This window comes from Ambystoma mexicanum, chromosome 6p, assembly GCF_040938575.1.
Source record: "Ambystoma mexicanum isolate Mex_15411 chromosome 6p, UKY_AmexF1_1, whole genome shotgun sequence".
Classification (NCBI taxonomy): Eukaryota; Metazoa; Chordata; class Amphibia; order Caudata; family Ambystomatidae; genus Ambystoma; species Ambystoma mexicanum.
In genome coordinates this window covers 526,928,925-527,073,103 of record NC_090935.1, presented here as the reverse complement: position 1 = coordinate 527,073,103, position 144,179 = coordinate 526,928,925, and the positions used below count along the sequence as shown (strand labels likewise).

Sequence of the window (144,179 nt, the reverse complement as noted above, 5' to 3'; positions counted from 1 at the left end):
CTAACTAGATGTGGTTTCTACAAAACTCTGAATTAAAGGTAGAAGCGCAAGGTCTAGATCTAAAACTAACAATATTGATCTCTCAGGCGAAAATACTAATGTACAAATATGGTACATTTTCTTGTATGCATGTAATGATGTTCTTTCAGCAAAAAGTTTTTCCAATTCTCCTGTAAGATATCTAGGCAAGACTCCCAAGAGCACAAGAATGTTGGCATCTGCTTGAGGCGCGATTCTGGAGACAAGTATTGAAACTACCAAAGTTCTTGCCTTTACCGATTACACGATTTGAATTGGGATATCTATCCTTATATGTCCATGTTTTATGGAAGATGTCTTCAATGCTGTACAAGTGTTTTTTTTAGGTCTCAAGACAAACAATATCCTGAGTGTGGTTGTATATTATATATTGTATATATTTTGAAATCTGAACACCACTTTTCTTGCAAATGGCAGGCCTGTGTTTTGGACGCACTATCAGATGCCTCCATAACACTGGATCTCCTATTAGAAAATCCCACCCACGCTAAGATCAAATTATTTGAATTTGACTGGACAAGCAACCGATCCAAATGTGATTCCTACAAAGATTTTAATATGTTTCTATTCGGATGTAAGAGATTTCGCAAGATGGCACACTATTTAGTAAAGTGTCCATCACCCCACATTCGTAATCAATATTTACGCTTTAGGCTAAACCTAATGATGTCTTAGCGAGAAGGGGTCAGATTTTAAAAGATCAGAATTTCTGTCGGTTTTGCGTTGATATTCTGCAACAGGAAACACTGCAGCACCTTATTTTAGATTGTCCTGCTTTGGTAGCAAAACGTCAGCTGTATTTTAAAATTGTGTTTTGTATATATCGTCCTTTAGACTCTAACGTCATATGGCAGCTCATTTTCTCTAGTTCTAAGCTTACTGTAAAAATAGCAGTAGTTCATTTTCTTGATTCAATTCTGCCTTTTAGGCCCAAGACATCATATCTGCCTCTTAAGATATTATAGCTGCCTCACAAGAAATATCTTGTAATCAAACAGGCTCAAATCTAAACGAGCATGCTCCCGTTAGACAATAAGCTAGTAATACGTTTCTATGCCGCTTCAATTTATGTCAAGTATCAGCTTGCAATGTGCACAGTGTTTTAAGTTTTTTTTAATTCTTTTTGTATTTTTTATATTTCCTATTTTTGCTAATTCCTTAAATGAACTGTACTGGCATTTTATTTTATTCTATTTGTAAATGTATATTCTTCCATCTTCTGTCATAGAATAATTTTAATATTTAACAATTTGATGATTTGAAAGGTTGATGGTATCAGCTAACCAAATTAATAATAATTTAAATAAAAAGAAATGTAGGCATTCCAGACCTTAATAACAAAGGGTGTGCTTTGTTGGGTAGTTTATCTTAGTGTCTTGAAATCCTTTTGTGTTTGGGTGGGCAGGTTTATCCATTTTATCCTCAGTCTGGGGATGGTTCTTCTGTACTATGCAAAGATCGGTGTCTGGTTAGTGAGTGGGTGTGTTGCTGCTTGACACTTCTGGTCATATTTTTGTTTTTCTCGCCCAGCTCTCCCCTTGCCTCTGTTGCACTGTGAATTGGGTGTGTTGATAAGTGAGAGGTAGCACAAGATGTATAGTCGTGGGTCTTATGTCAGCTACTGTCTCTAATCACTCTGACTTAGGTGATCTTTTTTTAGAGTTTTCTAGATCTTATGGTCCTTAACCTGTTCTGTTAGATGTGTTAAACGGATGTCTTTGGTAGTTCATAATTCCATTCTCATCCGCTGTCTTTGCTTGGGCGAGGCATTTAGGTACTGGCTCTCTGCAACTCAACAGACCATGTAATGGGGTTCATCATGAGTTAGGCAATACATTTGGTGGTAATTCAACCATGCAGAATTACTTTTGCAACCAATGTTTTTGCCAGAATTATCCACCAGAACAAATACATGGGTATGCCCCATAACTTGTAGACAACTGGGGCTATGAACATACAATAAATAAGAAGACGGTGCCTCACAGGAATCCGTCAAACTAATTAAAAAACAAAAACAATCATTTTCAAAACAATAATTCAAAAATGAATTCACTAAAAAGAATATGGGCAAATACAGCAATTTAAAAAATATCAATCCATGTATTCTTCTTAGCAATTAATGTTTAAAAGACATTTATAAAAACATGCCTGAAAAAACATGATTTAGAAAACAATAAACATGATATGGCATCACAAATGTTTCCATAGTTGTGCATAGAATATGATCACAGCAATCCTCCGTCAAGAACATATGAAGATAAGAACCAAAACTCATACAAATTAACATCAGACAATTAAACAGATTAAAGTGCATGCAATCTGCTCTCGACATATAAAAGATACAAACGTGCTGCTTCAAACAAACAATGTCTCATGTCAATCATGGCTAACAATGAATGTGCAAATGATCAGTAGACCATTCACAACTAGTCACCGTCTAATAACAGACCATTCATAGGGAAATACCGTCAACATCCAATAGACCTTCCCACTTGGTGGGATTATCGACATATTATGATCCAATGCACTTGGAAAAATGAAACTGTCAGTAAAGGTAATTATCATCAAAATCCGCTACCGAGTGGTAATTCTTCCAATTTTCAGCAGAATTATTGTTACCACCATCAGTATTTGGAGAAATTATCCAACAGTAATTCTGCCAAAAATGGGCTGAATTATCGCCAGGCAGAAATAGCCTCATCCTGAAGCTGAAGAACAGCTATTTTAAAAAAAGCAATCCATTGGGTATCAGCTTCTCTAGCAGCACATAGCAAGTCACTTATCTCAAAACAGGTAGCCATGACAGCCAGGAAGCACAAGAAGCCACCAGTGCAGCAGGCACCTCTGGCACCACAACATCAAACCTAACACCACCCTCCTGCCACACGTCGATGCAGGGCAGAGTGGTAGCAGTGGGAAAACAAGCAACTATAAGTCTGCATCAGCCAGCTTTGTGCCAGAGGCCCCCATCTCTCCATCAGCTGAGTCAGCACAAAAATCACCATTGCAATCTTTACCTCTGGCAGCTGTGACACTGTGGCCTCCACCACAATCTCTAGCACCTCTGCCATATGTGTCACTACAATAGCCACAGTTGCAGCCATCACCACAGCTTCATGTGTCGCTGAGGCTCCAACCACCACCATGCAAACTACAACCTCTGGGACAATAGTGTCTGTGAAATCCCAGGAAATTATCCCACAAACTCCTGTTTTCACAAAGGGTGTGCATCATAAGCTCCTCCACTTCCATCCCTCTCCCCTCCCACCACCATGTGATTGGCTTTATTCACTGGGCAGGGTCTATAGTGGCATCATTATCAGGACAATGATTCCATTCCTGATGATGATGACACGGCAGATGGCGGCCTTGTGCATCTAGGCGGAAACACACCATGACCCACATTCACCAGTCCAACAAAACACATGTCACGTAATCTTGCAGAAACTCAGCCAGATGGAGCAGAGGCAGGAGCGCTTGGAGACCATATCACAAGAGCAACTAGGGCACTAACAGGCCATGCGTGGTGCCATTCAGGAGACATTGAGGAGGGTGGCATCTGCTGTGGAGAGGCAGAGCAGGAAAATGGCAGATGCCACTGCAGTGTTCACAGTAGTGGCCAAAAGTGTGCAGCTTTTGACAGAACCAACATCCTGCAGCAATGAGAGTGTACTGAGGGCCATCACACTCTTTCTGCAGCACATCCGGGGGTGACAAAGCCATATCCACGTCACCACACCCACAGAGGGATCTTTTCCCAGCACCCCGTTGAGGTGCTCCTCCTTATAACCTGCAACTCATGGACTTGGGAAGACCCAAGGGAAGTAGGTGGGGACCATGCCACAGGCACTGTTTGGTGGATTTAGAAGATCGGTGGGCATGATTGGTGGGAATATGTGAGAGGGTCGGCATGATTGTTGGGGATGTCGTAGGTGAGTGGGCATGGGACTGTGTACATTTAATACAAAATGAAAAACAGGACTCTAGAAAGTATTCATTGAATTTAAATTATAGAAGTACTTTTTGCGAAGTTATAGTAAAAGTTCAGAATTAACTCATGAAGGATGATATGTCCTTCCCTTGCATGCTCACGTCCACCTCGAGGTGGCCACTGATTGCCTGCATCATCTGAGTCAGAGTGAGCATTGTCATCCTCTGGAGGCATAGGGATATTCCTCCTAATGCATTGTGCATATCATGACCATCTTCCTCACCTTCTGAGGGTTGTACATGAATGCCCCACTGGTCAAGTGGAGACAGCAGAATCTTTGCTTGAGCCATCCAAATGTGTGCATGATGCACACCACGGTCTGTACATATGTCTCATTGTACACCACCTCCTGCGGTGTTGAAGGATTTCTGATGGGAGTCACCAGGCATGGCAGCAGCGGATAGTCTGAGTCAACTGCAATAGGTATGATAAGTTTATAATGATGGAAGTTTTTGTTGGGTATACAAGCCCCATTCTACAGTGCAGCATCATCATCAGGAATACATGGAGGTTCTCTCTATATGACATTAGGGGAGATGGGCCTTGCAATGGTGATGGCGAAGGAGAGTGTTAATCAAACTGCCTGTTGAATGCCTTTGCCACATTTGATGATTAAAAATGATTCATCCCTTCAAACCAGGGGGGAGCCACTCCCTGTGAGGCTATGGAGGCAAGCCTTCTTAGAAAGACCCTCGATAGAGGTCTGGGCAAGTGGGACCTCAATGGGAGTGACTCCCATTTAGGGGACAAGGGCTCTCTTTCCCTCATGGAACTCTCTATGCAAGCAACAATGTCTGCTTATAAGGGATTTCCTGTTATACCAAGTAATATACCATCCTCTCCATTGTCTTCAGGTAATGCTGGATCAAATATGGCACCGCAAGGAAAATGGAATGCCCCTTTGAACGGGGACTTATATGTAACAAGGATGAGCTGATTGAGAAGAGAGAGAGAGAGAGAAAAAGAGAGAGAGAGAGAGAGAGAGAGAGAGAGAGAAAGAGAGAGAGACAGAGAGAGAGAGAGAGGGACAGATGCTATGGAAGCCCTCTGGCATAGTCACTTCTTGGAGGGTCAGAGCAGCATGGAGCCGCAGAGCCCGTGGCGACCCGTGAGGGGTTGAATGCCAGAGAAGGATGCTGGCGGTCCTGTGTAACGAACAGTGGGGAAAATGCTGGCAGGATGGAGTCCTGGAGACCGTCCTATGTGGTGGTGTATCCACAGTAAAGCCATCATGGGCCCGGGGCACAATCAACAATGCTGAAACCAGAAGGAATTGGAGGAACAAAACCTCCCATCGGCAGACCTACGACGAGCATGCAGACATAACGAGATGCTGAGGGTGACTCTGTGCTGGAGCTGAGAAAGCGGACACAAAAACTAGAGAAAGCAAATCCTTCGCCACAGCAAGCCTCATGAATCCACCCACGGCAAGTGAAGGTACAAGGATGGATAAGGAGAAAGGAAGCAAGAGCTACTTTATGCATTACAGAAACGGAACTGCAATATTTACTATTGCTGTGTGAAAATAATTGAAGTTGCTCGAAGTTCTGTTGTATGAACCTTTGAAACTTTGTTGCCTGAAACGCCGACTGTGTGTTTGTTCCAAGGATCCTCGGCACACACGTGCGGGCGCTACTAAAAGACTACACTACCCAGCAGCCCTGTAGTTCCTCTTATTCCGTCCCCGGGCACGAACGCGCCAGCGCGAACGGAACTAGCGGGTCTGTGCGGGTCCGTGCTGGGACGCGCAGACGTGCCACAACTCTTACCTCTTTGTTGCCCTGCACTCATGGCACCTCCAAGTAAGGACGTGTGTATTATACCGGACTATAACTCTGTAAGCCATACCCCAGGCCCTCTCCCAATTCAGGGGCCTGAGTTCTTACTTAAGGTTGCCCTACTTAATACCGGGTCTGTAATTAAACACTCTTTGGACATATATGATTATAAATTGGAACATAAAGTGGATATTATGTGTCTCACTGAGACATGGCTTACTGACTCCCATGGACCTACCATAGAGCAGGTGACCCCCGCTGACTATGCTTTTTTCGGGAAACATAGAGTAGGGGCAGTGGGAGGAGGAGTGGCCATCATATGTAATAAATACCTAGGATTTTATGAAGTTCAAATTGAATGTTGTGGGACTGACATGATACACATTAAGATGACATTCAACCCCAATTTTACCTTAAATTTGGTTCTTCTTTATAGACCTCCTGAGGTTTCTGTTAGATTTAATGAAGATTTAGTTAATCTCATCTCACCTATGCTAACTTCCAATACTGGCCTGGTCATCTTGGGTGATTTCAACCGCTGGAAAGGTGACAGGAGAGACAAGGAAGCTTTGTCATTAGAAAAAATACTGGCTAACCACCATATCACAATCCATAATGTTGACCCAACACACAATAAGGGCCACATTTTGGACTGGGTTGGCAGCAGTAACTTATCCGTCGAAGATATTTTGACCACACCATGTATTTGGTCTGATCATTCCTTCGTCACCTGTGCTTTGCGGCTTCCAGCCCTTGCGCGCAGAGTGCATGTCCCCATGCATCCAGTTAGAGTCCGAAATTTAAAAAATATAACCACACCCGTCTTAGCTGATTACCTACATTCTTTGATGACCGTAACCAAGGATACCGATGACCCTGACTCATTAACAGACAAATATAATAAACTGACCACTGATATGCTTGATCAATTCGCTCCGATGAAAGATAAGCTGGTCAGGGATTTACCAAATCGCCAGAAATGGTTCTCTCCTTCCCTGGTTGACCTCAGAGCAAGTAAAAGGCAGGCTGAACAAATCTGGCGTAAAGATGGTTCTATGGCCAACTTGTCGGACTGGAAGCTAAAAGAGAAGCAGTACTAATTAGCAATTCTCAAGGCCAAGAAAACATATTATAATGATCATATCAATTCTGCAGGTGATCAGACCAAAGAACTTTTTCGCCTTTTTAGATCTTGGGAAAAACCCACCGCTTGTGGTTCCACTATTAAACCCACCATTGAGGACTGCAATCGTGTGCAGAAAGCTTTTGCGGATAAACTACGCAAAGCCCAAGATAAAATTAAGCAGGAAACTCTGACTCTCCCATCGGCCACAGTTAAGACTATACTGCTGTCCAGTCAGGTATCACAACCTGATGCTACTGAACACAATTCTATGCCCAATACTGTCACCAAAACTGAACCTGCAGTTGGTTTCACCTTTAAGGAAACCACTGTAGTAGAAATGATCAATATTATGAAATCTATGCGGCCTACCAACTGCCCAGGTGAACTTCTCTCATCCAAAATCATCTTGGAGCACAAAGAGCAATTCGCGCCTTTCCTATGTAGATTCACAAATGCCTCTTTTCGGTCAGGCAAAATCCCTCAGCCACTGAAAAATGTTGCAGTTTCACCTCTACTAAAAAAAGCTGGACTGGATCTGCAGACTCATATGCTTTCTAAGCTAGAAGAAAGCAGGTCGGGGCTGCTGATGCTGTTGGACCTATCGGCAGCTTTAGACCTGCTTGAGCATAACATACTTCTTGAGAGAATGCAGTCAGTCGGGGGCCTCTCTGCAAATGCCATAGAATGGCTAAGATCATTTCTTGAGGGTCGTTGATCGCAGGTATACTGTGGGGACTGTGCCTCGGAACCGCAACTGTTGACCTGTGGAGTTCCACAGGGGGCCTGTCTCTCCCTTTTATTATTTAATATTTACATCCTCCCCCTTTGCAATGAATTGGAATTCTTTCAGATTTTCTTTTGCAATTATGCGGATGACTTCCAATTGGTCCTTGACATCACGGGTAATCATGACACAGACCAAAATTTGGTAGATATGGTATATCAACTGATAAAAAAGTGGATGTCTACAAACTGGCTCTGCCTCAATGCCTTAAAGACTGAGCTCATGCTATTCGGACCCCGTCAGGTACTAACTATACCGGACCAGGCGTACTCAGGTTTCAGGATTGATAGTAGTGATATAAAAGTTGTACAGAAAGTTAAAACGTTAGGCACCTTAATGGAGAGTAGCTTAGATTGTGAACCTCACGTTGCTGCCATATCAAAGAGCACTAACTACCATCTTAAAGTGCTGAGACAGGTTGCCCCACTTGTTTCCATTGAAAACCGTACTAAACTGGTGAGAGCTGTTATTCCACCACGCATGGATTATTGTAATGCTCTCCTATGTGGGGCAAGCAAAGCCAACATCCTTTAACTCCAAAAGGTACAAAATAAAGCTATCTGCATCATCTACCAAATGAAATATTCAGAACCAATTACTGCTGCTAGAGAAAAGCTACACTGGCTTCCTGTTGAGGCCCGATTTCAGTTTAAGCTACTCACCATCTGTCATAAATGCGTCTTTGGGACTGCACCAATTTATTTGAAGGATGTTATAAGTGTTTACCAACCCTCAAGAAGGCTCAGATCAGCGGAAGATCTCTTACTAGTCCAACATCGTGTGAAACTATCCCGTGGGCTGGGCAGAGCATTTCATATCCAAGGCGCTAAAGCCTGGAATGCGTTACCAGCTACATTGCGTAAGACCGAGGATTTTTTCTCCTTCAGGAAACAGTTGAAGACCTATCTCTTCCATTAGTACCCCCTCTCCTCATAGGTAGCTTGCATGTTTCTGTCTCTCGGCGCCTGGATGCCTACGGGCTTTGGCACGGTATAAGATAAAATAACATAACATAACAAATAACAGAAAGCACAAACCTATTTATTGAGAAGCAACAAGAAAGTTTCCAAGTATAACTGTGGATGAATACTGTAACATATTACTAAGAGACTATGAGAAACCCTCTGAATTAAGAACAAGTACCAATACCAGAGAAAGTAAGGGGAAACCAGGGGAGAGGCCTCAGTAGTGGTGGTGCTACACCTTTAACAAGGGTATTCTGAACCTCAATAGAGACAGAGCTGAATGGAAAGTGTCAGAAGGAATTGAGGATATTGATAGGTCTCTCAAACTCTGGGATATCCGAACTATGAATATGTACCATGAGCTGCAAAAGCTTATGAAAGAGAATCTATAAACCCAGATAAATGTAGACTCTTGAGTTGTTTGAACTTCCAGAACTGGTTGCAATTGGAATAACACTGAAACAAAGTCCAGGAAAACAGGCTAAAGGGAAGGTGATAGAAGATATATATTCCGGCCACCTTTAGTTATTAGTTCTAGTGTTAGGAACATACAGAAGTAGACTTTGGACTGTGGACATTTGATTTGGACTTTTGACGACAGACAAGCACCCTTAGTTAGTTTGGTTTGGTAGGGATAAGTTCCTTAGCGATAAGGCATGTTTGGTGTTTTTCTATTATTTCCATAAAAGACAAAACATATCCAACATATGTCCGGCTCCTCCTTCTGGTCCATCACATACCTTTTTCTCCAGCTTATCACGAGTGCAACATCACCCTTACTCAATTCAATATTCCTGGCCTGCTTCTACTTTTGAATGGTACTTGTTGGGCACTGTTAGGCAGTCTTGTCATTTGTATTCCTTTCTATTTGTTAATGTGAGGTGGCAATTTTCAGAGATCATACAAAGTACTTCAATTCATCCTCTTATTTGTTCTCTTAGGGTGACTCCGTCCCTGAGTGAAGGGGTGATGTTGGCAATTGGCTGTTCACTCTGGAGTGTAGAGTACCCCATTTAGGTTTGTATTCCTTCACACACACATGCATCATATGCTCAAAAGTGTTTAGCCATGTATTACATGTGTATGACAGTACTCCTGTGCCGCAAACTCCCATACCCCAGATTTACTCCTTCACATTCTTGAATCCACATGCGCATGCACTATGTTCCTACTTACCCAATATCCATTTATCATGTATGATGGTCCCTGTGGGAGTCCATGTATGCTTGCAAGGTGTGTCTTCAGGAACATGGCATCATGGGTGGAACCAGGGAAATGGTCATAGCAGTGGCTCACTGTCAAATCAGCATTGCACTTCATTTGGATGTTCATGAAATAGTACTGCGCCTGTTGCAGTAGATCTGCTCCTATGCCTGGTGTGGGACCAAAGCCACATGCGTGCTGTGCAGTGAACCAATCAAGTTGGAAAAATGGGCTGTTGCATAGACAAATGCCTTGGTGGCATGCTCTTTCTTTTGGTGTAGTGGGCATTGTGATGTGATTAGGTGCATGGCACAATAGTGCCAGCACTTTCGAACACATTGACTGTGACTTTCCATGTACCATCCGAATGATGTGCTGAAATGTGCCCATTGCTAGGAAGTGCAGTACAGCCACCAGCTTCTGCAGTGGTGGGATGGCAGTCCTGATGCTGATCCCACTCTGGAGGTCTAGCTTTATGAGGGTTAGCAGCTCAGCTATGGTGTCCCTGTTTAGCAGTAGAGTGTGGCTATCCACTCATCCGTCATTGCCAGGGTGAGGGTCTAACCTGGGGTATTGGTTTCTCACTGATCGCACTTCTACTCTGCCTTTGCCGAGGTAGTCTCCTTGGCAGCTGCTGCACTGCATTGAGCAGCTCAATGTACAACAGCACATTGTAGAGACCATAATTCATGTCCACTAGGGGATGCATGTTGTTTCCAAGTGGGTTTTGGATACAATTGGATGCACCTTTGGCTTACTTTCAGCTATTTTGGAGGAATTACCACTTATTTATTTTTGACAGTAGTTGGTAGTGGTATTTCACCTTGTAATACAGGGGAATTACTGTTGTCTTTGTTGGTGATAATTCTGCAGACAGAATAGGCAGTGAAGCAATTTCCATTGGTTTTGTGGCAGTAATTACCTGAGATCTAAATTCCACCAATGACAATAGCACCTGTCAAATAATTTGATGATGTAATTTGGCCGTAAGGTAAAAGTGGCTGTAACAGAATTATTGCTACTTATTCACTGCACCAATTGGTTATGCTGAGGGTCTGTGCAGAACTCACTGTTGGTATGTTCACAATGTGAATCTTGTGTCCCAAAATTGGAAAGACCTGGTAGTAAGATTTCAGTATATTAACTTGAGAAAGTACAGCATGTGCAATTGCAGTGTAGTGCATAGTGAAGCAGACAGTTGATGTGGAACACCCAGAACACTTTCACTTAAAACACTGGGGGACAGTAGTATAGTATAGTGAGACAATTGTGAATCAATGCCGCTAGAGATCCATTATATAAATTAGCAATAATTAGGTAGGGAAATAATTGATAGAGGGGGCAGGTACAATTCTAGGATATCAGGTAGCTAATGTACAGTCGGGCAACACATGATTCTAAGGTATCAATTACCTAAAGTAGGTTAAACATTAATTTAGAATAACAGAAATAATGATGATAAACATTAATAAAGGATACCAATTAATACAACAGGGCAACAATATATCTACAATACCATGGGCAGATGATACAGTATAATAACAACCATATCACATGTATTATCAAAGATCTATTATCAAAGATCTGATAGACACAAATACATCTACACTTGTTGGGCATGCTTTACCTCTCCAAAATGGTGACCATGAAAATACAGATTAAGCTAAAATGCCATGACCCAGTAAAAGAGAATCTGAATGTTGTGGATTTGGTGCCTGCTTATTCCATATATAACCCTACTGTAATGAAGTACAAAACGCCAATATATAAAGCAGCATGTAAGGAATAGTAGCATCCAAAAGCAGGATTTTACATTTTTGTCCTCGGCTTACACCACTAGCTTTTACAAAATGGCTGACACAATAGTAATGTTTTCATGATGAGGCACGTTTTCTGCATCACAGAGAGACAGCCACTATAGAAAGCTGTCCTGGGAAGAGCAATCAACGGGATCACCCGTTCACAAAAGGGTTTGCCTCACACCAGGGTGCAGCACAATAAAAGGGCCTTTGATCCTATTTCTATTGAGAAGGGAAGGGAAGGGGTTGGGAATAGAGTAGACATAGGAGCACTTTACATCTCGAAGAAGGTTCCACCATCCTGTTTCTTTCTGACTCTATCTTTCCTGTCTCCACCACTTCCATAGTGCAAAGCACTGTGAGTGTGATACCAGAAGACAAAGTCCACTTGCTCTAAGAGCAGGGATTGCGCCCCTAAAGCAGAATGGCTTTATTTAAATCACCTGTGAGGTTTAGCCTTTAAAGTAAGGAGTCTACTCTACTTATTTCATTCACTATTGAACATAAATCTGAGGATGATTTTATTGGAGCTCTGTTGGGAAAGTTGATCTCCCCAAATACCTCTGCTGGTGAGGTGAAGACTCAGTGACCAAAGCAGAGGTAATTTCTGTTTCCTATCCATCCCCAGTGATCAGTGAAGGAGAGCTGCTGTTGATACAAGATGTGCCTATCTGCCAGCCACAACAGTATCCAGGCCCTCACATACAGTTGTGGTCCAGCCTCGCCTGCACAAGGGAGCCCAAGAATAAGGACTGAAAACATATCCTTGAGTCCCTGTATTGAGACTCACAGCAAGCAAGAGTCGAGATATCCAGGATCCCTGTGTTTTTGCCATTGAACCAATTTGAACTGTGACTGAAGCCTGTTCAAATGCATCTAACCCTAAGGAACCTCCTGACCAGGCCCCTTCCACTCTTCGATTTGCTGAACTGTATGTTCAAACCTCTTTGCTGCTGCATGAGCAAGCTAGGCAAACCATTGCCTCTGCTTAAACCATTGCTCTTTGTTGCCTCAAACTGAACTGTACATCCTGTCTTCAGAGTCTTCTCCATCGATCTGACCCTCAAAACAACCTGAGGACCTTTATGAACTGCACTCATTTAAGCATTGCTGTTAACCGCATGAGCTCCTCTTCAATTCCTGCTCGACACTGCTCCCCATCTATAACAAAATGACTGCTGTACTCAAAACACTGAACTGCACGTTCAAACTTGTATGCCGTTGCCCCATGCTAGCTGAGTATGTCAGTGCTTTGGCGCAAACTACAAGCTCCTTGTTGCATCTGCTACCTTTGAACCATGGCTTGTCTCAACAGCATTTTTGCTGCTGATCGTCCGCATCAATCAAACCGACCTTGGTGGATCATTGAGCCACGACCTTCAAAAGCTACATGAAACCAATTAAACCGAATTGCACATCAACTCTACAGCATCTTCGCCATTGACACAATCATCAAACTGGCCATTGTGGTGCCCATGATCACAGCCCATCCATTGCTTAATTGAACCAATCCCACAATCCCATAGAACCTCGCATCCAGCCACCAGAACTTTGCAATCAAACAGACCGTCAAATTGAACCTGGTGGCCCTTACGATCCACTCTTATTCAAGCATTGCCTTTAAAGCACAATGAGCCTGTTCAACCCCTGTTCAACACCCTTCCCCGTCTAAAACAACATGACAACTGCAAGTGAAACGTGTTGAACCGCACAAACAGCACTTAGAAATCTGGTTCAATGCCATCAAACCACCAATAACCACAGGAGGTATTATTGAATGCTAGCTAACTCCTTGGTCCACCTTTCAGCTATAGAAACTGGCTAAGTCACCTTTAATCCCTTTTTGCACCAGCACACACCTTTTTTACAAACATTGTGGTTTTTACTTGCCTTTCAGCCCCGATTCATTACTCAGAGTGCTGCCTCGTACTCTCTTTGCTTATTGTGTTCTTTCATCAGGGGTTGGTTTTGTGTAGGGCATTTCTAATTTAATTTAATTTTCTAATTTAGTTATTTTTGCAGATAGTGGGCCTCATCACGAGTTGGGCTGTAGCCCTTAAATGGGGTGCTAACGGTATATAAAGCCGCATTTAAGGGCTGGCCCTATCACGAGTTGGGCTGTATAACCTCCAGCTTTTTTCTGGAGGTGAAAATCCCTGTTTTCGGCAGAATTACAGCCGGCTGTATTAGCCCGCAGTATTAGCACCAAAAATTCCCCATTGGATCCAATGGACCCAATCAGGAATGGGGATTTACTGTTAAGGCCCAACCCGTGATCCGGTGGCAATACCACCAGGCCGGTCGGTGCTAGGGCTATTACAGTCGGCGGTATTACAGCTGGGAATACAGCCCAACCCGTGATGGGGCCCACTGTGTTTCAATAATGTATATCTCACTTTTGAAAAATGGAACCTTGATTGGACATTCCATTTATTTTGGACTGTTGCACTATTGCTGTCTGGGTTGCTACTGAATCAAATTCACATCCCACTGGAGAGTATAGCTATCCCTCGGCCCACGTTACTGCAAAAGGAGAAGGAGGTATATCTCTTAAATGTGTCTGCTTTACATTTATGATTGGGATCAGTATTAGTTTGTAGAAGTGTGAGGGCTGAGTAGGTGGTTTATTCACTACTTACCCCCATACTCCTTGCCATCTCTTGACCTACTTCCTAACTCAACCAGTCATGGCAACCTAATACACGCCTACAATGATGCCATAACAAAAGCCCTTGATACAATTGCCCCTCTTAAGATACGGAAAAGCAAACCAGAATCCCATTTGAACTCATGGTTCATGCCCCACTTAAAAACCTTGAGAAAGGAAAAAAGCTTGAATCCTTATAAAAAGCCAGCCCCAAAGAGGAATATAAAACAACCTTGTTCAACTTAGCATCCCTCTAAAAAAAAGAAATCATGCGTGCCAAACAAGAATCTTATAATGAGAGGATCAATAAAGCCAACTGAAGTTCTAGGGAACTGTTTACTATTCTCAGAGAATTGGAAGCTCCCATCCCACAAACAGATGTCTGCCTCAAGGATAAACCCAAGTATATAGAATGCCCTACAGAATAAAATCTTCATACTCCTAAGCAAAATTGCGAACAAAAAAGCCTCTCTACTCAGTATAGATAAACACAGCAATACAACCGCAACCTCCAACAAACCCTCCAACCAGTCAAATTTTCCCAAGTCTCAATTTATGAGGTCGAAAAAATCATCTTATCACTAAAACCGTCTAACTGCCAAGGAGACAGTTGTCCGGCACAAATCATCAAAGATGCTGCCAGAGACCTCGCACTCATATCTAAATTGATCAATTCCTCTTTTACCTCTGGAACCGTCCCAAGCAATTTAAAAGAGTCTTGGGTCCTACCCCTCCTGAAAAAACAGACTATGGATCCATCAATCCCGAACAATTAAAGGCCTATCACCACTGTACCTTTTACTCAAGATTCTTGATAAAGTGGCCTATATTCAAATTTAGGAATACTTAGAGACAAATCAACTCATCAGTGCCAGCCAATCGCGTTTCAGACCCCGTCATGGAACCGAGACAGACCTATTAGACTTAAAAACACATCGATGAACGGAAGGATAAGTGAAAAACTGCCTTACTGCTACTTCTCGACCTCTCAGCCGCTTTCAACCTGGTGGACCACTAAGTTCTGTGCATTCATTTGGCCTCAGCAACACATTTCTCACTAGAAGCCATTACCTGGATTAAATCATTTCTCAATAATAGGACCATGCGTGTCTTCTCGCCACTTGCAGCAGCTGACCCCATCCCCATAACCTGTGGGGTTCCACAAGGCGCATGTGTTCCCCCACATTGTATAACATATTCACAAAGCCATTGTTCAACGACCTAGACCATCTGGGTGTCATCTATACTAACTATGCAGATGACACCCATATCCTCATACCTCTATCAGGTGAGTATGACAAGGACCTGGCTTTGGGGAATAAAATACACCTCATCATTCAGGCATGAATGGCCTCCCACAGTCTCTGCCTGAATGATGACAAGACTGAGCTGCTTATACTTGGTTGCATACCCAACATCAACAAACTAGGCCAGAACTATGCCTCCTTTAACATTGATGGTAACTCTATCAAAGTGGTAAAAGAAGATAAAAATTAGGTTTTGTCCTTGACTCTGCCTTCACATTTAATAAACAAGTCATCACCTTGGCATCTGGCACTGCATACACATGTAAACTGATTAGATCATGCAAACCATTCTCGTCGAAGAAAAGTTGCACTACCCTAGCAAGAGCACTTATATTATCCAAATTTGATTATTGTAATGCTCTCTATCTGGGGGCCAACAAATATCTTGTCAAGAAAATACAAACTTTGCAAAATAACACCCTAAGAGCAGCCATTGGTATACCTAGGAGAGAACACATTTCTCATCTGAGGAGACAGACCAAATGTCTTAATACCAAAGACAAAATCATGCTCAAAACCCTATCCCTGACCGACAAATGCCTCAAACAAGTAGCCCCTACTTAGCTCTCCGAGAGAATCACTAAACAATCCTCTACCCTACCTACCAGTACCATCAACTCAGCATGCCTAGCCGTGCCCAGATTCAAGCTAAAAAAGGCAGGAGGAACCAGCTTCTCTGATATGGTAGCAGAGGCCTGTAATACCTTACTCCCATTACTGAGAGCAGACCAACCCTTCTATTTGCTTAGACACAACATTATAAACTGGCTCATCACCAATGACACCCATGGTCTGCCCTAGAATCCACCATAGCTGACTTGAACTTACCTCCTAGGCCGAAGAAATGTTGCCTCACACTGTATATATGTATACATGTTCATGTACGCATGTTCTTTATTGCACTTTCATATGTTTCCACTGATTGTATTGTCGGCATACCATTCAATGTAACTGCTGTAACTATGCTGTAATTAACCTGAAAGTATTTGTGTAATTCCACCATGCAAAGGCGCCCAGATACCCTTTGCTCGGGTGCGCCATACAAATAAATAAACAAACAAGCAAACTAACAAACTCCTGCAGAACAGAAGTCATTTTGTCACAGTATGCTACTAACACTTTCTGTTAGAATTCTTTTCCAGAATTCAAGAACAACTAGACCTGTGGAAAGGAAAGCACCATTTAAGTTACACCAGTACTGCAGGGCTTGCATCCATGACAGTTAAGTGAGTACTGCATTAAACTATTGATTCATCTGTTTTTGTGCTAAGGTGCAACCAAGTATACCGCAGATACCGCTAGACACTTCCAAACACTTCACAAATGCTTCTTGAGGGGCAGTAGCTTAAATCCCGCTAACTAAGCATATGAAGCTTTGGATAAAAATGCAACATGGGTCACTCAAAATCCGCTCAGGTGTACCAAGTATACCGCAGACACTATTAAACACATCTATGTACTTAAATTTAAATGTATATGATACAAACACTTTCAGTTCAAATTCTGTTATGGAAATGCTGTGCTGTTCCAGAAACCCAGAACAAGTAGACCTGGGGAAAACAAGGTGCTACATGGTTTGCACTCATGACAATTAGGTAGGTGCTGGATTAAACTATTGATGAATCTATTGTTGTGCTGAAGAAAAAATGTGTGGGGAGAAAATGTCTGTCTTTCAACAATGCTGGGGTTTTGTGATAAGGACATGCCCCTGTTTAAACTGTCTACCAAATATTACAAATGCATGAGAGAAATCCAGGCCACAGTATCATGGCAGTTATGTTTGAACAATACATTCAATATCTTGTTTTAAGTTTACTTGTTTCAGTTAAAGGACACCTTTTTGGAGTCAATCATTGCTCTGTCATTCCAAATCCCGCTCACCACCCCTTTCTCCTGGAGTGATCACTTTCTCCTTTCCTCCCATCTCTTCCTCTCTATGCCTCAGGCTAAGCCAACTCCATCACTGCGACCTACCTTCTCGGTCATCTGACCCATGAATCGTGTGTCAGTTGAGGCTTTTGCTGCCACTTTCTCTCCCTCTTCTCCTCTGGCTGACTCACATCCTGACACAGCGCTTTCCATGCTCCACTCTTCTATCTCTGATATTCTTGATGTACGTGCCACTCTCATGAAGATGCGAATGAAGCCGAAGGCCAAGTGCAACTCCTGGTATGACACAGACCTTGTCACCCTTAAACTCAAGTGCAGGAGGAAATGGCTAGCTTTTTGCGCATCCTCTGACAAACTGGCCTGCCGCCTGCTCCAAAGGCAATGCAAGCTCTCTGTTCGCACTAAGAAGAGAGCCCACTTCCAAGCCTGTATCTCTGCTGCATCTAAAAACTCGGTCGAACTCTTTAAAAGTCTTTAAAATCTGCAAGGAGCTGGACTATCCTCTTCCTTTCTCTACCTCTCCTGTCCCCTCCGAGGCCCTCTGCACAGCCCTGGCTTCTCATTTCATCTCTAAAACCCAGGACATCCAGTCCACATTCTCTTCCTCTCCTCCTACTCCCGCTACTCTATCCTCTACCTCTGGCCCCCTTGTGGTCACCTGTCCTCGCTCTTTCTCTTCCTTTCCTCTGTTCTCCCGTGACAAGGTTTCTAGACAAGTCCGATCTATGAAATTCTTGTGAAAAAAGGTTCTTCCCTGTTCTTCCAAAATCATCAAGGGCCACATTGACACCCTCACTCCTGCCATGGCTGACTTCTGCAACCATTCCTTCACCACTGGAACATTCCCTTCCTCCCTGAAGCACTCTCTTGTGCACCCTCTTCTCAAGAAACCCTCAGCCGACCCCTCCTGCCTGACTCACTCTCACCTGATCGCTATCACTCCTTTCCTAGGCAAACTCCTGGAAAATCTGGCCATCTCCCAGCTTAATCTTCACACTGAATCTGTTGGTTGTCTCCATGACCATCAGTCTGGCTTCAGAGCAGCCAGAAGCACAGACACTGCTCTCCTGAACATCCGTGAAGACCTGCTCTCTAACCTTTATTCTAATCTCCCCTCTGTCCTCATCTTACTCGATCTAACTTCTGCCTTTGACACGGTCAACCATGCCACTCTGCTCAATCGTCTCTGTGATAACCTGGGTATCACTTATCAGGCCCTGGCCTTGCTGACCTCATTCCTCTCTGGTCGACCCTCCCAGGTCCAACTTGGGTCCTTCCTTTCCTCCATCTCACTCTCTCCCTGTGGTGTTCCCCAGGGGTCTAACCTCTCTCCCTGGCTGTTCAACCAATACCTGGCACCTCTCGCCCACTGCATTGCCGCTCTCTGCTCTAACTTTCAGTGCTATGTGGATACCACTCAGCTTGATTTCAGGCTCCCTTCTGCCACCTCTTCTCCTTCTCTCATATCTGTCTGTCTGCTATCCAGGAGTGGTGTGCCGCCAACGATTAATGTGTTCATGCTAGTAAGACAGAGATTCTCCTCATTGGCACACCTGTAACCTCATTTCCTGTCACTCTCTGGCCGGCCTCCCTTTCGCTCTCTTCCTGCTCCCACCTGTGAGGTTCAGAACCTCGGGGTAGTCTTTTAATCCACACTCTCCTTTTCTCCTCACATCTCTGACGTCTCTAAAAAGTCAAACTACCAACTGCACCTCCTCAGAGGTATTCTTCCTTTCCTCTCCTTCCCCCAGAAGCTCACTGTCTCTAGAACTCTGGTTCTCTTTAGGCTGGACTACTGCAACAGCATCTTTCTAAATCTGCCATCTTCTACTCTCCACCCTCTGCAACTCATCTAGAACAGGACTGTGGGACTTGTCCTTGGCCTCAAGCCCAGGGATGGTATCTCTCCAGCACTGAAATCTCTACATTGGCTCCTAGTGGAAGCAAGGATTAAGTTCAAGACCCTCAGCATTGTCCACAAGGCCTTCTGGGGCCTCAGTCCTCAATGCATCCAACTCTCTATTCGAATGTACCTTCCTACTGTTGCTCTTCGCTCCTCCACCGCCCTCAGGGTCAGTCGCATCTCAAAGCAACAAGTTGGTGGTAGATCTCTTTCTTTGGCTGGGGCATCCCTCTGTAACAGACACCCTGGCCCTGTGTTGTAATGTGTCTTGCTAGCTGAGTGGATGACATCACTGCTAAATGGAATGTAGTGATGTCAGTGTGAGTGGAGTGTTGGTGTGTTATCTGAAGGGGGATTCTATGCTCGGCAGTTGGAGGTATGCTGACTTGGGAAGGATATGCCAATGTTTTGTTCCTGGCAATTGAACTACAATAAATCTACTTAATAACGTACCTGCTGGTTCGGGTGTTCATCAGCTTCCAAGTTATTACACCCTGCCTATCTGAAAATTGAGGAGAACCATCTCAGGTTCCGGAAGCACCTCAAGACCTTCCTCTTTGCTTCTGCCTTCTCTCTTCCTCTCCCCTGCTCATTTCCTGTCTAATTCCCCCCACACTTTCCCCCTTACCTCTTCCCTGTACTTGCGCGATCTCAATGTCACCTGGCCTAGTAAGATCGTTGTCTATGTCTTCCCTCTGTTCCCCCCCTTGCCTCATCACCTGGCTACCCTCTGATTTTGGACCACCCAGTTGCACACCCGCACCGCCTCCCGGCAAACCTTGCACTTGGGTCTGTATCTGTAACTCTACAGTCCCCCTACCTGCACTTTTGGACATCTGCTGTCTGCACTTACCCTTGCACCTGCCACACGCTGGCCGCACTTCTTGTTATTATTTTGATCCCATGTACAGCACTGCCCCCTCCCCTTTTCCCTGGCACTTTTCCCCTGCATTTGCACGATCTCAATGTCACTTGGCCTAGTAAGCTTGTTGCCTCTGTCCTCCCTCTGATCCCCCTTCCTTGCCTCGTCACGCCTTGAAACATTTGTGTTTGGCCGCGTTACAAATGCCATATCATATCATATCATATAAGAAGTTAACATGTTTAACAATGGCACTAGCTTTTTAATATCTGTCGTGAATTGGCATCTAATAATATAAAGAAAAGCAGTCTTCCTTCAGGGGAGACCATGTGTTGCAGTGCTGCTAAGCAAGATTCTGAATGAAATACTGGTATATATTAGACATCATGTTTGTTTCTTTGAAGCCATGGCTCATGTGTATAGATGCCTCTGATGTTAGTCCACACAGGGTCTATCTCTTTATGCAACTATGTTTGTCTTTCTACAAAAAATAATATTAGTGTATGCAACCGGTTTCTGAGCATATTTTTCAGTTGTATGTATAGTTGTTTACATTATGCTACCTGTAAATGGGTATTTCTTCCCCTGTTGTTTCATTATGCTTGTTATTTTGCATATTCAATGATGTATTCGTTTAGCTAGAATGATAGATGACCATTTTGCAATATGATCTCTGCACTATCCCTGATGTTTTTCTCACCTGATACTTGCCTTTATTTGATTAGCCCTAGGGTCAAGCCTCCTTTGAGTGCTACTTACTTACTAGTACAGTTAAAACAAATAGATATTCCATCTTGTACTTGGGATCCGACACTCAGCATGATGCAGGTTTTTACTTCAAACTGTATTGTCGCATCCAGATGTGTGCCTCTTTTCCTTTGATTGATTTCAGAATATAGACCTTTAGGGTATTAGTCCATGGTATGTAACGCCAATCATTTCATGTGCAAATAGTGTATTGGCATTGGATTAATTAGCCCGCGGAACTTGCAGCTAATCAACAACGACCTGCGCCATAGTCCGTGACTTGATAGGCGGAGGCACAGTGTGTGCTGAGTGCAGCCTCCAGTGGAGCCACAGTGATGGTAATGAAGGTGCTGGCAAGAACCAGAGGCTCGGGGAATGAACTGAACTCAGTAGAGTCTGTATTTACAGAGGTCCTGGGTGATCGATGGCCTGGAGGGTGCAGCTGTGAGTTATGTAGGCCAATCTTATTTTGATCTGACACCCAAAACGTGCTGGTGAGTTTGAGGCAGGGGAGGCTTGAACGGGTGGATTAGCTGAAGTCCGAGTGGACCAGTGTTATCAGCAGCAGAGTGTTACGAAGAGGGAATGCTCTCTGTCTCGAATTCAACATCGGAAACGGGTGGAGGCTTCTTTAGTGGAACTTTCAGATCTTTACATGTTTTTTGGCTACTGCCTTTCCCTGTCATCCATATGTGCCAGGGGGAGGGTACTGACTCTTCAGCAGCTTGCTCTGCTTTCTTGTTATTTGTCCTCTGACTTTCATCATCGGACACTAAAGAGGGGGAAAGAGGGGCACACCAATGTAATGTGGTAATTCAATCTGTGATAGCCTTTCAAGAAAACAAGCAAAGTTAATAGGCTTACAAACGTAAAGTGAAATTTCAGGTGCAATAGGGTGAAGTCTCAAGGGCACCTGAGACTTGGAGAAAAGTTTGCAAAACACGACCAGCTGGTAACCCAATTATGCACTCCTAGAAGGACATAAAGTCCCATGAATGTTAAAAGGTCTTAAACATTGATCCCCACGGCCTGGGAATCATCCGATGGACCTATGCTATTTCAGATTTCAAGAAAAGAATTTCGGCTGTTGATTCTGATAAAAATTTCACAATGATTTTTCAATTACACAATTCTTTTAAGGAGAATTTTAAAGTAATATTCATCAATCAACAATGAAGGAAAACATCAGTCATTATTGTGTTTCAAAATCAAATAGAGTCAATGAACATACATATCAATGTGTTCATATCGAAAGACAACATTTACATAATTTACAAATCCAATGATAAATCCACACGTATCACATTTATAGAAGATGGTTAATCAACAGTGGTTTTGAAACGTATAACAACTGAATAGTTGTAATTGTCCATTAAGCTCCTTTTAAAAACACAATTGCCAACGCGTTTCAGAATAGGAATAATCCATCTTCAGGGCTTGGGAGATCTTAAGTTCCATAAGATTCCTAATGTGACTTTTCTATATGCATAATCACCTAAGGGCAATAAGTAAGTAATAAGTAAACTCACATAGCTCGACTGATCACGGATCATTCAAGGTAATCATGAACCCAATCATTTTAGGTACTAACCTTGTATATAAGGGACAGAGGTGGTTGTAGAACCCTGTATGTAAAGGAAATGTGTATCAGAACAAATCTAAGTGCTACACAAGTAGTTTGCGTCTTGCCATGGGAATGAAAAGCTACTCACTCGGCTATTCTATAAGTTGTTCTGGCCGGATCCGAAGTGTATAGCCAGCCGTTATGCTGGAGGCTGTATTCAATAGCGAGACAGAAAAGGACAGGCAAGTACGCATCTTCTAAGAATCGCACTAAAATTCACAACAAAACGAGCCCGCGGCTCGTCAGTGACAAGCACTGTACTACTCAAGGTGCTTATGTAAAACTGTGAGTCAGAAAAATAGAGTTGTACCATATGTTCATTAGTTCAAAACATTTAAACCACAATTGCATTGTGCACTATACCGATTTTTAATATCCACCTTTGTTAATCAGTGGTTCAACTAAATAGATCTATGCACAATAGTTACAAACCCTTAGGTCACCATTACAGCGTGCACTGTGATGATAGTCATGTAGTGTATCTATCAATCTAGAATCGGTCTGTGCCGAGGGCACAGATTCCAGACATACATGTCAGCCTTATGCCATGCTGTATACAACAATTCCAAATAGATTCCCTACCTTGTGGGAGTTTATGGGGGATCGGAGCTTTGCATACTTTTCATCCTGCTGTAGCCTTTTGAATACCCTCTAACCATTTGTGGATCTGTTTTTATCCAGATCTACTTATGCTGGCTTTAAAAGTGATCATGGGTAGTTAGTTGTATGCCTTTCCTGCTCAGGCCGCCTGCCCTCAATTCAGAACTTCTGCTCTTGTTTATGGACCACAGAGCGAAGGACATCGAGCTCTTTGTATGTTGTGAATTATTCCATCAAGCTTTGTCCTTGTCTTTTCTAAAGCCTTTTTTTTTCTTCAGAGAGACCTTTGGATAGACATGTGACTTGCTTTTGACATGATGTTACCACATGGGTGCGCAAACTGTTGATGGAGTGGGAGCCCAACAGCCCACAATGAATGTCTGACATTGGGCATCATTTTCCAAGATTGGAGGTAGCCATGGTGCTAATAGCGCCAAGGCTGCCTCCGATAACGGTACCGAGTCTGCCCTCATCCAATGGGGATTTACCGGTCTAGTCGGACCTTTGTGGGACCGGTAGGTCCCCATTGAAAATACCATTCCCCATTTGAGCCCCCATAGGGCTCAATGGGAATGGGGAAGGTGCAAATAACGGTACCAAAATTTGTGGTACCGTTATTTGCTCCCTGGACCCTTTGCGGCTCCCGCTAAGGCTGCCTAGTAAAACCAGGCAACCTTAGCAGGACCCGCAAAGGGACCTCGGAATAGGGCACAAAGGGATTACTGGCACCGATGTCCTTAACGGTGCCCGGTATCCCTTTGCGGCCACCTCGTAATGAGGCCCATTATTTTTAGACACCATTGTTTCTATATGATGTACTCATTGCTCTATCATAGTTCCCTTGGTGCTTTACTTCACTGTAGCTTGCTTTCAGTAAATTGTGAATTGTACCTTGTGCATCTTTTGTTCCTGCCTTCTAGCCCCACAAAGTTGCTTGTATTTAAATCAATACATACAAGACAATGCAATACGATAAAATAAAATACAACCTCTCAGATTCCCCACTTAAGTCCCATTTCAGGTTTTGATGTGTCCTTCTCCACAGGGATGTTCTCCTGATCGATTCATTTTCTGATAGGTGGAGGCCTGCCTATTGTGCAAGTATATGCAAGTATCATAGATTGACTATAAGGGTTGTCATTTTGGACATTCTTTTTTGTTTATGCTTACAGAGGCATTACTCTTGTTGTGTGTGGTCATCTCTCCAAATACATTTTCCCTGGTTGACTGTGGTATTCTGATACATTTCACAACTTCAAATATGCCAGTATCTATAGGTTTTGGAAGGCCTGAACTTTCAGAGTTGTGTTCTACTCTTCTTTTCCTAAACAAGTGGGATTTTGAGGAGGTGCCTCATGGCGCATTTGTAAAATAACCAGGGTCTGTTCTTGTCTGCCATTAAATGTTTGGCCTTGGTCCACTGTCACCTGACATTTGTTTTCTCCTAAAATCTTTCTACCTGAAATATGTCCTAAATACACCTCTCCCCCTTCTGTTGTGGGACAAGGAGGACATTTCATTTATTTTCCAGTATCTTCATTACGGTTCATCTACTGATTACTCTAACTTCCCTTTTTTTGGTTATGTGACTAGGCATCATTTTGATACCACTGATTAGCATCCTATATGTTCCGGCGTCAGCTTTCTGATTTAGACTTTGCTGTGTTTTTCCAAAATTCAAATGGATGGGATATCAACCGCTATTTCTTGCTTTTTAGACAATCAGTCAGAGTTTATTTCCCTGGTGTCTGGTGTTTGTCTTTGGTTATCAGTGGCTGCATTTTACTTCTAGAAAGTCCCTTTTGGTGTTATCTTGCAGATGTTCTTATGTGGATTTAGATTTAGATGTGTAGCTGGCTAACCTCTGGATACATTAACATATATGTTTAATACATTCTATGCTGTGCCCTCTGTTGTCAACTTGTTTCCCCTATTGTCCTGTGTTCAGACTGGAACGTGTTCTCTCATATGTCTCCAAGTGACATAGGAGGGTTTCAGATGCTGATGGCTTCCTGGAAGATTCAGGCAATGGCCTTTATTTCCTCTGTAGCTTTTGGTTACTTTTGTCAATATCTGAGCCACAGGGCTATTAGCCGCTGTCTCTAAATTGCTGTTGTAGTTTGTGATAAGTAACATGTCTCGCAAAACACAAATAATATTTAAACGAGAGTCATGCCAGCGGAATGTAGTAATGTTCAATCAAAGGGACATAATCCGACAAGTAAAAAGAGTAGGAGAACCTCTAAATCCACACCACAGATCAAACCTACATGAAACAAAAAATCATTTAAAAAAACATATTTATTTAAATTTGTCATGTTAAAATACATATTAAACCATCTAGAGCTCATATATTAAATGTACACCTACACACAAAGGATAAAGTGCATAATATAAAGTGCTTATGTGAAAATATTAACAAAAGCAAAAGAAAGGAAAGACCATCTAATTAGTCCTACTCGCTGGTTCATAAGTGCAATGTCGAATACCCCGGATGAGTGAAGGGGATCACTCAAGGGGGAAGACGTCAGTCACCTGAACAGTATTAGATTTCAATATCTGAAAGTGTGTTCCACGTAGAGAAGCTCTAGTAGACATAAGGGTTTTTCAATAGATGAGGGTCCTTTCAACACTGTACTTTGTCTAAGCAGAGCACCATATTTGGGACAGGCGTATGCAGGGCTGTGTGAGACTGTGCCATAGAAGTAGCCTTGAATAATGGTCACATTTGAAATAATCAGGCATGTGGCCGTAATCTGTAGCAATTCGTGAGTTGTCGAAAACACACATAGTTTCATACATAACTTGGCAGGAGAACCCATTCCAAGATGGCACATGTCATTTGCCAGTGAGATGGGTTCCGATCACATGACATTGAAACGCACGCGGACGCGAGCGTCTCACGTGACCGATGATCCTCAGCCATTTAACAACAACTCCCAGTCGTATGGATTTATCCGGCGGCATCTAGATGCCAGATGAGTGCGCGCTGTATTACGGCCAGGTCGCGAGCACACACAGCTCCGTGAGGTAAGAACTGTAAACGGGACGATAGACTGGTCTTTTTTGGTCTAGTGACCATAATTTTGACCCTTCAATTCTTTTCCCTATTAGGGGAGCGTCCACACGTTGGGACGCGTATGACTGACTTAAAGAAGTGCGATTGAAAGTGAAGGGCTTCACACACGGTGCAGCACACCCGGGGGTCACCTAAAAATGGTAAGCTTGACAGAAGAAAGGAGACATGAGTGTTAAATTAATGCGTGGTTTTGCCACAATTATAGAAACATATGGATATTTGTCGTTTTTCAGAATGGAGTGAGTAAAGGCGATACATAGACAACATTGCCGCTCTCCGAGTCACAATCAAGAGGGACGTCCTATAGCCCTTGTAGCAAGTACCATTTGGGTGGACTCAAATGGAACAAGGCAACAATAGGTAAGCACTTTCTAAGTGCTTGAATACGTAAAAGAACTTGTTCTGATAGGGGATATCCCCCCCCTGTGTTTGTAATAGACTACATCTACCCATAGATGTTAAAGAAATATGGTTGGTAAAATGAGACTTGGCTAGGATTCTACAGTTTTGAATACAGAACAGATTGTGGGGTGAATGGTTGTAATTATGAAACTTGAAATAAGATTGTCCACAAAGAGATTGGGACGTGCCACGTGTTAAAATATTACATGTTGAGAAACTAGATGTTAGTGGTGAATAATGATGTCACGATGAAATATATTTCCTCTGCTAAATATTGCAAATAGAGATGAAGTTGATACGGATGCAATGCATGACTTGTTATGTTTAGAGTGATAAAACCATGTTGTTTGTTGTTTTAGAAATACTGGAACTATGACTGTTGATACGTGACAACCAGAGAAAACACAACTAAGGCTAAGTGCCCTGAAGACAGCACCAGCAGGATATATAATGTTGATTGATTCATGTATATATCTCCGCAATTGGGATCAATGCTGGTTCTTGAAACACATGTATATAGTGTTGGCACAGTCTCTTGCCCGTACAAATCAGGAGGGGCAACAATAACATCAGCAGTGGTCAATATAAACACTCTATAGTGAGGTATAGAAAAGGTTTTGAAGTGTTTACCTTGACTTCAGGTAGACAATACACATACACATGGAAATGAGTTTCAGATTGTGTGTGGTCCATTATGTGGAGTCTTTTTAAAGGAAGATATTGTTAAGTGTAAATGTATTTTTGATGGTAATTTAAATATGTACATTTTTGATAATCACATGGTTATTCGCCCCTTTTTTGGTTAGGGGGTGATCATGACAAAATGTATGGGCATCTGTAATTTCTCGCTCTGAGCAGAAGGGAAAGGAAGCTGTTTTGTGGGACTCCATAGTTTTTTTTGTATTCCCCTGTCCTCACCCACACAGCCCCTAAAAAGAGGACTTTTGGAGCTCAAGATAGCTTACAGTATTAGATGGTAAAACAAGTTATCAAATAATGAAAGAATCACGCAATAGTCAAAAACACACTAAAGCTAACCATGGGATGCCATGTGTCAACTACTAAGGGTTCAAGGCAATGGATTACATACAATAAAGTAGGCCTGGCACTGATGGCATTTAGTATTTTCGATGGTAAAAGTGCATCTAACTTCAATGCAGATGAGGCCCATCTTCTTCAGGACGTAGCATTCCCGTAAACATCATGGTTTCTAATATTTCATCTGTGTCTTTGTTGCACATATAATGTTAAAACTAACAATACAGATTTATATATTAAGGAAAATAGTCACACCTAGAACAGGTACAAGGGAAAAAAGAAAAAAAGAAAAAGAAAGACATAAGGCAATCAATAACAAGTTAAAAATAGGTGATCTGTGAGTGAAAACTGGCAGACTTCTCCTACACTCTAAAGTTCAGATGAGTCATGAGACATTATGAGAGAGAAAAGGTTATTTACCGTATTCTCAACCCTACAGACTGGTCCAGAGGTCCTGCGTATAAATCCCAGAATATATAATTGGGCCGTGCCGAAAAAGATCTCAATGAATTAGATCTTGAAAGCAAGGATAAACATATATGTTATGTAGCCGTGAATTAACATGGCTAAAAACTTTCCAGTTTAAATTTAGTGAAGCGGGGAGACCCATGTAGCCGCCTGACCCCCTAACCCAATTAAGAAAAAGCATGGGGGCAGGCAGACTGATACGGCCCACCAAAGAGACTAACATGATAGTAGGTTTCTAAAAACTATAGTGGAACATCCCTAACAGCTCACCTGTCGGCAGTTGCTGGCAGATCCCAACTATTTAAACAAATGAAGCATTTCCATTGTTTCAGTCGGATGAAAATAAGCAATGTTGGAGTTGTCACGCCACCCTCAAGACGCCAGATGAAGATCAGGCTTTCCCAGCGGCGCTGGACCGCTGTGTTACAAACGCTCCAAGTTACGCCATAGGAGCAACTATATAGGGCAGAAACCACAAGAATGTGTTAATGCAACAAGAAGAAGAGAAGGCAAAAATGGTTCGCTAGTGTCCACTTTGTATAGCCTATACAGTATTGTTAGGAGCTTTTGATGTAGCAATTCTAGCGGGCTTAAGCTAATCCGAACAAGACTATAGCGATATACCATGCCAGTAACGAGGGAAGAAAAGGCCCCGTTAATGTTCCATATCGAATCTGAATACGAAATGAACATCCATGCTGGCCATCCCCACGTAAAGGCAAGGTGCCCAGCTTGAACAGAAGCACAGAACCAAAAGGCAGTCATAAAGGTGCCGTTCCTATGATATATTAGAATATTGTAATGGGAATAATGGGAAAATTACGCCCCAAGGTATTGGGCGTCCCATAGGCTACAAAGGGCTCAAGGTTCAGTAGCAGGATCATGTATTAGCCTGAAGTACCCAGCTCTAACCTTCATCGAAATTCACTTTGTCGCAACCGAGGGGATAAACAGGAAGTGATGAATTTACGGCATCCTGGAGCTCACTGGTATAAATATCCATACCGTGCATGATACGTATCACGTCACGCGTACAGTTTTAAAGCTAGAATGCTCACTGTGTCTTTGAACGGTGCATCCATCTCGATATAACCCCCAGTACTACACCCAAAGACGTCCGGCTCAAACGTGCCAGAAGGCATTCCCTTTACTGCGCAGGTCATGCCAATACGTAGCCCACTCGAATTGACAGAGGCAAAGAGCTGCCTTAATGTAAAGGGACCATGCTAAGTATTGTCAAGTATTGTTCAAGGAAAAAGGGCAACGCAAATGGCCCTTAGCAAGTCCTATTTTTCCAAAGCATGGCCCCAAGTGGGGGTAACTTTGTAAATAGATGTTTGCATGTTTGAACTGTGTAAAGGAGATATCCCATTGAGAAGAGCCTCGAACGCGATCGAGAAAATGCAGCGTTGGGCACCGGCAGCACCACCCGCAACAAAGATGGCCAATACTAGCAAAAAATGCGTACTGTACCTAGAGGGGTCTATTAAGCACGGCTTACCAATCCTCTCGGGTATTCAAGCCAACAATGTGCCTTTTGATATTGTAGATCCTCCAAGGTTGACATATGGCAATTCAAATGCCCACAAAGTATTAGACCGAAACAGACCAAAAACACTGGACCTAAAGGGGTCTATTGAACTCTGTTTGCCATTCACCTTGGGCATTCCAGCCAACAGAGTGGCTTTGGGTATTGTTGATCCACCAGTCTTCACGTGTGGCAAGTCTATTAGCCACAGCATATTGATCCGAACCCCCTATACCTTCGAGGGCCCACCACCGAAGGTCATCACAGCCATGATTGTACTCTAAGAAGTGGGCGACTAGAGGCGGGGAAAGGTTGCGAGACCTAATCCTGTACTTGTGTTCTTTGATCCTTAATTTGATAGGTCTAGATGTTTTGCCTATATAAGTAATTTCCCATGGACACGTCAGAGCATATACAACATTTTTAGAGTTGCATGTGGTGTGATCCCTAAGCTTCCAGGGCTTGTTGTTAATAATGACGATGTTAGTAGCAGTTGTCGACCTGTATTGGCAACAGAAACCGCATGGGAAATGGCCAGTAACCTTCTCCATCCCCCACATTTCGGTGATAGTTTTAGATGCCTTTTTGGCTTGAGACCTGTCTGCCTGGGATAACCAGTTCTTTAAGTTCTTTCCCTTTTCGAATGCATACATGGGGCGTTCCAAGTCTATGATATTCATTTGTAAGAGGTGCCAGTGTTTGCTGATAGCCTTCTTAACCTCCGCGTGGTGTGTGCTTTAAGTCGTAGAACAAAACATGCGTGACTGATTCGAGTTCTCGTGAGCATTTTTAGCCAAAAGCACCTTGCAGTGTTGGTGATGTGCCCTTTCGTGGGACTGTCGCAATATATGGTGTGGATACCGTCTATGAGACAGTCTGTCCTCTATGGTATTAGCCTGTGCCAAAAAATCTTTTTTGTCTGTGCAATTTCGCCTAGCCCTTAAAAATTGGCCATAAGTGATACTTTCCCTTAATGAATGGGGATGAAAACTATCACAATGCAAGATCGTATTTTGGTCAGTAGTTTTCTGATACAGGTCTACTGCAATGTTTTCATCCTTAACTTTTAAAAAAAGATCCAAAAAAGATATAGACGTATTATTAACTGACATAGTAAACCGAAGATGTTCATTCAGGGAGTTGATCCATGTCAGGAATTGCTCATGGTCTCCTTCGGTTCTGTCCCAGATGATGATAAGGTTGTCTATGTATCTCTTGTAAAAAAGGATGGATTGCAAAAAAGGACTAGATTCAGCAAAGATGGAGACTTTCTCAAATGCCCACATGAACAAGGTGGCATAGTTCGGGGCAAAAGAGGCGCCCATAGCCGTTCCTTTAATTTGTAGATAAAAATCTTCTTTGAACCTAAAATAATTCTTGATTAGAGTGATCACCAGCAGGTCAATAATAAACTCTCTGGGAACAACTGCGAATCGCTTCTTAAATCCAAGAAGAATTTAATAATGGGCAGGGACTCTGATTGTGGAATGTTAGAATATAAAGATTCCACATCTAGAGTGATGAACAAATTGTTCATGGGGTCAAAGGGTAGACCTTCCAAATGTATAATCGCATCAGTGGTGTCTGCCAGGTAGGTCAGAGTATCGGCAGCCAAAGGTTTAAGAAAATAGTCAAGATACTTGCTCAAAGGTTCCAAAATGGAGCCACAAAGAGACACTATAGGTCTACCTGAGGGGTTGAGCATATTCTTATGAACTTTGGGGAGAATGTAAAATAGTGGCACCCTCGTCCCTTTGATGGTAAGGAATTGAAATTCTTTAGAGCTCAAGATCTCAGTATCTCTTGCCCGTGTAGCCAGGGCGAGGATTTCATTTTGGATTCCATCCGTAGGGTCCCCTCTCAGTTTGAGGTAGAAGGTGGTATTTTCTAACTGTCTCAACACTTCAGCGTCATTATAAATGGCATCGCAAACAACCACCCCTCCGCCTATATTGGCCTGCTTAATGATGATTGATGTGTCTCCCTTGAGGTTTTGCAGACATGCCCACTCTTTTCTAGAGAAATTATAACAGTGATTCTGTTTGGAATCTGCCGGAGCAGAGAAAATGGAGTGGAAGTCTCTAAGTACATCCCGCATGAATATGACGGTTTCATTAAAGAACATTTGGGACGTCGGTGTAAATGTGGACTTTGGTTTGAACGGTGTATTATGGTTATTATCTAAATGAGTACTATTGGCTCCAAAATAGTCTCTTAGCTGTACTTTACGGAAAAAATTCCCAAGCTCCATTTCTCGATCCATTTGACTTGGATTTCGCATGGGAATGAAAGAAAACCCTTTCTCAAGTATAGTAGTCTAATCTTGGGTAAGTATTTGTTTAGCGATATTATAGACTGCTGACAAGGTAGTTATCGCCGGTTCGCTCACCTCCTGGTCTGGAATACATTTTGTATTGGTGGAGGTCCTGCGTCGGGTGGAGGAAAAGGGAGATTGGGTGGTGGAAACGTTGAATACGGGCCCTGAGGTACATTGATGGACATCTGCACGCACTGTTGGAAGTGCCAATTTTGGTGACCTCTTCACCCCCTGGCGTTGTCCTCTATTCCATTGCGGCCTCTTTGACCGCGTGTGTTTTGATTTGGAAAGGATCCACTTCCATCAGAAGAACTATCTGAAAAGGTAACCCTTTTCTTGTAATTCTGTGGACCAAGGTTGGGATAAGAGGGATCATTCCATTGGCCAGGGCTAGCATGATCAGGGCTCAAACACGGGTAAGCATTTTCTTTGGAGAATGCAGAAATATCTTTTAAGTTTTCTCATCTTTTTAGTCGTAGTTAGCTTGATAAACTCTTTGGTCTATGAGATCAAGCTTTTCTTTTATATTTTAAGATGGTAGTATCGAGCGCAAAGACAGCCTCTACTTCATCTATCTCATTACCGACGAGCACGCTTTTCTTTAGGGCTGCGTTGATGGTCAATAACATCCAATCCCTACTACATTTGGTGCCTACACCAGAAAAAGCTGTTTTATATTCTAAATTGTCAATAAACAAGCAAGGTTCATTCCTAACTAGGAGGCCCTGCGGAATAATGTTTTTCTTGAGATACTCAGTGAGCAGGTGCCCATGCATCTCTGTTCTAAATTTCTTTTATCTCAACTGGAGAATGCTTTCACTAGTAATGCCCGTGTTAGACTCATCCCCAGCTGCCTGGCGAGTGAGTCAAAGAAAGAAGACACACGGATAGCTTCAGCCAGTTGTTCCTCAGTAAAGGAATAAGTCTCAGAAGCAGCCATTTTGGAAAAAAACTTTTGCAACTAGAGGCGTTGCAAAAAAAGGAGGAGGAAAAAGAAAAAAGAAAAATACTGAATCCAATGGGAGGCGGCCGCAGGAGCTCTCTCCGCGTCACAAGAAACAATGAAATCTGGAGAGATTTGTGAAAGCCTTGCACAAAATTAAATATAACCCACGCAGTGGAACATTGCACTAGTAACAAACACAACACAAAACACAAATGCCATAATAAAGCCTATATGGTTAGATCCATGAAAAAAATCAGGAACCACCTAAGTGCAAGCTTGCTGAGTAAGGACTGTATCAGGGAAGACGTACCAGGAATACTGATTAGTTATGCTTACCCTCATCTCATTGATGTGAGTCTAAGTATTTCCCATTACTGTTATTTAGATCACTCCATCTCAAGACTCAGTCTGCTTTTAAAATGCTTGGTGATCCATCAGAGCATATAGGTGAATCAGAGTTACTTTTCTACCTAGCTGAGGGTAGTACATTTGGTCCATACATTTCTTGTGGAGAGAAAAACATTGGGGGTCATTACGACCCAGGCGCAAAGGGATACCGGGTACTGGTAATGACACCGGTGCCGGTAATCCCTTTGCACCCTATTCTGAGGTCCCTTTGCGGGTCCTTCCTCAACGAATGGTTTTAGCAGGCGTTAAGGACGTGACCTGCAAAGGGATACCAGGGTCAATAATGGTACCACAATTTGCGGTACATTTATTGCCGCCTTCCGCCTTCCCATTGAGCCCTATGGGGGCTCAAATAGGAATGGGGAATGGTATTTGAATGGGGGCTCAAAGGGCGGAATGGGCCGGTAAGTCCCCATACCACGACGTCAGTGGCGGTACCGGTATTGGTGCTAGTCATGGCGCTATTAGCGCCATGACTAGCACCACCCTCGGAATAAGGGCCACTGTCTGCCTGAATGGGCCCATTTTCCCTATGAAGGTTTTTGAAGGCTGGTAGGTACATTTTCCAGTGGGCCTTTCAGTTATGTTTGTTTGGGCCTTTGATTAAACCCCACAGGAGAATCACGCTCACCTGATTGTAGTTGGAAGAGTAACACAGATTCAGAGCCATGTGATACATCAGTAAGTTTCTGTCTCCTGAAGTTAGTGGAAATGACCCATAGCATTGGGTGAGAAGAAACAGGAGGGGCACTGAATCCGAGAACAATGCTTGTGGGAGTCATGCTAGCATGTTTTTGGGGAATAGATTCAGAGAGATAGGTGTATACATCAGTCAGAGGCTGTTTCGGGAAATGAAACGACAGGACATTTGCCATCGGGTGACACTTGGAGGAGAAACAGGAGTAGAAGGGACATCATGAGGGTTGTTGCGTGAGAGTCTTACTTGCATGATGTTAGGGGGAGGAAGCAGTAGAGATTTAAGGAGGTGGGTGATGCATCAGTCAGTGTCAGTCCCTTGAAGTGAGTGTATGAGACATATGCCATTGGTCGACATCTGGGAGGTGTTGCAGGAGCAGCAGGTTATTCCTGATTGTTGCTTCTGGGAGAGTCCTGCTTGTCAGTTTCAGTTGTTTTGTTCCCCTCAGGTGCACTGCACCACTCTCCCTCTCTGTGTTCCTCTATCTACTGCAAGCTCCACTCTTTCCTTGCCTGCCGCCTTTTTCTACCTACTCACTAACCAATCTTTCCCTTGCTCCTCATTTGATATACGAGCTGCTCCCTTGGGCAGCTATGATGCGCACTGTCACATTGTAAGCAAACAAACATTAAAAATGATAACAAAGGTAGATCAAGAAAAATGCAAAAACACACTTAAGTTTGGCGGGTCATGAGGAGAGTTACTTCTGCCCTCTAGATTACTGGCATTAAATGCATTGATTTAACAACAAAATGCAAAGAGGTTTTAAAATCAGATTTAAAAAGTAAGTTCTTCGAAGGTTTTAGTGAGTTAAAAGGGCACCTGTGCTACTAACAGAATACCGAGGGATTGCCTGCATGACTATACATTCATTTATGGATCTATTTGGAAGTTGTATATACCATGTTATTGGGGCATGTTGAACCATTACATGGAGTAGGTTGGCATTAGCTGCTCGCAGGGTCATGCGTTACCATTTACGGAGTATGCTAAGAACATGATTACGTTTTAGGGGCTTTTGAAGAGACACTCGACATATTGCAGCTACAATCTATGGACTTTGTTACTCCTTGTGTATTAAGTTTTAAAGCTACGCTACTCAATGTGTACCCAATGTCTTCATGTACAGCACAGTTGGTGAAAATAACTGGTATCCTGCGCACACTCGAATGCATCTTAAAAGCATTGACCGTGAGATATTAAATCCAATCAGTCTAGCAATCAGCTCATTTAAAAAGGTGTGTGCAGACATTAGGTAACACTAAACACTTTCTGATCAGGCACAAACCACTCCTTTCCATCTAGCCTGGCGGGGCAGTATCTATAAGCTGCAATATAAGTGTTTGCCAGCTGTACTATTCCAAAGTCTAAAGGACACACTTGATGATGAATACATTAAAGCTGAACTCTATAAGGAGTGCCTTTTCCCCTGACGGCTTTGTTGTGACACATCCTGAAAACAGCCACACAGATGTGTCCTTTATTTTTGAGAACCTAGGAAATCAATGACAACCCGAGCTGCAGCATTCTGAAAGCACCCTGAGGTATTGACAGGCGGTTAGTGATAGCTATGCTCCAACCTCCTGTTTCCGTGAGACGATCGTATCAGGGTAGAGCAACATAGCTCGCTTGCTCTTTGAAGATCCTTGTAAAGAAACATCGTGCATAGTTACTGTTTTTGGCAGCGCTACACCTAAAGGTGCACTATTCGTCAGCAGCAATTAGATCATAACCGAAAAAAGGTCAAAAAAGCACCTGGGCATTCTTGTTAATGAACATGTTTGCCTTTACGATACTATGGACATGTACTTTATTTGGTGCCTTAAGCAGATGATTGCTAGCTATTATTGTAACATAAATGCAATACATATAATGATGTTTTCATGAAACTCAACATTGTGCAACAAACTTAACAAACGCATTATAAAAGTATTTATCTTAAAAAGAGAAAAGCCTTACAAAGAAATTAGAGGCCGATATGGTAAAGTCGTGTAATTTCTTTAGCCTGAGTTATAGTGCAACCGTATCTCACCTGGTAAGCGAGAGGTGAAAACACCTAAGTAGGAACACCTAATTCGTACTGGGGTCCAGTATACCCTGTTCAAAAACTTTACTTGCCTCACTCTCTCCCCAATATTTATAGACATGAGAGGGATGTTTCTTCAGCGCGCTTCCCATCTGCCAGCAGACAGTTCAGAAGGGATATTCTTACACCATCTGTTCAGTAGCTCGGTATTCCAATTTGAAGAGCCGCTCAAGAGCATGTAGACCGCCATAGCCACATGACTGCGCAGACATTTTGATGAGGGCCCCAAGAAGGTAATTCTCGGGAAGATTTTCTAATGGAATAGCAGTTCTAAGGGACCTATTTTCCCCATATGTGTTTCACAAATACATACATACATTTCAACTTCCAATCACTCCCCAATTCCAAAACAGTTGCAGAGGTGCAGAAAGTAAAGAGGGAGCATTGGCATGTTTATCACAGGGTGACACACCTGCACATGGCCAGACACACTTGCGCAAACTGTCCTCAGTCCCCCAAACCCTCTTGAGGATACAAGAACACCTCTTCCCTCCTTGTAGACTGCACCAGTTCACCATCCACCAGCAGGGACCAGTTGCCACTAATGCCACAGCTTGTTGTTGATGGTGGTTCAAGTCATGTGGCTTATGAATCATGCTTGCATGCACTCCCTGTATTATCAAATCATGCTTGCATGCACTCCCTGTATTATCAAATCATGCTTGCATGCACTCCCTGTATTATCAAATCATGCTTGCATGCACACCCTGTATTATCAAATCATGCTTGCATGCACTCCCTGTATTTTAAAATGATCATCAGTTGGGGAGCTGAACACGACAGCAGTGGAGGATGTCATGGAGAGGTTTATGCTCCAGAAATGAATTATTCGCTTATAGTGAAATAACTAACCATTAGTCAACACAGTAGGAAAGGGCCGCTGGAGAATCGCCTTTGCAATAGGGATGCGCAAGGTAAGATGCTGTGGTTCGTAGTCCTACATTAATAACTTAACAGTTTGGATTTTCTTGTTGGGCCAAAAAGACATGCCCTGCTATGGTCATTGAGATGGAAGGTGGTAGTGGTGTGTCTGCCACATACCGAAGTTTGCACTTTTATATCAGCCACGCTGTCTTTCAAAGACGTTGCACAAAGTTTAAAGTGTAGTGTCTTTTACTCCATTGTCTGCCTGCTTCTTTCCAGTAGCAGTGGATTCTAAAATCATTAGTTATGACTTGGACTAGGATGGGTCACATTTAGATTGCTTGTCTTCATTGTCATTATCCTCTGACTCATCAGTGGATTTGGCTAGTGTGAGGGTTAGAAACAAGCAATACCCTGATGCACCTCTTCTCTATGTGTGACTTCTCCCGGCTCATCAGTAGCTACACGCTGCAAGCAGAACTTCCACCATACAAGTCCCAGTATGACAGGAAATAAAACCAGGAATGAACCTGACTTCAATGGTATCACCTGGCAAAAATGTTTTACATGAGGGGGTAAGAGAATGGCTTCCATAAAGTAATTGTCTTTGTTTGGGGAAGTAGTTGGGTCCTGCTACAGTTTGTTGATTTTTTATATTTGGGTATTTGGGTTGCAACCCGTTGATTGCGAATTTCTGGGATGTTTGCCCTACCCGTGACCTTACAATCATGATGGGAATCGGGGGTGGGGGGGGCGACAGCAGCGGGGGGCTGATTCACTTGCGCCCTGAAGTGTTTCTACATGACTTGTTTCGGTGGCCCTGTTATACTGCACCCTGAATGCATTTCATGGCGTGCTGTGCACGCTGCATTTTGTGTTAGGTATCTGAGAACAGTGCATTGACCCAGAAGAATCATGTAAAAAATGTAAAACAAAAATAACGAATGAATGAATAAAGAAAGAACTCATTCGCTGGAGTCCTGTGTTTATGTCCTATTAAGTTGCAGGAGTTGGGCAGACTCTTCCCAGTAGGCATGTGGGCATCTGGGTTTCACGGAAAATACATCTACACACCCTTCAAACAACTGAGCGAGGTCCTGTTGACAAGATGTGGACATCCTAACTGACAAGATTACCCCATGAACTTTGATTGGTGGATGGGTGGCGGCGGTTTCTCTAATGTTGGTATTCTCTATCACTCTTCATTTATTTCCTCACCATCTTCCCAAACTTCCTGCTGTTTCATCATTCAAGTGCGAATACTCCTCCTTCTCTAAACCCTATTCATTGGCTTTTCTTTTGATGTATTGTCCAGCTGGTTCAGTCACGCATTTTTGTGATGATCTCAATGCCTTGCTACATGTTCTCCTTCCTTCAGACACTCTTTTAATTCTCCTTAGATACTTCAAACTCCATGTTTTTCATCTCATTCCACTGTTCCACTAGTTTCTATTGTTGATTTTTTTTCATCTCTCTCCAATTACTACCCCCTGCACATTTCTGACTCTTTTCTTGATCATATTTTCTCCTCTCTGCTCTTAATGTGTGTTCCTTTGATCACTGTCGTCCACACTTATTTGTTATTCCCTGTCCCTCTTCTTCCTTCTTTTCCTCCTCCTCTCCTCCTGCTCATAATTTATTCTTTCACAACCTCCCCGCACTGTTGATGTTTCTTCCTGTATTTCCACCTGCATTTCTTCTCTCCCTTTAGTATCAACCTTTTTCTCCTACTCATAAACGACCCAACGCGTTGATGATGCTGCAGCTCCATTTACTGTGACTCAACTCTCTGCCTTGCTGAATACTGATGACGTAAGTCACCCACCCATTCAGATTCTACCATTCTGTTTTCTCCCCATTCCTCATTTGATGCTGCTCTTTTTCTGTGCTAAACAAAATTATGACTTTGACCTCCTTGACTTTTATTCTTCTCATCGTTATTGACTTCTCTAAGGTTTGTCTCTTATTCACTCCCCCTCATCTCCTGATCCTGCCCTTACTTTGACTCTGCCTGCCGCTGACCTGGCTTCCTTATTTTGTTCAAAGGATGCTCTTTTGCACACCTCTAATACACCTTCCCCATCCAATCAACTTGGTTCTCCTGTATCCTCTTCTCCTGCCTGTCTGTCCTCCTTTCTTCCAGTGCCACAATCTTATCTAAGGCTCATCTAATGATCATCCAAACTCGGTTCACACCAATCCTCTCCCCTACTCTATCATCCTTAATGTCTACCCTTCGAATTTGGGTGTGTTTTGGGAAAGTCAAATTTGGGTGTGTTTGGGAAAGTCAAATTTGGGTGTGTTTTGTTCACCTACATTGCTACCTGCTAGCCCAGTGACCGCTCCATACCTCTGATCTTGTATATTTCTCTTACTGTCTCCTCTCTCTACCTGCCCATGGCATTATCTGTTTCTCCTATCTATTCCAACTGTTTCTCTATCAACTTTCCTTCCCTTCTCACTAAGTCTGGTAAGAAGAAATTCAATAAGGATATCTTGGTTTTTAACCCTGGTCTCCCCATCGCTGATACCTATTCCAGCGCCTCTGCCAGACAAACCCTCACTGACATCCTCTTTTTCATTCCTTCACGAGATCTCTGGACCCCTCATATGATCTCTGTGCTCTGTCCTGTCTCCTCCTCTCCCATTAATGGTGGCACCCGCTGGGAAGTACATATGGATCTCTTTGACTCCTCCAGAGTCTTTATTAACATCTATCTAAATGGTACTGTCATGGTGCAAGGCCCTCAGGCCAACCTCCTCCTCTTTGATAGGCAGTTCCCTCGCCTCATCATCTTCCTCTCATCTCCAGCTGTCCCCTACTCTCTTCCTCTGGCTACCCTGCCCTCCTCCGCCTCCTCCTTTGCCCCATCTCAAGCTCCTTCCACTCCTCCGCAGGGCGTACCTACGATCTGTACCCCTCCCTGGAAGGTCTTTAAGTCTGGCAACCTTCTCCATATCGCCACTCTAAATTCTCGCTCGGCCGTTAAACACTCGTCTAACATCTGTCACCTCCTAGAAGAACTCGACCTTGATGTACTCGGTCTCACCGAGACATGGTTCACAGCCAGCTCTATCACAAGTTTTGACACTCTCCTCCCCGATGGCTACAAGATCCTCTCAGCTCCCAGATCCAATCGGCCTGGAGGGGTGTAGCCCTTATCTTCCCTGAGTGGATCCCTGCCTCTCTTATTCTCACTCAAGCTTACTCCTCGTTTGAATGCCTAGTCTGCAGGCTCTCTCTCTCTCCTAGCCACTCTCTTACTGTTGCTACTCTCTACTGGCCCCCTGGTCAAATCACCTCTTTTCTCTCTGAGTGGGCTGACCTCTCATCTTCCCTCTTGGCCTTCACCACTCAACTTCTCCTCCTTGGTGACCTCAACATTCATCTTGATTCTACCTCTACCTCATTTTAACTCTTTCATGACCTATACGATACACTCTCCCTCTCCATCCTTCCTTCCGGCCTGACTCACTTGGCTGGCCACACACTTGATGTCTTAATCTCATCCGGCCTCCCCCTCTCTACCCCCCCTTACCACTCCTCTCTCCTGGAGTGATCTCTGCCTCCTCTCATCTCTCCATCCCCTCCCCCCAAGCCAAATCCACTCCTAGATTGCCACCCACCTTCTCAGATATCCGGCCCATGAAGCGTGTGTCAGTCGAGGCCTTTGCTGCAACCTTCCCCCCCCTCTTCCACCCCAGGCTGACTCACACCCTGACACAGCCCTCTCTCTTCTCTACTCCTCTATTTCTGCTACTCTTGATACTCTTGCCCCTGTCATGAGGATCCGTTTGAAGTCCAAAGCCAAGTGCAATTCTTGGTATCACTCTGATCTAGCTACACTTAAATGGAAGTATAGGGCGGCGAAAAGGAAATGGAGGGCTTCTTGCTCATCCTCTGACAAACTGGCCTGCTGCCTGCTCCAAAGGCAATACCGACTTGCTGTCCACACTAAGAAGAGGGTCCACAAACAAGCCCACGTCTCTGCGGCATCTAACAACTCGGCCAAACTTTTCAAAATCTGCAAGCAGCTGGCCAACCCTGTTGCAGTCTCCACCCCTCCTCTCTCCTCACAGGATCTTTGCAATGCCCTTGGCTCCCACTTTATCTCTAAAACCCAGGACATCCTGTCCACCCTCTCCTCCGCTCCCCCTCCTCCTCCCTCTCCTTCTCAGCCGGCTGACCCTCCCTCAGCTGCCCACCATCCCCCTTTCTCCTCATTTCCTCTTTTCTCCCCTGATGAGATATCTAGACAAGTCCGATCTATGAAAACCTCATCAAAACAGGTCCATCCCTGTTCCTCTAAAACCATTAAGGATGACATTGACACCCTTGCGCCGGCCCTTGCTGATTTCTGCAACCTCTCCTTTGCCTCTGGCTCTTTCCCTACCCCTCTTAAACACTCCCTTGTGCATCCTCTCCTCAAGAAATCCACTGCTGATCTGTCATGTCCGGCAAACTACAGCCCAATTTCCATTACTCCCTTTTTGGGCAAGCTCCTGGAAAAGTTGGCCATCTCTCAGCTTAATCTCCATTCTGACTCTGTTGGCTCCCTCCATGACCACCAATCTGGCTTCAGAGCTGCCAGAAGTACGGAAACTGCTCTCCTGAACATTAGTTAAAACCTGCTCTCCAAACTCGATTCTAACACTCCCTTTGTCCTCATCCTACTTGACCACTCCTCTGCGTTTGACACGGTCAACCATACCACCCTACTAAATTGTCTTTGTGACAACCTCGGCATCACTGATCAGGCTCTGGCCTGGTTGACCTCTTTTCTCTCTGATAGACCCTCCTAGGTACAACTTGGGTCCTTCCTATCTTCTATCTCCCTCTCCACATGTGGTGTTCCCCAGGGGTTTATCCACTAGCCCTGGCTTTTCAACCAATACCTGGCAACTCTCGCTTATTGCATCTCAATGTTCTGCTCAACTTTCCAGTGCTATGCTGACGACACCCAACTCATTTTCAGGCTTCCTTAAGCCTTCTCCACTCCTTCCCTCATCTCCGATTGTCTAATCGCCATTCAAAATTGGTGTGCCGCCAATGATCTATGTCTAAATGCCAACACGACTGAGATCCTCCTTATTGGTACACCATCTCCATCCTTTCCTCTCACTCTCTGGCCGGCCTCCCTTGGCCCTCCTCCCACCCCCACTTGCGCGGCTAAGAATCTTGGGGTTATCTTTGACTCTACACTTTCCTTCTCCGCACACATCTCTGATGTCTCCAAAAAATCTAACTTTTTACTCCACCTCCTTAGAGGTACTCTACCTTTCCTCTCCTTCCCTCAAAAGCTCACTGTCTCCCAAGCTCTGGTTCTTTCCAGACTGGATTAATGTAACAGCCTCTTCCTAAATCTACCTGCCTCCACTCTGCGCCCTCTACAACTAATCCAGAACAGGACTGCGAGACTTGTCCTTGGCCTCAAGCCCTGGGATCGTATCTCTCCAGCCTTGAAATCCCTTCATTGGCTCCCAGTGGATGTAAGGATTACATTTAAAACCCTCTGCATTGTCCACAAGGCTTTCTGGGGCCTGGGTCCAAAATACCTTCAACTATCCCTCCGTAAATACCTCCCCTCTCGAGCCCTTCGCTCCTCTACTTCAAACTCCCTCAGGGTTAGTCCTTTTGAAAAAAAACGAGCTGGGGGTAGATCTCTGTCTTCGGCTGGTGGCTCCCTTTGGAACAGCCTCCCGGCCACCTTGAAACTTGAGGAAAAATATCTTCGGTTCCCAAAACTTCTCAAACCTTCCTCTTTGCCTCTGCCTTTGCCCCCCTTCTCCCCTGTTGATCTGTTTCTTCTCATGGCATTGTGCACCTGGCCACCCTCTGTTCTTTCGGGCCCAGGTATCTGCTCACCCTGCCACCCTCCTGCACTGCCTCCAGGCCACCATCTGCACTAGAGTTCTGTATCTGTACCCATACAGTCCCCCTCCCACGTTTCTTCTGCACTTATCAGATATACCTTTCTGACTAACTTTGACCTGCCACTTGCTGGCTGCTCTACCATGGTTTAAAGCCCTTATTTATTATTTATTCTATTTAATATTTATTTATGTTTCCTCTCCTCTGCTTCGCACTTTCCACTCTCCTGCCACCCCCTGCACTTCTCCCCCATTTTCCTTTCCCTTGCACTTGCGCTTTCTTAAATGTCATTGGGCCTAGTAAGATCGCTGTTTTCTGTTTTTTCTTTGTTCCCCTCCCTTTCTGCCTGGTCGCGCTCTGAAACACTTGTGTACGAGCGGGTTATAAATAAAATATTTCATTTCATTTCATTTCATTTTACCCTTTGCTTCTTCCCTATCTTACTTCATTCTTTAATATCTCTCTCCAGTCATCATCCTATCCATCAACATTTAAACATGCTGCAATTCTCCCTATTCTTAAACACGCTAATTGGATCTCCCTCGTTCTTCTATGTCTCTAAGCTCTTGGATTGTAAAATGAATGCTCAAGTCTCACTTCATATCACATCTAATTCTCGTATTCCTTGTTTTCAATCTGGCGTCCAATCTTGTCATTCCACAGAGACCATGTTACTCTCTGTTTGCAACTTGCTCCTTTTAGCTCGTTATGCTAAACACTTCTCATTTAATCCTCCTGGGTCTGTTAGCACCTCTGGATGCTGTAGACCACTCACTTCTTCTTTCTTCCCTTTCCTCACTTGGATTAAATGGTTCTGTTCTTTGATGGGTTCAATGATATCTGTCCAACAGTTCCAATTCAATTTCTTGTGCTGGTAACCTCTCTTCCACCTTTCTTCTTCAACATGAAGTTCCTGAAGGTTCTTCTTTTCTCTCTCTATACCTGTCGTATTGCTACTATTATAACCTCTTTTGGATTGCCCCACCATTTCTAAGCTGATGACGCTCAGCTCTTCCTATCTTTTTACTCCTTTTCTTCCATTATCCACTCTATGCTTACAATTTTAGATGGCTGACCGCTATCTCTATTTAAACTCTTCCAAAACTGTGGTTGCTTTCTTTCCTGCATATACTATTTCTCCTCCTCTTCCTCTGGCTTTTATTTCTTTCCCTCATTCTACTCTTCCCATGTCACTATCCGCTTATACAGTCAGAGTTTATCTCGATTCCTCTCTTTCCTTTACCAACTATGTTTCCTCTCCTTCCTGTACCTGCTGATTTCATCTATTCAACATTCACAAAGCTAGGTCTTTTCTTTCACTCCATGCTATGAAGCTTTTGGTATCCTCATTGATTTTCTTGTGTGTCTTGTACCATTCTTATCTTCTTCTTGGTCTCTCTGCTTCACATGTAAACCCCCATATATCAATCTATAACTCATCTATTTGTCTTAATTGTTCACTATCTCCTCTTGACTCTATTCTGACTGCCCTTTGATCTCTTAGCTGGCTTCCCTTCCATTCAAGTCTAATGTTCAACTTCCTCTGCCTTGTCTTCATGTCTCTCACAAACTGGCTCCTTCTTATCTTTCTTCTCTTATTTCTCTCTATTCCCGTAATGCTCTCTATGCACCCAGTCACTATTTATTTTAACTGTTCCTTGCCCAACCTGTGCCCAATCCACCTGCGCTCATTCACTCTCTTGGCAACATTGTACTGCAGTTCGCTTCCGCTTCATCTTTTTTCCATTTCCTCTTCCTCTCTCTTTTGTACTTGTCTTAAAGAATATTTTATTTCTTCATACATTTGTCTCAGTTGTCTTTTTCATTTGATTCATACCGCTTTTATCATGTTCAGCACTCTGGCGTAAAGCTCTTTATAAATGTGAATAACATACAAAAATGCAAACACAAATTGGCATATAGAAGCATTAGCTGTGGGTTGCTGTTTTCTTTCTAGCTTTTTGATTTATATATGTGGTACAGCTGGGAGGATGTCTGCCTAACAGCTTTTGGACTTTGTAGGTTAGGGGGGAAATCACTTCCATGATGATATATGGGCTGACCACCTTCACCAGTAGTTTTTTATGGTTGGTAGGGAGTTAAACCATCACCTTGTCCACCACATGAAAAGTTTGTAATGTGGTTTCCTTGTTGTATACCCTTTCCTGCTCTGAGTTTATTGTAGATGTGGTATGACCAGTTGGTGCGCCTTATCTATGTACTCTTCGTAGTCACTCACCATGGGATAATCACTCGTGTGCCAGCTGTCAGATCCCTCCCATTGTTCCCTCATCAAGTCCAGTACATCACAGCAGTTTCTGGCACAGACCAACTTGAAGGGTGAGAAACTTGTGGATGATTGTGGGGTTTTTGGACTGAAAACAGAGCCCATGGGATTATGTCATTCCAATTTCATTCATATTCAGTGACCAACTTCCGAAACATGGTTTCAGAGTTTGGTTGAACCATTCCACTAGGCCATTGGTGGGGTATGGTAACTTGAGGCCGAGAGGGTTTTGATGTTCATCAGCATCTTCATGTTGCTCATTAATTTCAACATGAAACTACTTTCCCAGTTTGTGAGAATTTCAGCTGGAAAACCCACTCGCGTAAAAAAGGGACAAGACCTTCAAGATGGCTTTGCTGATGTTACTTCACAAAGGAAATGCTTTCGGCTATCAGGAAGCATAGTTGACTATTAATACAGTATATTGTTTTCTTTTTTTTAAGGTTCCAATGGACCAACTTTGTCAATGCCGATCCTCAAGAAAGGGATCTCTATAATAGGCGAAGAAGGTATAGGTACTCGAGGTACATCATCTCAAGCATGTCTCTGGCAGATCTGAAAGCAGGCACAGTACTGTTTGATTATGGCATATACTCCAGGCCAGCAAACACTGACCCAGCTGGGTCATCTGTGTTTTTCTCAGGCCAAAATGTCCCTCTTTCAGGCTAGAATGTGCCAGGTCTAATGCAGCCTTTTGTAATTGCTTCTGCAGCAGCAGTTGGTGGTAGTTGGTGCCTTCCCCCTTCAGACTGACATTGACTGCAGGAGTCCCTTCTTGTTTATAAAGTGTGATATCTTCAAAGTCTTCTCTAAACATCTGATAACACGTTCTCTGGCCTTACTCTGAAATAAGATACATCCTCTGGGCTTCATCACATTTGATGGATGCAGCTCACAGGAGTAATTGGATTGTTAGGCAGAGTTTGTATGCAGTACCCTCTGGGTTCACTACACACAAGTATGACTACAGGTGTAAGCAAACCAACCTTTGGTATAAGTCTGTACTACATAGTTTTGGTAGCGGAGCTGAGCAGCCAGGCTTATCTCAAGAGGGGAATGTGTGCAGTAATGATGTTGCAGAGAGGTCTACAATCACAGGTGTTCAAATAAACTCTTACACTCAAGGTCTCTTTGATAAATGTGTATTAATCTATTTATCTGTCAGTTATAAAATATCCATAAGAAGGAGGCAATTATATAACACACAAATATACTTCAATACTATTTCAGAATACTTTTCAAGAGGATTAAAAGCAAAGATTATTAGAACATGAAAGGTTACAATTATTCTTAGACAGTGCAAATACTTGGAGTTCACCAGAAGAGTCAATTCAATTAAAAAACCTGGGTATCACTGGTCAGGCACTGGCGTGGCTGACCTCTTTCCTCTCAAATCGACCCTCCCAGGTCCAACTGGGGTTTTTCCTCTCTGACATCTTTTTCTCTACCTGTGGTGTCCCCCAGGGATCTAACCAATCTCCCTGGCTGTTCAACCAGTATCTGGCACTTCTCGCCCATCGCATCACCCCTCTCTGCCCCTACTCTCAGTGCTATGTGGACGATACCCAGCTCATTTTCAGGCTACCCTCAGCCTCCTCTTCTCCTTCCCTCATCTCTGACTGTCTTTCTGCTATCCAGGAATGGTGTGCCACCAACGACCTCTGCCTTAATGCAAGTAAGACTGAGATTCTACTCATCGGCACTCCCACTCCCTCCTTCCCTGCTGCTCTCTGGCCGGCCTCTCTGGGCCCTCTTCCTGCTCCTATCTGCAAGGCAAAAAACCTCAGGGTCATCTTCGACTCCACATTCTCCTTCTCTCCTCACATATCCAACGTCTCTAAGAAGTCACACTACCAGCTACACCTCCTCAGAGGAGTAGCCTCAAGCCCAGGGACTGTATCTCTCCAGGACTGAAATCACTACACTGGCTCCCAGTGACTGCGAGGATCAAGTTCAAAACTATCTGCATTGTCCACAAGGCCGTCTGGGGCCTTGGGCCAAAATACCTTCAACTCTCTCTTCCTAAATATCTTCCTTCTCGAGCTCTTCGCTCATCCGCCTCCAACTCCCTCAGGGTCAGCCGCTTCTCCAAACAACAAGTTGGGGGCAGATCTCTCTCCGCTGCAGGGGCCTCCCTCTGGAACAGCCTTCCTGCTTCCCTGAAACTTGAAGAGAACCATCTCCGGTTCCAGAAGCACCTCAAAACCTTCCTCTTTGCCTCCGCTTTCTCTCCCCCTCTCCCCTGCTAATACTACTGAAACTGCACTGAATCTGCAACTGGGCCACTCACAGTTCTTGGTCCTTGGTCCAGCCACTCTCCCCTGCACTGCCTCCCCGGCAACCCGTGCACTGCGGGACTGTGTCTGTATCCCTACAGCCCCCCTTCCCAGCACTTGTCTGCAATTACCTCGCACTTGCCACCAGCTGGCCCTTGTTATTTATCCTGTATGCTGTATGCTAATAACCCTGTACTGCACTTTCCCCTCTCCCTTTCCCCCATGCACTTTTCCCTTCCCCTCTACCCTTGCACTTGCGCGATCTGAATGACACCTGACCTAGTAGGATCGTTGTCTGTCTCCCCTTGTTTCCCCCCCTGCCTCGTCGCGCCTTGAAACATTTGTGTATAGGCGCGTTACAAATGCAACATCATATTATATCATATCAATTGGCTGGGCCAAAGTCAATGGGCTAAAGTCTTCGATAGGATAAATCGGTTCTGGTAAGTAGAGGGTAAAGTCTCTGCACAAGTTCTCAGAAGTAGTTTGTAACAAGAAGAATCATATGTTGGGTCACATGCTGATTAGGCCTGTGAGTTGCAAAAGTTTCAAGCACTTTCGCCACGAGAGGAAAGTACTCTCAGTCTCGTTTCACAGTACCTTTCAATGAAAAAGATGCAGCTGGTGACTGTTCCTGGCAGTTCCTGCAGATCTTGCTGTTCCTGGGCCTCAGTCATGGGGACAAGAGGGAGGACATCGGGGGACTCATGCACTGCACTGGGACTGGTAAAAAAGCTCACAACTGGCAAACATCTATTCCGGTGGCTGTAAGTAACGCACACAAGCTGGTGTCCCTCTCCCCGGTTATACGGTTTCCTGCAGCACTCTGAGGAAAATGCAACCAGCTCCGAGATAGGTGTCCAGGTGGCTTACTGTTGAGTTGATTGGTCCCACCAACTCAAAGGGAGAAGTCGTCCTTGCAGGGCTTCTCTGTCGAGGTGAACTTGGCGATTCAGACCTGCAGCAGGGCTTAAACAGACAAACCAATGGTACAGGAGTTGAAGCAGCCGTCCTCTTCAAGCTCAACTTCGGTTCTTTCATTCCAGTGGTCGAGTCTGTGTTCCAAGCCAAGAGACTCGCCCTTTATTCAGTTCTCTCCATTTCATCCCAGCATAGCTGTCACTCACCCAGCAGGGTGGCTGTCCTTGCCAGACAGTCAGCTAGCCAATCACCACAGAGTGCATTTGGGTCTCCTAGTAGACTAAGCACAGAGAGTTTCAGCACCTCCCTTACTTCCTGCCCATCCCAGACACTCGGGGTCAGAGGCGGTCTTCACTCCTGAAGCCTGCCAAAGGCAAATGAACAAAGAGACCAAACCTGGTTTGGCATGCAGAGACAAACTCTAGAAGGACCTTTCCACATGGAAATGGTGAAAAAAGAAGACCGGGACCTGTTTTTACAGAAGGGGCTCGGACGCCATCTTCAAAAACATGGCTCCTGCGATTTAACGTTACTAGAGCTCGAATAGTTTGCGGTCGGGAAAAATCATGGTAGTTTGTTGTTAAACCACTGCCACCAGCCATTCTGAGATGAAAGGGTAGCATTTGACTTCTACATGAGTTAGACACAGGGGATACTGAGTAAACCCTCCAGCACTCTATTGTAAGATAGTGTGTGCTGGGCCTAGGATTTTAAAAGACTAGTAAAGTCAATTTCACTTTACTTACTCTGGGAAACAGTAGTTCATCCCAGAGAAGATAGTTAAACCTTGGGAAAGCCTGAAAGACTTCCCTGTGCCACTGCACTGAGGGTGCTGTGTGACACAAATGTTACGATGATGCCTATGGAGTTGTTTAGACTCCATAACCAAAGAGAAAACAGAGGTAAAACACATGTCAAAATACATGAGAGAGTGGTAAAAAGGGCCAGACTCTCTCCAGGTAAAAAAAATCAAGTCCTCAAAATCCAGCAAAGTTGCGGGTGGTCTATAAAGTGAAGGGAATTAGCAATTTTTTGAGAATTCTTCGTAACACTCATCCACCTCAGACTAAGGGATAGGAGGATTTAATCCACCCCTGGATGAATCCCCTTACTCCAGTCAGTCATACATTCTGGAGAGACCATCAGCATTTTGGTGATTACAGCCTGACCTGTGTTCAATGGTAAAATCAAACCCCTGAGGGCTGATTGACTATCTTAACAATTTAGGATGTTCCCCCTTCATCTGCATTAAACATCTCAAGGGTTGGTGGTCTGTCTGAATCACAAAAATAGATCCATACAAGTATGGTTTAAACTTTTTCAGAGACCACGCAATGGCAAAACACCTTGTCTCAGGTTCCTTCAGCTTCCTGCTGATGAAGCAGATTGGGTGTTCCCTGCCTTTCTCATCCAGCTGAATCAGAACTGCACCTATACCTGTATTGGAAGCATCTGTCTGCACACTGAGTGTTTGGCTGCAGTCAGGAGCTCTTAAGACTGGAGCGTGACAAAAGGCTTTCTTAAGTCCTTCAAATTCCTTAGTGCACTCCTCATTCTACCTGACCTTTTTGGGGAATTTGGATGAGGAGACCACATTCAAGGGCGAAGCTGTGGTCCAATAGTTCTCTCTGAAGTTCATATAATAACCAATGAGACCTAGAAAGGATCTCACTTGGTTTTGAGTAGTAGGGGTGGCACATTCCTGTACAGCTTGTACTTTTCTAGGCAATGGCCTTATTTCACCTCCTTTGCTCTGACCAATTTGACATTTACTTGCCTTTATGGTCAGATTGGTCTGCTCGAGACCCTGCAATAAATATCTTAAGTGGTCAACATGTTCTTTCCAAGTAGGGATGAACACTGCAATGTCATCCAAGAATGCCATGCAGAAGTCCTCCATCCCATTCAGAACCCGATTCACCATCCTTTGGAATGTAGCAGGTGCATTTTGTAATCCAAAAGGCATTACCTTAAACTGGTAGAGGCCTGCTGGGGTCGAAAATGCAGTTTTCTCCTTGGCTTTGTCTGTCAGAGCTATTTGCCAACAGCCTGGGGTTAGGTCAAAAGTACGGAGGTACTTAGCTGAACCAAGCTTGTCCACCAGTTCATCTGTCCTAGGTAAAGGATGGGCATCAGTCTTCGTGACTGCATTAAGGGCTCTATAGTCCACACAGAATCTCAACTCCTTGGATCCTGCCTTTGGCACTAGAACAACTGGACTAGACCATGGACTTGTAGATGGTTCTATTACCCCGAGATCAAGCATCTTGTTGACCTCTTCCTTTATGTGGGTTCTTACATGGTCTGACATCCTCTAACCTCTGCTTTTAACAGGTAAAGAGTCACCAGTGAGAATATCATGCTGTCCCAAGGGGTCAAGCCTGGTGATGTTGACAACAGAGGGGCAATCTGATTTAACAGAGATTTGCACTCCTCATGTTGTTCCAGTGTCAGATTAGAAGAGAGATTAACTCCTTCTATTTTCCCATCTAAAGGTTGTCCCCTGAGGTTGTCAGGTAGTGGTTCACTCTCCTCCTCCTCCTCCTAAGCAGAGGCTAGAAGCAAAGCTCCCAGTTCTGGTCTAGAGACATAGGCTTTTAGACGGTTGGTGTGAAAGACCCTGGGGGGCTCCTTAGGATTGCCTAGGTCCACCAAATAATTGACCTCTCCAAGTGTTTCCACAACCTTGAAGGGCCCAATCCATTTGTCCTGCAAAGCCGTCTGCCTTGTAGGTACCATAACTAGAACTAGCTGGTCTTGATTAAACTGAACCATGTTGGCCTTCTGATCATGCCAATGCTGCACCAGAGCCCCACCTGCTTTAAAGTTATCAGAAGCATCTGTCATCATGTGTGTCATTCTCCTTCGGAGACCTAACACTTAGTCAGTGACTCTCACTGGCTTGGGGGAAGGAGCACTCTCCAACCCATCCATAATTAGGGTCAACAGACCTCTAACTGGATGACCATAAAGGAGCTCAAAGGGATTAAATCCAACTCCCTCCTGAGGGACTTCTCTATAAGCAAAGAGAAGGCATGGCAGTAGAAGGTCACACTTTCTTCTAAGGGGTTCTTCTAAAGCACCTATCATGCTCTTCATAGTGCAGTTAAACCTCTCTACCAATCCATCTGTCTGGGGATGGTAGGCAGTTGAGAATGTGTAAGTCAATCCACAGTTTTTCCACATTGCCTGCATGTAGTGGGACATAAAGTTTGATCCCCTGTCAGAGATGACTTCCTTAGGAAAACCTACCCTGGTAAAAAATACCAAGTAGGGCCTCAGCAACTGCCTGAGCAGTAACAGTCCTCATAGGTATAGCTTCAGGATATCTACTAGCATGGTCTACTACAACCAATATAAATCAGTTGCCTGAAGATGTTGGAGGGTCTAAGGGACCAACAATGTTGATTCCTACCCTCTCAAAAGGAACTCGAACCACTGGGAGAGGCCCCAAAGGTGCCACATTCTTGGCCCCTCTCTTGTCAGATGTCTGACAAGTGTGACATCTCCTAAAGAATTTATCTACTTCAGACCCCAATGTAGGCCTTCAGAAATACAGAGAAATCCTTTCCTTGGTCTTCTTAAAGCTTAAGTGACCAGCTAAAGGAATCTCATGGGCTAACTGTAGAAACTGGTGTGTTATTTCCTGAGGCATTACAAGTCTTCTGTAGTCCCCTGAGATAGACTCAGTAGGTTCACTGTAGAAGAGGCCATCCTCCCAGTACAACCTGTGATTCCCTGGCTCTTGCCCATCCAGTTGGGAAGCTGCCTGTTGTCGAAGTCCTTCAAGAGTAGGACACTCTCTTTGACCTCTGCTGAAGTCTGCCTTACAGGGGCCACCTTCTGCCAGAAAATACTGCAGCTCAGGATGGTCTTTAGGATCCAGATCTCCAGCAGGGGGAAGGTCTTCTTCCATCTCTGAATCTTCAGCAGCTGATTCAACCTCTACTGGTTGTTTCTCACACTCAGCCTCAGCTGGCGGAGTAGTCACAGGTATGACTTTGTATAGTCCTCGCGGGGATGTCCTTGTTTGATGCACAAGAGTGCTATCTTTCTCGTTTCCTGAGATCTTGGGTTTCCCCTTTGTCTCCTTTTTTCTGGAAGTAGAAGCCGGCATTTCCTGTGGACTGGGTGTTATAGGTTCTTCTGTAACAACCTCGTGAGAGTCATCCTGGGTGAGCTCTCTAGCCTTCTTTGTCTGTTCCTGTTTCCTTTTAATGGGAGGCCTGGGGGTGCTTGATCCAACTCCAAGAGTTTTTAAGTCATTCCCCAGCAGGACTCCCCCAGGCACTTCACTTTGTACTCTGACAGGTATCCGTACAGTCATATTGTTGCACTGGATGAGAGCTGGTAGTCTTGGAAGCCGTTGGACAGGGCCTCCAGCAAGCTTAGTGAGGCCTTTGGGTGCCTTAGCAACATCCTCAGGTTAGAAAAAGGTTTCATCCACCACTGTAATGCCGGCCCCAGTGTCTCTAATGGCAGGGGATTCCTGACCATTTACAGGTGCACTGTCCTTGTAGTATTCTTTTGTGTTATCTGGTATATAATTATCGACATCTTAATTCTGCTGTTCCCACAGATCCAGGGGCACTACAAAAACACTTGCAGAGACTCGAATGGGGTCGTCAGCCAATATTTGAAAGCTTCCACTTGCCATATGTACTTCTCCCTCAGGGATGAAGGCTAAGGAGGCAGTGTGGACCGCTGAATGTTTACCCTTGCATCTGAGATCCCCTTCCACATGGTTTGTTGACCCACAAGCATAACATTTTCCAAATGTTTTGACAGATGGAGGCTTCTGCTGACCTGCCTCTGGTTTGGCACCAAAGGTATCACTAGACTGATTTGGGTTCCTAGTGGCTTACCCTTTTTTCTGTTTGGGGCCCTCTTTTGGATTGGAGGTTTTAGAATTATCTTTGTCATCTTTCTTTTGCTGCCTCCCTTCATCTTTTTTCTGAGTTGCCCCAGAATCCTTCTCAGTAGCCCGGTTGGCAATCCGCAAGACAGCAGCTTTTGCTAGCTTCTTGGGAACAACCTCTTTATAGTCAGCCAAGTGCTGTCTCAGCTCAGGAGAGCAGGCATCAAAAATAGATTCCAACATAAACAGATGTCTCATTCCTTCAAAAGTGTTAACTCTGTAACCCTTAACCCAACCATCTAAGTTTTTCAAACAGGCACACACCCAGGTGTCAGTCTTTTTGAGGGTCCTAAACCTCTTAAGGTACTGGGAAGGAGTTTTCCCAAATCTAGCTATCAAAGCTAGCTTCACATTTTCATACTCCAATCTTTCAAGTTCCTCCACCACAGCATCAGTTGAAACCTGGGGGAGCCTAGACAAAATCCAAGGAATCAACTGATTCCCTGTGAAACCCTGAATCCCATATATGAAAAAGCACCCAACCAATCAAAAATATCAAGTTTCACCTCATACATACTCACAGCTTCCTTAGGCATGCAAGGTCTCTTAGGACTGGAAGACCTAGAAGACTTTGGGATAAAAACATTTTCAAGAGACAATTTCTTCATTTCAAGAGCATGTTGAGTTTCCATTTCCCTTAGTTTGATTTCTTGATGTTTGTTTTCAGTTTACATTTGGAGCCTTTTGAACTCTAATTCAAGGGTCATTTTTTCAAGAGAGACACATTCTGGACTCAGTACTGGACCTGGTAGGGTCCCTGTGGCTAAATGTTGAGGCCTATGAGTTTGTTGAGGTAAAGAGGGTCTCACATCCTGAGACTCCTCTAACCCTTCTGACTCCCCAATAACATTAGAGTTAGACTCTGAATCATTATCATCCTCATCAACATTTTCCACATTTTCTGAAATAGCAGGTGTGACAGGCCTACTATTCGGGTTTTGATAATTCAACAATCTTTCAATCAATTCATGTTTCTTTCCTTTAACAGGGAGATTTCTGACCTTGCACATTTCTTTCAGTTACTCTACTATTAGAATGATCAGGACTTCCTGTCTGAAGTTATCCATATCTGGCATGTTACAATTGTTTTTCTACTGGTGCTTAGCCTTGTGAAGGTTACTATTTGAACAAAAGTAAAGCAGAACTCTCAATGTAACAACTCTACAATGTATCCTCACTGCCTGCCACCAGTGTTAGGCAGAGTTTGTATGCAGTACCCTCTGGGACCACTACACACAAGTATGACTACAGGTGTAAGCAAACCAACCTTTGGTATAAGTCTGTACTACACAGTTTTGGTAGCGGAGCTGAGCAGCCAGGCTTATCTCAAGCAAGGAATGTGAGCAGTAATGATGTTACACAGAGGTCGACAATCACAGGTGTTCAAATAAACTCTTACACTCAAGGTTTCTTTGGAAAGACCTATTAATTTATTTATTTGTTTATCAGTGAGTTATTAAACATTCTTAAGGAGGCAATTATATAACACACAGATATACTTCAATACTATTTCAGAAGACTTTTCAAGAGGAGTAAAAGGCAAATATTATTAGAACATGAAATGTTACAATTATTCTTAGACAGTGCAAATACTTGGAGTTAACCAAAAGAGTCAATTCAATTCAATAGGCTAAGCCAAAGTCAATGGGCTAAAGTCTTGGATAGGATAAAGCGGTTCTGGTAAGTAGAGGGTAAAGTCTCTGCAAAAGTTCTCAGAAGTAGTTTGTAAAAAGAAGAATCATATGTTGGGTCACAAGCCAATGGTCCAGGAGTGGCGGCAGCCATCCTCTTGAAGCTCGTCTTCAGTTCTTTGGTTCCAATGGTTGACTCTGCCTTCCAAGCCAAGAGACTCGCCTTTTATTCAGTTCTCTCCCATTCATTCCAGCCTAGCTGTCACTCACCCAGCAGGGTGGCTGTCCTTGCCGGACAGTTAACCAACCAATCACCACAGAGTGCATTTGGGTCTCCTAGGAGACTAAACACAGGGAGTTTTGGGAACCTCCCTTACTCCCTGCCCACCCCAGACACTCAGGCACCAGAGGTGGTCTTCACCCCTGAAGCCCGCCAAAGATGAATGAACAAAGAGACCAAACCTGGTTTGGCGCGCAGAAGCAAACTCTAGATTCTAGACCAGCTGTTACCACTGAGATATACTACCTGTTAATTGGTTGTTATTATGCTGGGAGGGGGATGGAGGGAGACAGGTATACCTTGTCCAAGGGCAGTCATGTAGGAAATTTCAAGATAAACCAAAGCAAGGCCAGAAAGAAAAACAAATCACACCCCACTACCCGAGTGGTTATTCTCATGGGGACTTTAGTTGTATTCTTTAGTCTCACAACCCTTAACATTCTGGCTGGCAGTGGATGACCATTGTAGTGGGGCCTATTAGATCCTATGATTAAAGTACATGTCATAGGGTTTAAGTGCCTTTTTTTATTAGGGCTTTGGGGCCATCCCTCTCTTTCTTGTATAAAAGATCCATTCCCTACCTAACTCTTTTGACCATACTCCCCAGGGTAGTATATACTGCTAGTTTCCCTCTGCTGTCTAGGTTCTGACTTCACTGGGAAAGGGCAAACAAAAACCCAGTGCCTTTCCTATCAGAACTCCCTAAGGGACTTCCTGTTCTGACCCTACAGTACCAATATTGCTAGTTTACTAAAAGGTTTTCCTAGGGGGCCCACATATTCCTCTGCCCTCTTCTTTCTGTCTGCTGTTCTACGCTCACTACTCTCCTGCTCCTAACTCCATCTACTTTCACTCATTTTAGTGGCTACAGCTTCTTCCTTTGTTCTTGTTGTGTCTTTCAGTCCTTCTACTAACTTCCTTCACCATTTAATATCACCCCTCCTTCCCACTCTCTACCACTCCTACCTCCACACTAATATTCCCTCTTCCACATTCCTACTCTCTCAACCACAGTACTACTCCCTCCTCCATCTACTACTACTACTATTACTGCAACTCAAACCCACCTTCTTCTCAGAAACCCCTCTTTCATTCTGATATTCACATTCACTCTCCACCCTCTGTCTCCTAATGCCACTTGCTAGTCTTTCACAAAGACTCACAATGCAGTCACTTGCACTGACTAACCAATAGCTTTATCTGCTCTACAATTAACATCCACATTCATCCCCAGAATCCTTCCTCCTGCTGGTCTCTTGGTCTGCCTCCTCCTCCTCTAACCGTACATGAAAAACCCACAATTTACTCCTACTCAGATCAGTCTCATTCCCTCCAACCTTCTGATTCGTTCCTGTCCTTGGCCAATCTGGCTTTGTCTTCCGAGCCAGAGAGTGGTCATAATTACAGAAGGTTTAAAAAAGTGGATTAATCCCCACCCATTTTCTCAATTTAGGACTACCGTGCTGCTACAATGCTTCCCACAATGCAAAGTACCTGAGTTCTTGTTAGAGGGCCGTGCCGCTCAGTTCACCTTATGGGAAGTTCAGTTATTGGGAGTTATTGTGGTACTGCTATAAGTCACTGCTGCACTGGGGTGTTCACAGACGTTTTGCTACCATGCATGCCAAGACTGGGGTTGGATGTGTAACAGGCTCATTTCTTTGTATGGGTATCACCTAGAGCTCAAAACAGGCACATAACACCTCTGGCTCTTTTTCTCTAGCTCTCTCTTTGCTGGTGGTGTGTGCCATTGTATTATGCGCGGTGCTAATGGGTTGCTGTCCTCTGGGTGGTCATGTCTTGGGATTTTGGTTTCTCTGGCAATACTCCTGAAAGAGAGAACTTGGCCAGCAATTGTGTTAAACAGTATGGTTTGATAAAGGTTGGTACCACACATATGAAGACTGGCACTTGGAAAGGGACAGGAAATGGGTCCATCACCACTGCCACCATCCCCTTTTGGGTTAGGAATGGCTTTGGCTTCCTCCCTAGTAGGCATGCCACCCCAGGATGAATGGGGTTCCTATGCCCTCTAGATAAGGTCAGACTGCAGACCTTCTCGCATTACTCAGCTTATTGTTGCAATTAAGTGCTTCAATGATTTAATCTCAGAGAGAACATTTATCTTGCTTCATGTTGTTATCATGTGATATGACCCATTCTGGCCAGATGGGTGTATAATAGTACATGAGATGCATTGTGATGTCAGCGTTACCCTCACTCCCCTAAACCTAAAAACAAGTGAGAGATTCTAATGAAAGAGTGTGGTGCCTTGAGCTCTTTAGCTACACATTGTCTAAAGCTATGTACAAATAAGTGCCTTGCATAAACAGGAAATACTGGAAAGCACTGTGCTCTGTATTACAACCACTGAGTGAGGTATGTGCCTTTAAGAATATATTCTCCATTTTAAATGTAGTTCCGCCTAGAATTCTAAAATGTGTGGCATGAACACAGCCAGCAACCAGCAGGAGGTAACAGATATTTCATTTTTTATTCCTTCCAAAAGGGATTTTACAGTAGCTCTTCGGGAAAAGCTATGTAGTATGCGATTGCCCTTTATACAGGGAAGGAACAAGTGTCTGTTAATAGCAGAATGATGACACTTAATCTCCAACAGCATCTTTCTAGGCACAAGATAGGTGCATGTGTCACCAAGTTAGAGACAAGACAAGGCATGTGCATCAGACAGATATGCCTCTGAAAATTGTTTACCAATCATGAAAGTTGGAGAACAATTTGTAAGGGTGGGCTAAACAATTAAATGTTATAATTATACATTATAACATAAGGGGTAGGGTTTCAAAGTCCCTGCTTCATGATCGTGCATTAGGAATACCAGTAGCAGATGGATGTCTATCATAAGATATGTAAGTAGATTCCAGGGTTTATTTTACATCGAAAAAAGATACACAAATAGTATGCCAGCCTCCATTAGAGAGATTGACAAGCTGAAGGATTGGGAGCTGCCCTGATGACTCTCCAGATGGGGTGTAGCTTAAGAAGCTGTCTGAAGTTCCTGTCCTGCTGTTACAACCCTCCTTCCCCATCAGTTGACAGGGAACCTTCTTGCTTAACTTAAAAACAGGCAGTCGATAAGTTGCTCGGTAGTAGCCGTACCTGAATTGAACATGCTCTAACCTTTTATCAAGCTTTCATTATAGCTATTTCATCCCATTGCAATCTAGCATTACTTGTTTGGATTTGAATACTCTGGCAGTTCATTCATATATGTAATGCTTGCATTATTGCATTTTTGATTAGTACATTGCTGAAACAGGGTATAGTATATACCATTGGTTACCATTGTTCCTACCTCAAAAAAGAATGGTTCTTTAGCTATTGTTGATATTGCATTACAAGATAGCTGATACATTGTTGTGGTTTAGTCCACCTTTGGACAGATAGCCTAGTAATGTGCATCTTGCAGATATCCTGGTGTTTGAATTGATATTGATTTGATCTTGGCATTTCAAAGAGAAATTGTGCTTTGCCTACTGGAGGCAACATGAACGGAGCAGGTATTGGTTCTTGATTATATGAAAAGTGTACTTTTGCTACCAGCTCATAATAGAAATGTGAATTGTGAATTGTATGCTGTGAAGGGAATGATCAAGATGTGTTACACTGTGGCATTAAAGAATTGAGCTTTAGATATAGTATACATGTTTTAATAAAATGTAGTCATTTACATATTAATGGTCAGTGCGTTCATTTGTCTCCAAATTCGTGTTGGGAAATGCTATGTCTATATGGCATGCCATACATTCTGTTTGATTTCTGTTTTGTGCTGCCCATCACATGCACGGTTATTGCGGTAACACTTTTTGGATTCTGTCACACATTGACAATTTCCATTTAGGGTTGGGTGTGCTTAAAGGGTGGGAGAGAGAGGACTGTTGATTATGAGTTACATGAGATACTCACTAACAATCCACGAACCCGCATTTCTTTGATATTATTATATTCATAAATAACTTTATTGCAGTCAGAGAAAGGGATGCGTCCTTAAGACAGGAAGGAGATGTCTATCCCACTTTTTGAGTCACACCCTGTGCTACTTGTCACATTAGAAGAATGCTATGGTCTTCCTGGAAAAGCAGGAGGGGAATCCCTCTCTGTAAGTCCCAGCAGTGCTGCGCTAGTCTGGTATTTTTAAGGAAAAACATGACAGTTCTCTTACCGCTCCATTTTCAGCTTCCTTGATCTGTTTATGTTTATTTTATCCATTTGGTGTTCCATTTTCCAATGATGTCCAAAAGGATATTTGATGTCTTGCATTGTCATTATTCTTATATATTGATATATTGTGGTTTTCAGTTGTCTTTTTGTGCTGTGCACACACATTTTGTTACATTTGCAAATTAAAACATGCACCACAAAGCACTGATCTTAATTTCATCCTCTCATTTGTTCACACATATCTCAGTTTTAGTCAGTTCAAATTTGCTCCTATTACAGTTTTCTGACTGTTTTCTGAATGTTCGGCCATGTTGTACCGCTTCGTTTTTCCTGAGATGATTGGGGGGCCAGAAGTAGTTTGAGGTATTTCTGGTGAGCCTGTTGGGGTATTTTGTGGTATAGTGGTGAGCATAAATATAAGACTACCTGATATTTTTATATCGGGATCATTAGCTGTAAACCCAAACCGGACCTGGTGTGCCCTAAATCACAATTCTATTATAACGTGGTATTTTATCTACAATACCACTTTTTCTTTAAACCAGCATGCGCTTACCAGTATACCTGAATGCAATTGTTCATCTTATCAGCCCCTGATATAGATCCAATTCACAGTGACCAATGTTGATATGCGTTTAACCACCAGCAGTAAAATAAAATTACCACCTGCAGTAATATGCAATTACCATCTGGTTCACAGCTGTCTGTGTTTTACCACAAGGGATTAGGACACAAAATAAGTAGTCTCGAATGATTCACCTTGCTTTTTCTTTGCTTTATAAAAGTTTAGAATTCATAGAATATACAACAAAACATGTAATGCACTAGGTTCTTCTCATTTCCTCCCCTGGCAATTCAAATTGAAAATAAACAAAAACACACATGTCATTAGCAAAGTTCCCTGTGGTAAACATCTTTATCTCATAATAGGCTTCAACTCTTCTTTTAGTGTTGTAGTTCAAAACATGGTTATAAAGAGACCTTGAACATGGTATCTGTTTTTCACAGCTTAAAGAAAGCTCCAGGAATGCATACGGTTATAGATGTGACCATCAACTTTCCTGACTGCAACTGTCTGCGAAATGCACTCACAAGGCAAATCAACACACACCTCAATTGCTACTATATATAATATTACCAAAAATAATGTTTGATTCTGTGTGCCTCCGTTGCAGCTTTGGTCAGGTCCCCCTCCGTCTGTCTGGATGAAGCCTGCACTGAAGAATGTCTTTATCTAGTTTTCTCCCACTCATCAAGGGAAGATGCCATCCTAGGTTTATAGTCATAATGTCGACAACAAAAATGTCGACAGTCAAAAAGTCGAAAAAAAAATGTCGAAAAAAAAAATGTCGACTTTTTTTTTCAATGCATTTTTTTTTCAAAATGGGGGGGTTCCTCCTCCAGCCCCCCTTTTTTTTGATTTTTTTTTATTTTTCCCTTTTTTTTTACTCCCGAACCCCTAAAATAAATATATAATTTAAAAAAACGAAAGTCGACATTTTTTTTTTTGACATTATTTTGTCGACATTTTTGTCTGTCGACATTTTTTTTTCGACATTATGACTCCCCACCGCCATCCTACGCACTGTCAGCTAACACAGCACATCGAACCACAACCAGAGAGAGAGAGTGCCGGAGAGCGACCCAACCTTCTGGCTGACAGCTCTTTTAAACCCTCTGTCTGAGACCTCCCATGAATGTATGTTTACCTACATAAAATGTAAGAAAATACTGCCCTTGAAGTGATGTCATGTGCTAATTAGAACCACCTGCCATTGTCAAACTAGCTCACTAGAATGTTCGAGAAACACATGATCAGCCTGGCTTTTAGAAAGAGACAGCAAGGGATGACATTCCTCCGCTTTGTTTTCCTGTTCAGAAAATGATCAACAGGCTACTTTGAATAACATGCCTCTCCACATTCCACATCTCCAACGTGTCACATCTTCCTTGCAAGAAAACAGCTTTCATTCTGCACATTTATACTCTTTTAAAATGAGCCAGCAGTCCATAGCTCTTTTGTACAGTTCTGTACAAAAGAGCTATGGACTGTGTCACCTTTAACATTAGTGTGGGGATATATTAGTAGTTTAGGACGTTAGTGAGTAAGTACATTGTTAGTTTTCCAATTCAGTCCATATCCAACCTCATGGTGTCCAAATGAAATTACCAGTTTATATGTAATGGCAAACTCAAACACCCTTTCACCTTTTATGTTTTCCATGCACTCAAAATACTGACTGAGACCAGATTCAGCTTAAAGTCTCACACATGAGTTTCACACTCTTGTTGGCAAGTGGGGCCAGTTTTCATCTTTGTTAAAATTCGGAACATTAGTTAAAATTCAAAGCCTTGGCTAAAATTCAGAGATCTCTCTTCTTTGAAGGGGAAAGCATATTATAGTGTGATTGCTTTCCTATATGCAATTGTTGGCTTTGTAAGTTAAAGATACTTTGTGTATCTATGTTATACCTCAAAATGCCTCAATGTTTTTTTTAGCATATTTTAAATAACAGTATTCTTTGCTGTATGTGTGGGCATGAAAACTATTTTCCATTTCTTTGTTTGACTTCTTGTTTTTAGGGATAAGGCAGACTATTCTGGGTAAATGTTCAGAAATTAATTTACCTTATTTTTTATTTCCTCTATTTTGTAACCTCTATTGATTTTTTTTCCAAAGTGTTCAGCTTAAACTCTGAATTATTGAAACTTATTACAAGTTCTTAGTATTCCCAGTGCAAGAAAGGCACACGGCAGCGGCAAGTACGTGGGGTAGGGTTGCGGGGTCTAAGCATGTGGAAAAGGGGAGTAGCGGGATAAGGACATGGGGGCGCACAGGAGCACTTGCATGAGACACGGCGGGGGAAGATGGTGGCCACCCGTTCTGAGTCTCCTCATTGGCTCGAATGCCAAAATCAGGCCCTGCCGGGTACTAATTCAACATAACGCATATTATGTATTGTGACCTCCAATGGCAACTCGTTGCTTCCAATATGGTATTGTCTTCCATGCGTTTCTGTAATATTTGAGACTCCTTATTGTGTATATAAATCATAAAATCTAGAAATTGTAAGTAAAACCCACAAAGGATCAAGATGTGAGCTGGACCTTTTATAGGGGGACACACTTGTGTTTGGTGTTGTGTGGCCTCTGATTGACTGCATACACTTGGAACCGTCCAGAACAGCCCTGAATGGCTAGACAAACCAGATTAATAAGCTGCCACTCCTCATTGGACAAGGAATCATTGCACGCCAAAAGGTGTCCTGTTCCCATGGTAGTGACAAATGTTTCAGAGGCTTATTCAGGCTTTCTAGAAATCAGGATGTATTTATAATGCTTGTCACCGATGTTTGGGAGTATAGCAGGATACATCTGTTTCTTAAATACATGGCCCAGCACCTGTTATCTCCTTTGCAAGAATGTGATGGCCAAAGCCATATGAATATTTGTTAAACAGGAGGAATTCATGCATGGCAGCACAAGCAACCAATAGATTTTAAATCAGATTTGGATAGCAGGAAACTGGTAAGATGCATCATGAGATGGCGTGTAATTGAATGAAAATATGTGAAATTACTATGTTATACAAATTCAGCGCGGTAAACAGGTGTGAATTTACCAGCTGCGGGATTAGCTGACTAAAAGGGAAGGGTGCTTCATTGATAGCCACACTGTTATATGCACTAGGCTGGAGAATGCCCAAATTACTTGTGTTTTAAGCTAACAAAAGATAGGCAATAGTGTTACAATACAGGTAAGTATACAAAGTTTAACGTTAAAATGAGGTGCAGTGACCAGGCCTCAAAGCCTGCTTCTTTAGAAACATGTTCACATTTCATTAACTTGCTTAGTAGCCCCAGAGGCTTACAGCACATTGAAAATTACACGTTCCCAGGATCGCACAGTAGGAAGCAAACAGCCTTTGTTACTTTCGAGGTCAGGTAGCAGAGCTTATGGTCTGGTGGAAAAAACAATGAACGGACATCCATTTTATAATTCAGCATATTCGTTTTGAAGCTGTTCTACTGACGGTTTCAAAATGCCCCTTTGCACATTCTAGACTGGGAATAAGTTCAAAGAGTTCCTAAAATGCAACGATAAAGCAGTACTTTGTTGGTGGTTCAAAGCTCTGGCAGTGTCATGATCTAATACCTTCCTGTGAGAAGACGATGGGGATGATCGGCGGCAGTTGAATAAAGATCCGCTGGTCCTCCCACATGTTTCAATAAATTGGCACTACCAATGTGGGAATTGGGGCTGGATTGTGATGTCACAAGGGTGTTGTGGTAAGATTTGCTAGACCCAATCATTTCGAGATAATGGGCCTCATTATATGTTTTCCGGTCCGGGAACTACGGTACCAGTAAGCTTGCCGATACGGTAGTTACCGGACCGGCAAACTACGAGTTGTGCTCGAGGGTGCCTTTCTGCCTGCCAGGTCGGACCTGGCAGGAACTGCGGCACCCGCGAGCACAGCATGTCGGATACACCGGCACTGTTATAAACGGTGCTGGTGCATCCAACCTCCCCATTCCCATTCGGCCACATGGGGCTGAATGGGAACGGGGAGCATCTTTTTTCCAGTGCCCGCAAATGGGTAATTACTGGGTCCGGAAGGGCCGCAATGACCCAGTAATTATTACAGGCACGTCTACCGCCAATTTCATAATGAGGCCCATCTTTATCCCTCTATAGGTGAATGATACGATCCTGCCGATTAATCGCCCGTGGAGGAATGTCCTAATGTTGCAATGTGTTTGGATGCTAATTAGTTTCTGAGAGTATAAAAGCTTTTATTTTTGAGGTACATCTTTGACAGCGCATTTCATGCAGTTCTGTTATGCATTCTGTTTCAATTTCTCTTTCTCGGCTGTCACTGGACCCAGAATACATGGTGTTACTTCTTGCCCAGTGTACACTCCTTTTTAAACTACTTTTGGAATGTTTACTGGTGAGTTCCGAAGTGACCCACTGTACATATTTGGTGGCCCATACGGGGATTGATCAGCTCCAGAGGAGTGCAAGACAGCGTCTGCTGACAAGCCCAAAGAGCTAAAACATTACGGAGGCCCGCAGAGGCTGAGTTCTTGAAGGTCTGCCTGGTCAGAGTGCTGCCATCTCTCGGAAGTGGTATTGGTATAGAGACTCTGAGGTCAAGAGAAGAGGAGAATCTCCTAAAAAGGATATGTGACGGTACCAGTACATGAATGCGCAGGGAGAGGGAGGGGGGATTATTTTTATAGTGTATAGGACACACCCTCAAGAGGTGGAAGACGCTTGGCCGTAGTAGGTTTAGATTTTAGGTCCACTCACCCATTAAGGAGTGAGTGGACGGTGTCACGTCTGTATTAGAGCAGAGGTTTGGTAGTAAGTGGAGGACCACCTCAGATGGGAATCGCACGTGGTGCAGGCAATTGGTATAGTTGCATCATTTTTATTTAGGGGCGTGAAGTAGAAAAGGAAAGTCACATGTACTGATGTTGTATTGAAGCAGCAGATTAGGTGCAGGTAGTGTGCTGATCAGTTTAGTGTGGCTGTGGATGTCACGGAAGGGCCAGAGGCAAACTAACATTTAAATATTGAAGAAGCTGTCTAGAACGTACGAAAGGCATTGTTGAATGGCGGGAGGAGCAACCGAACACTATGCACATTAACATAGGGCATAACTGTTAAGGTGGTGGGCCTGTGGAGAGGGCCATTTGTGTATTAACTGAAACTAACTGTGTGGGCCTGTGGAGAAGGCCATTGTGAGTGAGCGGTGTGAATGGCCGGGCCTGAGGAGAAGGCAAGTGTGAACGAGTTAGGGTGATCAAGTTAAAAAGTGTAAGTACAAATGCCAGTCAGCTGATACTCATTGAAGACAAAAGGTCAGGAAATAAACTGAAACTTGTGATGGATGCTCTTGAAATCTTTAAAGCAAATGATCTATCCAGTACTGCATTTCTGTATTCAGTACACCTGAGGGAGACATGTAAAAGGACAATGTTGACATTTCCCATTTGAAGAATGAATAGGACCCACTTGCGACATCGCCTTCCTTCATAGAAAATACTTACCTAAAATGACCGCTGTGGTGCTGGAAGACGGGACTCTTTGCAGATCCACTCTTCCATTTCAATACTGGCACTGGAGGTTGGAGCAGCGGTTGCGCCACCGGCATCACCAAAAGAATAAGGTGAGTGGGGTAGGAGGGTGGGGAGGGAATGAAACCATGACCGGAGGGAGTCGGAGGGTGGTGGGAAGATAGCGGGGAAGGGAAGCAACCTTCAGGCTGGTCAGAACGTGGGCTTGGATAGTGGTATTCAGCCTGAGATCCGACCAACCTGATTAGTTGGCTCCCTCACCCCCCCGAATGCTAATGATTAGTCAGTCCACTTCAATTGTGACATCACAATGGTTGCTGCTTGAGACAGAACAGAGCAGAATTCCAGCTGCCACTGCAGCACATACGTAAAGCTGTGACAAACATTTCAATTATTTTCTTGTAAAATTGCTTTCTGTGAGACTTTACAATCAATAACTGATTAGGACGTAGTATGGTAGCATATATATTGTCCGCGGGAGACAGGGCGCGGGTGTTTGCGTCCTGCAGTTTGGCCCAGGAGGGCCTCCATACTGAAGCCACGCCCCCCCCACTACTTCAGCTGGTCACCGGTACCTGCAGGGTGAAGCCCGCGGGAGAACGGGCGCGGGTGTTTGCGTCCTGCAGTTTGGCCCATGAGGGCCTCCATACTGAAGCCACGCCCCCTCTACTACTTCAGCTGGTCACCAGGACCCGCAGGGTGAAGCCCGCTGGAGAAAGGGCGTGGGTGCTTGCGTCCCACAGTTTGGCCCAGGAGGGCCTCCTTACTGAAGCCACGCCCCCTCCACTACTTTAGCTGGTCACCGGGACCCACAGGGTGAAGCCCGCGGGAGAAAGGGCGCGGGTGTTTGCGTCCTGCAGATTGGCACAGGAGGGCCTCCATACTGAAGCCACGCCCCCTCCACTACTTCAGCTGGTCACCGGGACCCGCAGGGTGAAGCCAGCGGGAAAAAGGGCACGGGTGTTTGCGTCCCGCAGGGTGTTCGCGGACCCGTGGCGGTGTACCTGGACTGTGAGTGAGACTGAGGCATTTACTGTGGGGAGGGCCAACAAAGCCAACAAAGCCTACTGCGTACTGTGTACTGTGTACTGTGGAGGGCCAAACCTCTATTACCCCCCCTACAGGCGCTCAAGGTCATATCATGGTGGGTCTTCCCCGGGATGTCGCCATTGGATCCACGGAAGGTGGAGACATTACCTATCCTTTTTCCCCTCTTAACCTCTCTAAATCCTCTCTCCAATCGAGTCTACAAGGCCCCTCGGCCCCACTGGCGAATCGGAAGCCAATTAAGGGCAGAAGGATGAGGGGAGGTATGTCCAGCAAAGCACTGGGGGCCACGCAGGAAAAGAGAACTTGCATTGAGAGTCTCTGTGGGAAAGGAGCTCCTGTCCAACTGACCTCGGTCACTGCTTGCATCAAAGAGGGAGCCTCCGTGGAGTCCTTGCTTAAGCTACCCTGCCCCCCCCAGCCTGCAGGTGGGTCCCCTTCTAAGGACCTCTGGGACCTCCTGTGATCTTGTTTCAATCCCTCTTCTCACAACCTGATATACAAGCCCATTTCTGGATGACCTTGGGACCCCTGTCAACCTGCTAACGCCTGGAGTGGGTCTTGACTGTGTGGCTACAGCCGGACTTCTGGAAACCTTGGCCAATGGCTGTGAGAGGATCTCAATAGGGTTTTCGAAACTAATCGAAGGGAATGTGTCGCTGGCTCCATCTATGGTCCCACTTCTGTTCCCTTCTCTGGCGCTGGCCCCTCTCCATCCATCTTCCAGCCCAAACCACGAGGTTATAGTTCCACTGTTGCCACCGTCTCGTCCTGAAGCTGAAGTCCACTCCGCCCCCTCCCTTGTGCCCATGTTTGTGGTTCCTGAGGCCTTGGGTCTAGTCGGCTTGAGCGGGGGAGAGAAGTCCAGCCCTCTGTCCAGATCCGGTAGTAAGCCCACGTCTGATGCTCCCCGAGAGGTTAGCTCCTTCCCCCATCTTAGCCCTCCCTTAGCCTCTAAATCCCCCCCAAAAGGAGAACATTGTCTACCAGCCCAACCTTCCTCAGATTCTGCACCCCTGCCTAGCTGTCCCTGGAACCTCCTGTTATCAGAGATGGTCGAGATCAAAAATCATTTACTAGTGTTGATCAAGGGTATGCGGGGGACCAGGGGAGAGGAGGGTACGGGTAGGGAAGGAGAGGGATCAGTAGAGTCTGGCCCAAGGGGTCCTAATCTTGACTTTGACAAAGGGATACATCCCTCGACGCCCTGTCCATCCCTGGCTTCCTCCGTGGTTAGGTCTCCCCAGTCCATGAGGAGTCCACCAGAGCTAGGTCTTCCCCCACTGTCACCCCATTGTTGCAGAACCCTGTGGGGAGAGCCCAGGGCAACTTGCGCTCAGTGGGGAGGAGGGTCAGTGCCTCAATCCCCGGTCCGGGTAGGCCGAGGTTGGGGCACTACACTCATGAAGGCTGTAGTAATTCCATGGTCCTTCTTCATGGTGTTCTAAAACCCACTACTGGCATAAGAGAACCAAGGGACGCCCTACGGAACAAATGTCTACATTGGCTGCGGGCTGTGGGGGAGTGTGGGTTTGTGTCCATGGGCTCTTTGTTGGAGTGCACCAGACTGTCCAATCCTTCAGCCAAAACGGACATCGTCAAACTGGTTTTTGGGAATGCCCATCTGGCAAGGGCCGTAATGGAAAAATGTAATGGCCATTGGCAGATAGGGAAAAGTGGTATCACTGTCAGCGCACCTCCTATACCTGCCCTTGTGTGCCCTGCAAGAGCCACCTCTGGTTTTAGTCCCCTTTCAGGGGCAAATCTAACCGCCTTGGGCCCGAGGCGCTAGGGGAGATACCAGAGGGAAGGGGTTGATGGTTCTTGATTATTGGCCTTAAGATCTGTGTGGGGACACTCATGGAGGGTTTGGTTCTCTACATGGGTGTGTTGTTGGTTTTCTTTTTGTTGTGTTTCTCTTTGCATTCATGTATTAGAATTGTTTTTTAGGATGCACTTTGATGGCCTTTTAGGGCAAATAAAGTTGTTTGACTGACTGACTGATATATATTGTTTGCACTTCTGGAGTTCAACATATCAACTGGAGTTTAACACATGAGGGGAATAATCTGCATGCTATTACTTATTTTAGAGCACAACTTTTTATTTAACTATTTTTCTGCTACCTTTTAGATTAAATGTATCAGCAACAGGAACATCACATACATTAAGCAATAGGCGCGGTATTAAAGGGGGTGACAATGTATGGGCATGTGTTATAAGGAATAAAATATCCCCTAGTGCATGGAAAAAGGATATCGCAGGTCATCTCAGAGTTCTGTGACCTTATAAAGGAACTCGGCCTCAGCCTCGTTACACTGGGCCTCATTACAAGTCAGCTGGTCCGGAAAGAACGGTGGTGGTAAATCCGCCACCACCGTTCTTTCCAGACCGGCTGATCTCGAGTTCTGCAGGCGGGAGGTGTCACTCCCACCAGATCTGACCTGGCGAGTTTAACACCACCCGCTTGCAGGCGGACGTGGAAACACTGGCACCATTACAGCATGGTGCCGGCGTTTCCACTTCTCCATTCCCATGGACTCCTCTGGGACTCCATGGGAATGGGGATTTACCAAATTCCGCCTCCGGAATTACCGGGTCACCGGGGTTGTAATGCCCCGGTGATTCCAGGAATCACGGAGGCGGAATGGTAATACGAGTCTGGCGGTAACCTGACGGTTTTTCGGCTCAGTTACCGCCGGACTCGTAATGAGGCACACTATTTGGTTAGAGAAGCCGTCTGTGATTTGGATTGTCCCTAAAACTTGCGTTATGGGTTGCTTTACCCCATAAACACGCTGACAAAAGAATTTTGAACACCAAATCTGATAATTCAATTGTGTTAAAAGCAGTCAAAGTACAGAATGTTCAAATAGGATGACCTGCGCCGGACTTTCAGGCAGGGTTTGTTTGAGAAGACGGATTTGGTCTGAATTTCGATTTCTCATGGGGTTCTGCGGGGGCAGCTGGACTGGATTGGTCACACTATATCGAGCAGTCTGGTAGCAACTGTAGTACTCCAAAATAGTATCGCCAGCATTTTCCATTGTTCTCAGTTTCTGGCGATACTGCACAAGTTTGATTATGAGAAACATAATGACAACACAAGCCACAACGAAAAGTGCTACCAAAATGTCGAATGCCTGATTTAACTTTTCAAACTGCTCCTGACAAATGAGCATTGATTTCAGCGACACTGGAGCTGAGTCGTCGGTGAAAACGTGCTTTGCTTCATTGGTGAAGTTAGCAGGAGCCAAGCGTGGAGGCGTTTGCACTGTTGAGTCAGTAGCAGTCTTTGGTGGGTTGCTGCCAATGTATTCATCAGAAAGTGATGCTGTTGGAGTTTGTGATGTCAAAGGAATAGTCTTCCTAAAATGATCTTGATTTTGCGAAATGTGAAATGCGCGTGTCTTTAATTCAACCCATGCCATCACCGTCGTCATAGTAGCTGCAGTGGGTTCAAGCTCACGGTTTGAGTTAGTTGTAGCTGCGACACAACCTTCAAACTCGGGGCGCTTAATATTGCGCAGTGGTCTTCCAGACAGCTTTGCAGGATTCCGGCAATGAATGCTAACAGACAGGGAGGAAGACCGCAGCCAGCTATACAGCCCAAGCAAAGTGCAGTCACAGACCCACGGATTATAGCTCGCCTCCAGGTGGGTGAGGGAACTTAAAGGCTGGAGGACCTTAGGCTGCAGTGCTGTCAGGTTATTGTGTGCTACATTTAGAACTTTTAAACATCTTCCTACGTGTTCAAATGCATGCTCATCTATTCTATTTAACTTGTTTCTATCTAGCTGGAGGTACTTCAAATGAGTCAGAAACCTAAACATGTCGGCAGTAATGGCACCCAAATCATTATCACTCAGAATCAAATGTTTAAGATTATTTAACCCACTAAAGGCATCCCTGCCGATTTCTTTGATTTTTGCTTTCTCCAAAAAAAGATATTGCAGCCCATCTAATCCCTGAAATGCAAATGGATGTATGTCTGCAATAGGGTTACCAGACAAAGAAAGCCGCTTCAGGTTTGTGAGGTTCTCAAAGGCGTGTGACGGTACTTGTGTGAGGTTGTTGCTGTCAAGGTACAGATGTTGAAGGTTGGAAAGATAGTGAAACGCCCCGTCAGATATCCTTGAAATCTGGTTATTGGCCAGATTCAGTGTGTGCAGTCTGAACATCCCATAGAAGGCTCTCCTGCCAAGAACTGTGAGATGATTTCCTTGTAGTGTTAAATACCGGACTGCGGCCAGATCTGCAAAGAGTCCCCCTGGGAGAAACGCAATCCGATTATACTGCATGTATAGGTAGTTCAGAGCTATAAGATCCTGAAAGATGCCGGGATTCAAATGTTGGATGCAGTTGTTATTCAGATATAAATAATATAGCTTTGTCAGACCAGCAAAGGCTTTTGAGTGTATGTCCGCAATGCCATTGTTGTCCAAATATAATACAACGAGCTGCTGCAGGTTGCTAAACTCATACTGCTGTAGGCTGGATATGTTATTGCCACTCAGGTATAAGAGTTTTGGTCTTGGAGAGAAATGCTTTGGGATGGCATTCAAGCCCAGATTGCGGCAGTTCGCTTGACTCCCGGTGCAGAGTGGACATATTGCAGGGCAGCCGCACGTCTCCAATGGAAGCAGAAGGAGCAGTATGCAAGCTAGAACCCGTCGTAGAGTGGACACTGACTTCCGGGGTCCATTCATGGCCACGTATCTGGTTTCTTTACTAATTTCTGACCTGGCTTTCAGAAAGAAAAAAAAGAAATACACATGGTTACATGCATAAAACACCAACATTCACAACAAAGCACTAAATGGAACCGGAATTAGAAATTATTAGTTGTGTGTCTGATATCATATTTGTGCCAAAAGAAATACGTTTCGAGATTATACTCAACTATTCAGTGTGTTATCAATATTTGCATATCACACACTCAAGAACATGGGATTTCTCATTGGACCAATGAATGTGTTTTGAGCTATCAGATTATGGCGAGAATCCATTAAATACAAGGACACCCCTTGTGAATTAGGGAACCAATAGGATAATCTGATAAGAATTTGTAAGTGTATATTTTCTAAATTCCTTGTTTTCTTTGAGATCACCCAATTCGAGCTCTCGCCACCTGCCCCTTCACATGTGATGCATTCAAATCAGTTCTTGTCACTCCATATGTACACGATTCTTGAGTTTCATAAACATGTTCTGCACCATTTAAAAGTGTAGTAAAGATAAAATAGCTTATGAAGGCATAACTGTGTATCTATATATAACAAACATGCAAAAAGGCAGTATATTTATTTACTGGACATTTGTTTGGCGCCTATACAAAGTGTTTCTACCTAAATAGTGTGGGTTGAGAAATGTAGACATTGTTTAATGCATTACAGGATTGACATTTATTGAACACCAAATACCAGCAGAGTAGACGTGTAATAATGAAGCAATAGAACCCGAGGAGGAGGGCATTACCAGACTGGTAATCACTGGCCTAACAGTGGCACCACATTTCCTGGGAGGGGGGCCCTTTTTATTTAGTCCCTCTGCCTTCATAATGAAATTATTTCTGTTAAGGACCAAACCATAACCGAAATAATTTCTTTATGAAGGCAAAGTGACTACAAAAATAAACTATTTCTTTTTGAAGTCTGTAGGCTCCCCCACCCATGACATGGAAGCCTCTAGGCTGGAGGCCTCCATGTCATGGGGTGGGGGAGCTCTATGACTACAAAACAAAATAGTATCTTTTTGAAGTCACTCTGCCTTCATAAAGCAATTATTTTGGTTATGGTTCGGTCCTTAACTGAAATAATGTATTAATGAAGTTGGAGTGACTTTAAAAAGAAACAATTGCTTTTTGAAGTAATAGGGCTCCCCTAAACCCCATGACGTATGCATGTGTGCCTGAATAATGAAAGGGTGCACACTTAAATGTATAGGCGGCTGCCTGTGTGAGTGTATGGTAAAAGGTTGCACACTTAAATGTATGGGTGACTGCCTGGGTGTGTGTGCCTGTACATTGAAAGGATGCACACTTAAATACATGGGTGGTTTCCTGTTTGTGCCTGAATGGTGAAAGGGTGCACACATGCATGTATGGGTGGCTGCCTCGTTGTGCCTGTATGGTGAAAGTTTGCACACTTAAATGTATGGTTGGATGGGTGTGCGTGTGTGTGTGTGTATGTTGAATGGTGTGTTGCTTGTGATCAGGGGCACAACAAATCCGACATTTCAGGGTAGGGGGCTGCTAACCCTTCAAATGCTGGGAGTGGTGCTAACTTCACGGGTTTTGGGGGAGGGGCAAACTTATTTGTGTGAGGCATCTAACTTCTTTATGCATTCTATTGAGACTATTCTAGTGCAGCTTCAACGATACAAGCAGTTAACTCTCTCCTTTAAGTCTGAAAGCATCCACTTATGGACTGCTGTGAGAATAAGCGGACTCCTGTCCCCTCTCTACCCTTCCAATCACTTCCCTGGCATGCAAGTACTACACCCACATCAAGATTTCAATTGCCTAAAAATGTATGTTTATTAATGCAGGTACTAACAGTGAAATGCTATATGTTAGTGATTGCTGGGCCTTTGTTAACAGCGAAACCTGGGTGCCATTTAACATCTGTGTCCTTTTCTGTCCAGCAACGGCTCTGAAGGTCAGTGTGAGAAACCTGAGGCGTTTCTCTCAGGCTTTTCCCTGGGATCCTTTGTTCAGGTGGCATGGGGAGAGCCATCGCTCTTGGATCCCAACCCTCGGGCGGATGAGCGAGGGAGGATCACCTGGGCAGGGGGTCCTTGGGGATTATGGGTGACATGCATTTGGGCGAGACATGATGTTCCACGCATTCCAATACATCCCTAACCCCCCATGCCCTCAGTTGTCATGGGATATTTTCAGCAGAGTCCCATCATACCCCAGTACCTTTCTGTAAGAAAAAGAAGAAAATGACCAGGGAAATTAAAATCCAATAGAAATTCCATGTACCCATCACAATACGTGTACCCCCTTCATTCTGACAAAAACCTACATGGCTTTTCCATGATCTCCGGGAAAACCTACAACTCCCACATATCTACTTCCATTCTAGAAGTCCATCTACTGGGGTGGAGAAGAGGTAGATGGGAGTCATGAGGATTATACATAGGAATCCATGGGCAATGGATTCCTATTGGGCAGTCTCCATGTTGTCTGGATAATGAGGTCAGGCAGAGTAAGGCAGGGAGGGACAACTACTCACACCTGACTCCAATCAACTCTTTCAAAGAGTATAAAAGGTCAGCTACCTGCCGGAACACTCTGAGCGAACAGGGGATGCTGAAGGAAACTTGAAGACCAGAAGTAGAAGTCAGCAGAATGGAGAATCTTGGGAAGGACTGCCAAGACACTGAGGCCTGTGAGTACAAAGGTGGCTACATTGTGGCAGGGGGCTGTGCCCAGGGAATCAAAACTCCAGCTACACCTTTCTGGAAGTGTTTAAACAAGTGCTGGATCCCTGGGTGAGTTCCAGAAACCCGGGTAGTTGAGGGGCAGGTGCTGTGACCATGATCTCAAGTGAATCCCCATTGAGGACCCGTTAACATCTCATCACTGAGGATAAAAGATGGAGACCCTGTGACTCGAGGAAAGCTAAGGTGGGATAACCAGCTGTTTCAAGAACTTTGTGTAAATCCCAAGAGTGCCTGTAACTGGCGAAATGGGAACAAACCCTTGAATGCGCATTCTGGGACTTGCAGTCCAAAAGAGCAAAGCTGTGAGGCAGAATGGTCCGGCAATGTGTATGCCCAATCTAAGGTCTCTGTAAGGTATCCAGCTGAGAAGTATCAAAAGTGAAAGTTAAAGAGTTGTGAAGAATTGTAAATTGAATTGGTCCTGCGACGGGTCAAGCAAAATCCTATGCACAGTACAACCTCTTAATTTCTGATGTCAAAGGGGATCTGAGCCCAGAAGAGAGGGGTCCACGGTCCAAGCCCGGCACAGGGAGACCAAATTATGAACAATGTGTGAAAAGGGATCTGAAGCCAAATGAGGAGGATCCACAGTCCAAGCCCGGATGAGGGAGATCAAGTTGTGAATTGTGAACATTACAGAAAAGGGGTCTGAGCCGGACGAGGGGGACCTATGGTCCAAGCCCAAAGGAGGGAGACCAATTGTGAACTTATGAATGTGAGAAGCTTGTCAAAGGAAAGGAACTTTTGTGTTTTGTTTGCTACATCAGACCCTATGCAATAAGAGACTTTGAATGGCAAAGATAGTTTGGCACAGAAGGTCCTGATACTGAGATATTGAACTGTACGAGTAACAAAAGGAACGACAAGTACCAGCACTCACTGAGAAAGAAGGCAATAATGAGTGAACTTCTGTTTCAAGGCGGCAGAAGCCTGTATTCTGAAAAGGGAGTTCTGTGTTTGACTAGCAAACTGAACTTTGTTTCAAGGCGGAGGAAGCCTGTGTTTTGACAAGAGACATTTCTTTTGAGAATAATTTTTGTTTCTTAAAGACTTTGCCAGAATGGTGTGAGACCAGCTGAACCACTGAACTGTGTCCTCGTGCCGAGGAAGCCAGAGTGTGCACGAGGCCCGAGCGTGCTGCCTTGGTACGTGCTGAAAGCGTGGGGAAGGGCGGCCAACTGCTGAATTGTCCTCACATATTGTTTCTTGAACACATTTCCTTTTTTGCATACACTACTGTCCCACGCCATTTTGTATTTAGAAGTACGTATTGGCAATTGGTTTATTAGAATAGGCTCTTTTATGTTGACAGTCTTGACTAGGACTGCGTTATTATTATTTGATGGTTGTAGCTTGCTCCCATCCTTAGATTTAGGTTTAGATAGGCATTCAACCAACCCTTTAAAATTCAATAAAAGTCAATAAACACCCTTGAACTGTGTCTCATTTTTGTCTGTCTTCAATTATGATACCAAGCCTTTCCTTACAGTCGACCTGACGTAGCCCAAAATGTCAAAGGGGGAGAGCTGAAGCCCAGCCAGCTCAATGGTGTTGCACAACTACTTGTGTTTAATCCCTTGGTTACTTATTGGTAATCTTCATTACTCCTAGCCCTATTCTTCCTCATCCCTGTACTTGTGTACGAGGCACGTTGACTCATTCACAAGTACTGGGATGAGGTAGAGGGACATGGAGGTAATGAATGGCTTAGTTAACTGTAATCTTCATTACGCCAAGTGCCACTCGGCCTCTCCCAGTACTCACCTATAAAACAAGCAGCCTCATATACAAGCACTGGGACAAGGAAAAGGGATGTGGAGGTAATTCTGGGCAGAGAAGCTGATTTTGGGGGTTAGGGCAGGTAGTAGGTGGAAGAGGGGATGTTTGGAGGGTTTGGTGGGGTTGGATGCGATGAGTATTGTGTGATAAATCGTATTGGTCATAAATGTCCAGGCTAAGCAGGCTTGCTATTGTAGTATTAGTGGCTAGAGAGGCATTTTGGTGCATCCAGTCTAGTAATTTCTTAGTATGGCTTGACTTTTTTTAACTGGACACCTCTGATAAAGCAGTCCTGCTAAATGTAATTACCTGGCTAGACTGGTATTTGTGTGCTGCCAGTCTACCCGTTTCTTACTGCAGCATTGTACATTTTTCTGGACATCTGTGATAAAATAACCATAATAAGTGTTATTGCTTCGATTGGCATGTTGGTACAACCAGTCTAGGTATGTCTGAATGTGGCCTAGCATGCTTTACTGTAATATGTTATTTCGTGCCTAGACTGGTCTACATTGTGCAGCCAGTTGGACATGTTTTCATTGTGGCATGGTATTTTTAATAGCAAAGCATTATATTAATGGAATCATTCATGTTCCTGTGCACTGTTGGTGGTGTGCATGTATTGGATTTTTAGATTGGTGTTACCCTACAAAACAATTGCTAACAGTCTGGCCTTTTGGCCAATTTTTCTCAGAATGTTTGCTGTATAATGCATTAAAACACATATTTATATCTTTCTCCTAGTGCAGTATGCAGCGTACCCCTGCAGTAGCACGTTCATGGGTATTGCACAAGCATGGTGATGTAGGCCGCACCAGAGTGTGGCACGACATGTGATTTGTTGCCGAGTTGGGGGGGGGGGCTCAGCATGGCTCACAGATGGCCCCCACATTTTGTGCCCACCTGCAAGGGTTCTATTGCTATTAGTACTGTGGCACATCGTACCACGGTACTAATATCATTTTTCTCTCAAGCTGAGAAAGAGCAGTGAAACTGTTTCTGGACTTGAGAAACAAAAGGGAGTACATGTGGCCAATGAAAACATGTAAACTAACAAAATGGCCACCATGGAAAGGTGAAAGGGATTATACATAGTCCCTTCTCGCTTTCCATGGTAGCTAATTGCAGGAAGGAGATGTGGCAGGAACAGAGCAGCGAGGGACACCATAGCACAAGGTAAGTGGGGGTATGAAGAGGGGGCCTTAAATATGTGGAAAAGTGGGGTAGGGCAGTGGAAAGGGGCACAGGGAGCACACTTAACTGATTCTCAGCGAGGGAAGATGGCAGCCTCATGCTCCGAGAAGGCTTGGAGCGGGGTCTTTCCCTGTGTGGTATGGACCCTGTTCCAAGCCTTCTCATTGGCTGGGAGGCCACCACACCCCCCTCGCCCAGTATTACATGTACCCATGTCTTCTAACATTCATATACATTACTTGGGGGTCTCATTTCAGTGTATTTATTGAATACATACTGATGACAACACTTTTTCATACGTTGCATATAGCTATGTTATACATCATTAGGTCATCTTGTGCCAGTGTTCTATGTCGTTAAGGGGCAGTTCAATATTCGTTTTAAATTACTTTCCTCTGCAATAGTTGATTTATATATATAATATAAATTTCTACAATATTTGATCATTAGGAAACAATTACATATATCAAACATAAATGTCATAAATGTCATTACTGAGAGATATGCCTGGCCCCTTTCATTTGTAACGTCTCCATTAACGTCCCCAACTATCACTTTGATCCTTATATTCCACTATTAAATGTAGACTGGCGAAAGCAAGTGCATGCTTTAACTGAACAAATAGCACTGCCAAGCAGATCCCCTGCTTGACTGATTGAACCCATTCAAAATAGTGTCTCTGCTCTTTAGTGAGGTCCATCACCTCCGGAGCGAACATCGAATGCCTCCATCCATGAGCACAGCCTCACTATTGCTAAATCTGTAAGAGATCTAGGATTCATTGTTAATGGCAATTCTTTAGTGAATCAAGTTAAAGATCATATTAGCTTCTGTTTCTCTGTTTTTACCATCTCAACCAGCTTCACTCCTCAATATTTCATGTGGACACCTAAATCTCTTCATGCTACTAGTACTCTTAACTGGGTGATACATGCTCAAAATGCAGCAGAACAGTTCTCAATGCTAGCTGCCCAAACAGAGCCCATTAATCGAGCCCTGATTGCTCATCACACATACACTTCTGCTAAATAATGCAATTTACAGCAGCCTGGATTATCCACAAACCCTGCAAGCACAGGCTTTGAATTCCCGCTACCCATAGCCACATCCGGCACAACCATTATGCTACTAAGCTCATCTGGAGCCTTTCTTTTCTCTCTCCCCTACCCTCAAAGAATAAGGAAGGAGTAAGAGCGTTCTTGCTTCTATGTTAGAAATCTCACTACTGGCTGCACTCCATCTTGACCACACCCACCTTCAATTCAGCAAGAAAAAGAAGACCTTTGGAGCCTGCCATCCCATGTTCTGTTTCCCAGGGAACGCTTGTTTCCAGGAATGTCACTCTATATTCACCTGTAGTGCGTGTTGTCTATTAAGAGAGATACATACAATTATTGTTGCCTATTGAAAAACAGTCTGTTTTTCTTCTGCTAAGATTAGTGTGCTGATAATTGAAGAATAATCTGACTGGCGCACAGGATAGCATCCCATATGTTTTTAACATCATGGAGCACACCGCATGGAGCACACCGGGAAGATGAAAGCTCTAATGACAGAAAGCCGGGTGGTGGCCCAGAAGAACCACATGATGTTCTATGACTGACAGGGGCAAGCCAGCATCTGCAAAGGGGTAGACGTTTTGCTGTTTCACCCAGGGCAGAACTTCTATATGCCAGCTGCTGGGATGGGTGCCCACAGGATTATAAGGAAGCTCAGCTATGGCAGTTACATAGAGGAGCATGAGTGTAAACCTTGAAGTCACATAACACACTATATGATGTCCACTCCATACCATATGCATCCTGAGGTAACACTGTTTAGGGATGATTTACAAAAGCATTTTCTACAATGGGGAACATCCCATTGATGGACGCTTTGTAAATCACGCCGTTTATTCTGTGTCCAGGAAGATCCAGAGCAGGAGGGCAAGTTCCTGGATCTCTGGACCTCTTGAGGAAATAAAAGAGTGGCTCCACATTTGCCCCAGTCAAAATCTCAGAGAAGTTGCCGGACATCCAGTGTTAAGAGTGACTTTATTTGTATGATGTAGATGGAGGTTGGGTTTATAGTGATTTTTTCGAATGACTTTTTTCGAATGCCATTATCTCGAAAACATTTTGTCAACAAAAGAATTTTGAATGTTTATTTATTTATTTTTTTAATGGGGGTTCCCCCCCGCAAACCCCGGTTTTTTTAACACTTTTTTTGAATTTACAAAACCCCCCAAAAATAATACATTCCAACAAAAAAAAGAATTCAGCAAAATGTTTTCGAGATAATTGCATTTTGAAAAAATGCATTCGAAAAAATGACCGGATCCCAGAGGTTGTGATGTGCAGGCTTTCACCTTCTGTCCGCATTCAGGACTCTGTGTTCCCTTCATTCTTCAGTGACCTATACCCAATTATCATGCACTGATAAAGGCAGGACTATTTCTATTTAATAGTAAGTCAATAGTTCTGGACATAAATTACAAGATTTGGGCATAAATAAGCACAGCAGTTCAATTACAATTGCATTCAACTTCATTTAAGATTACTGACATTATATGATGCATGTGAGATAATACATTTTGGGGGCATTCCTATACAAACCTATGCAAACAAGCATTGACCATGGCAACAGTTTAGGCGTCAGGACTTCAATGAAGGACACGCATATAACCCCTAAATGAAGTGGCTGAAGGAAGGCAGACCTGGCTTAGACATTTATTACACCAGTAGCGGTTTACAGCTCCAAATAGGTAATTAACTCTGAGAAGACTGCATTTGAAAACAGTAGCAGGCACTTGAGTGCAACGTTTGATGGTGGAGCTTGAATACAGCCAGCTGAAAGAGGCATTTTGGTGGGAAGGGACAAGAACTGGGTGGGAATGGCCATATGGATTAGTGTGGGCAGTGAATGGGTGGGCAAATAACCAAAACAACACCTACAAGCTGTGTGTCTCTCCTCATATGCCATGTCTCCATATCTGTCCTCTAATGCAATAAATGTGGTTTATAGGTAGATCAAGCGCCACCTTATAGCCCAAACTACAGAAAAACTGAAAGTCACACACAGTGGGGTCTACCATGACCATACATTTAGGTCCAAGACTCAACAAAACAATCAAAGCATGGTTTGAGTACACATGTAACCATTACCTGACTCAATGGAGATTATACTGGGTCAGTCGTTTTTCAAAGAAACGAGCTGGGGGTGGATCTCTGTCTTCGGCTGGGGCCTCCCTCTGGAACGTCCTCGGTGCCACTCAAAAATTTGACGAGAACCATCTCCAGTTCCAGAAGCACCTCAAGACCTCCCTCGCCCCCGCTGATCTGTTCTCTCTTGGCACCGTGCACCTGGCCACCCTCTGTCCTTTGGGCTCAGGTACCTGCTCACCCTGCCACCCTCCCGCACTGCCTCCGGGCCACCCCTTGCACTGGGGTCTCTATCTGTACCCATACAGTCCCCCCCTTTTTTCTTCCTGCAATTATCAGACCTACCCTGTCTGCTGCCTTAAACCCAGCACTTGCCAATTGCTGGCTGCACTACCACTGTTTGTTGCCTTTATTATTTATGAATTTATTATTTTTTATCTGTATCTCCTTTGCTCTGCACTCTCCACTCCCCCCCCCTTCCATGCACTTTTCCCCTCCCCCTCTCCCATGCGGTTGCACATTCTCAATGTCACTGGGCCTAGTAAGATCGTTGTTTTGTTCTCCCCTGTTCCCCTTCCTTGCCTTGTCGCGCTCTGAAACACTTGTGCACAACAAATCCAACAAATCCATTAATCAACTGAGTAACGCATAGGTGTGCCTCTGGAGATGTAAGGAATAAGAAACGCCAGCCAAGGACCTAACACAAACCAATTATATTAGCTCTCGCAATTGGTACGCTAACAAGAGGGTGAAATGAGTATGAATGCATGGCAACATCTGGGGTCACTCAAGAGAGAGCTTTCTGCGAGAATGGGAATATTGTATATGGCCATTAAATTGCCTTGGAAGGAGGGACAGATTATTAAGAAGATTTCAGAGGAAGAAAAACGTTTGAAAGGAGCATCGAAATCGGGGACCTCTCCTAAATGGGGAGAATTGGCATCTTTGCTGTATGGACCACACAAAGCGACTCGAGTCCCCACCCGCTGAGACGTGTGGTGCAGTTTTCCCATTTCTACCCGGAAGGTGCATGCCCAAGTCGCACTTGCTTGATGCTGTTCGTGGACAGGTAGATGTACACAGCTGGCAACCCACTGCACCTTTGGAAGTGCATGCATGAAAAAAAACTGTAAATGCCCAAAACACGGCTCAACATAAGAGGTAATAAGCTGCGGGCTGGTGCCCCACCCGAACATATACTCAATTCTGGGGAGTGTCTGTCATGCCTGGTGGCCAACAGCTGGACCCTTTTGACATCCTACCTTGCTGATCACTCCAGGTCATCCTCATCAAAGTGTGGTGCTTCATGGCACAGTGGCAGAGTATTGGGCAATGGGGACGGGTGGGGTTGCAGCATGGGCATAGGCACTCTTTCTACCTGCTCCACTTGCTGGGTCCCGGGGCCACATTACATGGCACTGGGAAGCAGCTCCCGGGGACAGAGAGAGTGTTTTGCAGCTCCGTCTGTGCATCGTGCGAGCTTAGAGATGTGATTGTGCAAGGCCAGACGTGGCCGGGCTCCGTAGCAGCACACACAGCAGCTGACCCATTGGAAGCAGGGCTCTGTCAGCACAGTCTGATACAGACCCCCATACCAGTCAGCGTACTGGCCTGAGTCATGCAAGCATGACTCTGCTCTGCACAAGTATGAACAATTATTGTGACTGAGAGGCGAACGATTGCTTACCCTGCTAAATATAACTCTGCCGGTATAGATATATATTTTCAGCTCGAAGATCTTGTGTCAGCTTTCCATACTCAGCATAAAACTGGAAACTGAAATTATATCAAGCACAATTTAAAGTACCTTTCGGTTGACTTGTAAAGACTGGACATCATGGTCGTTTCCAGAGAGCTACCTTAGAGACAGTAATCTAAGATGGCTGCGACCATATAAGAACTCAAATGCTAAAAGAGTTCCCCAGATAGGCAGCAATGGGTGAGATTAGCCGAAGGGATAAGCATGGCTAGGGGCAGGGAATTTGCGGGATCATTAACCAAACAACACCAAAATACAATGTGTGTCCCTCCTCAAATGTCATTCATGTGTGCTCCCTGTCACAAGCCCTTTTGCCTATGTACACATGAATCAGTATTTGAATGCAATTGCTTGGGCTATTATAGGTGTCACAAGTGACACCTAAAAGCCCAAAATAAAAATGACATTACTTTTTACTTAGTTACTATTGTAGGATGGAAGGTTTTTCAGTGAAATAATAAGGCAGACCTCAAAAAATAATTATGGATTTGGGATAGTTTTGTATAAGAGTGGACAGTTAACATCAAGATAATGGGCCTCATTACAAGTGTGGCAGTCCATAATAGCCACACTACAACTCTGAGGGCTGGTGCCGTTGCGCCCGACAGGTCTGACCTGCCAGTCGCAACAGCACCCGACCCTCAGAGTTTTCACAGAAGCACCGGCACCGTTAGTAAAGGTGCCGGTGCTTCTGTGTCCCCATTCCCGGTGGCACAGGGAAGTCAGGCACCAGAAAAATGTTAAGAGTCTGGCAGCAAACCGCCGGTCGCATCAGCCGGGTACCGCCGGACTCGTAATGAGGCCCAATGGTAGGTTTACAATATGCTTGTAGACTTGCATTGTAACTCTTTTTTAACTGTGCTTCAATAACTGCCCAAAAGGGATACAACTCTATTCAAATGTCATGGTGTTTCTGGTTTTGATCAAGTAAGAATCTGTTATGCTGTCAATGCACCTTTTTTCAAAGAAGATAAGCCTCAAATTGGTGTGTGTGTGTGTTTGTGGGACTAAAATGTATGCATTAGTTCTATCAAAAATCTTCAAGTGCCCAACAATAACAAATACGCACATCACACATTTGCTGCAGTATTCATCAAGAATTAAATGAAGATGTCAGAAATGTAAGTACATCTTTAGATAGATTTCTAAAATATCATCCTCTTAAGGTCGTCCTAAAAATATAAATGATGGTGTGCAACCTCGAAACTTTCAGGATTTACTGGTTCAAAAGTTCAGTAGTGTGTGAATATTCGAGGATCACTTTTATAGGTGCGCTCTAGCACCCCGGAATGATCTCAATGGTTGCCATGGCCTCCCAAGCCCAGTGCACATATTTTACTTTGCTTTTTCTCCAGAAAATACAAAAAGGTTGCCCAAATGGCATCTGGCAACCTGCTAGGCCAAAGTAGGTATAGAGAACTGTAGGGGATAACAGCAGTCTGACCTCCCTCTCAGTGTCATAATATTTTACCCATGAGTGAATTCAAACTTTTCCAAACAAATAAATTAACAGATAGGCATCACATTTGCGCCCGGCAACCCCGATGGGCATCTCTGTCAACTGAGAAGTTTTGAATAATCCCTTTTGCATTTCATGTGACTCATTTTCCATCTAGCGTACATTAAAAAATGTGTCAATAGTATATGTAAAACGGTTTATTATGGTTCATTGATTTATATGGCAGAGTGCAGGCACAGGGTTGAATTCATGTTAGCAGGATTTTGCTTTGGCACTCTCCAGGGTCCAGGTGAATCCACCTCACTTGCTACACATGATGTCTTTCAAATATACCAGGCTCTCTAAAGGGTATGGTGGCAGAGCAACCCAGTCCTGACTCTCAGGGGGTCAGCAGAGGGGCCAAAGGTTACAGCAAACACTTAAATAAATAAATACACAATAAAATATAGTCCAAATAACATATCATTAGAAATCTACAATCTGTATATAGAGAGGGCAAAGGGGAAATCACTACACTAATCACTACGTAAAAATAGAAAGTCTTGGAAGTTCTGGAAAGTATTTTTCATATGAAGGAGAGAACTGTTAAGAGGTTGGTAAAACTGTTCCAATCTTTTAGAAAAGGAGGGAAAAGACAGTTTAAAGAAAGGCGTTGGGAAAATCGCCTGCAGAAAAGCCATTTTCCTTGTGGATATGTGAGATGGGAGGCCATTGGATCTATTTGTGCAGGTGAGGTGATCTAGCTCCTACTGCCTGATCAGAGGGAAGGCACACTGCAATTGGTTCCTTCAGGATCACTGGAGAGACAAACCTTTCCTTTGAGATTCCTCGGAGCGCCTAAGATGCTGGTGCAATGGTTCAGTTCCCTCCCGTGAACAGCAGGCCATCCAGGCATGCAGGTTTGCATTCTAGAAGCAAGGCAAGGTGAGTGGGTAATAGGCCTCCTTTAAATCACCACACACTGGTTGTGCCCACAATCCTCCATCACATACCAAACTCCATTCAAACCTTTGTTAGGGAGCCAATGGCTAGCCGCCAACTCAGGCATTCTGAGGTATTGAGGGAAGGGTTTCAAACGCAAAGAACCAAATCCACATCCTCCCCAAGGTGTTACAGCCTCCAGTTTAGCGAGATAGGCCTCCTGTGGACATATAAAACCACTTCACACATAAGCAAAGCAACAACGTATAGTACTGTGATCACTTGGGACAGCAAGGTGAAGAAAGACAACAACCATTTTGGACACGTGGAAAAGGTCTGATAAAATGGTTTCACACAATGGAGGCCATTAGCCACATTGGACAACTGCCACCAGCATGACTCACAGGCAGCAAACATCAACCCATAGATGCAACTCTGGTGTACCCCTTCCTTGGGAGGTTTAAGTGCTCTTAAGGGAGAATACTAAACGACAGATTCACTCTTATAGAGAGGATTTAGGTTAAGCCTGTCTGGTAGGTAAAAGGGAGTCAAAAATCAAACAATCTGGGTCTGTCTACCTAACGTATACAAATCTGTATTAATTAATATTAGCATCTTCTATTGAATGCTACAGAAATTAATGTGGTGTTAACACCCCGTTCCAAGGGCTAGAATGGCGGATAACGGCCCTGCAGCCCAAGTTAAGGGCCTGAGCGAGCAAGGGCAATTTAAAGAGGGGTCTGGGCCATTAGCCCCCGTTCCAGTCCTTGAAACAGGGTGTTAACGCCATTAGCACCCCAGGTTACCAAAGTGGAAAACCAGGGTGCTAAAAAAGGCGTTCCATTCTTTGAATGTGATGCTGCGGTCATCTCAGCGCTGAGGACGGTGGGACAGTAGCGGAACTGACCGCACTGCCAGAAAAATGTAAGTGGGGGAGGGGGATGGGATTCGTTAAAAAAAAGGGACAAGGTGGGAAAAGATGGTGGCGGGGTGCAGCCTGCAGGTCTGTGGAACGCGGGCTGAGTCACATATGATATGATATGGCTTTTATAATGCTCCTATGCACAAGTGTTTCAAGGCACGACGAGGCGGGGTGGGCGAACAAGGGGAGACAGACAACGATCCTACTAGGCCAGGTGTCATTCAGATCGCGCAAGTAGAAGGGTAGAGGGGATGGGGAAAGTGCAAGGGGGAAGGGAGAGGGGAAGAGCAGTACAGGGTTAGTAGAATAACAAGATAAATAATAAGTGCCTGCTGGTGGCAAGTGCAAGGTAAGTGCAGACAAGTGCTGGAAAGTGGGGCTGTAGGGATACAGAGACAGTCCCACAGTGCAGGGGTTGCCAGGGAGGCAGTGCAGGGGAGAGTGGCAGAGCCAAGGACCGAGATCGGTGAATGGCCCAGTTGCAGATTCAGTGCAGTTTCAGTAATATTAGCAGGGGAGAGGGGGAGAGAAAGTGGAGGCAAAGAGGAAGGTTTTGAGATGCTTCCGGGACCGGAGATGGTTCTCCTCAAGTTTCAGGGAGGCAGGAAGGCTGTTCCAGAGGGAGGCCCCTGCTGCAGAGAGAGATCTACCCCCACTCGTTGCTTGGTGAAGCGGCTGACCCTGAGGGAGCTGGAGGCGGATGAGCGAAGAGCTCGAGAAGGAAGATATTTAGGAAGAGAGAGTCAAGGATGGAAATCAGATGGAAATCGGCGTGCAGACCAGTACTGTGATAAGAATGTGCCTATACCCCCTTTTATTCCCAGGAGCAAGGATATTTTGCAAGACCCAGTTCAAAAACAATCTGAATGGCAAAAGGCATGAGCGATGAGAGATGTTGGGCTAACTGGGTGTGGAAACACGTTCATGTCCACCCACTGGCACCTGGGGCACCAGCTTACGTGCTGCTAATGAGCTGAATATTCCAGAAGGGAACAAGCGTGACAACCAATTGTAGAGGACCATATAATGAAAGGCAGTATATTGTTAGAGCCAATAGTATGCTATGTAACTAATAACTGATGAGGATGACTTGCACTAGGGGTGGACATAAGTTGTCCACCTGACTGTAGAGACCCAATCACAACCCATCCCTATCTAGAAAGTATACTTAGATGTTCTCTTTGAGCGTATCACAACTCCCAGTAGGTTTTTCTTGTTTGCCACATAGTATGATGTTACGTATGATGAGTTTTTGTTATAAAAGTATGATTTTTTATGAAATGTTTAGGAGAGAACTTAAGTGAACGTCCGTTGATGTCAATTTTAACTCCCTGTTTTAGACAATTGATAATAAAACAGTTGGAGGATACTTTTTGCCAACTTCCTGAGTTGGTCTTATTGGGTGTAAAAATTATTCTGCATCCCATCCATGTATGATGTGTTACTGATTTAAGGACCCCCGGGTTCACGTGGTAGCATTGTTGGATGGTTTTATAGAAGACCCATCAACCTGTTGACTCCAGTGTTTCAAAGAATCGGACATCCTCTGCCATCTAGCCAGAAGATCGCAGGGTTTCCTGTGGAGAGCAGTTGAATAGAAAACTTGCAAGTAAAGTCGAGACGGTGGGCAGGGTCCCTCTTTGACAAAATCCCTAACTGGTTTGCACAGGTGCTTTGTGGACGAAAGGCGAAAGTGGTCGATTGGAGGAGATGATACCGAAGGCCTCGAGCCAGAGTGATAGAATGGTGAGTAGACTGAGGGGAATGGCAAACTAAAGGAATGGGGTTGTGATCATTTTGAAAGTAACGGGAAATATTGTGTAAAGAGAGAGAGCAATATAAATGCCCAAGAGTCCTAACCCAAGGTGGTTCTAGAAGAGGTTGTCTCACACTCCAATCAGAGTAAAATAGGCAAACTGCAGCTCAGGTCCGCATAAAGAGACAATCTAAACTATGTGATCAGAGAATTAATTAGGGGCAAGAGAAGAAGTAAGGGAGAACACTGTTTTTTAAATGGGAAAAGTTGACTAGTTTGTCTGTTCAAGTGTTTGTGTTGAATTAAAGTGTCGAAGAATGACAAGGACGTGTAGAAAGAATTGAGAAAAGTTAAGAAGTTAGACTATCTATCTAGGGAAGTGCTTGGTACCAATCCAGAGGTAGAAAGAGAAATTTAGATAAATAAAGGCTTTGAGCGGCGATTGTTGGAGCACGCTCATATTTATTGTTTTAAGAATCAAAATGCAGCAAAGGTATTTTATACATTCTGGTAAGTATTGACAGTCAGTTCAGACTTGTCACAATGGGAGATATTACTCCTCTGATGCATTTATGTAAGACATTGCCAAAACACATGCCCAAGCTCAAACAGTGTAGTGTGGAATGGCACGGCAGATAAGATGTTCATGGCTTGGCCACAAGAGGGACCACTGTCAAAACGAGTATTGCAACACAAGATTTCATACTTGCACGCTGCGTACATGGGAAAAAAATTAGAGAAGAGGTTAGCTATTCCAGAGCTCTGGAAAATGTACCAGAAAGAGAGAGAGGATCTGCCACCTGAGGAGTAGATGTTTAATCAGTGCAAGGAGGGAGGTGTCGAGCTCTCAGCTCCCTTTACCTCGCTGGAAGTAAAAGGCGATAATACGGAAGACATAGGATTATATCCTTTAAAGGAACTGAAAGAGGCAACAGGGTATAGTAATCCGATATATGAACTGCCAGCTTTAAGCAGTGATGACAGTCCAGAGGAGAGTAAGAGAAACGAGAAGATCTTTAAGATCTTGAAGGATAAAGGGGAGAAAAGTGAGCGATTGAACAGATCAACAGAGATCGAACCGGAGATTAAGAGATGGAAAGGAGAAAAGGATAAAGCTGATGAGGTAACGCTCGTACAGTATGAATGGATGGGAGGGCAGATACTGCTAAAGCTAGATGGGAAAAGCATTGAGGAAGTAAGGCAAAAGTAAGATCAGAACAAACAGAACAGGAATGACAGGGAACAAGAGAAGAGATTAAAAGAAGATTAGCATAAAAGAAAGAGCAGACGGAGGCGAGAACAGATGTATCAGGAGGAGAAACAAAAGAAAGAAGAAAGGGCAGATGAGCAAAGGAAGTATGACAACAGGCAAAGAGCAATGGAAGAAGGAGATATGCAAGAAGGGAAGAGAGAAGTGGAGGAAGCACAGAAATCAAGGGACAAAAGAATACAGAGACGGAGAAAAGAGGAAGAAAGGAAAGCAGATACAAGGAGAGAAGAGATAAGACAAGAAGAGGAGATAGTTAGATGGGAAGCGAGAGAGCAAAGAGAATTGGACAAAGAATTACAACGTAAGAGAAGACAGTGGGGGCTTGATATTAATCATATTCAAAAGGAGCTGATGGAACCAAATCCAGCAATACAATGGGGCAGCATAGAAGAGTTCCTCCCAGTAAAGGGAGCGACGCCAGGACCATCTAGAGAGGCCTTAGAAGAGAACATTGATATAGCAAATATCAGAGACAGGATCGATAAGGTTTATCAGGAATTATGGGAAGGTAGCAAATCGGGAAGCCAAGGGAAGGGAGATCAAACCCTAGTCTTCCAACTATGAAGCAAAGAAGAAAATCCATTCAGTCGAGCATAGGGCCTCATTCTTAAGCAGACTGACCTTAGACAAGTGTGAAGTTGGCAAGAATCACACTAGCTGGTGCTGGATATGTCTGAGGAGAGTGAATCCTTCTGTGGAGAAGAGGGAGGAGGTGCATATGCTCCAGAGGGAAGCCTGCAGGCAGACAAGAAAGTAAGATGATCTGATTTAGAGCAACCTAAGTATAGGACACCAGATTGCATAGCATATCAGGAGCATCTCTAAGGATGACCGTCTAGTGAAAAGGGAGGGTCACTACCATATGTGAGCAGATTAAGATTATTGCCAGAGAGGAGAAGGTCAGGGACTATTGTCCCCACCATGGATAGGCAGGCAATGGGAGCAAACTGCAGTGTAGTGTTTATGCAGTTTCCCTTATTGTAAAAAGGGAAAGCAAGACCACAGTATATTCCATGGCCACAGATAGGCAAGGATAATTTAAGAAGCAAGCCCTCGAGTTTGAAATCGGATGCAGGAAAATGGATTTATGAACTACTAAAAATGGCAGGAGCTTGGCCATAGGGGGCATGAAGGGTCTCTTGGCAGCCATCATTGGGGAAAGAGCAGATGACATATGGAGGAGAGTAGGCTATTCAAGTGTGACAGCACAAAACACAGCACACGATGGAGCGCCATTTAATAATTGCAGAGCAGATGTTTGGAGGGATCTTATGGTACAATATCCCGACACCTCAGACATGGGTGCAATTATGACATGTAAGATGAAAGAAGATGAAGATCCTATTGCTTACATTCAGGATATTCAAGAGTGTTGGACTCTTGAAACAAAAGAGCCATGGGAGAAAAAACAGTGCCACTATTTTACCACATTTTATGTCAAGGGTTGCCAGAGCAAGTACAAAGACAGATGAAGAAACAAGTGGGAATGGAAGCCAAGCCTCGGGCTAAAATTCAGCTGATGATAGTGCATCGCTGTTGGCTCTTGCAAGAGAAAAAGAAGAAGGATGAGACTAGGTGTTCTTTATGCTCACTACATATTGGATAAAAATAGATAAAAAGAAAATCCCACAGCGAATGGTGATAGTACGGCATCATTCAGCATTTTTTAAGAAGACTTGTAGAAGGTGCCAAACGTCCTATGGACTAGAGGCCCTTATGAAGTAGGGTGGTTAAAAGGGGTAGGAGAAGTCAGAATAAAGTTGAAACCAGGAGTGATTTTACCTCGAGCAATACAGTAACCCATGTCTCGAGAGGCTGATGAGGGTATTTTTAAGACTATCTCAACACTTCTGGAAGAAGGTATTCTAGTACCGTCAGAATCATTGTGAATCCTGTGAAAAAATCAAAGAGATGGTCATTCTGAGATTCATAGAGGGCATGAGACCGATTAACCAGATTGTAGATGCAGAGTTTCCTTTAGTTACTAACCCGACAACAATGCTATGCAGTATCCCAGTAGAAGCACAATATTTCATGGTGATTGATTTGAAAAATGCATTTTTCTCAATCCTATTGCACAAGGACTCACACAATTTGACTTCCTTTACGTTCTGCCAGACTCTTCTGAAACACACTAGGCTGCCCCAAGGGTACTGTGAGTCTCCATCGATCTTTAACAAAGCCCTTCAGATGGACTTAGGTAATATTGCTTTGAAAAGTGCTGTGATACAGTCTGTAGCATGACAGAAGATGAATGCAGACAAGACTCAATCCAGTTGATGACTATCCTAGCAGACAAGGGATACAAGGTAGACAAAGACAAATTGCATTACTGCCAAGAAGAGGTGTTTTACATAGGACAACTGATCTCACATGAGGGAAAGAATGTCATACCTGAAAGGGTTGAAGTGATTATAAAATCTGCAAAACTGCACGCGGTAAAACAGATGCAACAAATGCTGGGACTATGTAATTATGTAAGAGCTCTGTGTTTGACTATAGTTTGTATACAAGGCCCCTTTTGCAGCTTGGAAAAAGGCACAGGTAGACGAAGTCACAATAGAATGGACTGAGGAAATGGAGGAGGGATTTGAAGAGTTGAAGAAAGCAATTTGAACAGCTCCTGTTTTAGGAATTCCCAATTATGTTGAGAAGTTTTTCTTATGTTTGCACATGAATGGGACAGTTATGACAGCAGTGCTTACACAGAAGACCACATTGGGGTACAAACCCTTACCGTATCACAGTGAGATTCTAGACCCAGTTATGAAGGGACGCTTGCTTGCGGACAGTCATTGGCAGCCGCTGCGTTCACAATTGACAAGTCTACAAGTACTGTGATGGGCTGCTCTATGACGCTTTTTGTGGAACATGCTGTGTTTGCCATTTTAGAGAGGCCCAAGGGTACATTGAGATCCCAGAGAGCTTCTGCTTACAAAGCGATAATTTAGAACCCAGCAATTAAAATTGTCAGCTGTAAAATAGTGAATCATGCCACATTTATAGCTGAGCCAGTGACAGAAAGTGACTAGGTGCATGATTGTGCAAATGATATATAATCCTATGATGACATACCACACGTGAAAGAAAACATGTTGTCAGGAGGGGAAATCCTCTTCATTAATGGTTCTTCGAAAATTAATCAAATAAGTGGAGAAAGGCATTCTGGCACAGCTGTAGTGAGGTATAGAGCAAATGCCGAGTTGGAAGATGTAGCAAGTGCTAGACTACCGTCTCACTTTTCAGTGCAAGAGGCAGAATTGGTAGCGCTTATTGTCATGCTTGAGAAACACAAAGGGCAGGAAGTGACAGTGTACAGTGACTCCACCCATGTGATGTGAACTGTACATGCAGGGCTAGCATGTTGGAAAAGGAAGGGCTACCTCTGAAAGGATGGCACTCCAGTACAGCACGCATCCTTATTGGACAGGCTTATTAAGGCACTACAGCTCCCATGAGCCATAACAGTTGTTAAATGTGCCACCCATACCAAGCGTTCAGACTTTATTTCTTGTGGGAACAAAGTCAAAGATGCAGAAGCCAAAAGGGTTGCATATTCACTAGATATTTCAAGCTTTAATAGTCAAGATGTCAAAGTGAAACTAGTCATGAATATGGTAGTGAAAGTAGGATTCAATCATTTGCCAAGAACCCATTAAATGGAGATTTAAGGCAGTGCACCACAGGAAGAGCAGGAATTATGGAAGCAAAGGGGGCGTTCTTTATCCCCCTCTGAAGCATAATGTTGACTGGATAGCACTGGACAGCCGTGATGCATTAGCATTGTTAAAGGTGGAGCTTGAACAGCTGTACTACCCTGTGCATGTCACTAGGAAAGGTCTTGCTGCAACTATTGCAGAAGATTGCTTTTCTCCACACCTGTTAGAACAAGTCTCATTTTATGTAGTAAATTGCATCGTATGTCAAAAGCTTACCACTGGGCATACACTGCAAGCGATTAGAGGAGTTATTCCTTGACCAAATGGTCTGTTTCAGCATTTACATATTGATGATCTTTATATGCTGCAAGTTTGTAGTTGATACAGGTATCTGATAGTGGTGGTGTGTCCCTTCTCAAGGTGGATCAAAGCAAGTCCATGCACACACCCTGATGCCACTTGTGCAGTACAATGTTTAGCACATGAAGTCTTTCCTAGATATGGAGTGTGTGAGATGCTGAGATCCGATAATGGGCCAGATTTTGTTAATGAAGTAATTGAACAAATAGCATTATTATTAAATGTTATACACAGGTTTTCTTCTGCTTATAACCCGAAAAGCAAACAGGATATACAAGAGACTCAAGAGCCTCCTTGACGAAAGGATTGCCAATCGCAAGCTTACGTTGAAAAAGGGATGGCTATGTTGCCTGCCTTTAGCTTTATCTGCCCTAAGGAATCACCCTGGCTCGGACCACCACATCACACCCTATGAACTAGTGACAGGACAGTGAAAGAGAACACCTTTAACTCCCTCGAGGAGTAGAAGTGATGCCCAGAGTACAGTAGAAATGTTAGGAAATGAGTTACGTGTGTATTTGATGTATGATCGCTAGTACCTTTCTCATTTCAGATTAACTCAAGTGCCAGTGGGATTGATCTTAGAAAAAGATGAAAACCATCTAGCAACCGGATCAAGTAAACTTTTATCAGTACCGAGACTATATGTTGGTGATGCTTTGTTAATCAGAAACTTCACTAGAAATTGGCACGAGATGAGATTTAACGTGCCCTTTGATGCCGAAAATGTTACTCCTTCAGCAGAAAAGGTTCAAGGCAGTCAAGTGTGGATACATCTAAACGATGTAAAGCTACACACCAGCGAGACCGTAACATCCCTAGTCATCAGTCCAGAAGCAAAACAAGAAGAATAATTTCAGCTCGTGCAGACTCGATCGATGACAAAGAAGAAGGACAACAAAAGTTACTGACTAATAAATAAATATTTGCATTTGGACTCTGACTCCCAGTGGACACTCCTTATAGATATTATAGCAGGCTTGTGGATCTTTGCCAGGAGTCACAGGAATTCTGAACAATTAACTTCAGAAAAACATTGATGTATCACGAATATGCCTGATTTGGATTTCGAGTTTGATAACTGGAAACATGAGCAGTACCCCGCCTCATTTCTCACTGAGCATTTGTTTGGATGACTCTATGGTCTTATCAGACAGAGAGGTGCATTGACTCGTACTTGTTGTTGTTGTGTTTATCCTTCAAGCTTATCCTGCTCTTGCCAGAAGAGACATGGACATCCACACTTTTATACAGGATCCTAAGAATGGCCCTATAATTAGAAGACTGTTTATAATGTGGGGTACATTTACCAGCCCCAACAGAAATTCCCTTCATCACAAAACTGCATTTCAACATTCACCCAAAAACGACTGTAACCGCATTTCAACATTCACCTAAAAATGATGATAAAATGATGTGACTTCCCTTGAACCCAACAACTCAGTGGGAGGAGGGAACACTGGTAGCCTGGCCTATCCCAGGTTAGGAGTAACTTCAGAGTACTTACCCCGCAGATTGTAACATTCTATGATGTCACTCAGACTATTTAAGGGGGAGACATGAAGACACAAGGGAGATTCAAGATTCAAAGACTCCAAAACCAGATCCAGAGGCGGCTGAGTCCGTCCAGACAGGACAATCCAGATCCATGCAGAACCACCCATCCAGACCCAGGCATACCCAATAATCTAGGGAGAAAGGAGGAGGGGCAGCTGATCACATTTAGGAGAGCTAGCAACCAAACCCCTTGCCCATATGACCCAACCTGCTGTCCACAGTGATCAGACCTTGCCTAGCTGATCCCACCTAGCCTAGCTGATCCCGTTCCAGAGAGCCCAGCTGTCCCAGTGACCAGATCTCTTGATCCCGCTGCCCAGTGACGAGATCCTTGGCCCCACTGTCCAGAGACCTTGCTGGCTGCCCAAATTACCAAACTCAAGCTTGCTTTGCAAGTATTCTACCACCCAGTACCAAAAACTGCATATGCAGCTCCTTTGACCCTTGTATCCTATTAAACTCCCATTAAAATCCCACTCACTTCTCACGTTGCCAGTATCCTCTGTTTACCCTTTAACTAGAAGAATCTGTGTTAGCTTATATCTGTTAGCATATTTCTTTTCTAATTCTTTCAGTTATCTATGTAGGTCCCTAGTATCAGTTGAAATAAATCAATTAATTCCCCTATAAGGAGAATCACAGCAAGCTGGTTGCAGTTCGAACTCAACCACCTCATGACAAGTGACTTTCTTTAAGAATTATAGTGCTTAAAATATAGTCTCAGTAGAACTAGTATTGTGCTAACAAATCTGAATTTGCATTTTTCTTTAAAAATCTGTTTTGCATTTCCCATAGAAAAACCCACACTATCATCCTATAAAGAGTCATCCCTTCCCTTAAGTATCCTATCTGTTCTGTGCCTTTGTTTCCCATCCAAAAACCGATTTCCGATTTTGACTGCTAAGCCCATTTTCTTAGCTGTTTATCATTTTAAAGCCCTTGTAAAATAAGAACTTGCAAATCTGCCATGTGTTTTCCCGTGCATTGTTTTCCACCCATAATCAATTTTCTTACCTGTGTCCACATTGCATTGGTGCCCTGCTCAGTGGTCTGTAAGCTTCCTTGTGTCTTAAGTGCAACCACATGAATTTCTGTCCTAGCTATCCTATCGCAATTGTAAACTGATCTATAAGTAATAAGTAAAATCCGAGTATGCTCCTTTTGAGGGTTTTCATTGTTTCTGGCCTTCCATTCTGGGGTGGTGGGCTGAATCTTATATCGATTTTCCATCTTCTTTCTGACTCCTTGCCACTGCTTTCCACCACAAAGAATTTAGCCAGCAGGTGTTTGGGGGAAGTGTTGCAGGGGAAGTGCCTAAAATTTGTGCCATCTGTGATAGTGAAGAAAAGTGATTTTGTTACCACAATGGGCCTCATTCCGAGTGGGGCGGTAAGGGATACCAGGCACCTGTAAGGAGACAGGTGCCGGTAATCCCTTACCGCCCTACTACAATTCCCTTGGTGGGTCCCTCCTTTAACGCCTGGTCTGACCAGGCGTTATGGACGGGACCCGTTAAGGGAATTCAGAGCCAATAACGGTACCGCAATTTGCGATACCGTTATTAGCACCTTCCCCACTCCCATTGAGCCCTACGGGGACTCAAATGGGAATGGGGAATGGCTTTTTCAATGGGGACTTACCAGTCCTGCAAAGGTCGGACTACACCGGTAAATCCCCATTGAACCATACCGCTGCTGGACCCGTTATTGGAGGCAGTCTTGGCGCAAATAGCGCCATGACTACCTCCAATCTTGGAATGAGGCCTGTGTATGTATCTTATGTTAGAAGTAGAATTAACTGTGTTATATGATATTGAATTTGTATTGCCACACCGCGGTGGCTGCTGCCCTAAATTTTGTTTTGCTCAGATTTTTCCATTGAATTCTAAAAATAAATAGATATTTCATTGTTACACACCGGCCTGGTTCATGGTCCATTGCGAAACAGGGTATTTGTCTAGGTTGGGGTGAGATGGGTTAGGCCTAGTCAAGCCAAGAATACAGGAATCAAATAAAAATAGGAAAATGCTTTATTGGGCGCCACCTTTAGTGTCAATGGAAGATGTCCCTGTTTGGACTGTGCTGTTCATAAAATCTGTAACAATAGCAATGGTAGAGGAATTACTGCAGCTACCAAATTCATTACAGATGCCATAGTAAAGTGTTTTTTCCTTCCTTAAATTGCAGTAAAAATTAGAACTGTTGAAGTTAACATGATTTCAGGGAATGAGCAAGCTCAAGAAGTTCCAGAGTAGCATAAGGGGTGGGGATTAATATATTGGTTTGTGATATACATATGCAACATTATGCTTTGTGCTTTTCTGTTTCTTGTTATTTGCCTTTTCTGTCTCATTGATCCAAATAAGGGAGAAGTCCCTTTTTGCATTGTGCCTGTGCCGCAGGAGGAGCCGGAGCCCTCATTCACTGCCGGAGCAGTGCCCCAACCTGGAGGGGACCCTGGGGTATCACCCAGACCCCAGGTAGGTCCTTGGGCTTATTCTGCTGCACACCACAAATTGCAGTTCCCACCATGTCGACCGCCATGATACTCGAGTTAATTACTCTACAAATCATCCTGAGTGCACTCGATGCCCGCAACCAGCCGTCGCTTCATGCTGGACCAAGATAACGACTTTGATTTCACATTAAAGTGCTGCCCACCATTGCTTGCCACAAGGTCTAGCCAGTTGAAAATGGCAGCTCGCCTCTATACTATTGCAGCCCTGTCCTGACTTTCTACCAGGACCTGTACCCCGACACGATTGGTCACCTGCCTTACTTCTGAGCCAATCCCTAGCCAGCAGGCTAATGCCGGCCCACCCACAAAGGCACACATAATAAGGCACAGCTCCTGTCTGGAGCCTGTCCGGAGCTGACAGAGCCCTGGGCCCAGAACGTTTCATCTTCGCTTCCAGCTCAGCCGCGCCACTCCTACTCGACTTTGTGTAATCACCTTTAACACCTGGTAAGCACCTTGAACCTTTGCTTCTTCGACCTGATCTTACCCTCCACCACTCCAGTGACAACACCTCATCGACCTCCCCCATTAAGTCTCCTCCTTATTGTCAAGCCCTGGTCTCTGCTATGTTTGTTACTTGATCACGCACTGGCTCTGTATTGTCATGCATTACTGTGATCTCACAGCCCTTAATGTTTGCATTGTTTGAGTTGCACGTTCCTGCATTACTTTAGCATTTTAGCATTTGTCTGAGACTGCATTGATTGCCAAATGCTGATAACTATCAGCCTTACTTGGTTTAATCACTCCGTAGATTAGCAGTACTGCTCTACTACTCATCCTGAGCTCGGTTTTACCTTGCCCCACCGTTCATTACTCCCACAATCCTCTCCAATCCAGGAACTCTTGTTGAGTTGCCTATTACAAATGAGCCAAACATCCTCTGTGTTCTCGCCCCATCATAAGGCTGCTTTAGAATTGTTTTCATGGGCGGCTAACAGTTTGAGAGGGGGATACAGGAGAAGTGCAGAAGAAGACAATGATGAAATGGACACATATTTAGACAATCCAGTACACATGGGTTATAAAATGTGGTATCAACACATGAGAAGTGTAGGATAGAGAACATCTAAGGAGAGTTGCAATGGGTGTTCCCTGATACCGTATGCCATGGGAACCTCCAAGATATATGTAGCTAGAGAAGTACCAGTGCAAAAAGCTCATTGCCTGACCAATCCTTGGACTCTGCCAGATAAGAGGACAGTTCCAAGGCAGTACATCATCCCTTGTATGGATAACTAAAGAGACATCTCAAAGAGAAGATAATTAGGGCAAAATTTAAAGTCAAGAGAAAAGCCAGAAACAATGCATCGGGTAATCAGATATGAATAGCCTGGAACAAATGGAGCAGGAATCAGGTTGGAAGAAAAGATGCTAAATTGTCAAGGCAAGAATTAAGAAGAAATATGAAGATGCTGGGAAAGAGGTCAATTGCAAATCATAGGAACAGTGCTGACTCCAGAAGGATGGGCTGATGGGCTGATTGTGTGTAAAGCAACAGCATTAACTGGATATTATGAACCAGTTATAGACACTGCAGAGAACGAATGCAAGAACCATTGGTAAAAAATTACAACATTGTTAACATAGGTCGACAACAAAGAAAGACCATTAGAGGTACTACCTCTAAAAAGTGCATGTTTATGTTTCAAAAATAATTTTACGAGGAAGGTTGGAGAGAATCATCAGTGTGTCTGAATTTTTTATGTACCAGGCATAAAGGAATGGACAGTCGTCCTAATGGATCATTAGTGTGCTTGTGGGTCCAGAGCCTACATGAATCTGCCAGAGGAGTGGGGAGGGATGTGCTCTATAGTGCTTACCCATGTTCCATCATTAGTGATTCCTAAAAGTGACCTGACTATTGGAGAGTTTCCAAAAGCAGATGCCCATTTGAGGAGGAGAAGATCACTTGAATTCCTCAATCGAACAAAGAGGGAGAACTATTTCTTAGTGAAATCAATGAAAGCTTTTATTGCTATTCGATACGAGCACAGACTGTTCAGCAAGACTGCCTCAATCTTCACGACTATCTTTATGCTTGGCATCCAGACGATGGCCAATGTGAAGTGGTTGCAAATCACTTGCTGGGAGCTCCTGCAGATGATCAACACTACCATAAGGGATTCAATGCTATCAAGGAGGCGTTGATGGCCATAAGATTGATGACCCTACAGAATAGATATGTCTGTGATATGATTACAGCAACGGATGGAGGAGTTTGCGCCAGAATCAGGCCAACATGTTGCATCACCATACCTTCTCACTATGACGAGAATGGGATCTTGGCAGAGGCCATAACGTTGTTGACAAACCTGCACAAAAAAATGGAAGATGAGACAGAAGATATTGCAGATTAGAGTTGTTTTGCATCTATCATCTCATGGGTTCCAGAGTGTATGGCTAACACCTTTAAGCTTCTTGGAGCAGTATTGGTGATGATAATGTTTGGATTCTTTGTGATCACAATAATCATCACACAGTGCAGGAAGACAGCCAACAAAGCAGTAGGAATGAAGATTGTGATCACTGTCGAAATGGGTTTGGACCCAAGGAGTTGACTGATGAAGAAATTAGAGAGTGCATAAGGCCAGCATTGTAGCACCTGAGTGAACAAGGTCCCTGTATCCAAAGAAACATACAAAGTATGTGGGATGATGGATCTATTGTAGCCCGAAATGGACAGTGCAGCTACATGACCTGGAGTGATGATGAACATATAAAATCATCAGGGTCCCTGAAAGGAGTGATAACGATCTGGACTCCAAAGAAGCACTTCTTCAAGAGAGGATACCAAGATGTGAAGACTGATGAAGGAGTGGTGGATGAATCAACCAGAGGGGTGAGTGTAGAGGAGCAGCTGAATGCCTCTGCAGGAAGTACCCACCCCCATCCTTCCTATATGCTGGAAGCCAGAGATTGTGACATGCACAACACCAGTGATTGTGCCTATTCCACAGAGAGTCTTCGAGAAGAGGTATCCATTGTGAAAACCCTATGTGATGTATCCCCATAGAGATGACAATCTCTTAGCGGAGATCCCCGAAGGAATATGAAGATGAGAGAAGGAGAGGTTGATGACATAACAAGAAGCAAGTGTGACACACTGAGAAGAGTGGCTAAAGAAGAGGATGTATAAACTTTATGGAATCTGATGACGAAATAAATAATCGAATGAACGTTCACATGTGGAATGAAGATTGCACTTTTGAAGAGCACTGCAGAGAATGCAAGCCTTTCAATAACTGTACAGGTGCAGCAATGCAAGTAGTCTAAGTAATATTAAAGGCTAGCTATGCATAGTGAATAGACTGCAGGTGGTGCCACCATTATATATAATTCTGCACAATGGTGTCACATGTTTAGTAAGCGCGGACCCGTAAAGAAGGAAGGATTGGAAAAGCTGTGTTGCAGTAACATGAAGCTAAAAGCATGGAAGGGCCTAGAAGAGCTGTCTGGCCCTGTGTCAGAGGATGAAGTAACCAAGAACTGGTTATCTATTAGAAAAGAACAGTAACCATGAGACGTTGAATCGTCTCATGTTAAGGTACAAAGAAAGAACATTATGAGTGCCAAATGAGTTAATTAAAGACGAGTAAATGCTGCAAAACAGGCTGAAATATGGTCTCCAATCATGTGAGTCAAGGATATAAATAGGAGTTGGGCATGCAGACCAGAACTGTGATAAGAATGTGCCTATACTCCCTTTATTCCTAGGGGCAAGGATACTTTGCAAGGCCAAGTTTAAAGACAATCTGAATGGCAGAAGGCATGAGCGATGAGAGATGTTGGGCTAATTGGGTGGGAAGACACAGTCAAGAACACCCAGTGGCACCTGGGGTACCAGCGTATATATGTGCTGTTAGTGAGCTGAATGTTCCAGAAGGGTACAAGTGTACCAACCAATTGTACAGGACCATATAACGAAAGGCTGTATATTGTGAGAGACAATAGTATGCCGGGTACCTAATAACTGATGAGGATGACTTGCACTAGAGGTGGGCATAAGTTGTCCATCTGACTGTAGAGACCCAATAATAACCCGTCCCTTTATAGAAAGTATACTTAGATGTTGCCTTTGTGTATATCAAAACACCCCGTAGGTTTTTCCTGTTTGCCATGTAGTATGACATCATGTATGACAAGTTGTTGTTATAAAAGTATGATTTTCTATGAAATGTAGAGAATTTAAGCAAACGTCCGCCGATGTCTGTTGTAACTCCCTGTTTTAGACAATTGATAATAAAACAGTTGCAGGAGACTTTTTGGCAACTTCCTGAGTCAGTCTTATTTGGTGTAAGAATTATTTTGCATCCCACGCATTGCTGACGTCTTACTGATTTAAGGACCCCCCAGGTTCACTAGTCCGATGTGAATGAAGTTCAGTACCTTCAAAGAAGTCTCGAAGATGGCTCAAAAGTGCAAAATGTGAACAGCATTACAAACAATGTCACTTTACATGGTATTATAGATAGGAAGGTCAGTGCCCTCATGGTGATCAGGCTTATGCCTTATACTGCAAAATGCTGACTAGTATGCCGATGTTTGATAATATGTTGCTGATGTCAGGTACGTATTTAAATTGCAAAATATAGAAATGATGCAACTTACCCTCTCATGTAATTGGAGGTCAGTGCCTTTAATGGAGTCTTGCAGATGAATCTAAAGTGCTGACTGCTGAGCAGCATAACGAGCGAAATCACTAAAACTGGTATTTTAAGTTAGGTGATCCATGCCTTCAAAGCAATCAGGGTGATGACTCAAAGTGCGTAGTGCACATCAACATGCCATGAGATAGGAAAATGTCACTGATGTCTAGTACATATGTACATTACAAGATGCTAAAATGATGTAGCTAGGTCTATCACGGTTTAACCTAAAAATGATCATGTAGGCTAAATGATAGAATGTTCTATGTCTATTAATGTGTGGTCAACCATTTCGCAAGCTCAGTATAATGCAGGTCTAGTACATGTAAACAGACAACAATTAAAATCGATTGAGTGATATTAAAGGGTATGGAAAGAAAAGATCCCTGACAGGACCAACATCTCCTCTCTCAAATCTCCAATTTATAAGAACATGGGGTGAATTTTATCTGGTGCTAGTTCCTTGAAAAACCATGTAAATTCACAATCTTCAAAACTGCCATTGTGAGTAAGTATCTGGGATGTGCAACCATGGTTTAAATGTCTTAACTGATAAGGAAAAGCGGGATGGACCTGTTAGGCAGGATCATGTGCAGTACCCTTTGGGAACACTACATACAATTAAGACTACAAGTGTAAGTACAATTTCACCTTTGGTACAAGCCTGTACTATACAGTAAAGTGGTAGTGATGGCTGAGCAGCCAGACATATCTCAAGAGTAAAGTGAGCAGCAGAACAAGTTACACAAAGGACCAACAATTACAGTGATTAAAGCAAACACTTACTCACGGTTTCTTGGTAGAAGAATATACATTTAATTACACAGTCAGTTTGAAAACATTACACTAGCAAGAGCAGGTCAATATCACACACTAATAAACCACAATAACACAACCAGTGAGTAAATGAACAAGTTCAGCTCCCCTGAAGTCAGAGCAAAATGGCACTTGGGATACATTACAAGTGGGTAAAAAGACAAGGTTATAAGAATAGACAGCACAAATACTTGCATATGCAGGGGAAAGGGTTTCAGTAAACTAAAACCACCAATTCAGTTCATAGGCTTGGGCCAAGTCAATGGTTCAGAGTCTTTGTATAGGATAGCACGGTTCTAGTAGTAAACGGTTAAGTCTTTGCCACAGGGTTTAGAAGAATTTGGCTAGGTGAAAAGTTTGATGAATGTTTAGGGAAGGACAAGCCTTCGAAGTTGAGAAAGTTTCCACAAACTTTCGCGATGGCCGAAAAGATTTCCGGACCGTGTTTGCACATTACCTTTGTATTGAAGAAGAGCTGTAGCTGAGAAAGTTGTTCCTGGCAGTTCGAGAAGATCTCGCTGTTCCTGCGCTTCAGTGGTGGGGGCAAGAAGGAGGACGTCGGGACGTTCCTGCACTGCCCAGGGATGAGGCCAAAAGCTTTAGCAAGACGTCGGTTTAAGGTGTGAGTGCCTCAAAGTCCACAAGCTGGTTTCCTTCCCTCTGGCTATTTGGTTTTCAACAGCACTCTGATCAAAATTCGACCAGATGGTGATGGTGTCCAGGTGGTTTGCAAGTTGGTTGTTGCCACCAAACTCAAGGGAAGAAGTTAACCTTGAAGGGGTCCTCTGTCGATGGAGTTTCAGGCATTTCGGACCTGCAGCAGTGCTTCACCGGTCGTCCAGGAGTTGCAGCAGTCCTCTTCCTTCAGCTCATGTTTGATTCTTTCGTTCCAGTGGTCGACTCTGCTTTCCAAGTCCCAGAGACCAGCTTTTAAACTGTTTTCCCCTATTCATTCCAGCCTGGCTGTTATTCACACAGCAGGGTGGCTGTCCTTTCCGGACAGCCAGCCAGCCAATCACACCAGAGTGCATTCAGGTCTCCTAGGAGACTAAGCACAGGGAGTTTCGGGCACCTCCCTGGCATCCTGTCCACCCCAGACACTCAGGTGCCAGAGGAGGGCTTCAGCACTGAAGCCCGCCAAAGGCCAACAAACAAAGGGACCAAACCTGGTTTGGTATGCAGAGAAATATAAGAAGGACCTTTCCTAAAAGAAATGGCAAAAAAAGTCGACCAGAGTCTGTGTTTACAGATAGGACTGGGGTGTCATATTGAAAAACATAGCTGACCCAATTTTTAGCTACCGTTGTTCGCGGTCAGGAAAAATCATGGTAGTTTGATCTAAACCACTGCCACCAGCCATTTAAAGTAGGAAAGGGTAGCATTTGACTGTTACAATGGTGTTTTGACTCAGGGGAAGCTAGGCAACCCCTCCAGCACTCTATAGGAAGATATTGTGTGCTGGGTCAGTAAATTTAAAGAGACTAGTAAAGTCAACTTATCTTTACATGCTCTGAGAGACAGTAGTCAGTCCCAGAGAAGGTATTTAAACCTTGGGAATTCTCAAAGACATCCCTGTGCCACTGCATGGAAGGTGCTGTGTGACACACAGAAAAAGATGATGCCTATGGAGTTGTATTAAAACTCCATAACCAAAGAGCACAAAAGTAAAAACACACATCAAAATACATGAAAGAGTGGGGAAAGAAATGCTCACACTGTTTCAAGGTAAAAAATCAAATCCTAGAAATCCAGCAAAGTTGCTGGGGGTCTCAAAAGGTAATGGAAATTATCACGTTTTGAGAATTCTGCCTAAAAGGACGCATATGAGATGAGAACTTGTTCTGTGTAAAAGATGCCTGTAGTTTACTTCGACATGGTAGTCATTCACATAGGAAGGTTTATAGTTCTTCATCCACATTATGTCCTATTGGATTTTTAGTTTCAAAATAGATGATGTATCTTGTCTTTTGTTGACGTAACAACTGTTCCCTATCACCTCCTCTGGGTTCAATAATGGCTCTAACTATACCAACGAATGAAAAACCATCTAGTTTGCCATTATGCCTCTCTTCAAAGTGTTTTGCCATTTGATATGCTGATTCATGATTCATAATGGCTCTGACATGCTGTAAAATGTGTACCTTCAGTTTGCATTTAGTACTCCCGATGCACCACTTGTTACAAGCACACCGGAGTATGTACACCACAAAATCTGACATGCATGTAATCTTACTGTTAATTTTGATGGTGGTGTTCACTATCGGGTGTGGATATGTGCCACAGTTGTAGGAAAACTTGCAAACTTTACATCTGTTATTTTGTGAAAGCCCATTGTGACTTCACCTGGCCATGTGTGGGCTGGATTCTTGTTCTCGCTCTCCATGAATCTACTGACCAAAGTGTCTTTGATGGATTTACATTTGCAAAAACTGATGTCAGGATGAGTTTTTAGTACTTGGTTCAAAGATGAATCTAACATAAGAATCTTCCAGTGTCTCTTGAGAATATTTCGAATGGGTGAAGCATGTGTACCATAGGTCAGTATAAGGATTGTCAAGTCTCTATCCTTTGTGGTACCTTTTTTATACATATATATTTAACCAGAGTACTGATAAAAAACAAATGAGAATATGCACGTGGAGGTAGTTTGAACAAGGTTACTAGTACTTTGACATTTTTTGACATTTGAGGACAGTGTTTCGAAGGTTTTCAGACATGGAAACCCAGATCTTGGCCGAGGTGAGGAAACTGAGAAGGAAACTGCGACAGATCGAGAACCTCGAGCACCTAGACTGGGATCTGACCGAGTCTGAGGTCCGGAAGTGATTTACAGATGATATTGGTGTTTCGGGTCAAGCTGTGGTGCTTTCCTAATTTCCAACATTTGCAGCCTTGGCTTTCCCTAATTCAATAGGGTGCCTTTTAGGACAGGATTTGTTCCTGGCTTCCCCCAGCGTGACTGACCGCATCACTTTGTTACGGCCACTACAGTAATTTGGCTTTCACCAGAATGGTAACATCCACCTCCTGAGGAAGACGTTGTGTTTACTACCACTACACGTCGAAACCGGTCGAGAGATAAACCTACAGGGATGCAATCTTTTGCACTTTTCCTTCCGATCCACCCTGACAATGGATTATTTGTTAATTAATTCTATTGATTGTGAACATAAAAATGATGTCTGTTTGATGGGGACTAGTCATGAATTCCTTCTCCCCATAGGATTTTACCATGATCTCTTTGTCTTTTAGCTTGTGGATGTATGTCACGGTATGTAGAGTTGGGTTTGAATGAGTGCACTATGATGGCAAGTATGTGTGACAATGTTTTAGCCGACTTTAGGCATATGGTTGCTGCTGTTTTGCTGTATTAAAGTGATCAGTGTTTAATTTGTGATTGATTCACCATTGTTTAAATTGTTGGTATCACTTTCAATACATTTTGATACACATTTTTTCAAATCGATTTTTCTCTGGACAATCTTTTTCTGTTTTTCTATACTAGTACTTTAAAAACAGCCCATGACATTGAATTCCAACAGACTGTTTTAGGCACCAAATTAGGCCACCCCTTGGACTTATCAATTCAATCATAAAAGAAAAAGATAGCCCAACCCAACAGACCTCTGAATCATGTTTCCTTTAGAGCCACAAGACCCAGTAAAAAAAGGGAATCTGTAAATGTAGTTATTAATTAACTGCTGCTCATGTACATTTGAAGGAACAAATCACATTGCAGCAGCTAGTGTGTCAGTAGACAAGGCCACGAAGAGAACACATATTCACTATACTTTTTTATATGGAGCATCAGAAAGTGAGGTATTTTTTAGCACAGCACACTTTTTGGGAGAGGAAATCACCATCATTTTGCATAGAAAAAAATCAAAAAAACTTAATAATACATATCTTCAAAGATGGCAATATGGCACAATCCCCTTTCAATGTTAAAAGCAGTGAATGGCACTACATTGAGGGTGCGAAGGTTGCTATTACATTAAGAGTTTAACAACAGTGGGCAGGCGAGAAGGTGTCGTCAGCTCCACAAAGCCCATATGATGGAACGCTGGGGAGGATCTTGCTATAGCAGGTTAAAGGTCAGTGCATATTAGGAAACACCATACAGACAGAGGTCATATACAAGCCCTGACAGATATTAAGAGAGAAGGATTCCAAAGAGAGTTTCCTAGCATAAGCTGTTGATCCCTCCCATTACTGCCTCTAATAGCACATAGTTCATGTCTCTGCCGAAAAGCCCAGACAAGGCCCCATTACAGTCCCCTCGTCTCCCTCCTTTGGAACTTCACACTATAACATCCCCTCTCAGCAGAGGTCTGAGGACACAAGCTACTTGAGATGTGTGTAAGCCTACTATGATAGAGACCCCAATAAGGAGGCAAAAGCTTCTGGTGGCATTTTGGCACCACAGCTTTGGGGGGGGGGGGTTTGGAAATAGTTTAGGCATGACTAAATACCTTTTTAGCCAAATAAATAAAAATGCATAAATAAGGGTATTGTACATAGCTCCTGAGAGGTACCTGACAACATGTTCATCTGACTTTCCCAAATGATAAATGATGATCAGAACATTACCTTGAATGCTGAAATGCACATAAGTTTCCCAAAAGAGATTTCGGTTTGCAATCCTGCCGCCCTTGCAGGAAGGTAACCACAATCTTTCAAATGAGGTCTTATTAGTGCTGTCTTATTTCCATTAAAGAGAGGAAGTCTAGACTTACCAGTAGAAGTCTCAGTGCAAAATATTGTGTTCAGAGTGTTAGTCCTGAGATTACTCAGTAACTGCACATGGAAGGCTTTATACTGGGCTTGAGCAGATTTACTGTTCAATAGATTTCAGTGGATACACAGAGTCTTATATGAAATGTGAAAAAAGGAAACATTGTAAAAACACTGGCTCTCATGCATTGTTGGTTTGGTGTTTGGTATATACTTGGTTTTCTGAATAAATAAAGATAAAGTTAAAGTGTACTTTGTTAAGAAGAGTGAGTCATTGTAGGGGATACATGATTTAAAAAGTGTGTGTGTGTGTGTGTGTACGTGTGTAGGTGTTCATTTTGAGTTTTCTGATACTCACAATAAATTGGAACAAGAGGACGCACTCGGTTCACGTTTTAATAAAAAGATAATCAGGTTGACCTGATGTGGGTCATATGCGAAGACTACGAGGACAGAAGCAGTCCTATGACATATCAAATTCTGTTTGCAATATAAGGTATCACCAAAGAGTAACAAACACATCTAGTACACCTGGTGATTTGACAAAATCATGCCAAACAAAAAGGTACACAGTTAACTGAAAATGAACAGCTATTGATAAGGAGTAAAACAAATGAAAGAAGGTACGTCACAGACTAACTGTAAATAAGCTCCTCAAGAAGTTCCCAGTATCTGAGCACAGCAGTGAATCAGTGAGCAACGGCATTCATCAATGAGAATTAATTCAGTTCTACACCACAGATCTCCATTACCAAGGAGGTTGAGGAATATGACTGCTTGAAAGTTCATCCAGTCTAGTGTAAAGAGAACAGTAACCGAAAATGTGCAGTAAAAATATTCCAAAACACCAAAAAATCACTACACCGTTTTGCAAGGGAAAACAAGGTTTGTTACCTGCAAAAAAGTCTTAGATGGGCCTGTAGAACTTAACTGACATGGAGCTTGTCAAGCCCCAAGAAGTTACAGGCTATATAGCGGAAAACTGAAAATCAGCATACAAAGGTTACAATGTTATCGCACCATTAGAACATGCTTATACCCCTATATTACCAGAACTGATTGGCCACACCTTATCTAAACCCATTCCCCTATTCATGTGGTGCTTTACATCATCACTACTGAATCCAGGTAGGGGATTGGCTAATAAGTAAAGTGATAGTATAATAAATCATGACTGTCACGTGATTTGCACCCCTCTGATTCAGACACGTTCAAAGTAAACTGGCAAGGGCAACACTGCTTTGATAAGACAGTAGGCTTTCTCATTATGCCAGACTCTATGGCGCCCACAAGCTGCACCCCTGAACTTGTACTGAGGTATCACCTCTGCTCTTCCTATCCCAAATCACAGAAAGTTCCAGACATGGCTCCCGCCTTATCTCCGTCAGACCCTAAGTGCCCAGTAATGACTTGACGTAACCGAGGCACCACTCTTGGGTCTGAATTTCAGGGATTTATTTGCATAGGTTTTGTGTTTACTTGTAATTCCTATGGGATAACTGCTCATTGGGTACGGAAGTAATGCTCTAAATCTTTGCCTTGCCTGTTGACATCACAAAACCTCAGGACCTGTTCTCATGAATGTGTCCTTCAAAGGGTGCATCCCTAACTGTCCTTCCTTCAGCTAACAGTCTATTTAACATTGATCTGTGCACTGTGGGTGCCTCTGACCTCGGCTTCTCTTTTGGGGGCTAGAAGGGGGATTTGTCTTGGGACTGAGTGAAACAGTGCTGCAGCTCCACATCAGGGCCTTCATTATGCTCACCATGTGCTGTGACTAGAAATCCAATATGGTAACAGTCATGCCATGTTAACATGCTGACCTCGCGCCTACCACAATACCTTCCTGACTCCATCTTCACCTATTTTAGCCCTTTCCTCGTACCTCACTGAAGAACATAACTACATATACAATTACTAAACACAAGGCCTAAAACACTGCCCTACTTATACCCTCTAAAACTGCAACATTAATATATTTGTTGCTCCTTCTGTGTTGCTATATGTGGCTATCAAATATGTATCAAAACTAACTACATACCATGCAAAATGCACCATGTTCACACTACGGTACATGCTAATAGGTTTTTTTTCTCAGCCTGAAACATTTCGCATGCCTGGGACACTGTAAGTGCATCCAAACCCTAGTGGCAACATCTGCTGAGAGCACTTGGGATGCATCATACATTGCAAAGGATGTAGTCCTTTGTGAAGATCTGTGGCTTATGTTTTTGTTAACCCTCTAGTCATAGACTACCCACAGAATTATATTTATTTATGTATTTATTTATTTTTATTTTTTTTAAATACAGGGAGGAACAATGCTCTTTTGATCTCGAAGAATATACAATAGAAAAGGAATCAGATATGATGGGACGCAGTGGACTTCGGAGAATGGGGTGGTATGGCCAGCAGTGCTTGGGATGTGACCATGATGGATGAAATGCTAGAGTGGAGGCAGAGAACGTGAGGGACAGAAGCTGGTTAGAGGTGAGAGATACATGTTGGCTAGAAAGCAGTTGAGAGATAGGTTAAGAGGGTAACTCAAAGGAGAGGAGATATGCTTTTAGTTTGGTTTTGAACAAATCATTGTGGACTGTTTCTCGGATGTACAGGGGAACAGAATTCCTTGCAAGTGGAGCTAGAATAGAGAAAGAGTGGGAGCAAGAGAAAACAAATGGAGGCTGAGGGTCCACAAGGGTTTGTTGAGGAGGCAGAGCAGAGATTATGAGAAAGCTTATAGAGTTGGATAGAGGAAGATAGGCATTTGTGCTGGATTATCATGGCATTCATAGGAGTTGCTGTCCTTTTAACGTGTGTTTAAATTCTCTGCTCTAAGGCAGTAACACATGCAAGTTCCCAGTAGGGGCTTGTGTGTGATTACTGCCGCGTGAACACTGAATTAAAAAAAATGACTTTACTGTTTCTGTATGCAAAATGGATGCCTCCATGTTGTTTAAAATCAAAATTTTGGGGCAGATTTGCTGCTCATTTTACATTGGAGCTTTATACAAAATAGTGAATATATATGTATTATTATTGGCAATATTTTTAAATATTAACATTTTTGAGAGAACTTCTCTTTTAAATTCAATAAACACAAACAAAACCACTTATGTAATAGGAGAATTTTGGACAGCACCCCATTCCTTTATGTCTTTCTAAGAGAAGCCAAATAGTAGCTCTTTCTCTTGCCTGCTAGCATATATTTTCCAGTGCCCTTACATTTTTCAGACTACAATGCATAAGAGTAACTTCTGAAGTGCATGGCTCATTGTGAAGGAATCAGAAGTCAGAAACGCAGGGACAAACAGATGGCAATTCCAGAGGTGAATGCTTGGGCTGTCCTGCTGTTCTAATAGTGTCATTCTTACTTTGCCTGATGAAGACTCCTGCAGATTATGACAGCTTGAAAATACATTACTTTGTTAACCTTAGTTATCAACCTGTTGTCTTTTGAGATAAATGTGTTTTACATTAACCATGGCTAACACAGTACATATAAATGGAACTGACTATACCTACATGTGCATTTTAAGCTCCCAAACATATGGTAGCAATAGGTTGGAACAAACAAAAATGTTGATGTTTTTTCATTCATTTTATATAATAGAACACTGCTGCTACATTCACTCATCACGGGGGGATAGCTCAATGGCAATGTGCTCACCTTGGAAGCAAGATGATGCGAAGCAACACTGGTTCGATCCCCGTGTCCGTGCATAGAAAACTCTGGGTATTAAACGCGTTATAAATAACCAATTACAATTACTCACTGGCATACTAGGGACCCCCAAAACTCTGTAGTGTCTCTGGGTACCCTAAAAGAGACCACAGTAAAACATGTCTTTCCCCCCACTAATTGTCACCAGTGACATTGTTTTGACATTTATCAAATGAGAAGTTGTTTTCTGCTCAATGTGAAACCCTCAAACACAAAAGGATAAACATGTCCAAACTGTATATGTGACTTACATTTTGCAGACATTTTACTGTTAGGGTGAGTATTGTGACAAATAAAAACCAAGTCCACTGTGCATTACATGCTTACATCATTATCACAGACAGCTGTGTTAAATATACAAATCTGTGTCCATTTTTCAAAATGATCTTTGATTTTATGCAATTCAGACCAGAATTTGTGTGACATGTATGCCCATGTTTTTTCCTATAGGAGATTTATTTGCAGAATTATGGAGATTTAAGCACTTAATGAATTAAATGAGAACATATTTTTTATAAACAGTGATTTATTTCCAAACTGAGCAAAAGAAGTGCATTTATGATATGCAGAATGTATGCAAACAGGAGCAACCAAGATTATGCTGAGTGACCACAAATACATGTTTGCAGTGTCTCATGATTTTTATTATTATAATAAACATTATTCATCTGTATTATTATTTTTATTCTTTATAATTATGGTATTATTTTAGTATGTACCTAGCTTCAGAAATCAACAGAGCACTCTGCGAGTCATAGGTGGAAATACCCAGTGTGAGAAGCAGATTGCAATGGACCAATACAAAGGAGGGAGGCGCTAACAATGGGGGAGGGAAGGGTGAGCATTTTGGCATCAAAGGATCTACAAGTAACCATTGGAGGAACTAGGGCAAAGCAGATTGCCCAGTCTCAGGTAAGGTAAGGAGTGCAGGGTGTATGGGTCTAGGGGTTAGGGAGAAGCCATTCTAGAAGAGGATTGTCTTGAGCGCCGTCCTGAAATGTAAAAGTAAGTAGGTGCTTCTGCGTTGACGGGAAGGAGGGTCTGGAGTCTGGGGCATAGACAGAGAAGGCCTGCCTTCTGGTGCTTTTCTTCCTGCACTGACAGAGGTCAATTCTGCTGAAATGTAAAGTAGGCAGCACTTGTATGGTTTCAAATCTAACTCAGAATTGAATCATTTATACTTTGTTATTTGGCTCACACCAGAAACACTTTTACAACCACATAGTGAGAAAAACACAACATCTGCCTGGAAATACCTTGCCAGAAACTGGGTGAACCCTGGTGAAATCCTCCTAAATAATGTTTCACTAGGTAGCACGTGTGAGCAGGAATTATTCGTACACGATACCCAAATAAATAAAATATCTTCAAAGAAAATGTAACAGAATCCACATAATGTGCAATGAGCATAATGGCATGGATTGTAACCACAAAATCAAAGTGTTTTACACTAGGACTTCTGTCATTTATTATGAATGCACCTTAATGAAATGATTTACACTGGCAATGCCGGGATACATTGTGGGAGCAGCTGTTTAAGAATTGCTTAAAATGGCAAAGCTGGCCTATTTTGTGAATTTAGGGATCATTAAAATATTGTCAAATGCTCCTATGTATGGTTAGTGACATTGAATCAACAAGAGTTTTTCATGCATTATCCCAGAGAACAACTGTAAATTGTATGACTTTTTAATCCGTTTTTCTAAAAATAATATGCCATAAAATGCACCATTTCAAAAGAATCTTTAAAAGAAAATTTGGGAGAGAGACCCGATTTCCCCAACATTTCTTAGGGCTCTTTTGCTATGATTACGCTAATTTGTGGATGATGTTAATGCTCCTGGACTAAAGATATCCTACCTGTCACCACTGACCTTGAATCTTTTACAATGCCACTACCCCCTCAGGAATGGACGACCATCTTGATGCTGGAACGCACTTCCCATGATAATCAGGGCTGAAGAATCATTATGGACCTTCAGAGATAAAGTAAAACAAGGCTCTGAACGCAGTAAAAATATAAGCCCTACTCAACCACATTCAATGTACTTTGTATTGTGTACGATTATTCTGTAATCTTGTCACAAACCACTATGTAACCCGGTTCTCCTGCCACCTACTTTATCACGTATGTGCAACATATATGTAACCCTGCTGTTCATCATGTCTATGCGCCCAGTCACCCTTGGGTTTGTCTGCGCTCTATAAATAAATTTACTAAACTAAACTATGTGTTAGATGTAACATGTAAGATTTGATTCAAGACCATTGCAGTCTGCACCACACTGCTGTGGAGGCGTGATCATCATATTCATTAGGCATGAGTGGTGGCCCAGGCCAGCCGGATTATCTGTGCTGCAGGATATGCTTCTTCGAGGAGCTTAGGTGGGAGGGACTAAGCAGGGCTCGCATGGGGGCCCCTCATGTTGTGTTACGCCACTGCATTCACTGGTACGATACTGAAGGGGCATTACAGCTCCTGTCTCTATACTCATGCTTGAGTGTTTCTCCTGGCAGAGCATTCATGATACCTATCTTTTAAATGATGCACCATACATTGTGCACCATTTCTTCTGTGCAATTAACACTGGCCTGTTAGAAATCTAGGTTGGGATTGCAAACACATGTTGGAACATAAAGCTGTTTGCAGCTGAAGAAATAATAATAGGAGACATTTTGAAATTATAGATGAGTCCATGAATTTCCGATGTGAACGGCTTCTAAATCCTGTAATACTTTAGCCAATATATTTGGAAATACATGCTAGGAAATTAGGACTTTATTTTTTGAAGAACATCATATTGAACACTAAATCGCCCAATCCCAAATGAAGCGCTGTTAGGTGTTAACTTGATGTATGTAATGGGGGTTCTCTGGCTCTGGCCGTTTCGCTTTGAGAGGGCAAACTAATAATAATTAAAGCGGGTTTGATGGAGCCCTTATTGATCTATCACTTCCGAATCTAAGCACTCCAGTAACAGGCGTTTGTATTACGCGTATTAATCATAGAAGTATAATGAGCTTCGCTGCTCCTTGGCGTATTACAATGTGCGAGGCTCAAGCTGGCCTCATGTCAGAGGTCAGCACTTACCTCGCTGAGCTGTCCATCTGCTCATAGGATAAATTAGGGATGGTATTAACCAGGCCTACCAGCAGATGTTCACAACCGGTCCCAGGCGTACCCCGCACATGTTCACCAGCACCCTTCGAGATCATACGAATTCTAGCAGAAATGAAACATGATGCAGAGGAATCTTAAGTAACCCCATGATTGCACGAAGCACCTTTCGGCTATTGACCAACAGGCTAGCCTGCCAGATCAGTAATTGTGGGCACCCAGGGACCTTTGGCATGCGTCGCTTGTTGCTGGGCTACTTGGCACGGGCGTTTTCACGGAGTGATTTATAAAAACTTTCATCTTTCCTTTCAATCTGGGCACTCGTGCACTGGTCGGTGAAAAACTGCCCTGCCCCTGTGCGATTTATGTCACGTGGCCCATGCGTGTAAACAAACGGTTAATGCAATGTTGGGTTTGGTAACCCGTTTTTAATCGTGATGCGTAGAAAGGCTCTAAATAGTGGCAATCGGCGACTGATCACCACTAAGCGAGTAAACAATAAAAGGTGCTCCTTGATCTATTCCCCAGAATGTTAACCCCTAAAAGGTACATGGTTTCACAAGAGGATGAAGTCACAGGTGGGTAAAAAAGAGCACCAGAGTCAATGAAGTATAAACAGATCGTCTCTTTGTTTTTTGACTTTCCTAATGCAACACTGAGTGCACGCTTTTCTACAGGAAATAGAGATTATAGCCCTGACAGTTATTGCAGCTCAATTCGGTTCCGATTATGAATGCATTGCACTTCTTCAGGACTGTTTCTGAATGGTGTGTTTGTAGATGTGTTAGGGGTGCACCGAGGATGACCTTTCGTGGGATCTGGGGCTAACCCTTCAAATGCTGGGAGAGGGGCTAACTGGAGAGACTGTGGGGGAGGGGCACACTTATATGTATGGGGACATCTAACTTCTTGCCACATTCTAATGAGGCTATTCTGGTGCAGATCAATTTTACAAGCAGTTAACTCTCTCCTTCAGGTCTGAAACCACACACGTAAGGACTGCTGTGAGAATGAATTGTCTCCTGCCCCCCTACCCTTCCAGTCACTCCCCTGGCATGCAAGTACTAACCCTACATCACGATTTCAATTACCTCAAAATGTACTTTTATGAATACAGATGCAAACAACGAAATGCTTTACCTTAATAAATGCACGGCGTTTTTTTTTAACAGCGAGGCCCAGGCGCCATTTAATGTCTGTGTCCTGTTCTATCTGGCCACGGCTCTGTGGGTCAGCCAGCAGGTCATATCAACATAACCCACAATTTCAGGGATGAGGCGAAGGGGAACGTGGGGGGACGACAGCACAATCTGTTGAATGGTGTTGCGCCACTGATATGTTTTCATGTGTATCTTTATGCAAAGGTTACGAATTGCTTGGAGAGGTGCACGTCTTCTCTTGAATTACTCTTAACTGTTAGTCCTCATAAATCGGTCTTCTATGCAAGTCTATGAGGAGCTACTGATGGCCCCTTTTTAATTAACAAACAAACACATCATTGTATACACACTAATAGTTTAACTGCCCCATCATGTCAGATAATCTTGAATCTAAAAAAATCTGAACCGGGGGTCACATTGTAAATGAAAATGTAAACAGCATTGAATGAAAAGTTCCTGATTTAGTATTCTGTGTTTAAAACTGCCTTATCGAACATCTTTACTGACCTTTGTGAAGAGATGTCCATTCCTTTGGCAAAAACACAGCATTGTGGTCGCTGTTTCTTAATCCGCCGAGTGTGCCCTTTTTAGGGGTGAACGCCCCAATTATTCCTCTTGCTGGTGTGGGCTCAGTAGCTCCTGCCGTGAGACTGGAAGCGAGTAGTTTCGCAAGACACTCCCAAAATCGGAGCACAATAATACAAACTAAATACAGGAAATTCAGCTTCCTTTAGGACTGAGCAAACCAACAGGCAAAAGAGGTTACTATGGATACAGGAAACTGCTGAACAGGAAGTCACTTCATCCTGGCCACTGATCTATTGTTCTAAAGATAATTTAAGATTTCTTAACTCATCTCTAGAGCAACACTAGTTAAAGTCTGCGCACTTCACTCAGTTCAAGAGGTATTTCATTTAGGTAGTCAAAGATTCTGTGACAGTCATAGCAGTTTACTCAAATATCGGGCCGGCAGCCTTACCTCACCGGTTGCGATCCGGCTGGGCCGATTCAGAGCCTCATCTTTGCGAGGTCGATAACTTCAGAATCAGTAAATAGAGTGATAATGGCACCTTTCATTACAGTGCTTAGAAATGTGAGCAATGCCGCATCAAACACTAAACATCATGAGGATATTGTTAATGAAGCAGGGTATGTATTAAACAGTCGTAAAAGTGTACTTAAAAAATAAATAATAAAATTGCAAAGGTGAAATTATTAAAATGATATATTGTTTAAACAAGCATTCACACCTGAGTATGCACAAGCTGCAACATGGGAACACATACTGATATTTTTCCGAGTGGTCCAGGGGTCAGTTCTATGATCCATGTTATCCAATTTGTACACGAGATGCTGAAAACAGACTGCGCAAATGGCCTTTCATTTCAACCGATAAAATTGCAGCACATAGCCACCAGGGTTGTAGCTTGACTTTGTGCAAAGACACTTTGTACCCTTCTGTCTTGGGCCATGCTTTTCCCCTTAATCTTGACCCGTGGAAGTCGGGTCTCTTTGCAACAAGGCCCTTTGTGTTCTGGATACTTTTCTCTGTCTTAATTTGCACTTTTTTTGTTTCACTGAAACTTGGATTACTTACAATAACTGTGGCTGCTTTATGTTCTGCCCCCACATCATTTCTTCATATGCCTTGCCCCTCAGTTTGAGGGGGTTGGGTTGGCATTCTTTACCGCTCCTCTTTTATTTCTTTTCCATCTCCTCCTAATCTGCTGCAGTTTTCATGCTTCGAGTACCAATACTCCTCATTCATTAGACCTAAACCTTTAGCTTTTCTTCTGATGTATCGTTCCCCTGGCTCTGTCACCCCCTTTTTGTGATGGTATTTTCTTTGTCATGTTGACACTCCTTTAATACTTCTTGGTGACTTTAACCTTCACCTCTCCTCACCCCACTCTTCTGTTCCCCTGATTCGCATCCTTGACTTGTTCCTTCTCTGTCCAATCACAATCTCTCCTTCACATACCCCTGATTCCTCCCCGGATTGTATTTTTTCTTCCCACTATATACATCCTCTGTTACATCTCATGCATTTCTCAATCATTGTCCCCTATCCTTTTCTATTATTCCTTATCTCATTCCTCGTTCTCCTTCTCCCTCTTCTCCAAATATTTTCATCGTGTTCTTCATACCTTCAATGCATCTTCCTTTATCAATGATTCTGCTGATTCTCTTCCTTCCTCGTCTATAACCAAGACTTTGGACTCTATCCGGTTTTCTCTTTCACTTCTACTCAAAATCCTCCTCATCCCTGGATGACTCCTCAGCTTTGTTTGCTGCAACGTACTCTCTGCAGCACAGAGCATAGGTGGCAGAAGTCCCACTCACTTTCTGTCCTCTCTTCATTCCACATTGCATGTGCTCTTCTTTCCATGAAAAATACTACTGTGATTTTCCTGACTCCAACTCTTCTCATCCTCAAAACCTTTTTCAGACACTGGGCCTCATTCTAAGTTTGCCGGTCCGGAAACAATGCAGTGGTGAAAGGTTTGTGAATCAGGCCATGTAATGTCGTATGTTTATGCCCATGCTCTACTCTGCAGGGACAAGGGATCAGCTGTCCCCTTTCACTGTTTGTTGGGGTCACAGTTGACCCCGTAGTATTGTAGGCGGGGTTATGCCAAATCGGCAGTCTGCACTCGAAGATTAAAGGAGGTGATAGCACTGCAATCAGGCTCCTGTGCTTTATTGTGTAGCTTGTTTTAGTGACCTTATCAGTCGCGGATATAACAGGCCCACTGGGTGCAGAATGGACAGCACAAGCTCCTTTCACATAGATCTGGCTTGTGTAGCTTTGCAGGCACAGTGTACAGTATCCTGAGCATGAACAGAATGCACAATCTCCTCATGCACCAATATCATGAAATGGACATCGAGGACAAGCATTGAAAGTCACTCCAGTTGTGTCATTTAAATCTGCCTCATTCACAAAGAATGCATTTTGGATGCATCACACAGTCTCACAGGCCCTGCATGTTTAATCTAGTTCCTTGTGCCCACAAAAGCATGTGCGATATTTCTAAGAAATCTGTGTACTTCATATTTATATTTAATTTGCAATATAATAGAGCCATAACCGGCCACGAGCACATATGCCAGAACATGTGATAGATTTGGTATCCACTACAAGAGCCCTTTTCGCAAGGCATAGCTCTGTCTTTTTGTCATGTTGCCTTTGTAATTTTAAAGAACATCTATTATGGCAACTGCTGTCCTTTGCCAGTCATCGAGGATCTCTTTTCTTCTCAACACAACAAAGCATGTTTTCTTCGTGCTCGCTGCCTCTTACCTTTTTTCTTCTATAACAATGTGCATTATATCAAACAAGAAGCAGTTGTGTTATACTCTGAACCTTTCATGTTCCATCAAGGGCAAGAGAGCAATGCTGTGTCTTCTCTATGTGTGGCTCTTCGCTTTTCAAAAGATGCTGGGGGTAATTCATAGAATTCAGCGCACATGTGGCGCATGCGGCTGGTGCACAGTGTGCGCTTGCGGCTGTCTGTGTCAGCCGCGTGCGCCAAAACCCATTTCGGCGCACAGTGTATTCATGGATTTTAACATCCCTAAGCAGTTGTGGCGCAGAGTGGCGCAGCGACCCTGCAGCAGCGCCAGTTACACCCCCAACCCCACCCCGTGCGCCATGAACAGTGCACAAATCCAGTACATGGCGCACAGGCCAGTGGACCAGCATACAGCCCCCAACCATGAAAACGCGTGTAAAACTCCCCCCGCACCCATCGGAATACATGTATCCGCTCGCGCTAGGCCAATCACGTGTAATATTCCCCGCTCACCCCTCGGAATACACGTACCCCGCTCGCGCTAGGCCAATCGCATGTAAAACTCCCCGCGCACCCCTCGGAATACACGCACCCCGCTCATTTGCGGGAAGTTTCACAAGCGATAGGCCTAGCGCGAGCGGGTCACGTGTATTTCTGGGGTTCACAGGGAGATTCACATGCGGTAGGCCCTGTGCGAGCGGGGTATGTGTATTACTGGGGTTCGCAGGGAGTTTCACACGTGGTAGGCCCTGTGCGAGCGGGGCACGTGTATTTCTGGGGTTCACGGGGAGTTTCACAGGCGGTAGGCCCTGTTCGAGCGGGGTACATTTATTACTGGGGTTCGCAGGGAGTTTCACATGCGGTAGGCCCTGTGCGAGTGGGGTACGTGTATTACTGGGGTTCGCAGGGAGTTTCACACGCGGTAGGCCCTGTGCGAGTGGGGCACATGTATTTCTGGGGTTCGCGGGAGTTTCAAACGCGATAAGCCTTGGGCGAGCGGGGCACGTGTATTACTGGGGTTCGCGGGGAGTTTCACACGCGGTAGGCCCTGTCGAGCGGGGCACGTGTATTTCTGGGGTGCCCAAACGAATTGCCAGTGTGTGTCCTCCCAGGTGTGCCCTCACAACCCTCCCCAGGGCCTGCAGGCAGACCACAACACAAGTGAACACACTGCACCCCTGGCCATGCCCCACAGGCAGCCCATCCACCCTGGCGAAGCTCCCAAGCCAACCCACATGTCACCACGCACAAGTGAGCACTCACTCATGTCCCCCCACCCACCCACCCACCCAGCAGTGAAGGGCACCTGCCAGCAGGCCCACACTCATGCCCCCCCACCCACCCAGCAGTGAAGGGCACCTGCCAGCAGGCCCCCACTCATGTCCCCCCACCCACACACCCAGCAGTGAAGGGCACCTGCCAGCAGGCCCCCACTCATGTCCCCCCACCCACCCGTGAAGGGCACCTACCAGCAGGCCCCCACTCATGTCCCCCCACCCACCCACCCACCCACCCAGCAGTGAAGGGCACCTGCCAGCAGGCCCCCACTCATGTCCCCCCACCCACCCACCCAGCAGTGAAGGGCACCTGCCAGCAGGCCCCCACTCATGTCCTCCCACCCACCCACCCAGCAGTGAAGGGCACCTGCCAGCATGCCCCCACTCATGTCCCCCACCCACCCACCCAGCAGTGAAGGGCACCTGCCAGCAGGCCCCCATTCATGTCCCCCCACACAAAGCAGTGAAGGGCACCTGCCAGCATGCCTCCACTCATGTCCCCCCACCCACCCAGCAGTGAAGGGCACCTGCCAGCAGGCCCCACTCATGTCCCCCCACCTACCCATGAAGGGCACCTGCCAGCAGGCCCCCACTCATGTCCCCCCACCCACCCACCCACCCAGCAGTGAAGGGCACATGCCAGCATGCCCCCACTAATGTCCGGCCACCCATCCACCAACCCGTGAAGGGCACCTGCCAGCAGGCCCCCACTCATGTCCCCCCAAAGCAGTGAAGGGCACCTGCCAGCATGCCCCCACTCATGTCCCCCACCCAACCACCCACCCACCCACCCGTGAAGGGCACCTGCCAGCATGCCCCCACTCATGTCCCCCAACCCACCCGTGAAGAGCACCTGCCAGCAGGCCCCCACTCATGTGCCCCCACCCACCAGTGAAGGGCACCTGCCAGCAGGCCCCCACTCATGTCCCCCCACCCACCCAGCAGTGAAGGGCACCTGCCAGTAGGCCCCCACTCATGTCCCCCCACCCACCCGTGAAGGGCACCTGCCAGCAGGCCCCCACTCATGAATGAAGGACACCTGCCAGCAGGCCCCCACTCATGTCCCCCCACCAAGCAGTGAAAGGCACCTGCCAGCAGGCCCCCACTCATGTCCCCCCACCCACCCACCCACCTACCCAGAAGTGAAGGGCACCTGCCAGCATGCCCCCACTCATGTCCCCCACCCAAGTGAAGGGCACCTGCCAGCAGGCCCCCACTGATGTCCACCCACCCAGCAGTAAAGGGCCCCTGCCAGCTTGCCCCACTCATGTCCCCCATCAAGCAGTGAAGGGCACCTGCCAGAAGGCCCCCACTCATGTCCCCCCACCCAACCAACCACCCACACAGCAGTGAAGGGCACCTGCCAGCAGGCCCCCACTCATGTCCCCCAACCCACCCGTGAAGAGCACCTGCCAGCAGGCCCCCACTCATGTGCCCCCACCCACCCGTAAAGGGCACCTGCCAGCAGGCCCCCACTCATGTCCCCCCACCCACCCAGCAGTGAAGGGCACCTGCCAGTAGGCCCCCACTCATGTCCCCCCACCCACCCGTGAAGGGCACCTGCCAGCAGGCCCCCACTCATGTCCCCCCACCCACCCGTGAAGGACACCTGCCAGCAGGCCCCCACTCATGTCCCCCCACCAAGCAGTGAAGGGCACCTGCCAGCAGGCCCCCACTCATGTCCCCCCACCCACCCACCCACCTACCCAGAAGTGAAGTGCACCTGCCAGCATGCCCCCACTCATGTCCCCCCACCCAAGTGAAGGGCACCTGCCAGCAGGCCCCCACTGATGTCCACCCACCCAGCAGTAAAGGGCCCCTGCCAGCTTGCCCCACTCATGTCCCCCATCAAGCAGTGAAGGGCACCTGCCAGAAGGCCCCCACTCATGTCCCCCCACCCAACCAACCACCCACACAGCAGTGAAGGGCACCTGCCAGCAGGCCCCCGCTCATTTCCCCCCACCCACCCAACCAGCAGTGAAGGGCACCTGCCAGCAGCCCCCACTCATGTCCCCCCACCCACTCACCCAGCAGTGAAGGGCACCTGCCAGCATGCCCCCACTCATGTCCGACCACCCACCCACCCATGAAGGGCACCTGCCAGCATGCCCCCACTCATGTACCCCCACCCACCCACCCATGAAGGGCACCTGCCAGTAGGCCCCCAACACGTCAACATGACACACAATCATGGCCCTCATGGCCACCCAAATCCCACTGCACGCCACCCCTGCCCAAATAACCAACCAAGAATAACATACACCCCACATTGAAATGGCCATTACATGAAACAACCCAAATGGCATGTATGTACATCAACACATGTCCGTCACATACACACAATGATAGCCAGTGAATGTGAAAACCCACATCGTGACATGCATGAAACCAATGCGAGAATACCACACATTGAAGTATGGGAAAAAATGTACTGAACAAAAAATGTGGTGAAACAAATTTAAACACCAAACAATGGACATATGGAAAACAATGCAGAATGTCACATAATTATAAAAAAAGGAAATCAGAATAATAAATATATTAAATCAAAAATGTCTCCAAAGTCTCCCTCCAACAAAGCAAATCCAAACAGAAATAAAAAAGTCAAATACATTGCTCCATGGAAAAATCAAAAAAGAAAATGCCGACAAATCCACACTCCAACTATTTACAAGGGTGAAATCCTCGGTCCATGAGCCCAACTGTCCAAATGAAACCTACAAAAATACACTAACTAATGAAGAACTATATACAAAAATGTGGGGTATTGTCCAAGCGCCTCATAAAAAAATGAAAACAAAAATGAAACCTAACACTAACTAACTAACTATTTACAATTGCAGCGGGCTAGTCCGACGGCTCACCTTTTTGATGTCCCGGGACAGGGCATCATCGAACTCCCACTCAATGTCCTGGAGGCGGACCTCTTCCATGGCCCGAGGGTTCGCAGGGACAATGACATGCTGACCGCCAACTCCCTGCGAATTGCCTCAAGGCACTCGGCCCGCCTCAGTGCCCTCCGCATGGAGTTCTCCGCCCTGACAATTGTGAGCCGTGCCTCTTCCGCCCACTGCCGCTCTGCATCTATGGTGTGGCCCAACCGCTGCCACACGGAAGACACTTGTAATCCTGGGTCCTCCTGCCCTCTGGCCGATACCTGCCCCTCCGATGTTGAAGGCCCCGAGCCATCATTGCTCCCACCATGTTGCTACAACTGCTGTGCCTGTGTAACGCTCACCTGATTCCCGTAGAGGCGCCGGTCTTGACTGGGCGTATACCGTATCTTCAAAGGTGATATGTAACACACGGCTGGCTCTTTGGGCTGGACCTCTGTGCACTGTATGTCTGACTCGAAGGGTAAGATGTCTGCAGATAGAAAATATGGGATTAAGGAACTGGGTTATTGAATGTCTCTCTCTTCTTCCCTTTCTCTTCTCCTGTAGAACCCCAAAGGTTAACTCTCTCACCTTAGGTAAGTGAACGGTGTGCTCTCCATCTGCCTCGGGGCAGGGTGCTGTAACCAGTTTCTTCACTGGATAAGGGGGGCAGGCCTCTTGACTTCAGAGGACTGCTGTCCGTCGTTTACTGCACGAACAGTAAGTTTCGAGTAATTCTAATGTCTTTAAAGTCTTTAGTAATGATGTCTCTTGTTTTGCAGGGTTCCGGCGATGGCGGATGACGGGCTGAAGTGAGTTGAAGATGGAGCCCGTGTGATGAATAGAAGCGCCTGGAAGCACGTAAGTAAGCGCTGGTTGCCTGCTTCACGATGCGCTCTAACTGTCTTTTTATTTTGCAGGTACAAGTTCGGAGCGGCTGCAGGGTGCCGGAATACCCACTGGGTTAGATGTGGAAAGGAGTAACGGCACGTGAGTATTAAAGTTCCCCAATGTCTTTAAAAGCACCTTGTTTTGTCTTTCAGATGCGGGATGCAGCGCCGAAGGCCTCCGGAGCGTGCGAAGAGTTGGTAAGCTTTTGTCTTTCAGATGCCGGAATGCAGTGTGAAGACCTCCGGAGCGCACGAAGAGTAGGTAAGCCTTTGTCTTTCAGATGCCGGAATGCAGCGCGAGGCGTTGGTGACAGCCGATGGACCAGGTAAGTGAAGAGCTGTCACTGAAGACCGTAATGCTAACCTGTTCTTTCTTGTCTTTATAGGTGTTGCTGAAGACTGGATTCAGGATGGTAAGCCTTTTTCCTTAGGCCCAGGATCAGATGCAGAAGACACGATGAGCGTTCTGCTGCAGAGGATGCAGAATAACGCAAAGCAAGATTCATCCATCGGGTGTGGTTTAAATAGCCTCCTGTAGTGCTTAGGTGTCTCCTTCCACAGCCACGCCTAGGTAAGAAAAGAGTTTCTGCTTTCCAGAAGAGTTCCAGTGTTCTGAATCTAGGGAGTGGCTCCTGCCCCACCCAACAGGAAAAGTAGTTCCAAACAGAAGAGGATCAGAGGCTCAACTGGCAGGCAAGTAAGCAGCATGGTCTGCTGCAGGTAAGTCCACCCAAGCATTATGAGCCCGGCGCTTCCAGCGCTGGGACTGGGCATATTTATGAGCCTGGTGCCACTGGCGCCAGGACTGGGTCCAAAAGGTCCCAATTGGGACTGGTTGGCACTCGGAACCTGGGTTATGGATCTGCTTCCAAGGGAGTTGGGAAAACCCTGACCTTTTGGAAGCAGAGATCATGACAGCCTGTGGCTGCACCCTGGCTCTTGCTGCCTGTACGTCCTCCTCCGGCTGGGGTGCAGTTGTCGTGGTGGCCATCCCTGCTGGACGTCCAACTCACGACTGTGGCAGGGATGTGTCCTCCACCAGCCTGGCCACTGGGTCAGAGGCAGCTCCACAGGGTACCCAGGTGATACATGGGTAGGAAGATGGTATGGAGGATGACTGCCGTGTAGGGGGTTCAGGTGAGGAGGGGGTCGCAAGAAGGTCCAGCACACGGAGGAATCCAGCACTGGTGACCCGTCCCAGTAGGTCAACGCGGTCAAAGAGGCATCCGAGATGACGTGCAGTGTCTTCACGAAAACACCGCAGGTCACCTCGCATACCCCGTTGATGCAACGCTATCCCAGCCAGGACAGGCTCAAACCGGTCCCGGATATCCACATCCGCAGGGAGAGGAAGGCCAGTTGTTGTACGCCCATCCCCTCCCTGAAAACGGGTCTGGACGTAGGCATCCCTGCTGGTGCCGGATGATGCAGTCACAGGATCAGGGACAGGATTACACACAGGCACCTCCGCGGCAGCCAGTGCTGCCTCCTGTCCCTGCCCCTGCACTGCACCACTAGCACCAGTGGAATCCCCACCTCCAGGCCCCGTGTGTGTCCCTTCCACGGCCTCCTCCTCCACCAAACCCCCCACCAACCTGGATGACTCCATGCCATATTCCTCCGTCTGACCCTTTGGGCTCTCAGCTGCCCCTTCTGCTGCCGAGGAGTCCATCTCCGACCTCCGCCTCTTGGACCTACCCTCGGCAGCTGCAGCCTGGGACACGGCACCAGACTTCTCATTCCCCAAAGAGATGACAATCTGGGAGGGGAGCTGGGCCTTGCGTCTCCGGCTGGTGGTGGGATCCCTGCCGCTTTGCTCCACAGCACCCTCTCCGTCTTCTTCATCAGTTGGTGCTGCAGACAGGGAGAGATAGAACACAGGCATCAGGGCACTGTACAATGGACTGATACACACATGACAGTTGTACGTGAGTGGCAGTGTCAAACCTCAGACATGGCATCACACTCCCTAACACACATGTCATTTCTACTCACACACATGAGCAATTCCACAGCAATATTGCACCAGGCTGCACCATCCATACACATACAACAGCATCAGCAGCCGAAGGTGAGCCTGACGTCACATGAAACACGGGGAGTGCACAACTCATGCACACACACCAACACACTTACATGCATGTGTACATGTCCACCAACTGTCACAGTGATGAGATCGCCATCCATGCCACATCTGGCATTCAGCCTTCTACATGTCAGTTCCACATGCATCCATGTTGCATCGCAGTTGCACACTTGTCAAATACACACACATGCACACAGTGCAGATACATGCAGCTGGAACCACCATCCATGTGTGACACCACAACCATGCCAATGTACATACACAGCAATGCAAACTTGTGTGCTCCCACACCTGCATTTGGCCTGCATGCTTACCAACACATACACCATCCATGTGTCTCACATGAGAGGACTCACATGTGTCATCCTCACGCCCCTGTACATACACATCCATACATGGCCCTACAAAAACACATGTATAACCTGCACACTACTGGCACACCACAGCATGCACAGCGTCCAATCAGTATGCATGTACACTTACCGCTCGACTCCAGACGGGTCTGCCTCTCAAGGACCTGGACGTGGAGCGCCTGGCGTATGCGTTCCAGGACCCTCATTTGGTGGTCTGACAGCTGGCCCCGGCGCCCCTTCGCATCCGCTGCCTTCAAGAGGCTCTGGGCCTTGTCGAGGGTCATGGACCTGAAGTCCTCCCAGCGCTTCCGGACATGTTTGATGTCGCGGACTGCCACCCCCTCCTTGTTGATGGCAGTCACGATGTCCATCCAGATCCTGGTCCGTCCTTCATTGTTGGCGCGCAAACTTCCAAAGAGGGCATCATACTGCCCCAGGACTTGCTCCACCAGGACACCAACTTCCCTGGCACTGAAGCTGGTGGCCCTCTGCCTCTCTGGCTGGGGGTTGCCAGTGGTGCCAGATAGTGTTGTGCCCGACATGGCAACCCCAGAGGCAGGTCATTGTAGGCTGCGTGTAGTACGCGTACACTTATTTTTGTGTTTCTGGGTGCCACAGCGTAGTGCGGGCTCATTTTTCCACGCACATGGTGTACCAGGGGTTGCGTGCACGTTCATTTTTGTTTTCGGGGTGCATGTGCATTGCGTGACCCGTCATCTTCCCCCAGGGGTCACAGACAGCCTTGCTAGAGCTCTAGGGTACGAATTCCATCTAGTACCCTACCCCTTTCACCCCCAATTGCCCAGGACAATAGTTTACTGCTACTCCCATACGCACAACAACATCAGTGCCATGGTTTGGAGGCGACCAAGCGGTAAGGGAGGCAAAGGTGGCCGACCTCCAAAAGGTGGTCGTGGTGGGTGTGGTAGGGGATGTGGCCAGGATTTGCAGGGTGCTTCTAGTCCCCTGTGTGTGGAGGACCAATCAGGGTCACCCATGCCCCCCCATGGTTGTGGGAAACGTAGCTGACACCATCCCAGCTCAGCCCTTGTTGGACCAGCCCATTTTGGCACCTGAACCGGCACAGGATGACTCCCAGGCTGACTTCCAGGTCAGCAAGTCTAAGCCACTTGTGGCGGTGCAAGTTGCTGTCACCAGGCCACGTGGATCTGGGGCAGCAATGTCATCTGCTGCCCCAAGTAGGCAGGGTGGGGAGGCTGCAGGGGTAGCTGCAGCTCTATCCACCCCAGCTCTGAGTCTCCCAGCCAGGACAGTGTCGGTCCAGGTCCATCAAACTGACGTTGGCCCTGCCAACATCACCCTGCAGCCAATACCTGCACCAAGACCTATGGTCATTGTGCATTCGCACACTCCGAGTACCCAGTCCACCGACACTTCTGCCTCTACTGACCAGAGCGGCGTGAGCCACTCAGGATCCGCACCACCTTTGAAAAAGAAGAAGGGTGCTCTGGCACTACAGGCTGAGACCCCAGACACGGTGTCAGGTCAAATGGTCGAAAACAAATGGTCGAATGACCATTTGATCGAATCAAAATGGTCGGAAAAAAAAAGGTCGAATTTTTTTTAAATTTATTTATAGATTTTTTTTAAGTTTCGGTTGCTTAAAAAATATTTTTAATAAAGAAAAAAGGGGTTTGGGGGGGCAACCCCCCATAAAATAAAATAAAATGTAAAAAAAATTCGACCTTTTTTTTCCAACCATTTCACTTCGATCAAATGGTCATTTGACCATTTGGTTTTTGACCAAATGACTGGTAACCCCCAGACACGGCTACACACTCCAGCATGTCACGGAAGCCTAGCTTTAATGACGCCGAACTTGATGCACTTGTGGCCTATGTGTCGGCACATAGCCACAAAATGGTGGTGACTGCAGAGTGCAAGACCACACCTGGTCAACGTAAGGCACACTGGCAGACCATCGCGGACATCATTAGTGCCCTTGGATTTGTGAGGCGCACAGCTGATGATTGCTATAAGCGGTGGAATGACCTGAAACGCAGAGCAAAGAACAAGCTGGCCTCAAATCATGCCTCTACTCTGGTGACTGGCGGTGGGTCTCCACCAGAGGACAACCAACTCACTGAACATGAGTCTGTTGCTGGAACCTTCGTCACAGAGGAACAGATCCAAGGCGTGGGAGACCTACCAGATTACGACGCATTGTCCGTGAGTGCCCATGCTCGTGTGTGTAATCCATGTGTATGTTGTTTGGGTGACGGGTTCTGATTGAGTGCCAGGTGAGGGTGTGTACTCCTGAGTGGTATGGGTCACCCATGTGCTTCCTCCAAAACATTCACCGGACTTGAATTTGGGTATGACAGTATCCCTTCTGCCCACAGTAGCCAATTAGCGCAACATTACTGCAGTTGCCCTTGAACTGTCATCTTGCAACAACATTGTTCAGATTTTTCCGGGGTTCATTCATGCTGATTGTTTCAATTATCCCATTTTTGCAACACATTTATCAGCCCTAATGCCACATATGTGACATGCTTCTGTCATTGATTACACCCCACATTGGCCCACATTTGTTACCTTGTTATGTGAATGATTAGACCATTCAGGCTGATTGAGTTTTGGCCTGCTCACATTAATATTTGGGGCCTGTTTGAATGTGATTGATTGATTGAAATTTGATTTCTATCGAGCTCGTACACAAGTGTTTTAGAGCCGACAAGGCAGGCGAGGGGAACAGGGGAGAACAAAACAGCGATCTTACTAGGCCCAGTGACATTGAGAACGCGCAAGTGCATGGGAGAGTGGGGAGGGGAAAAGTGCATGGAAGGGGGTAGAGGTGGAAAGTGCGAAGCAGAGGAGAAACAGATAAATAACAATAAATAAATAATAAAGGCAACAAACAGTGTTAATGCAGCCAGCAATTTGCAAGTGCTAGGTTTAAGGCAGCAGACATGGTAGGTCCGATAAGTGCAGGAAGAAAAAAGGGGGGCTGTATGGGTACAGATACAGACCCCAGTGCAAGGGGTGGCCCGGAGGCAGTGCTGGAGGGTGACAGGATGAGCAGTTACCTGGGCCCAAAAGACAGAAGGTGGCCAGGTGCACAGTGCCAAGAGAGAACAGATCAGCAGGGGGGAGGGGGAGCGAAGGCAGAAGAAAAGAGGAAGGTTGTGAGGTACTTCCGGAACCAGAGATGGTTCTCCTCAAGTTTTAGAGTGGCAGGGAGGCTGTTCCAGAAGGAGGCCCCAGCCGAAGACAGAGATCTACCACCAGCTTGTTTCTTAGAAAAACGACTGACCCTGAGTGAGTTAGAGGTAGAGGAGCGAAGAGCTCGAGAGGGGAGGTAGTTGCGGAGGGATAACTGAAGGTATTTTGGACCCAGGCCCCAGAAAGCCTTGTGGACAATGCAGAGGGTTTTGAATTTAATCCTTGCATCCACTAGGAGCCAGTGAAGAGATTTCAGAGCTCGAGAGATACGATCCCAGGGCTTGAGGCAAAGGACAAGTCTCGCAGTCCTGTTCTGGATTAGTTGCAGAGGGCGGAGAGTAAAGGCAGGTAGATTTAGAAAGAGGCTGTTACAATAGTCCAAGCTAGAGAGAACCAGAGCTTGAGATACCATGAGCTTCTGGGGGAAGGAGAGGAAAGGCAGAGTACCTCTGAGGAGGTGCAGTCGGAAATTTGACTTTTTAGAGACCTCAGAGATGTGGGCAGAGAAGGAAAGGGTGGAGTCAAAGATGACCCTGAGGTTCTTAGCCTCGCAGGTGGGGGTAGGAGGAGGGGCAAGGGAGGCCGGCCAGAGAGTGAGGGGAAAGGATGGTGACGGTGTGCCGATGAGGAGGATCTGGCATTCAGACAAAGATCATTGGTGGCACACCAATCTTGAATGGCAGTTAGGCAATCAGAGATGAGAGAGGGAGAGGAGGTGGCAGAGGGCAGCCTGAAAATGAGTTGAGTTTCGTCAGCGTAGCACTGGAAATTTGAGCAGAAAATGGCAATGCAGTGGGCGAGAGTTGCCAGGTATTGGTTGAAAAGCCAGGGCGAGAGGTTAGACCCCTGGGGAACACCACAGGTAGAGAGGAAGATAAATGAAAGGAAGGACCCAAGTTGGACCTGGGAGGGTCGATCTGAGAGGAAAGAGGTCAGCCAGGCCAGAGCCTGATCAGTGATACCTAGATTTTCACGGAAACGGTTGAGCAGGATGGTGTGGTTGACCGTGTCGAAGGCAGAAGAGAGATCGAGCAGGATGAGGACAGAGGGAATGTTAGAGTCAAGGTTGGTGAGCAGATCTTCACGGATGTTTAGGAGAGCAGTTTCCGTGCTCTGGCAGCTCTGAAGCCAGACTGGTGGTCATGGAGACAGCCAACAGAATTGGAATGAAGGTTAAGCTGAGAGATGGCCAACTTTTCCAGGAGTTTGCCAAGAAAGGGAGTAATGGAAATTGGGCGATAGTTGTTTCCTGTCATGTTGAAGTGACCAACCATTGATGTGTACATCTGCCTGCCATCACTGTATTATTGTACACTGGATGTGTTGCAGTGTGTGACACATGTGTATTTTGTCACACTATTTAGCATTTTTCATCTCATCATGTCCATCTCACATGGATGGGTGACAGTACTCATTCACTGACATATGGCTGTACTTGTCAAATGTAGCATGGCTATGCTACATGTCATCTGTGTGCTGGCATGTGTCATGTATGTGTATTGGACATGCCACTCACTGGCTAATGTGTGATGCCAGTGCTACCCAGCATGCAGCAAATGTGTTGCTTTTCCATCTTGGTGTCCTCAGTGTCTGATTTTTGCCTCCCCTTCCAACTCATTGACAGTGCATGCATGCCAGGGTTATAGTCATGTGGGACATGTGTAAATCATGTACTGGATCTCTGGCTTGTCAGGCCTATGTGTCATGATCACTGCTTCCAAGGAGTCAGGAACAACCCAACATCCTTGGAAGCAGGCCCCTAACCGTTATCTTAGGCACCAGCCGGTCCCCACTGGGACCTTTTGGGCCTCGTCCTGGCGCCGGTGGCACCAGGCTCATCACAGTCATCGGTCCCGGCACTGGAAGCGCCGGGCTCATATTATGGATAAAGATGCTTGGGTGGACTTACCTGCAGCAGACCATGCTGCTTACTTACCAGCCACTTAGAAGTCCTCTGTGAACAGGAACTACTTTCTTACCTGGGTGGGGCAAGCTCCACTCCCTGGATACAGCACTGGAACACTTCTGGAACTGGAACTCTTTTCTTACCTAGGCGGGGCCGTGGAGGAAGACGCCTCATCACTCCAAGGCTATTTAAACCACACCCGATAGATGAAACGTGCTTCGCGTTATTCTGCATCTGCAGCAGAACGCTCACCGAGTCTGTTCCGGCCTTTCTTCTTTCGATCCTGAACCTGCAAGAATTATACTTACCATTCCTGTATCCAGTCGACAACAGCACCTGCAAGGACAAGAAACAACAGGTTAGCAAGGTAACCTTTACACGCAGTGCTTACTCACCTGATCCATCGGCTGCGGCCATTTCTTCACGCTGCATCTCCGCCTGTGAAGACAAAAGCATTGTTATTACTTACCGGCACTCCGCGAATTCCGGATTTCTTCATGCTGCACCACCGCCTGTGAAGACAAAAGCATTGTTATCACTCACCGGCACTCGCGAATTCCGGATTTCTTCAAGCTGCACCGCCGCCTGTGAAAACAAAAGAAGAGACATTAGACAGGTATTTACTTACGCCCATCGCGCTCGCCACAATAAGAACGCATGCAAATACTCCAGCGTCTCTTCAGCACGGACTAAGCAGCAAGGGAAAAAGACAGTTAGAGCGCTAGCATTTACTTACTCATTTCCAGGCGCTTCACTCCATCTTCCGTCTCCAGAGTCCTGCAAGACAAAGGGGAAAGCATTATACAGAGTCCTGTTCAATATTAACGTGCCACGCACCTAAAGACTATAAAGACTAAAAAGGTGCCCAGAAACTCACCGCTCGTGCAGTTAACGACGGTAACGATCCTCTGAGTTCAAGAGGCCTATGTTTCACCAGTGAAGGAACTGGCAACGGCACCCTGCACCAGACGCAGATGGAGAGTCCAGCATTCACCTATCTAAGGTGAGCACGTGACCTGGGGGGGGGGCTCTACGGAGAAGCTAGCAAGAGAGGGAGAGGGAGAGGAACATTCAACAGCCCAGACCCTTAACCCCCATATTCTTTCACCTACAGAAACCTCACCCTTCGGGTTCGACACACAGTGAGAAGAGGTTCGACCCCAGAAGCTAATCGAGTCCTGCACATCACTTTTCGAGTCACAGACACCTTCCTGCCAAGATCAGCGCCTCCGTGGGAATCAGGTGAGCGTTACACTATGTGTGTGTTATGGTGCTCATGCCTGTTTCCATTTTTTGTCTTTCATGTTTTTGCAGGTGATGACGCACTTGATGCTGTTGAGGTTGAGGAGATGGTGCAGACCCAGGAGGAATCTCAGTCACGACCGGGCACCAGTGGGGGACGTGGTGTGGTGGTGGGTGAAAACCCAATCTTACTGCAGACCATACTGTCCAGGGGAGTCTCTGGGTGCACCTCCCCAGACCTCTATTCAGGTGCTGAATCGGATGATGAGACTTATGTGCAGTCGCAGGTGAGTGTTTCTGGCAGGGATTCTGTTCTGTCCAACCCACCTGCACCAGGGGTAGAACCCTCTATGGGGATGTCAGTGTTGGTAAGTCCGCCTTTGGCGGTTACGGATGCAGGGTCCCACTCCACAACATCTGATCCTGTTCCTGGGCCAGCAGATCAGAGGGGGAATGCAGTCCTGTAGCCTCAGGCAGTGCCAGCACAGCAAGGTGCAGACCTCCTTGCTCCGAACAGGTGTGGTGCCCGCCGACGCGGTGGCCGTACGCCACCAGGCAATACTGTATGGGAACCCTCCATTTACAGTATAGCAGCCCAACAGGGAGCATTGGTTGAAATGATGGCTCAGGCAATGGAGAGGGTGGCCTCTTCCATTCTCCCCCTGAAAGGCAGATGGAGCAACAACAGCAGGCAACAGACTCCATTTGCCAATCACACAGGGAAGACATGTTGGCGTCCAACAGGGACCGACGGGCGGCACTGGAGACTCTGCGCGAAGCCATATCTATAGAGTCACAGGGCCACTGGGGAAGCCCTGAGGGTAGAACTCCATAACCTCAGGGAGACTCTGGGTGAACTTGAGGCTTCCTGAAATTTAAGGTCAGAACAGCAGCTGGAGCAGCTCACACGTTCGCTCTCAGCTGAGCTGCAGGCAACTCGGGAGGAGATCCAGGAATCATGGGAGGCCATGCGTGCAGAAATGCAGGCAACCCATCAGGTGCTGCATGGGGATCTCCGTACTATCATCCTCCAGAACAAGACCTTCCACACCCGCATGCTTGCTGCCATGGAGGACCATACCAGGGCTTTGCGTGGGCTGCCTCCCATAGCACCACAACCTCCTGATGCAGCAGCAGAGGGTGATGAGAGCTACAGCAGCACTCCTCCCACACTAGCGTAGCCGTGCAGGCCATGAGCCCATGGAGGTATTTTATTTTCACAACATCCACGCAGGTGGCTGTTGGTGTGAACCCTGTCCTCGAACCTCCTGGGTGGCCTCCCCTCCTGACCCCCACATTTTTTTTTTTTTTTTACAGTGTGTTGCCTTGTGTGGCTCCCGTGGGCATCCACTGTGTATTCCGGCTGGGCACATGCAGGCTTGTCCTGTGTTTGGGTTAGATGCTTGGGCTCCTGACACACACACCCCTCCTGCTTCCTGTTTCCATGGGCTTGCAAAGGGTGTGACCAAGTGACAGTGATTTACACAGTGACATTGGTCTCCCATGAGCTGTGTGGGCAGTCTGTAGTCATAACTGTGTGGACATCCCTATTGGGGTTTGTTTTTTGTATTGAACACTGCATGGTGTATTGATATGTGCTTGGGCATCCATGTCTTTCTCCTTATTCGCAGGTACCTTCTTTATGTCTTCACAAGGCCGTCTCCTTTGCAGATGCAGTTCATGTTGTATGCAGTACACTGACACATTTGACTGACAGCAACACTCTGCAGTTGGAAGGGGTGGATGTGCTGGATTATTCAGGTTGTAAGACTTGCACTACTTTGAGTTTGTACTGTCATATTTTGGCAATGTTTCATGCTGTGTTGCTGTATTGTGTGCTGGTAAGTATTTGGCCATGTGTGTTGTTTGTTATTGATTACTGGGAGCATATTGTCTGTGGCCTCTTTCCATTTGGGACAGTGCACTTTGTGACACTTGTGTCATGTGCTGTGCATTCCTTTGTTTGCTTTCACATTGCATGACATGCCATGGTGTGTTGGGTGGCAGACATGGGGAGGGGTTGGGTGAAATGGTGCTATTTTCATGTTGTATTTTGCAAGGGGGTAGTCTTTCATGCAGCATAAATGTGTGTCTTTTTGTGACACAGCATTGGTTGTCTTTCGGTAGGTAGGGATGCACACAATGTAACACTTCCAGGTGACCAATCTCAGGCTGGTATGGTTGTGGCAGTTGACTGTCCCTTATGTCATCATCATTGATTGTCAGCTGGTATGTGCCAGGGCTGTGTGCACTCCACAGGAGTGTGATTTTAGGTGAAGTAATTAGCCACCAGCTGCGTATGGGCTGCTTCACCAAGTGCCCTTTGCCCTCCCATGTGCAGCGGCCGTGCATGTGGTTGGGGATGTGGGGGCACCACCATGTCCACCAGCAGGCCCCGGCGGGTTGCAACGTTGTGCAGGACACATGCTGCCACTATGATCCTGCACACTGCTGGGGGTGCGTATAGCAACAGCCCACTAGAGCGGTCAAGGGAGCGAAAGCGTGACTTGAGCACTCCGAATGTGCGCTCCACTATGCCCCGGGTTGCAATATGGGCTGTGTTGTATCTTACCTCGGGTGGTGTGGTGGGGTTCCGAATTGGCGTCATCATGTGGGTGCTCAGAGGGTAGGCACTGTCCCCTGGGGAGGTGATGATGGGTATCGTTAGTGGGATTGTGACATTACTCAGTATCTGACATGCATGCATCTGCATCGGCATTTATACTCACCAAGCAGCCATGTATCGCCATGCCGCCCAGCTCCTAGGTCCCGGTTTAGGATTGACATTCTGTAGATGAAACTGTCATGGTTGGACCCTGGATCGTTGGCATATACTGAGGTGATGATTCCCTTGGCATCACATACTACCTGCACGTTGATGGAATGCCAGTGCTTGCGGTTTCTATAGATGTGCTCAGTTGCCCTGGGAGGACGTAGAGCCACATGGGTGCAATCAATGGCACCTAGCACTTTGGGGAAGTGTGCCACCCATAAAAATCCTGGACGGCAGCCTGCCTTTCTGCAGGTATATGTGCTTGCGGACTGATGGGCGTGCAGTCATGATGGCCAACACCTGGCGCAGGCAGCGTGACTGCGTGGCCTGTGACACCTCCCTCACTATGGCACTTGTCCGCTGAAATGAACCATTGGACAAGACGTGCAGTACATTGAGCACCTTTTTCAGGGGCTCAGTGCTTGGGAGCACAGGGTGGGTGATGTGAGGTCATCTTCCCACTCACTCACCAGGTCGAGTATTATGTGAGGTGGAAACCTGTACCTCCCATACACCTGGTCATCAGGCATCCCAAAAAGGCTGGTCCTGGGTGTAAAAATTCTGGCCCTGACTATCCTCCTCCTCCTGCAGTTTCCCACGACCACTGCTGCGAGGAAAGGTATATTCATTGTAGCGTCTGAGCTTGTTTGTTGTTTGCACGCACTTTTATGCTGCGCGGGTCCATGTACGCCTGCTTCCTGCTGGCGTACTGTTGGGTGTCTTGACCCACGTTCAAGTTATTATGCTGCAACATTTGGGGCTGTGGGCTCAGAAAATGCAAGATGGGCGAAAAAGACCAAAGTGCACCAGAATCCAGGAAAACCGTGCAGTTTTTGCGCACACCAAAATGGTCGCCTAACCTGCCACCCACCAGTGCGAGCGTGGTGGGGCAGAAGCGCCATGAGTGAAACGTGGTGCCAAAGGAAAAACAGCAGTGCCTGTTAGCTCAAAAAGCGCTTTGAAAACACCTTTGTTTCTCTGAAATGCAAGCTAAAAATGCCTATTTTAAACATTGCAAGATATTCAAAAATCTCAATGAACACCAGCAGGCATTTGGCAGAATGTAGTCTTGTGTGCATACAAAATCTGGAAAGATGAAGAGCCCAAAACAATGTTTATAACAAAACTGGCTGAGCTGTGGATGTCAGCAGCTTAAGTTAAAGTGGACTGAAAGCCACTAAAATCTAAATGTTTAAAATAAATGAGTGACCTACTGTTGAGTGTCACATAGTTTGCAACTGTTAAATGTCATAGTTTTGAACTTCGAATCAGCATTCTAGCTGCATGTGTAAAAATTGTAAGTTTGATTTGAATGAAGACTCAACAGAACCCTCAGATGAGCATGCCACCGCAGAATGCCCCAAACTCTGGGCCTGGTGCTCCAGAACAATGACCGGGGCAGCACCCCAATAACCCATTGGTTCCCAGGGAGGAGGCACAAGGGGAAGGGGGGTGTAAAGCCATGGAGGAAGCTTCCTTCCCCATTTGTAAACAGCCCCTGGAAACCCAGGAACCGGAAACAAAATCTCCTACCCCTGAAAGTCTGCCACCCAAGGAGCAAAGAGGAGGTAGGAGAAACAAAGGACCCAAACAGACCCATTTTGTGGAGGAGGTACAGGTCTTCCAATTTGAGGGAGAGGGGTCCTCAGAGGATCCTGGGAAAAGGATCTTCTCCTTCAGAGATGGGGGAACTCCTCCCAAGGAAAAATAGGTCCCAAGGGATTCCAACCCAGACTGGGTAGATGTGGGGATTGAGCTGTCGCCGCCCATCATTCTATCCCAGAACCAACAGCATCAAAATCCCCGGGTTCAAACCCATTCTGGTGACTGCCTCCAAAAAGGGGGGGGCGGCCCAGGACCGGAACCAGGGGAACTCGAATATCCTCTTTCAAGTTGCCAACTTTTTCTTGCAGATTCCCATGACTCTCCACAGAATTCTGCCCAAATCTCTTCTCTCCCAATGTCCAAAACCAGAAAATTAGCCCACCAGTTTTCCAAAAATGTGCATTATCTGTGCCCCCTTGAGGAGAAGGAGGGAAGATACTATGCCCCGGTACAAATACAGGGGCAGGGTACAATTTTGGCACTGGTGGACACTGGATCCCAAGCTACCCTTCTGTCCAAAAGGGCCTTTGATGAACTAAATGCAGGAAGGGGGGAGAATTACTGTATTCCTCTCACCTCTCTTCCTGGACAACTGCAGAACTTTGACGGGAAGGAAATTCCCGTCGAGGGGACTGCAGATTTGGACATTAAATTGGGCGACACAAGGTGAAACACCCGGTCATAGTAGTGACTCCAGAGGGCACTCCTTGTTTACGAGGGAATGACCTCCTGAGAAGGTTGTCACCCCTAATAGATTGCGTAAACAAGGTCCTCTGGACTCAGACAAGCCGCCCAATAAAATTAAAACAGAGTGTCAACCATATTAGTTTAAACGGCACATGCCACATGGTTGAACAAAAATCTGACCAAGTAGAATTTCACTTCCAGAGTAGCAATATTCCAGATGTGACAGTAATAGCAGTAGGACAACAGACTGGCGATGGGGGGTCCTCTCTATTTCTGAAAATCAACCTTCCCTCCAGTTTAAGGTGGTATTCCACACTGGAAGGAGACACCCTGAAATTCTTTACTAATCCACAATCAGACATTGCCACTCCGATAGACCAGAAAGATGTGAAATCAGCTCAGAGCCTGGCTGATATTCAGCAAATTGGAGAGCAGTTGTTCATCCCTGTTCAGTTAAATGATGGGAAGGACTCTGTTCTCGCCCGAGTGTGTGTGAACAACGGTAAGAGCTTCATCAGTGAAGCCATGTTCTGCCAACTCCCAAAAGATCCAGCTATTCCCGCATTCAAACTGATAGACAAATGGGAAATGGACCTGGAAGCACCTAATTCCAAACATCTCCTGCCAAGCAGGTGTATGCTCAAAATCTCCATTGGCAACAAGAGCATAGTCCATAATTGTTGGGTCGTGCGAGATGTCACTGCCGCCTTTTACTTAGGCAGTGACATTCTCAATCGCTTTGCCATTAGTTTGAACCTAATAAACTTCAAAGCTTGGTCCCGATTAGCGGATAATCCCATGGGCTTTGATGATCCAGAAAAACCATTTACGTCAGCTCAATTGCTACCTTATGCAGTTGAAATTCAGGTTAAAGAGGAAGTCACCATCCCAGAAAGGACCCAACAATTCTCCCTGGAAGTGAAAGTTAAAAGAGGACAAAAATTGGAAAACCCTGATGCTTCTATTCATCTAAATGCTTCTCTCCAACAGCAAGGGTTGGGGGTAAACCCAACACCATTAGTCAATATAGAACATGACACCATTCCAATAGAGGTGGATAACAGCGACTTAAAGAGCATCACTCTAGCCGCAGGCACCATTATTGGAATGGCGGTTGATGACCGACATTTTTCCATTGATTTAGGAAATGAACTGTTAGGACCGATCCCCAAGGACTGTTTTGACAGTGACAGTGATGACAATACAACACCAGACAGGATCTTTACCCGGCATGGGGGGAACTTCCTGGTGTACACTTCTTGCCCTTATGGTAAGGAAGATGTGACTTGTGACTTCAGAAGGGATGAGATGATTTTCCAGGTCCATGAGGGCTGCCTTTCCCACCTGAAGCCACCAGTCCAAATCAGCACTCTGACCAGGGACTTCTCCACCCAGCTGGAGGAGGCCGCGGAGATAGCGAAACCAGAAGTCTTTCCAGGCTTCAGGAAGATGGTGGAAGAGAGAGTCAACCTAGCTGATGCCTGCATGACTGTGGAACAGAAGCAAAAGTTGAAACAAGTTTTCTTGGATTTCAAAGCTCTCTTTGCAGTAGACTCATATGACTGTGGTCGCACCGACATCCACACAACAACAATTCCCACGGACCCTGGCATGACTCCAGTGTTTGTGAAGCAATATCGCTTGTCTCTCGCATCAATGGAGTCCCTTACTGAAATAATTAAGAACCTTGAGTCCCGGGGAATAATCCGTCCAGTACACAGCACCTTCAATAATCCGGTGCCAGGAATATTGAAGCCAAACGGCCAGTGGAGACTCTGCGCCGACCTTAGGGAGCTCAACAAATGGGTCCATACTTACCGATGGCCTCTTCCCTACATTGACCAAGGGCTGGCCCAGATTCAGGGGTCACAGGTATTCACTCCAATAGACCTGACCAATGGATACTGGACCGTGCCTGTTAGTAGGGAGGACCAATACAAACTGGCTTTTACCTTTGGGGGCCAGCAGTACACATGGACCCGGACTCCTTTCGGATACCTGAACTCCGGCAATGAATTCAACATTTTCCTACACAAGGCCATGCCCGACCTGGGTGCGAGGGGTAACCTGGCTTATGTAGATGATGCCCTCATCAAAAGTTCGACTGTGTAGGAACATATAGCGGAGATCCGTTATGTTCTGACCCAGTTGAGGGCCGCCGGATCAAACTTTCCTTTCAGAAAGCACAGTGGTTTAGAACCCGTGTTAATTTCTTGGGGCATGAGTTTACTCCTCAGGGTCTCTGGCCCCAAGAAAAGAAAGTGGAAGCACTTCAGAAACTGAAAGACCCCACAACAATGCGGGAACTAAGGAGCCTCCTTGGACTGACTAATTACAGCAGAAAGTTCATTGAGGGCTACGCAGAGATCACCAGACCCCTGATTCATCTCTTGAAGGGGGGGTCAAGTGGGAATGGGGTCCAGAACAAGCCGAGGCAGTAAGACAGCTCAAAAGAAGCCTCTCACAAGCGCCCTTCCTAGCTTACCCTGTCAGAAACAAGGAGTTTTTCCTGTAGACAGGGTTCTCTAATACGTGCTTGACGGCAGTATTATACCAAAAGCATGACAAGGTCAATAAAGTAATCTCGTATGCGAGCAAAACTTTATCCTCTGTGGAGGAAAAATTCAACGATTGTGAGAAGGCACTCCTGGCAATGGTGTGGGCATTGAAGAATTACCGTCCGTTCATCCAGGGGGAACACATCATAGTGGAGACTCCACACCAGCCTCTGCAATATCTCCAAAGTGACAGAATCCGAGCCGGAAATGTGAGTAATTCCCGAATGACTTCCTGGATTCTGTCAATGCAAGGCTTTCCTGTGGAAGTCAGATATGGCCAAAACAAGAAGAGTCCCCTCGCGCAAGGGCTGGCTGACTTGCATGATTGTGCCAGAGAAAACTGTCTCGAGGACGAAAGTCTAAAAATCAAGGACAACATGGAGGCATACCTTAATTCCCCACACAAAGTCTTTGAAGAAGACAAGTGTGAGGGAATGCCCACTGTCTATGTGGATGGATGCTCTTACCATGTTGACAACAATGGGGAGAAAGAACTGGTGGCCGGCGTAGGGAATGCATGGGTGAATGAGTCCCCAGAACCCTCTGCTGGGTACAAAAATTGGTCCCCGAAGTAGTCAGGTGGCAGAATTGATGGCTGTGCATCAGGCCATCCTCACTGCTGTCCAACATCAACTCCACAAACTGGTCATAATCACAGATTCAGATTATGTACGGAACGGGTTCGTGGAGCACCTGTTTAATTGGAAAACCAGAGGCATGTTATGTGCTAATAACAAACCCTTGAAACATGGGAAGTTAATTCAAAACATTGATGATCTGGTCACCTCCAATGGGATGACCATCTACTGGAAGAAGATCAAGGGTCATTCCAAAGTAGAGGGACCAGATAAAACTGGAAATGACTTAGCTGATCAGCTGGCCAAAACCGGGGCCATCCAAGGGAATCTAATAGAGAATGAGTTCCTGTTGGGGGAAATCCAGGTCACTGCTATCACTAGGTACCAGACAAATCCTCACAATGATCTTTCAACTGCACAATGGAGTAAGGAGACCCCAGATGCTGATTTGATTACGGCTCAAAAGGGGGATCCAATAATTGGTAAGTTTTACCAACACATTGAGGACCCTGAGAACTTTCCCCTGACGGATACCGATTACATTGGGAAAGAGGACCTTAGAGTGTTGATGAAATGTCCAAAGATGTTCCGAATCCAAGACGGTTTGTTGGTAAGGAAATCCCAATCTGGCCATGATCAGTGGGTGGTTCCTACTTCATTCCGAAGCCTGATGTTAAGTCACGCCCATGATGCGGCCACCGCCGGTCATAGGCGGTTTCATACAACACTTGAAATCTTAAGAGAGGTCGCATACTGGCCACACATGGGGCAGGACCTCGACCAATACTTGAAGGGGTGTCTTGTGTGTGCACAATTTCAGCCAACATCCCTCACACACTGTGCGCCTCTCCAGAAGAGGGGCATGACACTGCCATGGTCAGATTTACAAATCGACTTCATAGGCCCCGTGATTCGCTCGTCTAGGGGAAACAAGTACATGTTGACGGTCACATGCTTGTTTACCAAGTGGGTGGAATGTCTCCCGGCCCCAAACTGCAAGGTAGAAACAGCAGCTGCCCTGATGACCAACCACATCTTTTCGCGTTTTGGTCTACCCCAAAGGATTGAGTCAGACAGAGGTAGCCATTTTACCAGCAAAGTAATGACTAAGATGTGGGAGATACTGTGGGTGAAAAGGAAGCTACATATTGCTTACCGGCCAGCCTCTTCTGGTGCAGTAGAGAGATACAACAGAACCATTGTGAGCATATTAAAAAAGTTTGTGGCAGATTCTGGGCCAAGTTGGGATATCCGATTACCTCTGGTCCTAATGGCCATCAGATCTACCCCTTCATCTGCAACTAAAATGTCACCATTTGAGCTGATGACTGGACGCATGATGGTGCTTCCCCAGCATTTGCTCTACAGGACCCAAGAGCAGACGTTGATCAATGCCTCCACAACTCATGAGTATGTGGAGAATTTGAGGAAACACCTCCAACATGCTTTTGCCTATGCTCAGCGGAATCTAGAAAGATCAGCCAAGAGTATGAAAACGCACTATGATTTGAAAACCACCAGGAAGGAATATAATGTGGGAGACCGGGTCTATCTATACAATTTCCAAAGGAAGCAGGCCAAACAGCGAAAATTTTTGCCTACATGGAAGGGACCTTGTGAAATCGTGGACAAGATCTCCCCAGTCGCTTACAAGATCCACATCCCCAAAGGTAGTTTGGCAGAGGGGGAAGACAAGTGGGTCCATATTAATCAGCTAAAGTGTTGCCATTCCAGGCACGCTCTGCAACAACTGGAGGAGTCCTCTGCAATACCAGAGGCGGCCGCTCCAGAGTAATTCAGTTCCAACCCTAAAATATTCCACATATCAAAAATATAGTAACATAATGTAAATGTCTCCTAATTATATCCTGTTTTTAAAATAAGACTGCAAAATGTATCCTGATGTATAAAATGTATCTGTTCGCCACACCATTAATAGTGGTGGAAAAATGTCTAGGAATGTGTATTGCCGCTTTGCTTTGTCATCCTGGGAGAAAGAAAACCTGGAGACTGACCACGGAAGACGACCTGGAGACCGGGAGCAAAGATCCGAGGGGCCCGGGGTACCGCCCAATACTCCCATCAGGACCGGCGAGGAGAACCGATCGATCCATCCTGATTGAGGAAAAGATGCTGAACTGTGCCATCTGCTTAATCGGAAGAAGATGATGCGGATATCCCAGCGTGTGGATCAAAACATCCTTTGCACCCGACTCCCCCTCGACTCGAAATCAAAGCGCAGTCGGGTGGTGGGGCTTGTTGGGTGTCTTGACCCACCTTCAAGTTATTATGCTGCAACATTTGGGGCTGTGGGCTCAGAAAATCCAAGATGGCCGAAAAAGCCCACATTGAGCGATAATCCAGGAAAACCGTGCAGTTTTTGTGCACACCAAAATGGTCACCTAACCTGCCACCCACCAGTGCGAGCGTGGTTGGCCAGAAGCGCCATGAGTGAAACGTGGTGCCAAAGAAAAAACAGCAGTGCCTGTTAGCTCAAAAAGCGCTTTAAATCACATTTGTTTCTCGGAAATGCAAGCTAAAAATGCCTATTTTAAACATTGCAAGATATTCAAAAATCTCAATGAACACCAGCAGACATTTGGCAGAATGTAGTCTTGTGTGCATACAAAATCTGGAAAGATGAAGAGCCCAAAACAATGTTTATAACAAAACTGGCTGAGCTGTGGATGTCAGCAGCTTAAGTTAAATTGGACTGAAAGCCACTAAAATCTAAATGTTTAAAATAAATGAGTGACCTACTGTTGAGTGTCACATAGTATGCAACTGTTAAATGTCATAGTTTTGAACTTAGAATCAGCATTCTAGCTGCATGTGTAAAAATTGTAAGTTTGATTTGAATGAAGAAAAACTGGGAACAAAAGTGACATTTGGCTGAAGCCTGGCTTGAAGAGAGTGAATTCTGCCCGCCAACTACCCTCGACAGGAGTTGAAACTTGCTCAGCCACTCTTCCCAGGCCTGGCTGCATTCTGCTGCCCCCACCAAAAGGAGATGACACCTCCCTGGGAGGAGCACCTAGGACTGGAGGGAAACAGAACAATGAGCCTTCCTTGGCTCAGGCAAATGTTAAATTAGGGGGGTCGTAAATGGCTTCCTCTTGAGAGAAACTGGGAGGGGCAGTGCCTCTGTGAGCAACTGGAGTTGGAGGAAGTGGACAAACCAGAAATTCCACCATGTGCTTTGGGAAACCACACCCCTTTGAGCAGAGCATCATTTTAAAAAGATGGATAATTCATAGCACGGACTTGTCAAAATTATATAATTAATATCATTATTCTTGTGATTTTTCTGTGCACATTTTAAGAGGTGTTAGGACTCTGTACCATGTTCTGAGGCAAAACCCCATGAATTTTGGAGATTGCAGACACGGTGTTCACGCTAGAAAAATGAAAATTTACTGGAATATGTGTAGAAAGGCGGTGTACATCTGTGTAATTTTTGGTAAAAATCCAATATTGGTAAACCAACTAAAAACGAAAATAAGTTGCCATTTTGCAACCCCGGCTCTTAGAAACATCAGAGTTGGAACAGAGACCTACCCGAAGTAATATATGATATGTACATGTAATGTCAACCACTTGTGTATTTGGGAAATATGTTTAGTTATGAAAATGAATTTCTAAGGTAAAAGCAAAGGGGATTGTTCTTTCTTTGGAGCCATAAACATGACACCTGATGACATAGGATGACTCACTGCTCCCTTCTCAAATCAGGTCAAAGAGAAATCCTTGACCTATCAAATCATGAGTGGGTTGGGCATAGAAAGTTAGCATCCACACCCATTTTCAAAAGACATAAAAAGAGACACTGAAAGCCGGACAGGAACATTCATTTTCCAACCTTCAACTGAACTCCCGCGCAGCACTCTGATGGAGAACTCCAGAATCCAGAACTCCAGAGATCCAGACTAACTCCAGAACAAAAACTCCAAAGAGCTGAACTCTTCAGCAGGCCTCAAAATCTTTTGCAAACTATTCAACCGCCGGGCTGTGCAGTTTGCTGCTTGCTAAGAGTCCTGTGTATCCAGAACAGAACCAGTACCCAGAAAGCAGTGCGGTATCCAGAATCCACTTGATCCAGACCAGCAGAACCAGAGACCCAGACCAGACCGCTGTGAACAGAACCGGTGCCTGATTGACCCGCCGACCAGAGAGAACCGAAGCTAAACTTGTTGACCAGATCCATGACAAGAACATTCCTTTCAAATTTATAGTGTGAGTACCCAGCTAGAACTGTGCAGAACCCATCTCTTAGCTTATAATCTTTCCAACAAGCTCTAAACCGACTTGCTACTTATAGTGCC

At 45.0% G+C, this 144,179-nt stretch overlaps 1 protein-coding gene across 3 annotated transcripts; it reads right to left on the bottom strand.

The window, feature by feature from the left end:
* Positions 1–60,225: 60,225 nt before the first annotated feature.
* Positions 60,226–115,225, bottom strand: LRRC70 (leucine rich repeat containing 70). Of its 3 annotated transcripts, XM_069627341.1 has the most exons (3): positions 115,052–115,225; positions 112,141–112,242; positions 60,226–71,341 (listed from the first exon to the last, which is right to left on the bottom strand). In XM_069627341.1, the coding sequence occupies exon 3, from the start codon at positions 71,305–71,307 to the stop codon at positions 69,451–69,453; it is 1,857 nt and encodes a 618-aa protein (XP_069483442.1). In that variant the 5' UTR covers positions 71,308–71,341; positions 112,141–112,242; positions 115,052–115,225; the 3' UTR covers positions 60,226–69,450. The 3 variants fall into 3 exon arrangements, with proteins under 3 accessions (XP_069483442.1, XP_069483443.1, XP_069483441.1); XM_069627342.1 differs by lacking the exon at positions 112,141–112,242 and having other exon boundaries at positions 60,226–71,345; XM_069627340.1 differs by lacking the exon at positions 112,141–112,242.
* Between the last annotated feature and the right edge of the window lie 28,954 nt (positions 115,226–144,179).

Excerpts from the sequence above, each read along its gene's own strand:
- LRRC70 (XM_069627340.1), bottom strand. The coding sequence starts at position 115,071 with ATGGACATCTCTTCACAAAG. Across the intron at positions 71,342-115,051 it reads ATGGACATCTCTTCACAAAG|GTCAGAAATTAGTAAAGAAA; the intron begins GTCAGTAAAGAT and ends TCTGAAAGCCAG.